The 144,179-nt window shown below is 38.9% G+C and overlaps 2 protein-coding genes across 7 annotated transcripts; both read right to left on the bottom strand.

Annotated features, from left to right (window-relative positions):
• Positions 1-67,052: 67,052 nt before the first annotated feature.
• znf516 (zinc finger protein 516) lies at positions 67,053-121,486 on the bottom strand. 5 transcript variants are annotated; one of them, XM_077195365.1, is made up of 6 exons: positions 121,081-121,449; positions 79,788-81,730; positions 75,315-76,550; positions 72,585-72,689; positions 70,507-70,570; positions 67,053-69,279 (listed from the first exon to the last, which is right to left on the bottom strand). In XM_077195365.1, the coding sequence occupies exons 2-6, from the start codon at positions 81,502-81,504 to the stop codon at positions 69,276-69,278; spliced, it is 3,126 nt and encodes a 1,041-aa protein (XP_077051480.1). In that variant the 5' UTR covers positions 81,505-81,730; positions 121,081-121,449; the 3' UTR covers positions 67,053-69,275. The 5 variants fall into 5 exon arrangements, with proteins under 5 accessions (XP_077051480.1, XP_077051481.1, XP_077051477.1 ...); XM_077195366.1 differs by lacking the exon at positions 121,081-121,449 and adding an exon at positions 118,987-119,219; XM_077195362.1 differs by lacking the exon at positions 70,507-70,570 and having other exon boundaries at positions 121,081-121,486.
• An 11,054-nt stretch (positions 121,487-132,540) lies between these two features.
• On the bottom strand, positions 132,541-142,867 carry mbpa (myelin basic protein a). Of its 2 annotated transcripts, none has more exons than XM_077195360.1 (6): positions 142,431-142,867; positions 140,643-140,747; positions 137,851-137,877; positions 137,539-137,559; positions 135,761-135,850; positions 132,541-134,050 (listed from the first exon to the last, which is right to left on the bottom strand). In XM_077195360.1, the coding sequence occupies exons 1-6, from the start codon at positions 142,548-142,550 to the stop codon at positions 134,000-134,002; spliced, it is 414 nt and encodes a 137-aa protein (XP_077051475.1). In that variant the 5' UTR covers positions 142,551-142,867; the 3' UTR covers positions 132,541-133,999. The 2 variants fall into 2 exon arrangements, with proteins under 2 accessions (XP_077051475.1, XP_077051476.1); XM_077195361.1 differs by having other exon boundaries at positions 140,643-140,711; positions 142,431-142,721.
• Between the last annotated feature and the right edge of the window lie 1,312 nt (positions 142,868-144,179).

Here is a 144,179-nt window from a genome sequence, read left to right as displayed (position 1 = left end):
CTTTAGCTATCAGAAATGTACATTGGGATTGTACCGTTTATAAGTTTGCAGTTGGTAAGAATTTTTTAATGTTTTTGAAAAAAAGTATCTCATTCTTACCAGAGTAGTATTTATTTATTTAAAAAATACAGTAAAAATGGCCACATTGTGTTAAAAAAAATAAAGAACTGTCTTCTATTTTAATATGTTTTAAAATATAATTTATTCCTGTGATGGCTGAGCTGAATTTTCAGCATCATTACTTTAGTCTTCAGTGTCACATTCAGAAATCATTCTAATATACTGATTTGGTGCTCAAGAAGCTTTTATTATAATCAATGTTGAACACAGTTGTGCTGCTTCATATTTTTGTGGAAACCGTGGAAACTTTGATGAATAGAAAGTTCAAAAGAACAGTATTTATTAGAAATAGAAATATTTGTAACACTGTAAAAGTCTTTACTGTCACTTGTGATCAATATAAAGAACATTTGCTAAATAAAATCTATTAATGTCTTAAAAAATTAATCTTATCTTAAACTTTTGAACGGTAGTGTATGTTTCATTTTACATCTAGTTGATGGATTTTTAAAAAATCGTTTTATTAACACGAACGATGCTATCCAAATGTTTATTAAAGGAAAGGCCAACTTTAATTCAAAATGCTGCCTTTTATTGTATCACCTGGATAATTTATAGGTGTATTGGTATTTTTAAAATCATTAGGCAGATAGTTTAGTATTTTAATTGTATACCAATGCCTGAAACATTGTCGTCATATTTTCTGTTTTTTACTGTAAATTACAACAGTTAACAATTTTTAATGTGTACTCTCTCTTCTCTCTCTGTATCATGTTTTCTTTCTCTTTTTTTGCATTTGTGCTCTTGTTCATTTGTGCTCTCACGTTCATGCTCCCTCGATCCTCTTTTCTTGCACTCCGTTTGTTCTTGGATCTCTCTCTCTTTCTCTTTCTCTTTCTCTCTCCTCTAAATGGGAGAGAGGAGAGCTCATGGCCTATATAGAAATCCCAGTGGGAGTGTATGAATCGCAGATCCTCTCTGAGTAGCTGTTTTGTCATGTTTTATATCATTCAACTAATAAAAGGCAACTCCGTTTACTAACGACTCGGTGTCCCAATAGAGCATTGTTCTAAATGTACTGCAAACACAGTTGTTTGCTTCAGAACATGTTCTCTCTTTTTCTTTCTCCCGATTTCCCCTTTTTTGCGCAATTTGCAGTCACGCTCTCTTTCTCTGTCTCACTCTCTGATTTTCTCCCTCTTTAAAGTGCAGTACTGAGATAAAGTGTAATTGAAGAGTACTGAGCTGCCATCCTGCCAGATGAGGAGATTTGGCTCTGGAGAACGAGATCTTTAGAAACATGCTTGCTTGTGCAGTGGAATAATCTTGTCCTTTTGTATGTACAACTGTTATGTGAGTTTTGTGCCGTTCCTGATTGGCCGGTCTTTCAGTCCTCCAGGGCATGGTCAAGATCCGCTTTCTGAAATGGGCTATGATGTCGTTTGCCCTACAGACTACATTCATATGACTTGTCTGATTATTTGCGAAGCAACAAACCGATGTGAAACCTTTCTGAAAGACGTTAAACAATATTCAGTCATTCCCAGAGGAAAATTGTTTTGCTCTTTCATGGCTGAGGATATGTAATGGCGTTCTCAGTTATGTTTCCTTTAACCTTTTACTTTGTTTCAGATGTTTTTCCTCTCTTAAGTGCATTTTAATATAAGTAGTTAATACCATATGGCAACTGTCAAAATGATTGATTGACAGGTGGGCGTGGCTTTCCTTTGATCTTCCCCCGCCCCGTCCGGTTCCTCCCCTTCCTGTCCCGCCCATTGTCCCGCCCCTTCCGGTTCCTCCCCTTCCTGTTACCTTTGACCTAGTTCCGCCCCTTCCTGTTACCTTTGACCTAGTTCCGCCCCTTCCGGTTACAGCTTATGTCAAAATGATGGATGTGTGACAGTTAGTTTGGTCGTTTGAAGTTCATTTGATCAAGAAAAGGGAGGTATTGGTCTTTGATATTAACATAAGCTTTGATGTTACAGTTACAAAGTGATGTGACAGTTAGTTTGAGATGTATTGGCTTTGATGGTGACAGTTACTTTGATTGTTTGAAGTTGGTGTTTTGGTCACCGCATCCCTGAGCTTTATCAAGGGGAGCTGTGAAAGTGATAAGAAAAAAATGTACAACTATTCACTGGACCAAGCATTATGTTCATTTAAATAAAATGGTGAAAGTTTATCTGTTCTTTAAAAGAATATAAAATAAAACCTCACACAAAAAGTTTAAATAAAATGGAGTCACAAAAATATTCCAAACAGTTAAAAATGTATTAGAGAGTTGAAGAAAAAACATACAGCTTATGTAAAACCTCACACAAAAAGTTTAAATAAAATGGAGTCACAAAAATATTCCAAACAGTTAAAAATGTATTAGAGAGTTGAAGAAAAAACATACAGCTTATGTAAAACCTCACACAAAAAGTTTAAATAAAATGGAGCCACAAAAGTATTGCAAACAATCCAATGTATGAATGATCTGACTCTGTCTCAAAAACATAGGGAGCACGCGCGTCTATGTGTGTGTGTGTGTGTGTGTGTGTGTGTGTGTGTGTGTGTGTGTGTGTGTGTGTGTGTGTGTGTGTGTGTGTGTGTGTGTGTGTGTGTGTGTGTGTGTGTGTGTCAAAGCAGGAATTTCCCCTCCCTCCGCATTGCTGAGGACCTTGAAAGTTTATCTCACACAGAAGTTGAAAAAGCATTATGTTCATTTAAATGAAATGATTATAAAATTTACATTTAGTCATTCACAAATATTTGACACTGACTCAAGTTGAAAAACCATGCTGTTCAATTAAAAGTATATAAATTAAACAAAAATAAAAATCATCTTACTGTTTCACCGTGGTTGAAAAAACCCCACAAGTGTTTCCCCTGAAGGCTTTTCTCTCTGTCACACCAGCCTGTGGCTGGCCTGGTATCTGTTTTTGTGACACGTTCCTGAGCCCATTGAAAAGCATTGTGTTCCTTTAAAAGTGTATAAATTAAAATATATCATATATAAAATAAATAGTTTACTAATTTAACTAAAGTTGAAAAGCATGTTGTTCATTTAAAATCTTACTAAATTACTGAAGTTGAAAATCATGCTGTTCATTAAAAAAATCTTACTAAATTACTGAAGTTGAAAAGCATTCTGTTCATTTAAAATAAATAATTTACAAATTTACTGTACCAATTATGTTAGATTTAGATAAAAATAAAATCATCTTACATTTTCACCAGGGTTGAAGAAAAAAAATCACACAGGTAGTGCCTGCCAGCATGGACAGTGTGCGTGACAAATAAGTGATATCATCGCTGTTTTCGAACCACCGGTAATAAATTACTTTTAATTCATAAGACTTATTTTCAGGAGTGACAGTTATCAAAAGGTCTGCCTAAATGCTGGGAATGTGAATTGGCCTTGAACCTGAACAGTTCCATTCATAGAGTACTGAAAGAATATAGTGGACACACAGCTCCGCCGTTTTCCCATAGTTTTCCACAGGCTCTTACTGTAAAAGGCTATAAAATAGCCAAGACACATGGTCGTGTGCCATACCCCATGTCTGGACCAAAAACTTTTGCACCCTCTCTTCTATGACCACCTCATCAAAAATGCAAAACAGTGAGTACTTTCTCTATAATTAATTTATGCTACGGTGCTGTTTATCTGTAATATGCAATGATGTTTAATCTGAAAAATTGTTTATACATAAGGAAAAGACGGTATAATTCATTAGTGGTGATACAGATATTAAAATGTATCTACTATATTAATTTATCAAAGTGGTTTAAAAATATGGAGCATTGTATTATGATATTGATGTGATACAGATATTAACATGTATCTACTATATTAATTTATCAAAGTATGATTTTTTTTTAAAAAATATGGAGCATTGTATTATGATATCGATGTGATACAGATATTAACACGTATCTACTATATTAATTTATCAAAGTATGATTTTTTTAAATATGGAGCATTGTATTATGATTATGTATTATGTTTTTTTTTTAAACCATATTACAAAAGTATCAGTTTAACATGACTGTTTTACAGCAATGTTTATTTTGCATTATGCTATGTTGTTTTAACTGTTGTATTTTTTATCCGATGTAACTAAAATCTGCAGCATTGTTTATTTAAGCTGCGGGGTTTCCATAAAGGACCTTAAAATAAAATGTTTTGGATTTATTCAGTTTTAAATCTTATTTAGAGATTATTTTAGTCAGACATGCTTATATGTGAATAGGCCTATTTAATTCCTCTTCAGTTACTTACTTCTTAAATTTTGCTAGGTTACTTTTTAATTCTTCTTTTACTCTGTCTTTGATTTTAACTTTTAGCAATTTGCATGATAAAATTGTTTAAAATGTAAGCTATAAATATGAATGGCATAATGTGATAACCAAAATATATAAAAGTCAAGTCAAAGCTATTTATATAGGCTAGCACTTTTCATTGCCATTTAAAATAACATGGTCTTTCCTTTTCTCTCTAGAGACAGCAAACACTGCAGGACAATCAGGCACCCAAGTAACATGTTAGTATGGTTTATATTTTATTTTTAATGAGAAAACATTATAGAGTGCAACAGGCGGTATCTGGGAGTAAAAACATTTACTTTCTCCATACGGAAATTAATTTAAAAGACAGACCTACTGTGAGCTAAGAGGTTGTTAATACATGGTATTTGCTTCTGATCAAGCCTTCAGCTTATTTTTTTTTTGTAATTAATCATGTTTTACAGTTGAACTCCAGGTGAATACTACATTACCCATGAGCCATGATGCTGTAGTGAAAATTATGTCAAACATAGTTTTTAAAAAAAAAAAAGCAACACACTCCAAAATAGCTCTGCCCCCTCCCATGAAGCACTGCGAATGACATAATCTCCCTACCCTCTCAAAATACTGAAATGTTTGTATAAGCTATATATGCGTATTTATATATAAATATATATATTTTTTAAAATCACTATGGGAAATAAGAATGAAAAAGGGGTGGGGGAGGCACTGTTGCACTCTATGTATAATGAACAATTGACAGATGAACTGACAGATATTTTATGTAAACAGGCAAAATCTCTGCATCTGATGGTGGCCATGTGTTTTCACCGATCATAACTGGTTTAACTCTTGGCTCCTTTGAGATCAACATGACTTCTGCCAAATCAAATGTACCGGCACATTGTAAGTGTAATAAAACAGTTTCGCCTATGTATTAAATTAATCTTAATTAACCAGTCCGAGTTAACTATTTGGGACCAATTTTAAGGAAGGTTACATTCTGGTCTAACAGTGTCATGTACAAATTTGCAATACAGAATTGTTTTGTGTTTTTGGTACTATTGGATCGAGTTTTGTAGAATTTATTTTATGTGCTGTCCTGCTCCTGGATTATTCAGACTCAGAATTGTAACTATTACTATAGCCTTTATCAGCCATTTATTTTACTGCAGACTTATCAACCTTATTTATTTACTGCAGATTTTATCAAAGCAACTAATTAACTCAATTCATGGCAGCAATAATTAAAGAAGAAAAAAAAAGAAAAAAAAAGAAAAAAAATGAACAATTGACAGATGAACTGACAGATATTTTATGTAAACAGGCAAAATCTCTACATCTGATGATGGCCATGTGTTTTCGCCGATCATAACTGGTTCAAGCTCCTTTGAGATCAATATGACTTCTGCCAAATCAAATGTGCCAGCAAATTGTAAGTGTAATACACGAGAAACTATTAAAACAGTTTTTGCGTATGTAATGTATAAAATTAATCTTAATTAAGCAGTCCGAGTTAACTATTTGGGACTAATTTTAAGGAAAGTTACATTCTGATCTAACAGCATCATGTACAAATTTGAAATATTTTTGGTACTATTGGATCGAGTTTTGTAGAATAAACCCAGATTAATTTATTTTATGCGGTGTCATGCTCCTGGATTATTCAGACTCAGAATTGTAACTATAGCCTTTTATTTTACGGCACTTATTTATTTTACTACAGATTTGATCAAAGCCAAATACTGTCCAAAAGGGACGACTGGGAAAGAAGAGAAACAGGTCAATACAAGGTTAGATTCAATCTTTATATTCTTTCCCATTTTGCCTTCATTTTCCTTTTCCTGTTTTAATTTTTCAATTTTTATATTCTCAGATCATCAAGGGTTTCTGAAAGCAAACACCAGTCAGTTGGTCGAAAAAATGAAGAACATTGATTCAATCATTGACAATCTTGATTGCTCAATGAATCAGTTACAAATGTGCGAGCGAATCCAACACGAAGACGAGGGAACCGCTGGACTATGTGAATTGTGAAAGCATTTTCAACGACCTGGTCAACGCTTTGTTCAAGCATGAAGAATCTCTCATGAAGAAACTGCAATAACCACTGTTGTAGCCTATTGTTTGGCATTATGCACTTAAATAGTTTTTTTTAAATAAAATGTTTTTAATAATTGATTGGTGATGGAGTTTTAATTTTTGTATTTAGAACCAAGTATATTGCACAAGTAAGAAGAAACCAAACTGGCCATATAATGATATATTGCACATAATAAACAATGGCAAAATTTGTATTCCTTAAAAAACAGGCAATGTTTGAGAACCCTAATATTGGTGTAATCTCTGCGAGGTATCAACCACAAACGCAAAACTTTGTGGTGGGTGATACGGGCATAGCTTTACTAAAGGAAAATATTATGGAAGTAATTTTCAAACTATATTTTATTTATTTATATTATGGTTTTCATGTTGATTTAAAGTTTTTGTTATTAACTAATACCTTTATTTTTTACATCCAGCACAAAATTTTGTTCAAAAATCGTTCTCTGACCCCAAATAATCAGATAATGTTGTGTTCACAATCTATAATTAGATATTCTCCTGCTTAGTATGTGTGTAAATAGTTGTGCTTAAATATTTGGATGTATTTTTACAAGCCAACATATTTTGTCACACTGTAGCGATTTTTATATAACATATTTTGTCACACACTTGTAAAGACTATGGCCTACCTTTAAAACATAATCTTTATACAGGAATCACCCGTGTCCAAAACATCCATGTAAGATTCAAAAGACCAAATCACTAAGAAGACAGGGGATGAAAAGCACCGTTTATAATAAATACACAAAGTATTAATGCAAAAAGTAAGTGTATGCTGTTTCACACTTAAACTATTACAACAGAATCACATCTGACTATGCAGATAAAATTGCACAAAAGTAAATTCTAGTGATCAACTTGCTAAAGAGTCAATACAACATGAGCCATTTAAAGCAAATACGAAAAGCCACTTGTGATCAGTTTTGTATGTTTGTAATTGACATTTTATATAGTCAATTAGGCCGTTTACATCTTGCTTCTTTTTGTTTTTGTACAGTTTGCAAAAACTATAGTCTCCGAGCGTGGTCAAACATATAGGAATTTATGAAAAACATGAACAGATATTTCTACATGAGATATTTATTTTAGAACATCTTTCAGCTATGTCTACGAAACATCGACATGAAAGATGAGTATTGCTGTTTTTCTGTTACCTATAAAACTATTATACTTCAAACTCGTCTAGCTATTGCCCATTTCACAGCACAGTCGGTTATTTTTTCTACGTGGCTAAACAACGGTTAAGCTAATGAATTACCGTTGAAAGGCGGGATGATTCATTTTTTATTCCGTCTACACCGATACTTTGACACAAGAGTTTTAGTCAGGGGGTCTTTTAGGCCTGATCCAGAAAACAGACATTGTGTTTTATGTCTTAATAATCGTTCTTCTTTTTATGAAAAGTAAGCAGTTTTTGGCCTCATCATCAAAAATGTTTAAACATATTGTAAATATCAATTGTTATATAAATTATATGTGAAACACGCTCAGTCGCATTAGAGTCGGATTCTTGTTTATATTGAAGTTTGTTATTGAACCGCTAGTGTTCTTAAATTGTTTACCACGGTTTCATTTTTAACAACACAATCGTAACACTTTTCGTATTTTGTACGATGTTTTCTTTACACTCTCACCCCATGGATATCGGTTTCCTACAGTTAGCTGTAATGTTGGTGAACTCTAGGCCTTCTCTTTTTCATATACGACAGTATTTGCATGAATTGGCTTGATTTAATAAAATGATGGTTTAAACCACATTATATTATTATACCATTTTTAAATTGCGCTTAAATGTATATTTTATATTTTAACCCTTTATGCAAATATAGAATAGGCCTACCGCACAAGGATCTCTGAAATATTTTTTTCGTGTAAAACATCTATGTAGATCTATGTTTTTAAAAATACAAAGACATCTTTCTACCAGCGACCCTCAAAATCTGGGCATACAACAAAACACAGTGCATCCGTGTAGCTACGATGATTGATCAGAAAATTACTTTTGTCGCTTTGTTTGAAGAAACACTTTAATCAGCTGGTGCTTGATAACTATTAAACAACCCTCAATTCGGTAATGATGCGATATTGATATCGCGTTTTAATTTCAACTCAATGCGCTAAAGGTCTATAACTGAACTTTAACGTCTTAATATTTGGTAAAAGTTAACTTAAAGCCTTACTTTCTAAACGCTTTTTACGGAACTTGTTGCGAACATTCACTCAGCCATATGTTTAAAAAATATATATATTGGTGTAATTAATAGAATTCTCTCTGGCGGTATATGCATAACTTCTCCATGACTTATGATTCAATGAGGCTTTAATCCTACGTAACAGTTTACGATGTCATGACGATGACACCCCTATACAACTCCTCCTACGGGCGGGTGAGCACTATCAGTTGTCCTGATAAACTCTACACAGAGCCCAGCCTCAGTTATCGCACGCAAGCCGGTTTCTCCTAACTGTTTGTGTGTGTGTGGTGGTAACGCTGCTAAACCTGGTTTCGACGCTACAGACGGTTGCTTCAAATGGATTCAAAATCGTAAAAACGCTGACTGTTGGGTCTACTGCTACATCTCATTAATCAGAAGTTGAAGGAACATTTGCGAGGAACCGTGGTAAACATTTGGTTGGCCTGCTAAAGCTTGCTTCGACATTCCTGTTTGTTTGAACCTACCGCAAACTAGTCTTCTACGACTCATCATAGCATTTGTCCTAAACAGGTGCGGGTTAAAATCACAGCCTGAGACTATTCAAGGAACACTCGGGGCTATTCTGCGCGAATTAAAAGACGAGCCATTCATCGGTACTAAACTACAAGAAATCAGAGACGAGCTTTTGGACAAATCCAGCAAGGAGATCGTCTCCGACGTCGTCGACCTCTGGCTAGGTTTCTCAATCGTGAATGGAGAGTGACCAAACCCCCACCAGCATGGCTGCTGCCTTTAGCCGAAAGAGTTACATGGAATTCATGTTTAAAGGACATTACAGAACCCAGCTGATTTCATTAATGGAAAGAGTCATCGAGTATTCAAGTGAATCGGATGATGATGATGATGATGATGACGACGTTAATGTTGAAACCAAGCGTGTAAGAAATCTCAAGAAACATATGAGATTGATAAGAGGTACGCCTGATTCTTGGGGTGAATTATCAAACATATGTGTCAACGGTATTGAGCCGCCGTCTGTACTTGTAAAAGATGCTCTGGTTATGATGCTTGAATGCAGCTGTGAGTTAGAAATCCCCGATGTACTCTGTATGTGTACGTATGTGGCCGATGTATGTAAGCTAATGATACCAAAACTAAAAGACAATGACGAGGATGACACGTCCAGAGTTATCGAAATGTTTGTCAATTACATCATAGATCGTAACATGATGGATTGCAGAAATTTCATCTACTGGTTAGACTATCAATGATGTTATTGTTACCCCTTTTTTCACTAGCCTCTAATGTCATTATATCATTTAGAGTTTTGTACGACCATTATTTATTTTATTAATTCTTTTATTATATTACTTATAACATGTAGTCATTATCTATCCTGTTTTTACTGATTGTAATATTAGATGTGTCATTTTAATAAAAAGGTTGAACCACGATGCATATGTGTGTGTTATTTCTTTTACAGAGGTCGAAACGAGAACATGTCGGAGCTTTTGAAAAAGCTTATTATAGACCGTCTAACCCTGAGTCTTTAGGCGGTTAAAAACGTTTAAAAGACGCAGTCTTAAAGGATAATGGAGTTCGACTAAGTGATAAGAGGTTTCGGATCGGTTGTCTTCAGGAATTCTATTAATTACACCAATATATATATTTTTTAAACATATGGCTGAGTGAATGTTCGCAACAAGTTCCGTAAAAAGCGTTTAGAAAGTAAGGCTTTAAGTTAACTTTTACCAAATATTAAGACGTTAAAGTTCAGTTATAGACCTTTAGCGCATTGAGTTGAAATTAAAACGCGATATCAATATCGCATCATTACCGAATTGAGGGTTGTTTAATAGTTATCAAGCACCAGCTGATTAAAGTGTTTCTTCAAACAAAGCGACAAAAGTAATTTTCTGATCAATCATCGTAGCTACACGGATGCACTGTGTTTTGTTGTATGCCCAGATTTTGAGGGTCGCTGGTAGAAAGATGTCTTTGTATTTTTAAAAACATAGATCTACATAGATGTTTTACACGAAAAAAATATTTCAGAGATCCTTGTGCGGTAGGCCTATTCTATATTTGCATAAAGGGTTAAAATATAAAATATACATTTAAGCGCAATTTAAAAATGGTATAATAATATAATGTGGTTTAAACCATCATTTTATTAAATCAAGCCAATTCATGCAAATACTGTCGTATATGAAAAAGAGAAGGCCTAGAGTTCACCAACATTACAGCTAACTGTAGGAAACCGATATCCATGGGGTGAGAGTGTAAAGAAAACATCGTACAAAATACGAAAAGTGTTACGATTGTGTTGTTAAAAATGAAACCGTGGTAAACAATTTAAGAACACTAGCGGTTCAATAACAAACTTCAATATAAACAAGAATCCGACTCTAATGCGACTGAGCGTGTTTCACATATAATTTATATAACAATTGATATTTACAATATGTTTAAACATTTTTGATGATGAGGCCAAAAACTGCTTACTTTTCATAAAAAGAAGAACGATTATTAAGACATAAAACACAATGTCTGTTTTCTGGATCAGGCCTAAAAGACCCCCTGACTAAAACTCTTGTGTCAAAGTATCGGTGTAGACGGAATAAAAAATGAATCATCCCGCCTTTCAACGGTAATTCATTAGCTTAACCGTTGTTTAGCCACGTAGAAAAAATAACCGACTGTGCTGTGAAATGGGCAATAGCTAGACGAGTTTGAAGTATAATAGTTTTATAGGTAACAGAAAAACAGCAATACTCATCTTTCATGTCGATGTTTCGTAGACATAGCTGAAAGATGTTCTAAAATAAATATCTCATGTAGAAATATCTGTTCATGTTTTTCATAAATTCCTATATGTTTGACCACGCTCGGAGACTATAGTTTTTGCAAACTGTACAAAAACAAAAAGAAGCAAGATGTAAACGGCCTAATTGACTATATAAAATGTCAATTACAAACATACAAAACTGATCACAAGTGGCTTTTCGTATTTGCTTTAAATGGCTCATGTTGTATTGACTCTTTAGCAAGTTGATCACTAGAATTTACTTTTGTGCAATTTTATCTGCATAGTCAGATGTGATTCTGTTGTAATAGTTTAAGTGTGAAACAGCATACACTTACTTTTTGCATTAATACTTTGTGTATTTATTATAAACGGTGCTTTTCATCCCCTGTCTTCTTAGTGATTTGGTCTTTTGAATCTTACATGGATGTTTTGGACACGGGTGATTCCTGTATAAAGATTATGTTTTAAAGGTAGGCCATAGTCTTTACAAGTGTGTGACAAAATATGTTATATAAAAATCGCTACAGTGTGACAAAATATGTTGGCTTGTAAAAATACATCCAAATATTTAAGCACAACTATTTACACACATACTAAGCAGGAGAATATCTAATTATAGATTGTGAACACAACATTATCTGATTATTTGGGGTCAGAGAACGATTTTTGAACAAAATTTTGTGCTGGATGTAAAAAATAAAGGTATTAGTTAATAACAAAAACTTTAAATCAACATGAAAACCATAATATAAATAAATAAAATATAGTTTGAAAATTACTTCCATAATATTTTCCTTTAGTAAAGCTATGCCCGTATCACCCACCACAAAGTTTTGCGTTTGTGGTTGATACCTCGCAGAGATTACACCAATATTAGGGTTCTCAAACATTGCCTGTTTTTTAAGGAATACAAATTTTGCCATTGTTTATTATGTGCAATATATCATTATATGGCCAGTTTGGTTTCTTCTTACTTGTGCAATATACTTGGTTCTAAATACAAAAATTAAAACTCCATCACCAATCAATTATTAAAAACATTTTATTTAAAAAAAACTATTTAAGTGCATAATGCCAAACAATAGGCTACAACAGTGGTTATTGCAGTTTCTTCATGAGAGATTCTTCATGCTTGAACAAAGCGTTGACCAGGTCGTTGAAAATGCTTTCACAATTCACATAGTCCAGCGGTTCCCTCGTCTTCGTGTTGGATTCGCTCGCACATTTGTAACTGATTCATTGAGCAATCAAGATTGTCAATGATTGAATCAATGTTCTTCATTTTTTCGACCAACTGACTGGTGTTTGCTTTCAGAAACCCTTGATGATCTGAGAATATAAAAATTGAAAAATTAAAACAGGAAAAGGAAAATGAAGGCAAAATGGGAAAGAATATAAAGATTGAATCTAACCTTGTATTGACCTGTTTCTCTTCTTTCCCAGTCGTCCCTTTTGGACAGTATTTGGCTTTGATCAAATCTGTAGTAAAATAAATAAGTGCCGTAAAATAAAAGGCTATAGTTACAATTCTGAGTCTGAATAATCCAGGAGCATGACACCGCATAAAATAAATTAATCTGGGTTTATTCTACAAAACTCGATCCAATAGTACCAAAAATATTTCAAATTTGTACATGATGCTGTTAGATCAGAATGTAACTTTCCTTAAAATTAGTCCCAAATAGTTAACTCGGACTGCTTAATTAAGATTAATTTTATACATTACATACGCAAAAACTGTTTTAATAGTTTCTCGTGTATTACACTTACAATTTGCTGGCACATTTGATTTGGCAGAAGTCATATTGATCTCAAAGGAGCTTGAACCAGTTATGATCGGCGAAAACACATGGCCATCATCAGATGTAGAGATTTTGCCTGTTTACATAAAATATCTGTCAGTTCATCTGTCAATTGTTCATTTTTTTTCTTTTTTTTTCTTTTTTTTTCTTCTTTAATTATTGCTGCCATGAATTGAGTTAATTAGTTGCTTTGATAAAATCTGCAGTAAATAAATAAGGTTGATAAGTCTGCAGTAAAATAAATGGCTGATAAAGGCTATAGTAATAGTTACAATTCTGAGTCTGAATAATCCAGGAGCAGGACAGCACATAAAATAAATTCTACAAAACTCGATCCAATAGTACCAAAAACACAAAACAATTCTGTATTGCAAATTTGTACATGACACTGTTAGACCAGAATGTAACCTTCCTTAAAATTGGTCCCAAATAGTTAACTCGGACTGGTTAATTAAGATTAATTTAATACATAGGCGAAACTGTTTTATTACACTTACAATGTGCCGGTACATTTGATTTGGCAGAAGTCATGTTGATCTCAAAGGAGCCAAGAGTTAAACCAGTTATGATCGGTGAAAACACATGGCCACCATCAGATGCAGAGATTTTGCCTGTTTACATAAAATATCTGTCAGTTCATCTGTCAATTGTTCATTATACATAGAGTGCAACAGTGCCTCCCCCACCCCTTTTTCATTCTTATTTCCCATAGTGATTTTAAAAAATATATATATTTATATATAAATACGCATATATAGCTTATACAAACATTTCAGTATTTTGAGAGGGTAGGGAGATTATGTCATTCGCAGTGCTTCATGGGAGGGGGCAGAGCTATTTTGGAGTGTGTTGCTTTTTTTTTTTTAAAAACTATGTTTGACATAATTTTCACTACAGCATCATGGCTCATGGGTAATGTAGTATTCACCTGGAGTTCAACTGTAAAACATGATTAATTACAAAAAAAAAATAAGCTGAAGGCTTGATCAGAAGCAAATACCATGTATTAACAACCTCTTAGCTCACAGTAGGTCTGTCTTTTAAATTAATTTCCGTATGGAGAAAGTAAATGTTTTTACTCCCAGATACCGCCTGTTGCACTCTATAATGTTTTCTCATTAAAAATAAAATATAAACCATACTAACATGTTACTTGGGTGCCTGATTGTCCTGCAGTGTTTGCTGTCTCTAGAGAGAAAAGGAAAGACCATGTTATTTTAAATGGCAATGAAAAGTGCTAGCCTATATAAATAGCTTTGACTTGACTTTTATATATTTTGGTTATCACATTATGCCATTCATATTTATAGCTTACATTTTAAACAATTTTATCATGCAAATTGCTAAAAGTTAAAATCAAAGACAGAGTAAAAGAAGAATTAAAAAGTAACCTAGCAAAATTTAAGAAGTAAGTAACTGAAGAGGAATTAAATAGGCCTATTCACATATAAGCATGTCTGACTAAAATAATCTCTAAATAAGATTTAAAACTGAATAAATCCAAAACATTTTATTTTAAGGTCCTTTATGGAAACCCCGCAGCTTAAATAAACAATGCTGCAGATTTTAGTTACATCGGATAAAAAATACAACAGTTAAAACAACATAGCATAATGCAAAATAAACATTGCTGTAAAACAGTCATGTTAAACTGATACTTTTGTAATATGGTTTAAAAAAAAAACATAATACATAATCATAATACAATGCTCCATATTTAAAAAAATCATACTTTGATAAATTAATATAGTAGATACGTGTTAATATCTGTATCACATCGATATCATAATACAATGCTCCATATTTTTTAAAAAAAAATCATACTTTGATAAATTAATATAGTAGATACATGTTAATATCTGTATCACATCAATATCATAATACAATGCTCCATATTTTTAAACCACTTTGATAAATTAATATAGTAGATACATTTTAATATCTGTATCACCACTAATGAATTATACCGTCTTTTCCTTATGTATAAACAATTTTTCAGATTAAACATCATTGCATATTACAGATAAACAGCACCGTAGCATAAATTAATTATAGAGAAAGTACTCACTGTTTTGCATTTTTGATGAGGTGGTCATAGAAGAGAGGGTGCAAAAGTTTTTGGTCCAGACATGGGGTATGGCACACGACCATGTGTCTTGGCTATTTTATAGCCTTTTACAGTAAGAGCCTGTGGAAAACTATGGGAAAACGGCGGAGCTGTGTGTCCACTATATTCTTTCAGTACTCTATGAATGGAACTGTTCAGGTTCAAGGCCAATTCACATTCCCAGCATTTAGGCAGACCTTTTGATAACTGTCACTCCTGAAAATAAGTCTTATGAATTAAAAGTAATTTATTACCGGTGGTTCGAAAACAGCGATGATATCACTTATTTGTCACGCACACTGTCCATGCTGGCAGGCACTACCTGTGTGATTTTTTTTCTTCAACCCTGGTGAAAATGTAAGATGATTTTATTTTTATCTAAATCTAACATAATTGGTACAGTAAATTTGTAAATTATTTATTTTAAATGAACAGAATGCTTTTCAACTTCAGTAATTTAGTAAGATTTTTTTAATGAACAGCATGATTTTCAACTTCAGTAATTTAGTAAGATTTTAAATGAACAACATGCTTTTCAACTTTAGTTAAATTAGTAAACTATTTATTTTATATATGATATATTTTAATTTATACACTTTTAAAGGAACACAATGCTTTTCAATGGGCTCAGGAACGTGTCACAAAAACAGATACCAGGCCAGCCACAGGCTGGTGTGACAGAGAGAAAAGCCTTCAGGGGAAACACTTGTGGGGTTTTTTCAACCACGGTGAAACAGTAAGATGATTTTTATTTTTGTTTAATTTATATACTTTTAATTGAACAGCATGGTTTTTCAACTTGAGTCAGTGTCAAATATTTGTGAATGACTAAATGTAAATTTTATAATCATTTCATTTAAATGAACATAATGCTTTTTCAACTTCTGTGTGAGATAAACTTTCAAGGTCCTCAGCAATGCGGAGGGAGGGGAAATTCCTGCTTTGACACACACACACACACACACACACACACACACACACACACACACACACACACACACACACACACACACACACACACACACACACACACACACACACACACACACACACACACACATAGACGCGCGTGCTCCCTATGTTTTTGAGACAGAGTCAGATCATTCATACATTGGATTGTTTGCAATACTTTTGTGGCTCCATTTTATTTAAACTTTTTGTGTGAGGTTTTACATAAGCTGTATGTTTTTTCTTCAACTCTCTAATACATTTTTAACTGTTTGGAATATTTTTGTGACTCCATTTTATTTAAACTTTTTGTGTGAGGTTTTACATAAGCTGTATGTTTTTTCTTCAACTCTCTAATACATTTTTAACTGTTTGGAATATTTTTGTGACTCCATTTTATTTAAACTTTTTGTGTGAGGTTTTATTTTATATTCTTTTAAAGAACAGATAAACTTTCACCATTTTATTTAAATGAACATAATGCTTGGTCCAGTGAATAGTTGTACATTTTTTTCTTATCACTTTCACAGCTCCCCTTGATAAAGCTCAGGGATGCGGTGACCAAAACACCAACTTCAAACAATCAAAGTAACTGTCACCATCAAAGCCAATACATCTCAAACTAACTGTCACATCACTTTGTAACTGTAACATCAAAGCTTATGTTAATATCAAAGACCAATACCTCCCTTTTCTTGATCAAATGAACTTCAAACGACCAAACTAACTGTCACACATCCATCATTTTGACATAAGCTGTAACCGGAAGGGGCGGAACTAGGTCAAAGGTAACAGGAAGGGGCGGAACTAGGTCAAAGGTAACAGGAAGGGGAGGAACCGGAAGGGGCGGGACAATGGGCGGGACAGGAAGGGGAGGAACCGGACGGGGCGGGGGAAGATCAAAGGAAAGCCACGCCCACCTGTCAATCAATCATTTTGACAGTTGCCATATGGTATTAACTACTAATATATGTTCACTACTATTCAAATGTCTGAGTCTGTATTTTTTATGGGGGGAGAAATTTATACTGTTATGCAGCAAGGATGCATTAAATTGATCAAAAGTGACATAAAGGCATTTATAATGTTAGAAAGGATTTATATTTCAAATAATTGCTATTAAATACTGTATTCATAAACTAATCCTGAAAAATGGTTTCCACAAAATTATTAAACAGCACAACTGTTTATTGACCATCAAATCAGCATGATTTTAGAAGGATCCTGACACTCAAGACTTGCGTAATGATGCTGAAAATTCAGCTTTACCATCACAGGAATACTGTATATTCAAATAGAAAATGGGTGTTTAAAATTGTAATGATATTTCACAATATACCTGTTTTACTGTCTTGGTGAGCATATAAGATACTTCTTTCAAAACCATTAAAAAAAATCTTATCAATCCTAAATGGTAGTGTACTGTATATATTGGTATTTGTTTATTTTGTTTATTTTTTAGGATTCCATTAGCTGAAAGTCTGTGCAATCAGCTAATCTTCTTGGGGTCCATTACAAAAAAAAAACAAAAAAAAATACGTTACAACAACAACAACATTTAAATCATCACAATTAACACATATACACATTTCATATATGTACATAAATACACAAACACACACTCATACATACATACAATCTAGTTTCAATTCATAAAAAATAAATCTAAATACCGTATTATTTACAATTACCTTAATCAAAACATGTAAGAACCTACATCAACACATAAAACCTTAGACTTCTTTTAAATGACAGCTTATTACAAAGCTGACGAACTTCAATGGGAATGTTATTCCAGATGACTAATAGCTCTATACCGGACGGTTTTCTTCATAAAATTAGTTTTTGGATAGGGGGTCGTTATATGACCATTATTTGCCCTTCAGGTGTTATGATTATGCACAGAATTACAATACACTATTTGATTAAACAGAGAAATAGGCATTTTCATTGTCAATGTGTTATGTATCATAGTGCTTAAAGTAACTGTTATTCTTTGGTTTAAAGTGAGCCATGAAAGAGCAGAATACATCTGATCTCTACTTGTTTAATTTGAGCAGCCCAGAACAAGTCTTGTTGCTTTATTTTGTGCAAGCTGAATTTTGGACAAGTCCTTTATAGTTGCAGAAGACCACACCTCAGTGCAGTATGACAAGTGACATAATATTAATGACTCTGTTACTATTTTTAAAGTATCCTGATTCACATAATGACAACATTTTTTAGTTAATGCAATGCCGCATCCTATTCTGTTAACAATAGTATTTATGTGTTCTGTCCAAGAAAAATGACTATCAATAACCAAAACCAACAGTTTGGCCTTTTCTACTCATTGTATTCTTTGCCCGGCTATGTGTAACTTTAATTCCGATCCCAGCATCAATTTTTGTTTTGATCCAATGATCATACTTTTAGTTTTGGAAATGTTTAAGACTAATATGTTTCCACTAACCCACTTATACACCGTATGACTTGACTTAAAAGGTATGACTTGAATAAAAGCCCATACACGGTTGAGGTAAATAATTTACTCTGAGCTGTAAACGACATAATTTGTGCTGTTATTAATTGGCACTTTGCACTTATGCCTCTTAAAAAAACTCTATTTCTATGTTGTCTTTTCTATGGATTTAATTTGCAGGTTTTTCCTTTCCATATGTTTGGAGTCTGTGAGATTACATTACGTTTTATGAGAAACTATTGAGAGATTGTATGAGAAAGAGTGTGATTTTGTTGATCTGTTCTGTCTCAGCAATTCGGCATTGAATTGCTTGAGCTAAAACCTCTGTCCCCCTCAGAATTCAAGGAAATTTACTTAAGGACACAGAGAGATAGAGAAAAAGCAAGAGATCGGAGGAGAAAGGGGGAGAGTTTAGATGCAACCCGATCAATATGTCAGTCAGAAGCAGCTTTGATTGATTTGAGTGTGTGTGTGTGTGTGTGTGTGTGTGTGTGTGTGTGTGTGTGTGTGTGTGTGTGTGTGTGTGTGTGTGTGTGTGTGTGTGTGTGTGTGCGTGCGTGCGTGCGTGCGTGCGTGCGTGCGTGCGTGCGTGCGTGCGTGCGTGTGTGTGCACTAGAAGGTGAGGGAATGCATTCAAGAACACAAAAACAAGGCAACATTTCTCAGAACCTCAAATTCCCGCATAATCCACCTAACACAAAACCGACTATGCAGAGAATATATCACAAGACCCTTAGATGGAGTCTCGGCAAACGCTTTCCACACCCGTCCCTGTTTCCATTCAAACCAGTTGTGGGATAAAGTCAGAGCTTCTCCATCCAAGTGACCCTGAGCTTCCCTTCTGTCTCAGCGGCGGTTTTAAAGAGAGCTCCGAGAGCTTTATTGCTAAGTGGGCCTAGGCACACTAAAGTGGCTGGTGACTGTGTTTAACAGGACCATTAAGAACAGACAGGCCGATCAATACTTTGAGGGAACAGGAGAGAAAGGAGATGTGTAGTTAGTGCATGATTGTCTTGAGGTGTCGGCAAATCTTAAACACACCGATCCCTCTTTCATCCTATTATTCTTTAATATACCTGACTCTGCTACAATTAAACCGAACCCTTGCAGGGCATAATGCGCACCGACCGTAAAAAATGAACATGCCAACGTTTCTTTACGATTGATTTGCAATCAGACATATATTATATCACCTTATAAATGCAGACAATTCCTCCCTGATTAGGGATAGTGTGCTTTAGTGATTAAACAATCTGAGTTGAGTTGGATTTGCGTCCGTGCTTTTATGTGTCTGCATTTATCTAAATTTTTCTAATCAAACCGTTTAATTAATGTGTATATATACTGTACCTAAAATCAATAATGGTGACACATCAATAACATCGACGCTTGTGTCATGACGTCAATTCATGTGACATTCAAGAACCAATGAGGTTTGATGTTACTGATGTGTCATAATTGATTTGTGAGACTGTATGTATGCGCTGATCAGCGATATGATTTTAGAGTGAAATGGCCACTTAAATGTTTGCTTCAGAGACTTTATGTTGTATGGATTACTTTTATGCAACCTTTATGTCTCTTTTTGGAACATTTGTATGAACAGCTGAGGCATTTTTCAAATTGTGTTCCAACAAAGAAAGACATTTTTATTTTTAGGGCAACTGTTCCTTTGAAGAGCCATAAAAAGCTCATTTTTGAAGGTCAAAAATAAGCAAAAAGATTGGTCATCATAAGATTGTTGGTTTGAACCCCAGAGGCGACAATTTGTTTGAGGCCATTGTTGTGCCCTTGAGCAAAGTAGTTAACCCCAACTTGCTCCATACAGACCGTCCACTAAATAAAAAATGTATTGTAATTTGCTTTTAGATAAAAACATAAAACAAATATAAAAATGTATCTAATATATTTTTTTACCACTACAGGTAAAGATAACTTTACATCATGATACTGATCCGTGGAGTCCGTGGAGTAATAGAGGTCACCGGAGAGCTGCTGAGTAACTGCACTGTAGTACGAATTATAGATCCTATAGCATCTAAAAACAATATGTAGAGAGTTTTTTTTACACTTCCACTGAAGAAAAGGCAGTAAAAAAAACAGCTCTGCATAAAATCTCTCCATACAATCGTATTTAGTCTAATCGTTCAGATTAGAAGATATACAGATCAAACAACCAATCAGATTTGAGAGACGAGTTTACAATTTATGTCAAGTTTGGTCTTACAACCAGGGTTAGGGGCTTCTACATCAGTGTTATTCACCGATCATTTCCTTCTGGTTTTAGGGATAAGTTATGGGTAGGGTTATGGGTAGGACTACATTTTCAGACAGGAATGTTGTTCCAGGATCAATGAGATATGTTGACCCAGGTACAGTAACTCTGCAAAATCAGGACTTGCATGTTATGATTTTTTGATTAAAAATGACCAAGTTCAAAAAATAAACATGCATGGTTGAATCATTTGCAATAAGATCAATAACATGCATTTAGAAATAAATGGGGTGAATTTTCATTTTATCCCGCCAATAGCCTTAGCATTACATCCCACCCATGAACATGATCTGCTATTTGCTATTGCTAATAATAACTAAAAACAAAACTTTGGATAAACCCATGAGACCGAACTCGTTTAGGTCCGATTTTCCCAGAAGGCAAATATTAAAAAACTTAATCTGTATATTCTTCTAATCTGAACGATTAGACTAAATACGATTGTATGGAGAGATTTTATGCAGAGCTGTTTTTTTACTGCCTTTTCTTCAGTGGAAGTGTAAAAAAACTCTCTACATATTGTTTTTAGATGCTACAGACTTCACCAGCACTACCGTGAGCGTTTGAGTGTGTGCGAAGGAGACCGGGAAAGTGTGTGCCTGACTGTTTGACTGTTTACGTGGAGCGGTGGAGCTGATATATTTATTTCTATCTCTCTCGCTTCCTCAGAGGGTGGTGTATGAAGCTGTGTTTGCCTGCGGCAGATCCCCCTGGCAGTCTCTGAGAGCTGCCATCTTCTTCTGCCAGCCCTCCATTAGGCCTGTAAGGTGTGTCAGTCAGCGCTCGTACACAGGGGCTTATGGGAAGACTGCGGGGAAGTGAGGAGTGAACGGTAACTTGTTTCGCGCACACACACAAATCACCCACACATGCCAGCACGTGTCAAATTAGGACAAGCAGGGGACAATTAAACTCTCTGTCTCTTCCACTCACTCTCACACAAACACATACACAAAGTTGGCTGTGGATGCAGTTGTCTCAGACCTCTTCCTCTTGTCTTCTCGTCTCTTTCTCCAGGTGATTATATGTACTGACTACTGCAACTCTACTGTAACACAGTGTCCTAACCAGGCGCGATCAGCCGCGGTTCTAGACTGTTTACAGTGGGTGGCCGCAGCGAAGTTTGCCTGATGTGTCATGATGTGTTGACTAAAACTAGGACTATAAAATATTTCAGTGAAAGCATGAGACAACAAGGATGTTGTGTAGATGCTAGTAGGCAAAAATATGCATTCTGCAGAGGTTATATATATATATATATATATATATATATATATATATATATATATATATATATACTTTTATGTACACATATATATATGTGTGTGTGTGTGTGTGTGTGTGTGTGTGTGTGTGTGTGTGTGTGTGTGTGTGTGTGTGTGTGTGTGTGTGTGTGTGTGTGTGTGTGTGTGTGTGTGTGTGTATATAACTACTTATACTGTTTTTAAGGCATACATTTTAGCAGCTTATTCATACTCTGGGAACAGTGCTATATTAGTATTTTATTATTTATGTGCTATTATAATATTTATTAATATTTTAAATTATCTTGTACAAATTTGGGATTTTAATTGTAGTTTAAGTTTTATTAATTTAGTTACATGCTTTTTTCGTTTTTTTTATTTCTTTTTAGCTTTATTTTTTTCAGTTTTCAGTAATTTAGTTACTTCAACTAAAACTTTATTTCAGCTAAAGTTTTTTTTAAGTTTTCACATATTTATATTTTATTTCCCTATATTTCAATTAGTATTACTATTAATTTTATTAAAAAATAACAATACTGTTTATGGCTTTGGTGTTGCTAGCACCATGCTCTACTGTTGGAATTACAGTAGTGCTAAATAATAAAAGAGTAATTAACTCTGCAGTTATAGAGTCAGCTACACAACTACACAACTTCACCTGAGTTTGAGAACAATAATACTATTCAGCCAAATTCTGCCAAAGTCTGCTTACTCTACTTAAAAACACTTGCATCCTTACAGACAGGGAAAAAGAGACAGAACGCTACCTCAGAAAAGTGGCTTACACCTGTGAGTTTGCTGAAAAGAAAAATCTCTGTGTCATCGTTCAGCAGGATATGTGCAGTTCAGCTGATCATATTAGCTTGACGAAAACATGAAATGGTTTGTTGAAGTTCGTTTTAAAGGTCTTGTATTGTACCAAGTGGCCTACAATACTTTGCATTATTTAAATTACTTTCTTTTTTTAATAGAACACAAAAGAAGATGTTTAGCGGAATGTTTGTGTGCTGCTCTTTTCTATACAATGCCAGGGAATGGTGACTACAGTCTTTCAAGCTCCAAAAAGATAAAAACAAATTGCATAAAAGAAGTCCATATGACTTCGTAATCGATAGCATTGTGTGGGAAACAAACACATTTTTTTTTCTGTTTGCATCTCATTTAAATAATATGTTTACACCCACATAAATGTATATATATATATATTGGTGCCATATTGGTGTCGTTGGTGCCAGAAGGGCCGGTCTGAGTATTTCACAATCTGCTCAGTTACTGGGATTTTCACGCACAACCATTTCTAGGGTTTACAAAGAATGGTGTGAAAAGGGAAAAACATCCAGTATGCGGCAGTCCTGTGGGCGAAAATGCCTTGTTGATGCTAGAGGTCAGAGGAGAATGGGGCGACTAATTCAAGCTGATAGAACAGCAACTTTGACTGAGATAACCACTCGTTACAACCGAGGTATACAGCAAAGCATTTGTGAAGCCACAACACGCACAACCTTGAGGTGGATGGGCTACAACAGCAGAAGACCCCACCGGGTACCACTCATCTCCACTACAAATAGGAAAAAGAGGCTACAATTTGCAAGAGCTCACCAAAATCGGACAGTTGAAGACTGGAAAAATGTTGCCTGGTCTGATGAGTCTCGATTTCTGTTGAGACACTCAGATGGTAGAGTCAGAATTTGACATAAACAGAATGAGAACATGGATCCATCATGCCTTGTTACCACTGTGCAGGCTGGTGGTGGTGGTGTAATGGTGTGGGGGATGTTTTCTTGGCACACTTTAGGCCCCTTAGTGCCAACTGGGCATTGTTTAAATGCCACGGCCTACCTGAGCATTGTTTCTGACCATGTCCATCCCTTTATGGCCACCATGTACCCATCCTCTGATGGCTACTCCCAGCAGGATCATGCACCATGTCACAAAGACAATGAGTTCACTGTACTAAAATGGCCCCCACAGTCACCAGATCTCAACCCAATAGAGCATATTTGGGATGTGGTGGAACAGGAGCTTCGTGCCCTGGATGTGCATCCCACAAATCTCCATCAACTGCAAGATGCTATCCTATCAATATGCGACAACATTTCTAAAAAAAATGCTTTCAACAATTTGTTGAATCAATGCCATGTTGAATTAAGGCAGTTCTGAAGGCGAAAGGGATCAAACACAGTATTCGTATGGTGTTCCTAATAATCCTTTAGGTGAGTGTATATATAGATGTCTTGTGAAGGAGTGTTAAGAAAAGTTACATTAAAGTAAAAGTAAAAATTGATATATTCAGAAGTTCAGATGAGTTTAGAGAGATGTTTACACCTTATATTTCGGTCTGTTCCTCACACTTCATACAGGTTTGGAATGGCATAAAGTTGGGTAAATAATTAGAGTATTTTCCTTTTTTGCTATTCTTTTAAAACTGTGGACACAAGCAGTAAAACTTAAACTATTTTGATTAGTTTTTGCCCCCTGAAGTATGTGTGGGCGGTCTAAGTGTGTGCAGTACTTGTTTGCCATTACTATTTGAGAGCCAGTGCATCAGTAGTCAAGCATAACAATGCATATGTGTTTCAAAGCAAAAACTTTTGTATCCTCTTCACACATTTATTGCATTTCCACAGTCTCAGCACTCAAACTCATGACAGATCTCACTCTGTCTCCATCTGTGTCTCTCTCAAGTCTCTTTTTCTCTCTTTCCCTGCGGAGGAGGCCTGCCCCATCTCTCTTCTTTCTTGTTCTTCACTGTTGTTCATGGATGTGGGGGCAGTACAGTATCAGATAACTTTATCCTGGGCCAGTGCCAGTATTTTGCACACACAAACGCGCACACATACACACCAGCTGTGTGGGTGACTCGGCTCCCAGGCAACGGCAGGAGGTCAGGTAGTCCTTTGCATTGCATGCTGGGAGTGTAGGAGTGAGGGGGTGTGTGACAAGTTATTTAAGCTTTTGTTTAAAAACACGTGCAACAATTTTGCGAAATGTCCAAAACGAGTCGCGCAGGAGTAGCAAGAAAAGACAAGATGAAAGAGTGATTCTTGTCCAAGTGGATTCAGTTTGAACCGGCTAATCTGTCAGATGGCCTGAGTCCTTCATGAAGTCTTTGCAATAATCCATCACACGAAGGACTATCACGGTGATATATGACTTCCATTTCGTTCACATGAGGTTCATATGGCGTCGTCAGCTTTGCTTTTAATTATCGAAACCTCACCTGATCCCACTGTTCACATCTCCCTAAATATTGATTTGTCTGTGGAGCACAGCTAAATCAGTCAGCGCATTTAAAGCATTGATTGTGGGTGGTAAAAAATGAGACAAAAAAGGGGGAAAATTAGAGTTGTTTCCATTACCATGACAACTATTTTTTACAAAAATTTCGTTGGCTCTCAGGTCAGATTTGGATGGGGGTTTGGACGTCTTGTGGGGAACAGGTTGATTTTGCTCAGCCTTGCCCAAAACAATGTCACATTTTTAAATGCAAGGACACTGTACTTTTATTTGAAAATAATTACATTTTTAAAACGCCTTTCATCTTGCATATGTGGTCTTTGCGAAAAACATCAGATTACATTTTTTATTTATTTAATTATGCTTGTACACTGTAAAAAAAAAAGTTGCTGTTTTAAATTTTTAAGTACAATCAACTTGGATGTTTAAATCCTTTAAATTACATTAAACTGACTTAAAAAAAATTGTTGAATCTTGTATAACATAAAAAGTTGAAAATTGCTTAACCTATTTTGATGAGTTAAAACAATGTAAAAACATAAGTTGTTATAACTTATGGATCATACAATTTTGTGTACAGTGTAGTTTTTATGACCTTATATTAACTATTACATTCCATGTAATAATTACATGGGATGTTTGTTTCACCACATGACAAAAGTGCACATTTAGGGGCATAAATTTGACACAGTCTCACAGGATCTCGGTGCAAATCTAAAATGGGTTGGTCTGAAGTAGCTACATTACTCATAGGTGTTGTTTGGGCGTAACGTGAAATAAACCAATCAGAGCGTCAGCTCGCATTCCCTTTAAAAGCAGGTGTGCTTGTTCCATGGCGGATTGCTATTATAATGGCGGATTTGCCAGGTGCACGCCAGGAGCGGTTCACAGCCGAGAAGACCGACGTTCTCGACAGGGGCCGTAAGAGAGAGAGAAGTGACTGTATGGGGATGAGAGAAACCCACCCAAATTAGCTTCGGTTAAACAGGTGTATAATCATTTGGGTAAATGTGTAAACTAGATTTATGCCTATGTGTTCACATCTTCATGGACACCACAATGATTTCCTGCGTGTGGTAATATTTTTCTTTGTAATTATGTATGGTTTGCAAAAATGGGAACTGCAGCATCTGTGTAAATGAGAGAAGCAAAGTTTATGCGCGTTGTGTACACGCTATGGCCAAGCATGCACCCTTGAAATAGCATCTGAATAACGCACCACTGACTTTAGACTAGGTTTTTCCTGGTCTGTGACGGAATTGTTTTCTGAAACTGCAAAATAGCACCAGGGAACGTTTGCGCAGGAACACGCCGCCTCTTTTCGCTGAACCGCCCCCGGGAGCGCAAGTTCATTCCCTAATTTATCGACGTTCGTTTGTGGAGGGAAAAGTCCTGCTGTGTGTCGGGTGCAAAATAGGAATGATACATCTGTCGGTGTACAAAGTCAATTGCGCTGGGTGCAAGATAGGGCCCATAGTTTGATAATAAAAAGTTTAAAAACAAGCAGCATTTTCATAATTAAAGCAGAAATACTGGAAATATATATTCTATATTCAGGTTCTTTGAATATGGTGTTGGACAGAATGTATATATATATATATATATATACATAATTTTTTCGAGTTTCACCTTTATATATATATATATATATATATATATATATGAAACTAATATATTTAGCATTTAACTATGCATGATTATACTTTTCAGAGGGCCGACATTTCTGTATTTAAAATCCTTTTTTTATTGATTTCTTGTAATATTCAAATTTTCTGAGATTTTGAATTTGGGGTTTTCATAAGCTGTAAGCCATAATCATCAAAATTATAACTTTTGCACGATATTCTATTTTTTCGAGTTTCACCTAGGCCTACATATTGTTGTTAGAGCTTTTCTTGACTGAAATAGCAGCTAGAAGCTTAAAGAAAACACTTCAGCTCACAGTAATGGCAACAGTAGCACAGCACAGTACAGCTGATTTTAAGTCCATAATGAGGTGACTCGAGGCCTTTGCTTCATCAGCACTGCTAGCGTCTGTCTGACGGTTACCATGGCAACCGGGGCCCAAGAATGCCTCTAACTGCTCCTGACTGCCACCTGATGGCTGGGCCAAACACCTTCGTTTACTAGATTAATCATTGTGTGTTTAACAAAGGGAGCACAGTACTGCAGCAGCGGCTGTAGTTCAAGAACAAGACAGTTCTACAAAGTGCCCTTTGTTAGAGGAGCCGTAGTTGGTTCAAGCATCCAAAAAAATAACAGATGGATTCAACTCTTTGAGCCTTGGGCAACGAACACATCCCATTAAGTTCTGTCCCTCTAACACACACACACACACACACACACACACACACACACACACACACACACACACACACACACACACACACACACACACACACACACACACACACACACACACACACACACACACACACACACACACACACACACACACACACACACACATACACACACACACACACACACACACACACACACACACACACAAAGCCTGCAGCTGTCCTACTCTTCCAAACTCCATGTGTTGTTCTGGATTCATATACTCTTTCTCTCTTTAGGCCTTCTGGATATGTCTCAGTCTTCACTGAGGGACTGGAAGTAGCATGAAAGGAGAAGCTGTCGTGCAGTTCTTGATGGCTGTACACTAATTGCTGACCCTAACAGGTCCAATTAGAAGCTACACGCGCCCCGCGCAGGCCCAGGGGACTACACATCCCGGCATGCCGAGCACTGACATTCTCGGAGTGACATGAACAAGACAGCAACCAGACGTTCCCTCTTTCTTCTTTTTCTTACCATGCTTTTCTCCATCGTAAGTCTCAGGCTAATTTGTTAGGGCTGAGAGGCACATCCAAGGGACTTTTTATGGACCACAGATACAGATGCATTTGCAGTTGGAGTTTTTGGCACTTTAATTTAGACAGAGATTATGAAATTAGAAAGTATCAATAGTTTTCAAAAGCACATGAACTTAAAAGTAAAAATATGATATAGGGATATGTCTAAGGCCTGGGACACACTAGACGATCTCTGGAACTATAGAGTTTTGTTTTGTACCTTTAAAAATAATAATATAATGTAATTAATATAATATAGTGTAATATAATATATAACAAAATAAATATAATAAGATTATATTACAGAGAACAAGCGGTTTGAAGTATATATATGTCTGGATTATATGGTACTATTTATGATTTTCCATCTACTGTCCAAACAAAATTGTCGAAGCCTCCCCGATACCAAATTCTAAATATCAAACATATTTGATATTTACAATTTGGGATCTGGGAGGCTCCGACTCCAGTTGGGATCAGTAAAATATTCAGGACACAATATACTGTAGTATCATACTACTGTAGTATCTCTGTAGGGTAATTATTTTATATTATATATAAGGTACAAAGACAAACTCCATAGTACCAGAGGTTATTTCACTAACTACATATCACTATTTTAGGCATATTTCACTATTATACTTCTAAACTGTTCTATTTTCACAATCAGAAGTGACATATAAAACAGTGTATGTGCTCTTGAAACTATTCATGCTCTATAATTTCATAAACTACAATGTATAAAATATACGTATTATTATTATACTGCAATGTATAGGCTATATAGACATTTATTTGCAAGAATAATAATATAATATTTTTAAGTACACTAAAATATTTACAATAAATTATTATTTATATATTACTACTATTATACAAATTTAACACTTTTACAGCCCGGTACTTTGTAAGCACAACTTTGTTTTCCGGCAGACTTGTGCTTGTTGACTCCAGCCCATCACATTAAAGCTTGTCAGTTTGAGAAAGTGCTTGCTTTTTTGTGTGAAATATGCATCAGGCGGTCAGTGAATAGACTGGGGGTGGGCCGCGGGCATGACGCTGATACTAGTTTGATGGAGTCGTGCTGATGGACCTTTCCTGGTCCCTTCTATCTATGGTGCTGATCTAGTGGTCTCCAGCAGCCCCATATGGATCCTATTATGTCTCGGCTCTGTCAGAAAGGAATTACAGGGCATCAGGCATGAGAACATGATGACCGTATCAAAACGTTGTCATGTCCTCTCTGCAGAGCTCTGATGTTGTACGCACACATGCTCTGACGTTGCCCCAGATTGCGGCATGGTCGCTGTCCACACGATTCGCAAGCAAATCAATAGCATTATGTCTCATAGCCCTCACAATCTTTACATCACAAACAAGTCCCCAGGGTCTGAAAATAAACAGCTGCAGTTGGGAATAAAGCAACCTGAAATTGTTTAAAGGAAATACTTTTAGCATATGAAGTGGTGCGTGTATTTCTTTGTCGAAGATAGATACAGCAACCATTTGTGTTCTGTACTTAAATCTAAAACGTTACTCTTTTATATCCGATCTTTTACATTTGTACATCCATCTCGCTTTTCATTCTTCACTTGAGCTCTAAGGCTCTTGAAAAATTCATTCAAAGAACATTGTTTGTTGATTGATTCTCAATATGGAATATTAATCCCAAATCGTATAGATATTTTATTAGATGTGAGTATTTAATAGTTTAATCTTGAAATAACGTAAGTGATTGAGCCGTTGAAGCTCATGCAGTATTACATTATGTATAGATGATAAATCACGCCGGCTATGTATTTTCCTCGGGAGTTAGAGGGAAAGACAGCGATGTTAGCTCACAAAAGAGGAAGAGTTGAGAGATCAGCCCCATTTTCTGCCATTTTCAAACACCTTGTTTAGTTTCCCGTGTTTACCGAACGCCTGCACGTTGATTCTCCTGACATTGACGCATCGCCCTGGAAAAAAAGAAAAGAAGCGGAATAGATAAATAACACAACAGCGACACTGCTCCGTAATCCCTTTTGTTTCGCTGGATTTGTTCTTCTCATACGCTAAAGCAAACAATCCCCCGTAAAAAAACTTGGCTTGGAACTTTCCCCCCCTCGACAAGCCCCCTCCCTTTACACCCGTGTGTGAAAGAAAAAGATATTTAGTGACTTTGATATGTAAAGCTACAAAATCTTACCTGAGGCTACACAATCATCTCTCTTCCACAATCCAGTCAAATCAGGAGAGAGAGCGAGAACAAAAGAGATAGGATAGGACACCGAAGAGCAATGCAAATCTCGCTTTCTGATGAGAACAACAAAGAAGGGGGGGAAAAAGGAGTGAAAGGATGGATGAGGAGATTAAAGGGAAGACAAAACCCCACATTTGGCCAGCGCTGGATTCGAAACGCTGCTCTCTCTCGCAGCAACCCAGTCCGTCATTCCTGAGATGTAGATTTCCATTAGGAACACGTTATTAAATGCAAAGGGTTAAAGGCGAGAGCTGTGAGGTGAAAGTGGACAATAGACTAAATGCTACATGCGCTCAGGGCAACACATCAGACTAATTTAACAGAGCATGCCTCTGTGATGTAGAGGTCAAATCTGGAGAGTTGCAAGTCCTGAAGCCCACAATGCTTTTTTAATGAAACCGGCAATGGAAAGAATGCCCAGCCATTTAAAATGCCTGACCCTGGACTTTAACACAGCACTTGTAAATTAGCCACACAGACAGCCTTAGCTGAAAGGTCACGAACGTGTTTTTCTGCTCCTCTTTCTTTGACATAATCTAAAACGGAGGGTCTGAAATTAGCTTTAACCTCCCGAATGACACGTTTATTTACATAACTGCTATGGACAGAGGGAGCGGCTCCACGCTAGATCAAAATCAACACATTGTTTTTGCCACGTCGCGAGCAGTCGCCCAGTGACCATCTCCGAGGGGCCCGGGGATATTTGTTGTCAGGACGAGAGCTAGGCAAAGGGCTTCAAATAATCTAATCTGGTGCATCTAAGTGTGTTCTGTCCTAACGCGCCTCTGACCCCATTCTGTTCTCGCGGATCCTGGCGGTGGGGGCCGAGGGGGGCTCATGTGCTGCGCGCTAATCCGCCGAGTCAATAGCGGCAGCGAGCACTCGCGAATAAACCGGTGCCGCGGTGGTGGCACTATCGCGACTTGGCTTGACTCTAATGCCAGTGTCTCCTCAGGGGAAGGACTTTATTTCAGCGTCGTTAAGGGAGGGTTTCGGAAAAACATTAGCGTCAAAGCGCGTGAGCTTTTATGGAACAGTACAGAGAAAGAGTGCGAGGAGAAAACCTGTCACAGCAGTTCTAGTCTCTGTGATCGCATGAGGGCGACCTGCAGTTTTAACTCTGTCAAGGCAAGAGTCTAGAGGTTTCCTGCTTCTCTCTGCCTTTTGATACAGCATTTGAAATGCAAGAATAAACGTGTCAGCTTGGCACACAATCTGTGTCCACTGGGCCTTTGTGAGATGACCTTTGGCTGGTGAATGTCGGACTGAGTTTTTAAGTGTTATATGCATTAATTTGAGTGATTATTCATATTAGTGCATGTGCACAAGTCTTTAACTGTTATTTTGTTTTCTTTCTGCTTCCTTGAGGATGCCACAGACCTTTATGCTGGGCATCATGTACCTTTTTTTTGAGGGAGCACCAGTGACAGTCTTGGTTCACTGAATTGTAATAGAAATTCTTATGGTTTTAACGTTAATTAATTCATTAATTTATTTATTTATTGAAAATTTAAAAGTTAATGTTTTAAAATTAAGTTTTTAAAAAAAAAAAAATTTAAATTTTTTTTTAAATAATGTTTAATAATTTAAACATTTAATAATTAAAGCAATATTATATTAAATTATATTATATTCTATTCTATTATATTATATTATATTATACATCTCCTCTCCAAAACGCATGTTCTATGTAAGGTGACAGGACTATAATATTATTATTTTTATTTCATGTACACTGTATAGAATTTCAATATATATATATATATATATATATATATATATATATATATATATATATATATACAAGTACTTGTATCATTTATTAAGATAACTTATTAAGTTATAAGTCAAGATCCTCTTGTCTCACTAATTCAAGGGGCACACACACACACACACACACACACACACACACACACACACACACACACACACACACACACACACACACACACACACACACACACACACACACACACACACACACACACACACACACACACACACACAATATATATATATAGTACTTATATCATTTATTAGACATAAGTCACATTCAAGATTCACTTGGCTCTCTAATTCAAGGGGTACATGGCACAGTAAGGTGGGTAGACTGTGTGTGTGCCACCATGTGCGTTTTTTCATACATGCAAAAGGTTTGCGTTCTCAAGTGATTGATTAGATGAGTGAGTAATGTGTGTGTGAGTGTGTGTTTAACAGTTAACGCAGCAGGGAGTGGACAGAAGGGCCAAGTGTGACAGGTGGACAGCCATGATAAGGAGAGAGCAGTGCAGCCCAGCGCTCAGCAGAAGCAGAGCCCAGGAGAATATCCAGCCAAAAGCAGCTAATAGCTGATACTCATCAGAGATAGAGCCGCTGAAGATTTCCTGTCTCTGTGGAATAGTCTTCATTCAGCTCCAGCCCAAACTCTCCTCCCTAAACATGTACTGTATTTCATATTGTCGTGACAACATTTTTTTTAATCAAGTTTTACACAAAAGGACAATTAAAGTTGGGACTGAAGGAAAATGCCATGGTTAGTATAGTTTACAGTGTACGCTGTAATTTAGGTTATTTCTATTGTTTTGTGGGTCTGTAAATTGTGATATTGACATATAGTATGAACGTTATGGTCTTTGTGACTGCTCATAAGAAATAAAATCACAAATAAAGTGTCTTTAATTTCACTTTTTTTCTCCTAGATACGAATTAAATCAGATGGAGACTAAACTGAGATTTTCTGCTTCTCATAGTTTACACCAAAGTCTAAAGTCTTTATACTGTACAAGGATGAGGAAATTGTGCCTTTCTGCTTCACAGAATTCAGATTCAGAACAGATCTCTGTAATGTCGTTTGGTAAAAGAAAAATCTTGGTGAAGACTTTTCACTAAAAGGTGAGTGATTTCAATATGAACTCAAACATGTCTCATTAAATTCAGAACAAAAGATCTGCGCTATGCCATTTATAAAAATATGTATAGCTCTATACATTTACTGCCTGTCAAAAACGGACTCATTTGTTTCTATTTTTATTTCTTAAAGGACGAGGGCGACCCACTAAACACACACAATTGTAATTTTTGGCCCATGAATTCAAGCGATGGCCCCTTTCTGTGAGACAAATACACGTATAGGCCTACATACAAGATTTTCAGATATGTAAAGACGATTTTGATTGATATGTATTTACTTAGGCATCAAACGGATTGAATGAAGGTTCAGATTGGAGCTTGTTTGTGTCGAGCCGAATGATGTTTACGGTACAGTATCGTTCGAGCTTAGTGATTTATCACAAACGTGGCAAACAGTGAGTCAGTCAGCAGTGTGGGTGGCAATGTGTCACCAACACACAGCGCCATCTGCTAGGAGTTTGTTCAACAAAGATCGATTGTGCTTCGAGACGCTCCCTCTCTCTGTCGGTTTCTCTCCTGTGTTCATTCTCTCACCTCCTCTCCTCTCCTTTCCTTTCCTCTACTCCGCACAGAGGAGGACGTGCGATGCCAAAATAAGAACGAGATGTTGGAAGGCACTGAAGAGGAAAAATGATCGGTTTGTCCTCTCGTTGGGAGCGGTCCAAATCTGTAGCTTCATCTGAAAAGTTAGTTGGTCATTGCTTATAAAGCCATTAAATCTGTACAAATGCACATATAACGTCAGCTCACGGCAGCCCCTAGGGGTCAGTCAAGGCATGTCGACATGTGACTTTCAAACCGCTGTTTAACATACAAAAATACATCATGTTGCCCTGCAAAAGGGTCAGGTACAAATGGTTAGATCTCAGGAGACTAAGCTTCACTCTAAACGCTTCCTGCAGAAATCAAGATCTACGATACGTGTCAGCCATTATGTGAGACGTACGAGGTAAAATTGCTAATGTAAAATTGGTAATGTGATTAGAACGGTCCCTGGCAGGCGAGGCCAGGGCAGCGGTAAACAAGCCACCGCTCCTTATGTGTAAGTGAAGATGGTGGAGGAGACACAGACTCGACATGAATAACTTCAACCCAGCCTGTTTGCCCCAGAGCTAGAGGTCAGGACCCGTTTGGAAACAGCGTGTTATGGCGTTTGGACATACTTGTGCGGGTGCCGCACCAGTCTACTGTGTTTTATGCCCTTTAGCTCCTTACATGTCAGTTAAAGTCGCAGAGGACAGCAGCCGACATCTCCTTTTGCGCTAAGACAGGGGATCCATTTGTTGACAGAGCCGTCCATACATACGCCAGATTGGGATCTGTGGCCTTGGTAAAGCCAAGGGTCCTACCCCCATCAGACTCACTGCGGTGACCCTCGTTTTGGTGTTTACGCCCAGGCAGGTGTGCCCATGATTGCAGGGTGCGTGAACTGGCATCCATCAGGGCATCCGTTCCCTTAGTGTGAATGTAAAAGAGCCTACAGTCTGTGGGTGAGGCCCTTGTCTGTTCACCTGCCAAAGGAGGGCAGAGAGGGGGCTTTAAGCACAGAAGGCCTCCTATGACCTGGTGTTCCTGATGCCCCTGGGGTCAAGGTCCCTCGTTTAGCTCTCTAAAAGTACTATAGGTATGTTTTCATATTTGTTTTATATTATTTACGTAGCCTATTGTCATTTTTAGCACTTGATTGCACTGATACTAGTCGGGAACGGGTCTTGTGCCCTGGCAGCTCTCATTAATTGTTGGCTCTCTTTTCTGTCTTTGCTCGAAGTCAAGAGGTTTCCGTGAAGCAACGGCACTGAGTAAGAGTTAAAGAAGTATGTTGCTGGACTGTCTCTTTTTTCAGATTCTAACATTTTAATATTAAAAAAAAAAATCTTATATTGAAAGTCAAGTTTAAGCTTTGATCGTTCAGGTGATCAGCAGGTGATCAAAATGTGAGATATTAACAGAATAATAATATTTTGCTCATTTTGGGGCACACAGTGTTGACTATCTAGGAGAATCTTGTATGTATCAGGATAGGTACTGTGTCGTAAAGCCAACAATATTGTGTGTGTGTGTGTGTGTGTGTGTGTGTGTGTGTGTATGTGTGGCCTGGTAAACCCTACCCAATGGGGACAAAATGTCCCCATAAGGATGGCAATATCTGAAATCCTTGTTCGTGTGGGGACATTTTTTGGTCCCCATGAGGAAAACAGCTTATAAATCATATTAAGTGATGTTTTTTGAAAATGTAAAAATGCAGAAAGCTTTTTTCTGTGATGGGTAGGTTTAGGGGTAGGGTTAGTGTAAGGGAATAGAATATACAGTTTGTACAGTATAAAAATCATTATGTCTATGGAAAGTCCCCATAAAACATGGAAACACTACATGTGTGTGTGTGTGTGTGTGTGTGTGTGTGTGTGTGTGTGTGTGTGTGTGTGTGTGTGTGTGTGTGTGTGTGTGTGTGTGTGTGTGTGTGTGTGTGTGTGTGTGCGCGGCCCAGGTAAACCTTACGCTATGAGGACAAAATGTCCCCACAAAGATGACAATATCCGAAAATGGGCAACCGGACATTTTTTGGTCCCGAAGTGGAAAACTGCTTATAAATCAAACCAAATTATGTTTTTTAAAAATGTAAAAATGCAGAAAGTTTTTTGTGATGGGTAGGTTTAGGGCTAGGGTTAGTGTAGGGGGATAAATAAAACATGAAAACATCCCCATAAAACATGAAAACCCAACATGTGTGTTTGTACATACCACTTTTTTTAAAGACATTAATACTTTTAGTCAGCAAGGATGCTTTAAATTGATCAAAAGTGATAGACATTTATAACTAATTAATTATATTTCATATCATTTTTTTGAAATTTGAAAATTTGAAATCTCTAAAATGTATCATGGTTTCCATAAAAATACAAATTGATGATAATAAGAAATATTTCTTGAACATCAAATCAGCACATTAGAATGATTTCTGAAGGATCATGTGACAATGAAGACTGGAGTAATGATGCTGAAAATTCACCTTTGCCATCACAGGAATAAATTACTTTTTAAAATATATTAATATAGAAAATGGTTATTTTAAATTGTAATAATATTTCACAATAGTACAGTTTTTATCATATTTTTCATCCAATAAATGCAGCTTCTGTCATCCAAGAATATTACCAACCCTACATTTTTGAACAGTTGTGTGCATATGTGAACATATGCAAACAAGGGGCAACAACACCAAATTTTTTGCACTTCAAACACTGTCTACTACCCCACCCTCGCTGCTGACAATGATGGGAATCTGATTTGTAAATTTACAAAAGAAAGTGTAATAGCCTGCATATTGTAGTCATTAGAACTGTTTTTCTGGTTATTTCCTCAGGGACGAAATGGAAAGATAGAGAGGGAACGAGAATAATAAATGCAAATTATGAATCCGTTTACAGAACACCGGTAAGAGCAGCTTACTTTCTATTTTTTCTAACACCCAAAACCTCACCACTTCCTGCCTGTCCTTGGGGAAATGGCCACACTTCTCCAGTCCGCCTATGAACAAACATCTGCCGTGAAACAAGGAAGCGTTCCCCTGATGATGTGTTTCCAACAGATCCCCTCATCCCATGTGCTGTTTAATCACGTGTTAAAACTGGCGACAATAGAGCAAGTCCCGGCAATCTGAAAATTAGACAAAAAGTCAGAGAACAAATTTACAGTTTTTTTAATGAAGTTTTTTTTCTTCTTCTTCTCCATCTTGATGCGTCTCGCGCTCTCCTGATGTGCTCTCAGCAGTGCCGCGGTTCCTCCTCCGTTAATTCAGTTCCTAAACACCTGCTTTTGCACCTTTGATAATTATGGCTGGAACGTTTGTTAATCCGCTCTAATAGTGCTCAAGCTGAGTCCGTTTGCAGCTAATAATTACGGCAGTCGGCATGGGGTTTGGCTCGTCTCTGGTGTAGCCCGTGTGATATAATACCGATCACAGCTCTAGCTAGCTAACATCTCGACTGGGATAACTCAACATCACGTCCCTGCCTCTTTCTACAGCTGTCTCTTAAAACTCTGCGCTCTCCGAATGCAATATTCATCCCTCTTTTGGGACATTTATTTTGGAGATATTAGTGCAAACTTGACCTTAAAAAGAGATGAATTAATAGGATGGAAATATATCAGGAAAAATAAACGAATTCTTGAAGCCCTCAAGGAAGAGCAAACAAATCATTGGCACAGATCTCACCTTTGGGAGTTGTCATACTTTGCTTCTTCTTCTTCTTCTTCTTCCACTTTCTCTCTCTTCTTCCTCCCTGCGAAAAGTTAGCAAGCGCTTGCATATCATCATTAGTGTGGCTGCTGCTCCTTCAGAGATCAAATGCTGTTTTCTCAGCACTAGCAGAAAGTCTGTTGGTTTTAAACTCCAGAGGGTTTGCCCCGAGGCATTAAAAACATAGGCATGTCAATCTGTGCATGTCGAAAGCACTCTTACAGGCTGCTAGATAAAAAACGGCGATCATTTAAATGGTAAATAGTCTAAATGTTTGGCGTTTGAAGAGTGGAGGAATGCCAAAATAGATGCTGCTATGGTTCATAGGGAAGCAACGAGGGGCAAAGAGGCTTCTGCCTACCGTTTCATATGCTATGGCTAATCGTGCGTGTATCGGAGCGTCTGATCGTTAGCGTTGGATTGAAAGGGGAGTTCTAAGGCCGGGATTCCAGTCTCAGATCTTTCTGTATTGACACGTTATAGAGGTTCAGACAAGAACATGCACGCAGCAAAACACAGTGAGGAGAAGATTCAACAGTGTTTCTTTTCTGGCTGCAAATGCTTTAAAATATATATATATATATATATATATATATATATATATATATATATATATATATATATATAAAATAATCCTGAGGTGCAATCAGTGAGTGTAGAACATGCTGTAGAGCAACAACGAAAAAAGAGAAGGAAAAGGATGTGTGAATGAATTTATGTTTTGTTGTACACTGAAATGAAGAATTTCAAAGTACTGACAGAATCTTAAATATAAACCCTTAATGAATGTAAAACTTGACCAATCACATTCTGGTACTATCATCTATTGGTAAATGATGAATAAACTTTGTCAGATAAAGGCAGATTTGTTTGTAGAGAAGTTTTTGTTGCATGAGAAAAGTCAAAATAGGAATGTTTCCTTATGAGAGTGTTAGTAAAATGGTTTAAAATTTAAATCATGCTGAATATGTTGATGTGTGGCAGTATCTACCCAAACATATAACAATTCACATTTGCCAGAACCAGACGTTTCATACCAGTGAGGTTTGATATTTTACAAAAAAAAAATGTTTTTTACATTAGCATCATATATATGTGATGTTTATTTAACTGATAAATGCATATCATTTATTCATAGCAAAAATATTAATAAATAATATTTAAAAAAATTAAATTTTATAAAAAATGTTTTTTGGTTATTTATGATACTTTTTACAACTTCTGTAAACAAGCAAAATTAAAATATTTTTAAAAATCAACACTTCTGTAAACAAGTGCAAAATTAAGTTGTGCAGTATACACACACACATGCACGCGCACGAACGCACGCACGCACGCACACACACACACACACACACACACAATTACTTAGCTATAAAAATGGGGACATTGCATAGACTTCTAATGTTTTTATTAGCAGCTTGTTATAATTATTAATAATAACCCACAGCTTTCTGCATTTAAAAAAAAACGTTTTTGTCAGGTTTAGCTAATTCTGGGTACAAATTGGTCCCCAAATAAGTTAAAGGTACGCTATGTAACTTTTGGCCCTCTAATGGTAAAAAAAAACCTGCAATCATTTAGAGGAAGTACATTGTTTTGGTAATACTTTGGCTCTGTGCTCAAATTGATGCTCCATGACCCTTCACAATAGATAATGCATTACAATGATAATGCATTACAATGTTAGAGAGATACAGTGCCTAGCATAAGTGAACACACCCATGCTAAATTTGACTAAAAAGAGGAATTAAAAAATCATCTTTTGGAAATTGATCTTAATGCCTTAATTTAAAAAGTGAGGAAAAATCCAACCTTTAAGGACACCAATTTTCTTTGTGAATGAATAATGTATTATGAATAAATAAATGTTCTTCCTTTAAATACAGGTTGCGTAATTCAGGACACTCCTATGTTAAATTCCTAAAGAGGCAGTCAGATTTTTATTTTTAAATACCAGGATCCAGGATACTATGCATCCCGATAAAGTTCCCTTGGCCTTTGGAATTAAAAAAAGCACCATGCCAATCTCTAGGTATGGTGAGGGGAATGTGATGATGTGGGGATATTTTAATTCCAAAGGCCAAGGGAAGTTTATCAGGATGCATAGTATCCTGGATCCATGAAACAACTGGCCGTTAAAAATAAAAATCTGCCTGCCTCCATGGGAAGCTAACATAGGGGTGTCCTGACTTATGCAACCTGTATTTTAAGGAGGAACATTTATTTATTCACGATTCATTATTCATTCACAAAGAAAATTGGTGTCCTTAAAGGTTGGATTTTTCCTCATTTTTGAAATTAAAGGGATAGTTTACATTTATCTGACGCTTTTATCCAAAGCGACTTACAATTGCTATATTTCAGAGGTTGCACGCCTCTGGAGCAACTAGGGGTTAAGTGTCTTGCTCAGGGACACATTGGTGTCTCACAGTGGATTCGAACCCAGGTCTCTCACACCAAAGGCATGTGTCTTATCCACTGCGCCATCGCCACCCCTGAGCAAGTTAGATAGTTCACCCAAAAATGAAAATTCTGTCAGTATTTACACACCCTCATGTTGTTCCAACCCCGTAAGACCTTCGTTGATCTTCGGAACACGAATTAAGATATTTTGGATGAAATCTGAGAGCTGGATCACTCCATACTAGTCCAGGCTTCTTCAGGAATTGAAACTTGCCAGCCCCGAAAAGTTATTAAAGACATTGTTAAAATAGTCCTAGTGACTACAATGGCTCAATCCTAAGTTTATCAAGCTACAAGAATACTTTTTGTGCACAAAAAACCCCCAAAAATAACGACTTTATTTCAACTATTCATTTCCTTCTCTGTGGGCCTCTAGTCAGTTAACGTAGTGTGATAGCGTAGTAATATGTAACACATAGGCTCACTATTGGCCGACGCTGGTCATGTGTGTGATGTGTGTGGCGTACAACAACAGAAGTGTACGCTGTTAAACTAGTGAACTGACTCGAGGCCAACAGAGAAGGAAATGAATAGTTGAAATAAAGTCGTTATTTTTTTTTTTTTTGGCGCACAAAAAGTATTCTCGTCGTTTGATAAACTTAAGATTGAGCCACTGTAGTCACTTGGACTATTTTTCCAATTTTTGTATTCCTCTTTTTAGTCAACTTTAGCAAGGGTGTATTCACTTATGCTATCCACTGTACATATGTCATTTTATCTGTTCAATAAAATACCTTACTCATCGTTGAGTTATAAACGAGCCATCTCCGCATCGCTTTTACAACATTTTTATCTCCCTCGGTTCTCACCATCTCCAAAAAGCCAAGCCAATGTTTATTCTTGTTTTATCCTCTTTTTTGCCAGCAGACTGTCCTTTGTTCCCGTTATTTTTAAATAAAAAATGGGTGGTTGGAGATTTAGAGGCTCCATGTCAAACTTTCTCGCTCATTGTGACAACGAATAACCTATTCCACTCCCATATCATACACGCATCAAAGTTGCCGGTTATGACGAGACACGCACAAATGAGTGATGTATGGACGATGGAAATATATATATATATATATATATATATATATATATGTGAGAAATTATGACTTCATTATTTTACATGTGGGTCAATGCAGTAAAAAAGAATTGTGTGCTTTTACAGCTGTTTAACACTACATGGGAAAAAGAGGCAAAGATGACAAAAAGACACGACGGATATATTAGCACAGGATAAGAGTCTGAGACGTAGAACCATGGCTGTGGTACGACTCCGGCCTGCTGTCCTCCGTGTGTCCTCTCCCAGCGCCCTTAGATTCACGCATCACTCATCGTGTCACAGTGAACTCCAGATGCTCTCACCCAGGAGAACCATCCCACCCCTCTCATCCCTCTTCATTCCCTCCAACAATTTAGTAATGAAATATTGATTTTTAGTTAGATTCATATTGATGCTATTAGCTTTGCATTGATAAATCACAGCTCTGTGCCCGTCGGTGGCAGAGCAAGTGTTTGCGGTGCAGTGCCGGGGAGATTACAATCAAGCCATTGATGTGTTAATTTGATGGATATCTTTGATTTCTGTGTCGTTTTTCCCCTCCCTTTTTTTTCTACACTGTCCTCTATTTCCACGAACCGGGTTTCATAACAATGCTTTAGCACAAATCACACACAGCTGGATTTATGAGACTCACTGTCCATTGGACCGCCTGCAGCCTACTACACACTCTCCTGCTCCGTGTCTTAGTGTGTGTTTGTGGGAAGGTGATATCATACTCTTCGCCTCAAATCACCCACGCAGCATTTGAGTGTCAGCCTGCACACATCCCAATTAAAGCCCTGAGAGAAAAAGAGGTGAAGCTAAAACTCAAAGCCCTTTTAGTCTCCACCCACAGAATGTTTCTATAAACACAGCTGAGCAATAGATGATCATCAGCATTTCATGTAACATGATTAAATACACAATATTTTAATAAAGCCAGTTTCTACAGATGTATTTCTTCTAAAACAAATACGTGGGGTGACTGTTGCTTAACATGTGCACAGTTCATAAAATTCTTTGGTCAAAAAGCACCTGTTACATGATAATCTGCATAATTAATAATATAATAAATACATCTTTATAAATAAAACATTATAAAACTGAAAGTCTTATACACTGTTAAGAACAACTTTATTTAGCAAATGCAAGCTGACTAACATTTCAGTCGCAGACACAAAAACTAAATGTAAATTACATCTACATCTTCAACAACACCCAAAAAAAAGAAAAAGAAAAAAGAAAAAAGCATGCTAGACTAACAATATTTCCCCAAATGTTGTCCCAAATAGTCAAACACATTTTTTTCTGAACAAACACATTTCTCATATTGAACAATTGATTCCTTGTGTTGCTTTGCTTCAAAGTAATGTAGGCCTATGAGTGTTATACAACTACATGTATAAGTTCAAGTTATAGAGATTTTTTTGTTGTTGTTGTTGTTGTTCTGCCAATTTATCAATTATTATTGAAAGAATTCAGTTGTGAATCATTCCTCTTTTTTACTTTTTCAGCAAGTCCTTTATTTGCATAAAGTTGCTACCAAAACTACCTTGTTTGTCTAAAGCACTGTATTACTTGGTGCAGTTGGTGGAATAAATATTATTATCATGCATTATTTTTACCAGGTTTAAGTGTAATATGTAATATGACCTTTTATTGCTTATTGCTTTAATAACATATTATAAGAAGAAATACCAATACATCTATCCAGTATCAGGTCTTGTAGACCTGCCTTTAAAACAACACAACCAGTTCTCTCCGAATAACACATAAAATATTTCTAGTAGCCAATACATAATTAAAATAAAACACTTTTCCTTCCTCATTGCCACAATGACATTCAATTTGAGTTTAATTGGAAATTATAATGTCTACACACAACGAAAGTTCTCTCTCATAAGTGTATGTAATATGTATAGAGGGTAAATAAATGTAGGTTGTAAAATGTAATGCTTGCCTGTTTGTCTTCCCCTTTGGCCCATACAGGCAAGAGGAAGTTCACAGTCTCCAAGGCACCAGATTACTCCATTGATCCGAACCCAAAATGGCTCCATGTCTGGCATTTCAGAGGCTGTTTCCATGTCAATGTCATCCTATTGGCCCCAAACTAAACGAGACAAATACAACCAGAATAAGGTATCTTCCTCCTTATAAGGCACCACAGATCAGAACTAAAATAGTTTAGACTGATTCACTGACCAACAAAATAGCGCCAGAGCTTCAGTTCGATAAAACACAGCCTGTAGCCTTGCAGAGTGTCGTTCCCTTTCTGAGTAAAGTAATACCATAGTACGACAAAAAAAAAGTAGTTCTACAGTTAGTTCTACTAGTTCTATAGTTCTACAAACAAGTTTTGTCTGTAGAAAGGACAGGAAATATAGCTTTATTTATCTTTTCATATATTCATAGTGATTTATTCTTAGTAAAAAGTTAAATCGATTGACGTTTTTGTATTTTAGCATTAATTAATTAATTAATTAATTAATTCAGCATTAATTAATAGCCTGCAATGTATTCATACTAGAGGTGTAGCAATATATCGTGTCACAATATATCGCAATACAAAAATGCAACACTATGGTGGATAGTGACATGTATAATTCACCTAAAATAAAAATTACTGTGTTTTTAGAGTTTTAGTGTCAGTACTACATTAAGCTACTATATATAATGTTGAGTATAATGTATAATAATGCAATGGGGGAATATATGTAGGTCCTGAAAATGCCAAATGTCTTATGCTACCAGTAAAGAGTCGCCTACATTATTATAAATATATCTAGTCAGTTATCGAGTGCAAGCATATTGTCTAAAATAATTATGTATTTTCAGCTTTTTATTCTGGTGTCTCCAGATTGCGTTGGGTTATCAGCACCAAGTCCAAGCCTATTTATTTACACCCATTTCAATATTAGGATTTAAATCAACCTTTTATCATATGTCTTAGAGTATCGCAATAAGATTGTAACATGCAGTTTAGAATCGTGATATGTATCGAATCGTGACATGAGGGTATCGTCACACCCCCAATTCATACTGTACATTTGAAATGCTACCATAGTAAAGTGCTTTAGCAGGGCCATAACTGAAGCCTTCTCTTGCAGGTAAAGATGGAGTGGTTGCCTTGCTGTTGTGCTGGTATCAGACATGGGCTCTTCATCAGATGACTAATGGAGTTGTGCAGCTAACCAGGAGGCCCAAGGCTGTTTGTTAGCTCCTAACAAGGTGAACCAGCTCCTCCGGAACAGCACACTAGCGCTGAAGGATTTATTATAGATCTGCGTGTCCGCAGGCCATGAACGTTAGCGCCAGTCTCATTGTAGTGGGTCCACCACACTAGCAAGAGGGCTTAGATCATTATTGCCTCATTGTTTTGATACAATTTTGAAGAGCGGATGATGGATGGATAGATAATCGGATGAGTAAAGGAGTTTCGGTAGAATAGCACATGAGAGTAAAGGATGGATTGCAGAAATACATGGGAAAGATAGAGAAAAGTGAATTTTGAACCTATTTTGAGAAGGAATTTAGAAAGAAGTTTGCAGTCTTTAGTAGTTGTTTAGTAGTTGACTTAGACTTGTTGGGTAGAATTTGTGATGTAACATGAATATATATATATATATATATATATATATATATACACACACACACAATTTGTTTTTCCCAAAGGCTCACAGGAAAATTATTATCCTGTGGTAATTAATATTATTATTAATTATTATTAATAAATGCATTATTAATATTTTGTTGGTGCTCTCTTGTTTTTGCATATGTTCATAATTTCTTTGAATGACAGCATGGTTAAAAATTACATTTTATAATAGCCGATGGGAAAATTACATTTCTTTATTCATATATATATATGATTTATTTAACATAATTTTTTTAAAAATGTATTTAAATTTAGAATTTAAATTTATTTTAAAAAAAAAAAATCTAAAATCTTGATTTAAAATAAAAAGCTTGTGCTAATACTTTTGGAGTTGTAGATTTAAAAAAAAAAAAAAAAAAAAAAGAGCACAAGCTTGTATTCATAAAACACGACAATCCGGCATGTAAAAAAACCCGCAAATTCTCCCACAGGAAACTCTGTACCGTTCTGTCCTTTTGTCCCTCAGTCAATACAATCAGCCGGTGTCATCCAGCGGTCAGTCTCCATGCAGGAGGGGCAGGTTTGTGAGAGGTAGCGGGGGCTTTAAGCGACGCTAATCACCGCGCTCGCTGTCAATCGCCTGCCAATATCAGCCGCCCCGTCCCCATCTGTCAGAAGCGGGCGCGATGGCTCCCTCGTTAGCGCCGATCACCTGCCCTCAGCCGGAGCGCCTGTGCTAACATCCATCACTCACCCGCGCCCATTTTTCCGCCGCCGCTGTCTAATGGCCTTCGTTCAATTGTCTCCTTTAGCTCGGGCGCTACAAAGTTAGTAGAGCGCAGGGGTGATGGGTTGGGGGGAGGAATGTAGAGGGAGGGGTGCGACAGAAGCAGCTCAAACATTTCAGACACGCTGCGGTGGTGTAATGAGCCATGGCAGCTGGATATACCTGTGCATGCTTTGATAAAGGTGAGCTGACACACCAGGGCCAGATAGGCACTTTGGTGTCGCAGACATATGTCTATCTATCACCGCAGAGTGCTGGAGGGGAGAGAGAGAAACAGGGAAGAGCAGCGTGAGCGGGAAAAAGCCAATAGGGAGGAAATGGTGTGAGAACAGCTGCTAGTATTTTGTAGTCATCAGTACGTACAAGCACCGGTCTCCAAATTGGACATTCATGGCTAGAAGGCTCCTGATCTCAGTTTCCCCTCTAACAATCCTCTGAAAGCGGAGCGAGATGATAAACTGCGAAGAGCGTCTCCAAGCTATTCCTCTTGTGTGGCCCTCTGCGTCTCTCTCGATTCCCCCATATTCTTCGCTGTTTCTGTCCTTTTGTCCGAAAAAGGAAAGGAGGGAAGCAAACATTTAGGGGTGCAGTGTACCATGCTGGACTGATGCAATACATTCTCTTTGTGGGACCGTAGTGGTAAAGCCGCTGGACTGTGGCTCTGCTCACCAGCCGTGAGATGATTAATTCAAACTTAACACCAGAGAAGACACTAATATTCATCACCTCTGCTGCATTCCTTTCCAACGCCAGCCAACAGCTCTCCTAATTCATCAGCACAGACTACTACACCCCAGCGAAGCTGCACAATGTATGCGTATAGAAAACAATGCAGGAGAACTCAAATCGGCGTACATTTAGATTTTTACCAGGGGGCTGACGCCATTGTTAAAATTTGGCCTTCGTTTAATTGTCGTACATAAATTGTCTGTATTGTAATAGACACACCTGAATTCATTTAGTCAAACTGGAAACATATATGCAGTAAATATACAGTATATATATATATATATATATATATATATATACACACACACACACACATATACATATACATATACATATACATATACATATACATATATACATATACAGCCAAATCAAAAAATATTCAGACACCAGATATATTTTTTTGATATTCTTTTATTAGTGGGTGCTGGACACTATAGTTCATTTATGTAAGTGAGGGTAGCAAAATAAAGTAAACTGTGACATATTATACTCAAACATTCTTCATACAGTGCACTACTTAAAATTAAAAACAGTACAATTTATGAAAAATTTGGGACCAAAAATTATTCAGACACTTTAACGTGACCATGTTTTGCTGAAGTGTTTTTGCTTTAATTGCTAATGCGACCCTTTTACACCACAGACTGAACAAAATTAAGCATTGCTTGGTAATTGGTTGACTTAAATTGGTATTATCTAATTGTTTACTTAAATTTAACAGCTGACAGCTATTTCACCTAATTCATTTGTGAGACGGTCTAACAGAAGGATGGCAAAAACCAGTGAAATATCAACTGATTTGCGAACTATGACTTCTTGTCATATTTTATTACCATTTTCTAAACTATAGAGAATAAACTGTGATAATGTGAGAAATGTTAAAGGTGTCTGAATAAATTTTGCTTTGACTGTATAGGCACAGTGTACCATAATATTCTAGATAAATGAAAACTTTTCATATAATATTAAAGTTATGTAACTTTTTTTGTTGTTTGCTATGGAGTGCCCAATGGTGAGCGAACATAAAGTTACTCGGGGGAACACAAAACATTTGCAAGAGAACGCAAAAGCATTCCTTTTTTTATTTACTTATTACTTATTACTTTTTACTCCCATCACATATTTTTTTTTCATGTGTCTTTAGTGGCTCCGTAGTTTGCCGACCTAAATAGTAAAGTAATATTTTTACATTTACATTTTTCCGTTTAGTCATTTAACAGTAAGTAATCAAATAACTTTGTTAGAAAACATTTTTATCAAATAGATAAACTATAATACATTTATATAATAATAATAATAATAATAATAAATTATATTATATGTTTAAATAGTTTTTCATCCTAAGTTTACTTTATAAGTAATCTATTTCTGTTCCAATTTATAACTTTCACACAACATTTTAAGCCAGTTCCATTTAAACCTTCGAGTCATCTTTGTGCATTAAGGAAGAGTTGTCGATAATAGTTTTTCTTCAAATCTTCAGATCTCTTGCTCTATGTAATGCATGTTGGTTTTACCATTGTGACATTCAAAGATATTTGTAAATATGTGAATGTAAAAAAAAAAAAGTGAATCTGGAGTTATTTGCATTGAGATTTCTAAGATGTGCATGTTTGCTTACAATTCCCATATTTTGGATGGCAGTATATAATTTGAATACAAAGGTCACAGTTAATGTAAATAATCGCGCCAGGCCTAATGCGATTTCATATTGAAGTCCGGCCCCTTTTCTTTATTTCCATATATGACGGTATGCTGAAACGAGTAGTCCTGTTCTTTTTGTTCTTTTGAAAAATAAATCCCATTTGTCTATGCGACATCATACACTATTGTGTATCTCTTTTGTTTCATGCCATTCAGATGCCTGGCTCGAATGAGATATAGATCATCTGAATCGCGATAGTTGAATGGAAGGATTGTTAGCATGTAAATTCATCCCTTAAATTAGCACCTTTCATTGTGTAATCAACTTCTGCTGTATGCTGGAAAATAAGACTTAAAGGTTCTGAATCCTGCGTTGCTATAGAAATCTTTTTTCTTTTTCTTTTCTTTTTTTTGCAGTACAATCCCTCTCCTCATCAGACGGAGAAAATACCTCACTTTGTTCTGTTGTGCTTTGCATTGTTGTTGGCCTTCCATTCAAACAAAGGAGACATTTTATGGTGCAAACGGTATATTCAGTGTTGCCTTCTCTCATAACTCCTCTCAGAAACAGCCTTTTATGCTAGAGAAACACCCTCATATGTTAAACAGACAAAAAACCAAATCTCTTCTTCCAAGAGGGAAAAAAGAAATGTGCATTTTGCCGAGAGCTATTTTTCTCGTTTTGTCACAGGGGAGCGAGAGTTTACACGTGCCTCAACATGGCGGCCTTGACCGCGTATGAAGTAGAACAAAAGTGCTGACTTCATCTCCACTTTCCTTTTCTCTCAGTAGCCAGACAATCTCATCAGCATTGCTTCTCTTCAGCATCTGTTTCGGTTATGATGGCCACCTGTCCTGTTGTCCCTCGAGACTAGCAGATAGGACAGACAATTCACACATGTAGAATGCCAAAATATGGTGTTGGCGTTCACACCAAAATCTTTTGCTTTTTTGTTCTCAAGACATGTATATTCACCTATGGTCTGCAGGCAGGGTGTTTTATTGTTCGCAATATGCCTCGCTCGCTTTTCACCTTTCAGGTTTAAGTGTTTATGCATTATGTGGTGAATAGCATGACTGAACGCAGCCTGAAGAGAGTGGTTTGCATCTTTAGGATAATTTCAGGGTTTGATATATATATTTTTTTCAGATTTGAAATACTGTACTTCAGTTGCAGACATGGAAATCCAGCATCAAATTCCCACATTTGCCATTTTCAAAGGTGGGACCAGCTGAAATATTTCAAAACAATTCTCATACATTTGAAATATTTCTTCTTGTTTTAGACCTTTTGATATTTTCCAGCACTGGTAATCTAAAATAATCATCAGATAATGATCCAGCAGTACAATGCTTTTTAAATAAATAATAATAATAATAAAAAGGTTTTAATGCTTTTTCACAAGTGGTCTCAGACTATTGGACCCCACAGTACATCCATGTATTTGTGTTTGAATGTGTCTCTTCAAAAGCGGTTAAACATACCTGTAAAATGTCTAAATCTAAGTGTTCTTTTGATTCAGAGAGGAAATCAATTCCTGTCTGTCAGATTTTTCTCGTCCACAAGGTTTGTTTAGTAATTTGTTTTAACGTTGGCAATCTTGACAGCTCACGAAGGTGAAAATGGCAAACTATGTGGGACCAGCTGAAATATTTCAAAATGATTCTCATACATTCCCTAAGAACATTTGAAATATTTCTTCTCGTTTTAGACCTATTGACATTTGCCAACACTGGTAATTAAAAAATCATCAGATAATGACCCAGCAGTACTTATTTATTCAGAATAAATGAATAAACACATTTATTATTGAATAGAGAAAGATTCTCTCCATGACCTTTTTACAGTTTGAATGCAAAGTATCTTTAAAAAAAAAGAAAAAAAGTGCTGATGGTATTGAGCATTGCACAGTCACTGACTTTCACCTCTGGAATACTTGATTCTGATTGGTCGATCGCTGCATTCTACAGTCATGTGTTTTGTATAATGATAGTTTACCTGTATATTTGAATTTGTGCCAGGCAACCAATTTCTTACCTGTAATTTCAAACGATTTTGAAGTATCTTTCTTCTCACCTAATAAAAAACGGTAACACTTAATAATAAGGTTTCACTTGTTAAAGCTGCAGTCCGTAACTTTTTGCACTCTAGCGGTTAATAAACAGAAATGCACGAGTCTTGCGGAAGAACATTGTAGCCAGAGCTACTTCTCTCTGTTTATGTCTATGACGAGTCACGCAGGTTCTGGGCTTCTCAGCAGTGGTACGACCCGTACCAGTCGAAAATATCTGAATATAAACACTTATTATAGGTGTACCGTAGTGATTCAGGATAAGACAAAAAAACTGTTGGGAAAATGGATTCTTGATGTACTCGCTTAAATAAATTTTATTATATAAATTGTTTACATTTTGACCACAAAAAAAGTAACGGACTAGATTAGTTATAAAAATTAACTATACTTCTACAGCATTTATTAATCTTATCTACTGTCCACCTCAACATTTACTAATACATTTGAATGCACTGTGAAGCAGCATGAACATTTTTAATAGGCCTATATAACATTAACAAGTACTGTAAAAAAAAAGATATTGCTTATTGTTAGTTCATGTTAGTTAATGCATAATGAGACCTTATTGTAAAGAGTTACCCAAATGCCCACTTATTGATTCATTTGTAACATTAGTCGTTATCGCAAAATAAACCTCTCCGTGTTGGTTTTATGATGCGATAGGCTAAAGAGTGGCACTTCGGAGCCTGAAGTTTCACTTGATCGCCTTGCATTTCACAACACCATTTAAATCGAGTAAATGAAACAATTATCTATTATTTCTTACTTTAACTAGTTTTGTTAGTCTTTCATAGCAAAGGCTCGTACACCTGCTTTTCTCCATTGTTACAGATGGGTCGTGTGCTATCATTCGGCACAATAGCTGCCTTTTAACTCACAGAAATAGCTTGGGAGTGACACATTAACACAGGTGTTCCTCTCACAGCTAAGTGCTCCACGAGGTGAAAGGCCTTTAAGTACCTGTTGATAGGTGACAGGGAGGGACATGTTAATAAATACTGTTAGGCTGTGGAGAGGGGCCTGGTGTAATCGTGTGCAGTAAGTCAGATTGCTGTCTGGCTTTCCAGCAACAGTAAAGAGTTAATGACACGCTGTGCCAACCGCACGCCTCCTCTGCCTCGCCTCCCTATTGTAAAGGCCCTGCGCTACACAAAGCTGAGAAGAGGGATGAGTGGAGAGAGGCGGCGTGCCTGCCGATGAACAGGAAATGAAACAAAGAGAGAGAGGATGGCCTGATAGCAGTGATTATTACCCAAAATATCATATAAAGATGGCAGCGAGCATGAGGGGGAGGACTAGCGTGCCGCCCACTTAGCCTCGCATTATGAAAACGTGCAAGGTGCGAACACGGGCCAGAATCGTGCTTGTGAACGTGTATGTGTGTGCGTGAAAGAGAGCGAGAGGGTGGGTGGGTGCGAGGGATAAATGCTAGGAATGTAAGTGTATTTTTCGTGAATCCGGCAGAATATCAAGGTTACTAGAATTCATTTGTCCTTTCGCCATTCTTCGGGTTTACCCTGGAGAGACGGACCGCGGTTCTACCTTTTAAAAAGGTAGTTAATCTGGAACTGAAACCTATACCGGCTCGACGTGCCCTTGTAAGACGTTGCTCGAAATGAAGGAGCCGATCAATCTGCTTTTGATTCATGGACATATTTCTCAGATTAACTCTCCGCTGCCATTAGAGTCACCGGATCAGTAGTGAAACGAGGTTAAGGCGTGCAGGGATAGGTAGCGTTTCCTGTTTATGGTGATATTACTATGCATTAACAGCTCTCGCTCCTCCAAACAAATGAAATCCACAGTAAACTGACTTTAAATCAATAGTTTTCATCTGTAGCCTGCAGAAGTTGGACCGAGCTGAAACAATGCTGCAGTCAATGAGCAGGGTGAATAAATCTTAGGATTACGAGTCGGACGTGCGCAAGCTGTGACCTTACTGAAACTGAAGTAAATGCAAGGTCTGTTATGGGGTCTGTTACATGTTACAAATAATTTTGTTCCCTTTCAAGGGAACTTCGAGCTGCGTCAAACGCTGCGGGAACGCCCCTGCGTTGTGCGTCATGAAGCACGTATGGAATCAGCCCAATGGAGAGATGAAACGTCATAGGCGGGTGACGTCATCGACCAGGAAACTATAAAGCACCCCAAAAACACAAGCGCATTAGCTTCTGTGCTTTCAGTCGCGCTACATGTGAATCTGTCCCTGTGTGATATTGTCTGTCTTACATACCCTGCACCACACAAACAATTTATCCCTATATATATATATATTGAGAGATTATGGCGGACGAACAGCAGTTTAGAAAGTGTGTTCCTCCCTGCTCGCGTTATTTAACGAGCGGGGATACACATGATCTTTGTGTTGTTTGTTTGGGAGTTCAGCATGCCCAGTTTGCTCTCGAGGGAGCAGACTGTGAGCATTGCGAGCGTTTGCCGTTAAGGACGCTCCGCTCCCGCCGGTCGCTCTTTGAGGAGAGCGGTTCGGTGCGCGCTCCCCGCGGTTCGGGTCCCGCTTCTGCCGAGGCAGAGCGGCGGCGCTTATCGTGGGGATCGCAGATGGATCTCACAGCGGGGTTTGAGACGGGCTCTGCCTTATCTCTCCCTTCACCTGTGAGATCCAGTGCCTCAGTCCCGGGTTCGGAAGCACGCGCTGCGGTTTCTTCCGCTCGGGCTGAGGCACCAATGCTATCCAGTTCTGAGGAACTTGATGTTGTTAGTGTTGAGGGAGATGTGGAGGATTCGCCACCCCACACTCCTGAGAGTGATGAGCTTATGGAGGTGTTAACAAGAGCTGTTGAAAAACTTAATATTGAATGGCCAGTGACTAGACAGGAGTCTGTTTCTAAATCAAAGTTGGATGAGAGATTTTTGCCGTCACGTGTGCAGCCTCCACGCCGGTGCCTGCCGTTTTTCCATGATCTCCACACCGAGGTGTCGAAATCATGGAGAAAACCGGTGTCATATAGAGTGTTTAGTCCCCAGACTTCAACATACGCTAATATTATGGGAGCCAAGGCTCATGGTTATGGTGCGTTGCCTCGTGTGGAAGAGACGCTTGCGAGCCATCTCTCCCCCGAAGCAGCATCATCTTTTAAGGCACCGGCATTACCCACCAAGCCTTTAAGAAACACTTCGGCTTTGGTGGGTAAAGCATATTCGGCAGCAGGTCAGGCTGCGTCATGTCTGCATACTATGTCAATCTTGCAGGCATACCAGGCTGATCTGCTAAGGGACATGAGTGAGAGTGAGGAGGTCAGTACTGACGTAGTTCGCGAACTGCGTCAGGCTGCTGATTTATCCCTGCGTGCCACCAGAGAATCGGCCAAATTAATGGGTCGTTCTATGGCAGCTCTGGTGGCCGCAGAAAGACATTTGTGGTTAAATCAGACTAATATTAAAGAGAGAGAAAAAGCTTTTCTTTTAGATGCTCCTCTTTCTCCCATGGGGTTGTTTGGTGATGCTGTGAATTCAGTTATCGATAAATTCCAAGAAGAAAAGAAACAAACTGCAGCTTTTAAAAAGTTTCTTCCCCTTAAAGTTCATGTCCCTGGGGCTGCTGGGCGGGAGCAGCCCCGGCCGTCTTCGAGCTCATCACATAGAGCGCAGCAGAGGCAGAGTGTCGCGTCTCGTGCTCCCCCTGCTGGACAGTGGGCTCAGCCGCGACACTCTCAGCCGAAGCCTTCTCCCAGTAGAACTGATCTGAGGACAGTTATATTGGCTAAGAAGGCTTCGGCTAAGAAGAAGTCCTGACGCCAAGCCGTTCAGGATGCTGAGGGTGGTCCCCACCGAGGCGGAAAGGTGTTCACCTCTTTTTACGGTGCCCATTCCTCCTCGGTGCCCTCAGGGGCTCGTTCTGCCAACCCCGCCTTTATGCCGGGGCACAGACGATCCCAGCGAGCGCTTTCCCGAGGGACGCTCGCTCCCTCTGAGGAGGGTCTCAGAGCGGTCAGACCAGTTGTTCCCTGCCGGTGCGCCGTTACAGGGCGCTGCGTCTGCTGCTCAAGTTACACCAGAGGCCAGTCTCGAGAGGCTGGTACCCTTAGTAGAATTTCTGGCAGAGTGGAAAAGCCTTCCAAAAATATCTCATTGGGTCCTGCAGACAGTAGAAAAGGGTTATGCTATCCAGTTCAGGTGTCGTCCACCAAAATTCAGAGGGGTTCTGCACACAGTGGTGGGCCCCGAGCAGGCTCTGGTATTGGAACAAGAGGTGAAAACGCTCCTTCAAAAAGAGGCTATAGAACGGGTTCCTCCTCCCAGTTTGGAGTCAGGTTATTACAGCCGATATTTCATCGTTCCAAAGAAGGATGGGGGGTTGCGTCCAATTTTAGACCTGCGCATATTGAATCGCTCGGTAGGGAAGCTAAAATTCAAGATGCTCACTATCAAGCAGATCGTGTCTCAAATCAGGTCCGAGGACTGGTTTGTCACGATAGATCTGAAGGACGCATACTTCCATGTGTCCATCCTTCCACAACACAGGAAGTTCCTGAGGTTCGCCTTCGGGGGCGAGGCGTACCAGTACAGGGTTCTTCCGTTTGGCCTAGCTTTATCTCCCCGCACTTTCACGAAATGCATGGATGCAGCACTAGTGCCTCTGAGGCTTCAGGGCATTCGTATTCTCAATTACATCGACGATTGGTTGATTTTAGCTCAGACCGAGCAGATGGCGGTTCGGCATCGAGATGTCGTCCTCGCTCATATCAGAAAGTTGGGGTTGAGGCTGAACGCAAAGAAAAGTGTATTATCTCCTTCCCAGAAGACCACTTTTCTGGGTGTCGTTTGGGATTCGGTATCGATGCGGGCGCGACTCTCTCCGACCCGCATCGCTTCGATTCTCTCAGCTGTGAAACAAGTGAAGCTAGGCCAGCTACTCACTGTCAAGCAGTTTCAGAGACTGTTGGGTCTGATGGCAGCAGCGTCCAACGTTATACCTTGCGGCCTGTTGTACATGAGACCGCTACAGTGGTGGCTCAGGACCAAGGGATTCTCCCCGAGGGGAAATCCGCTCCGCACGTTCAAAGTCACGCGGCGCTGCCTTCGTGCTCTGGTCATGTGGAGAGAAACTTGGTTCCTATCCAAAGGTCCTGTGCTGGGGGCTCTTTGTCGTCGCATAACGCTAACGACGGATGCTTCCCTCACAGGGTGGGGGGCGGTCATGAGTGGTCGCCCAGCCCAAGGTCTGTGGCAGGATCATCATCTTTCGTGGCACATAAATTGTCTAGAGATGTTGGCTGTGTTTCAGGCTCTGAAACACTTCCTAACAGACCTGAGAGGCCATCATGTGTTAGTTCAATCAGACAACACGTCGGTGGTCTCTTATATAAATCATCAGGGGGGCCTGCGGTCTCGCCGGCTTTACAAGTTGGCCCGTCAGATCCTCCTGTGGTCCCAAGGGAAGCTACTATCTCTGAGAGCAATGTATCTCCCTGGGTATTTGAATGTGGTAGCAGACTCCCTGTCGAGGCAGGGGCCGAGGCCAGGGGAATGGAGACTCCACCCCGAGGTGGTGGAGCTCCTTTGGTTGAGTTTCGGTCGCGCCGAGGTGGACCTATTCGCTTCCAAGGAGACCACTCATTGTCATCGGTGGTTCTCCATCACTCTTCCAGCCCCCCTGGGGTTGGATGCTATGGTGCAGCCGTGGCCGAGGTCACGTCTGTACGCCTTTCCCCCGATTGCTCTGTTACCAGGAGTTCTGGAGAGGGTCCGCCGGGACGGGGTCAGTCTACTACTAGTAGCCCCGTTCTGGCCGGCCCGAGTATGGTTTGCGGACCTGATTTCTCTCCTGGACGGTTCTCCTTTGGAGCTCCCGGTCAGGAGGAATCTACTCTCCCAGGCGGGGGGCACGATACTTCACCCCCGCCCAGAATTGTGGAAACTGTGGGCTTGGCCTCTGAGGGGGCCCAGCTCATAGACTCCGGTCTCTCAACCGAGGTTGTTGAGACCATTCTTAACTCCAGAGCTCCATCCACGAGGAAGCTTTATGCCTTGAAGTGGAAACTTTTCACTTCTTGGTGTGGAGAACACCTGCAGGACCCAGTTAACTGCCCAGTGGGTGCAGTGCTGGAATTCCTGCAGGAGCGCTTCTCCACAGGGTTATCCCCCTCCACACTAAAGGTGTATGTGGCGGCACTAGCTGCTTACCACGTCCCTTTCAGTGGAGTTTCTCTTGGGAGACACCCGCTTATAACTCGTTTCCTCCGTGGCACTTTGAGGCTGAGGCCAGCAGTTCGTACGAGGGTGCCGACTTGGGATCTGGCCATTGTATTAGAAGGTCTTTCCCTAGCTCCTTTTGAACCTATCGAAGAAGTTCCCGAGAAGTTTCTCACTTTTAAGACTATCTTTTTGCTTGCTATCTCTTCACTAAAAAGAATCGGAGATTTGCAGGCTCTGTCGGTTTCACCCTCGTGCCTGGAATTTGCACCTGGCATGGTTAAAGCTTTTCTGCATCCTAGACCAGGTTACGTTCCTAAGGTTCCTACTAATATTGTTAGACCTACGGTTCTGCAGGCTTTCTGTCCTCCTCCATTTATGTCATCGGACCAGGAGAAACTTAATTCACTCTGCCCTGTTAGGGCATTAGACGCTTATGTCCACAGAGCTGCCCTGTGGAGGAAATCAGAACAACTTTTTGTATGTTTCGGGCCACCCAGGAAAGGGTGTCCGGCGTCTAAACAGAGAATGAGCAAGTGGGTGGTTGAGGCTATCTCACTTGCTTATGAGTCGGCTGGCCAGCCTTCACCTTTGGTTGTCCGAGCTCACTCTACCAGGAGTATGGCTGCTTCTAAAGCTCTTTTGTCGGGGGTTTCCCTGAGTGATGTTTGTGATGCGGCTGGATGGTCTTCACCGCATACTTTTATTAAGTTCTATGACCTAGACTTAAGCTCTACCCCTGGGGCACAGGTGCTCTCGTCCTCTGTGCGCTAGTCTCACATGACGGTCATTTGGTCCTATGGCGACGTGGGTATTCGCGTTCCCGCAGCGTTTGACGCAGCTCGAAGTTCCCTTGAAAGGGAACGTCTCGGTTACGTATGTAACCCTAGTTCCCTGATAGGGAACGAGACGCTGCGTCGCTCCGCCATACTCCCGGCACTCCCGTTAGCGCTTCCTTCAAGCCTATCAGAAGCTAATGCGCTTGTGTTTTTGGGGTGCTTTATAGTTTCCTGGTCGATGACGTCACCCGCCTATGACGTTTCATCTCTCCATTGGGCTGATTCCATACGTGCTTCATGACGCACAACGCAGGGGCGTTCCCGCAGCGTTTGACGCAGCGTCTCGTTCCCTATCAGGGAACTAGGGTTACATACGTAACCGAGACGTTTCTGATTGGACGACCTGCATCTGTGAATGTGCCGCACATTCTTTATTAATGTGCTGCTATGTTGATTGGCACCCGTGAACAGCCAACAGTTAATTAACTTGACGAAAGAATCATTATAATTCATAAATTTAACTACATTTCTGTGTATTATCAACTTTTGGTCTCTCAATAATGATGCATTTTTTTCTACAGTACAGGACTTTTCCATGAACTTTCAAGTCATTTTTTGACTGAAATGTCATTATTGAGTAAGGATTTTTTTTAAAACATTCATAATGCAGATTAAATTATTCAGATTGATTAGTTTGGTTGATTAATTGAAAAAACAATTGAATGATTTGCTCACAAGGCAAACATTTCTGCAAGTTTTTCACTCAATAGCAAAGTAGCCAGTGAAATATTTTAGAAATATTTAGAAAAACAAATAGTATATTCACTACCTGTAAAAAGACTTCTAGTTGTTGACAATTTCCTGGCCTTTCCCGGGTCATTTATCAAGTCAAGTCACCTTCATTTATAGAGCGCTTTTAACAATATAGATTGTTTCAAAGCAGCTTTACAGTGATAATATGAAATTATTGTAACAAAGATTGTTTTGTCTTTACAGCAGCTCTAGAATAGAAGTTATTTAAGCTAAAGTTAGTTTTGATTGATTCACTTCCGTTGCAAAGATCATTAGTTATTTACTTAGGGGCCGCTTCCACAGCACTGTTTTAACAGAAAACCCTTAATGATTATAGGAAAATCATTTATTTTTATTTCAGGCTGATTTTTATAATGAATCTTATGTGAACCGATTTAGTCAATCCATTGAAGAAGAAGAAAACCTGCTCAGAAGAATGATTCACTCACAGGCTGGAATTCACAATTGCTTCAAGCAATGAAATACAAATGAAATATTTTTAACAGAGCATACTAGAAAACTATATTCACTATAGAAATTTCCATGACTTTCCCAGGCCTGCAAGCACCATTTCATAAAATATACTTGATATGTCCAGGTTTTCCATGACAGCGAGTTTAGGAATGACAGACAAAAAAGTTCCCTGGCTTCAATTTTAACCGTGACATTTTTAAAATTGAAACCTGAAAACGTCCATTTTAGCATGAGCGTGAACTCCCTCTTTTACCTGCCGTCTGTTCCCGCAGTCTGACCTCCTTGTATAAGGTGTTCTATTATCTTTTAAAACGATGGGCAGATTCTATTTCCTGTCCATCAATCAGACACTTAAAATGTACTATGCTTGAGATTATGACGAGCAAATTACACATACAAGAGCTCTCAGCTTCAAAATGGTTATGAGAGTCGTTAAGAGTGTAATTAACCTTGTGTTAAGTGGCATTTACTAATGATTAATGTGCAGTATTATAAAGGCAGATTGTTTCCTAAAATGAATACCTCGAACATAGCCAGTTTAAGGCTAATTGATTCAGACATCAATAACCTGATGCGGGATCAATTACAGCGCATATTATCAGAGCGACGGCAGAGCGGGCCAGCTTTTAGTTGACACAAATGGCTTACTTACTTAGTGATATCAATTTATTGTGCCATATTTGCTGACATTACATTCAGTCTAGGGTTTGTTGTGACTTGAACTTTGCATCTGGAAAGTTTGCAATGTACCAAATACTGGAATTTGTCTTCAAGACAAAGCCGTCATGTCGAATCTTGATGAAAAGGGGCATTTGAGGACTTTGTCTCTCCCCTTGTTCTTTGTCCGCTCCGCTGACCCGCTGTTAAGCTCTGTATTTGTGTAGCTTCTGCTATGTGTTAGGCCTCTGCCCCTCTGTCCCTTTCTTTCTCTCATCCTCTCTGTCTCCCCCTTTTGCTCGATCTAGTTTTACATGAGTCCGTGCCTGTGTGTTTGTGTGCGTGCATGAGGGCCTGGCCTCTCAGTCTGCCTTTCACAGAGCGAGATGCCTGTCATTCTAATCAGCCGGCTGCCCATCTCTTCCACCACCAGCTGGCTGAGTCAACAAGAGAGAGGGCGAGTGTCTGAGTTGACTGGGCTGCCAAAGAACATATGCCCCTGTAACGGTATCTACTCCCCGAGCCCTGAGCGCTGGAACTCACGTTCTTCTCTAGCTGGCAGGGCCGTCTATGATCCGTGTCTGTTAAACCCATGTCTGACTGACACTGCCAGTGAGCTGGGTCCTGACACGCTGACGCTCAGCCGATCTGACACGCCGAAGCTCGCGCTGGATGATTCCTCCGTCCAGAGAAGCGCGGTAGGAGGAAGGAATGGCGCAGCGATATTTCAGACACAGGTTTCAACAGGGATGAGATAGAGATGGATGGGTAAAATTACATTCTACAAACACAAAATGAAAAAAACGATAAACTGTTACTATAGCTATCCAACCATTTTTTATTCATTACTAAATGTCTGAATAATCAGCTAATTTCATGCAGTGCAATTAATGGAAACTGTTATGGGATAAAAAAACAAACAACAACAACTGAAAACTGCACAGCGATTGCTGACCTCTCTGAAAATTAATTTCTGGAGGCAGTGTTCTCTGAAACTACCTCCAGCCCTCAGAAATAATCTGCTCTAGGGTGCTCTGCTTGCCGTTGCGCGCCATCTGCTGGTTGCTTTAGTAACTGTCGATAAGACGCAGCTGGCTCGTTTGATGGAATGTCACTCAACACTAAAATAATATTAAGTGAAATATTTCAGTACAGGTTTACTTGATTATCATAGATATATTTTTTTTTATCTTTTATATGTGTAGAAGAACTCTAGTATTTTCTCCAGTTCCAGTACGAGCACTTAGGCAGCCTAGGATAGAGACTGTGATGACGCGTTTAAACGGCCAACAACACCGTAAATCCTGCAAAGTTTTTTTATATTTGCATTTATTTTATGTGCATTTATAACACCATAGTTTGTATTATATTATGTTTGCATCAAATTAAGAGAAACTAGTTAACGCTGCTGTGAGGATGTTTCCAGCTTAGGCTACAGTGGCTTGTGAGAGTGATGGGAAAATTTACATCTTTCTCTCTTCTGACTGCCGTTATCAGTCTCACTTTTTGAAAGTTGTGAAAACAATAATGTAGAGTCTTTCTTTTTCTATTTGAGAAAATGGGAACACACAAAATGTAGTCTCTTAATTCACCGCTACGTTTACCCAACTACACCTTCGCCTCTGAGAAACCCGGAAATGCAAATCTGTAGAAAAGTTTTGCTGTAAGTCTAAGCTTATGTTTCTTTGACAGTTTTTCTATTTGTATGCTGGATTTCATATCCCATTACTTAGAACCTACCAGGAATGGGGCAACATATTATTTTAAGAATTTAGACCGTCATGTTTGTTTCATCAACTTCAGCTTTGCAATTTAATGTACGTCATTTAGGGAGCATTTAATCCGCTGAAGACAACTGTGTAAAACTCAAATGCAATGATGGTCGTTATATAGCCGTAGGTTAAGTTCACCTTCATAAAGTCACTATTTGGCTCATTAAAGGTTCTTCCATTAACAATAATCCTTCAGTATTTGGCTTAAGGTATTTGGGCAAAGGAGAAGCACGCAAATGCTCCGCTTTGTCGACTTTACGGCAACACACTGGAATACATTAAACTCCTGCGCCCTTCTCCATAACTGTTTCCCGCTGTGAGTAATTAGCATTTCTGGGGTAAAAGATTCCAGCATGATTGTCAAGTGTATTACAAAAGACTCAAATTACTCACGTTTTTTTTTTCTTCTTCTTTTTTGAGACCATTTATCTAAGGACTGACAAAGTCTGCTTCTGTTCCTTGTGAAAGAGAAGGGGGTGGGAATAAGTCTAGGACACATTGCCATGTTATGAGAATGCATATGAAGAGCGTATGAGAACCCTAAAATGAATTACATTTTAAACCTTTGGATATATATATAGCCTACTTTTGAGGTAATATATAGGCTAATGTAATACTAAATTATACTATATAATTATTTTATATAAATAGATTTCAAAACTAAAACTAAATAGTACTGTTGAAGTAAATGCAAACCTTAATGGTGATCTGTGATAATCAAGTGAAAATCAAAACATTGCTCTGTTTGTTTGAGTAGCCTGACCAGCCTGACATAGCAACACTGGCCCAATGGTGTGAGTTTGGGGGCGGGACTATCTGTTTGTTGACCAATGACTGACGAGGGAGGGAGTGTTCTGTAAACATGTTTGAAAACAGTGTTTGCAGTCCCATTTGGTACCCCTTAGTTGTGGACAACTTGCTTTTAAGACAGTCACCATGAAGATACTTGGTTTTATTACGAGAGGCCATTCATCATTTGTCTACTAAACATCCAGTTAAATACATCAGCACTTCTACTTATGCTATTGTTAACATCACTGTTTGTTTAGAGATCTTTCCTCCTTCTTCTAGCCCATTATCAGCTCAATGCATGGGAAGAGGCCTAATCAGAAATTCCACTCCACTTGGACTGTGAGAGTCGAGTCTTCCTATCACAGTTGCCAATACTGCGGGCTGTGCCTATAAAGAAGTCCCTAAAGAAAATTACACAAGAGTTTAAACCTTCAAGCTAATAGCATTGGCACAGACACTTTGCCAATATACATTTATCACCTTCAGCTCTGGCTGGGCCAAAGGTAGTGGGCCAGAGTCATGTCCTTCTTAGAAGTGTCTGGTTGGAAGATTGGACTGTCCGTCATCATTGGCTCTGCCCATTTCCCATGAGTGTACAGAAGGTTGAAGAGTTGTTTGTGTTGAAGGCAAAGTGATTGAACCATTGTCCTTACACTGTTCTGACTTTGAGAACATCAGTTCTAGGACATTGTTAGAGATCTTTGCGCCACCAGCTTAGAGACCACTGTTGACAGAAGAGGACAAGAGAGTTATAAATGGTACATGAGAATGTTTATAATCGCGCTAGTCCATTTATCTTAACTTGTACTGGTCTAGTTGAACAAATGACACTTGAATCTGTTGGGCACATTAGAAGAGCTGTAGAATTAGCTCTTTTGACTAATCCCATGCTAGTCGCTTTAATTGAACACTGGATGGTTTGTTAAGAGGCCCTGACTGATATCCCGGGCCCTGTATTACAGGATTTACTTTAAACGGCTTCTTTAAAATGTTCTGAGACTGTTTCTCTTTGCTGTTTTGTCCTTTTGTCAAAGAATAGACTATACTGGTGCTCTTGCTATACTTCTGAAGGATTTCTGCCAAAGCATAGCATTAGTTTAAGCTGTAGGATCCAGCTACATACATCAACTGTTAAGTATCAGTAAAAAAAAAAAAAATTAATGGGAAAGGGGGATGTATGAAATGTCCTTAATGTTAATGCTAATCACTTTTTGCCTATTAAGCACAAATTAGTGAGGGCGATGTTAAATGTCACTGGATGTCCTGGGAACCATTTGCACTTTTGAGAGTGCAGACCTACTGAATAGCTTCTGATTAGCATACTTTAGATATGGTTTAATTCTTTCCTCTGCTGATATGAGTCACGAATCACACAGAGCCATAAAGCTTTGACAATGATGCTAAAAGACAAAGGCTTCTGGCTGTCAGAAAATATGCCGGACAGGTTAATATGTACGATAGGGGTTGTTCTTCTTTAAGGTATATGTGCCTGACTAGTTTAAGTGTGCTAGGGAAAACAATGTGATTTATATGTTCTGCTTTAAAGAGCAGTTTAGAATGGGTTACTACTGCTGATAATTTGGGGGGTGGAAGTACTGTGGCAGTATGATATATACCATGATTATCATTATTGATGCACTAATATTAAAAATTCTGGCTGATATTGATTATTTTCATGTTATGGCTGATAACTGATAAATGGCTAATATTAAAATTTTATATTATTTTATCAAAGTAAATAACCAAATGTTAAAAACTTTTTAAATAAATGTAGGCCATACATGTTATAGAAAAATGGATATTAATTTTGAGATTTGCTTAAAGATTACATTCAAAAGTGCTATTAAATCATTAGTGTTTTTAAAGATTAACTTTAATTGAGCATTAGATGATGGCTATCTAAAGATAATCTAAAGATACAAATATATAAAATATCACAATGAAAAAAAATCTCATATTATTTAACAATAATCGAATTGGTCCTCGCATATTTATGCATGATTAATAACCATTTTGGTATTTATGTAACTTCAAGACAAGTTAAAGAGTATGGTAGTAGTACCATGGTATATGTCAAAAAATTAAATAAAACAGGTAACAAAATCTTTTCAACTAAAGAGTAAATAAAAATGTTAAAAGGTAATCAGACTTTTCAATGTCTTTTATTTAAAATGTCATTCTTTTTGTCATTTTAGCCAACACGTTTAATGTTTAGAGAATTTCAGTCGATCCATAACCCAGAGCCTCCACATCGAGAGACTTAATTTTCTTGGCCGCCAGCCTCCTGCATTTGACTATGGCGATGCGAGGTGAACAGAAGAGAGTGTCTGCGTCCCTGATGACTAGCGTTCGCTCTTTCAGCTGTTTGGCTGTAAATAATCGTTGATATGCATAAACAGCTCTCTCCATTCATTACTGTCAGCATAGTGAGGGGCCTGCAGGCAGAGGTCGTCCGCCAGGGGTCCGCTCTCCGCTCTCAACCCCGCGGTACCCGTCACTCCAACCTGCTCCGCCGGTGCCCTAAACCCTCCATTAGCAAGGCTCCGGGTCGCGACCTCGCTGTGGCATTTGCAATTCCAGATCGTTTGATTAGCAGCGTATTTACATATTTCCGGCCGCAGACACTGTTGGGGTGTCGGAAACACTTGAAGTGTTGTAATTTTCTCTGGCCTTTTTGTCGCGTGGCGATCGGGGCCCACGCTCACACACAAATATGCACATGCACTTCTTTTCTACTTACCTCCGATGACAGTGACAGCGTCCTTCGCTTTCCTGCACCAACTCTATGTTTCTGCTCTGACCCCCAGAGAAGTGCGCAGTGAAGTGGATCACAATCCCCATCTGAATCGCCCAAATATGGGTGGCCTCTTGCCTTTTAAATTTAGTCTGATTAAAGGTACTGAGTTTTTAATGCATGATTCATATTTTACCAATGACTGCTCTTCATTCTGGGACTGAGAAGGGACTGCATCAGTCAAACCAATTCATTTAACCCAGCTGCAGAGGCAGTTTAATTTCTTGATAGTAAAACAAGATCACAAATTAGATCTGTTTAAAACATTATGGAACCCGCAGACAATCCTATATAATGCCCAGTTTTTCCAGCCCATTTCATACCAAATGTACATACATATATGTGTTGACAGGGTAGGTTCAACTGTGAGCTTGAACAGCGCCCCACAGAGGTTTGTTTCTGTTCAGAGGTCTGTTGTGTGGTTAGTAGATCAGACAGACTCCTCCAGTTGTTTAGCAATGTAATCCCAAGTCATTTGTCACAGCACAGAACAGCAGCAGTAGCTATGCATGCACAAAAGGAGATCAATGCAATTATCAGCCATTTCAATGCAAAAGACTTCAATACTAATGTAAGTGAACACACATGACCGAGAGAGGTCAGAGAGAAAAAAGAGGGAGAGAAAGAGATATGTCTGATTGAGTAAAATGCAATTTAGACCATATTATAATTTGGAGCTTTAGACATTTAACACTTACACAAATAGTAAAGATGAATCTTTACAGTAGATTACAGTATTTGCATGCTGCAAAGCAGTATCTTGAATGACAGTGTGCATAAATGGACTTTTTATCTGCTGTCTAGAGCAGTGTTTCCCCTACGATTTTTTCACACAATTTATATCGAATTATAGCAACCCGCAACAGAGATTCTTTCCAGGGACTTGAATATTTTGAATCTGGTTGCTGAAAAAGTAGGTGCTACATTTTAACAAGAACTTATCTTGCGACCATTAAAAAGCTTTGTTCTACATAGTATGAATGCGTGTAGTATGAATTGAATTCGGAATTACTGCATCTGCCATGATGTCACCATCATGTGACTTATGAAGTCAGTTGCGTTGCTTCACTGCCATTCAGACCTCCTCTCCCGTGGCCTCATGGGATAGTAAAGTGTCCATTAGATGTACACCTCGGAATTTCAGCAGATCTAGTAGGTCATCCGTGTACTTTAGCCCTACTATTTTATGAATACTATGAATTTGGACATTCTACTATTTTTACAAACTGTCTTTCATCTACTATATATTAGAGAAGAAGTCACAGGGCGAGTTGTTCATGGCAGAAGAGCAAAGTCTTTAACTAAAATTGTGGGGTTTCTTAAAAGATCTGTAGATATAGAGAGTTTAAGCAACATAAAATGACACACTATAGAAAAAAGACTAATAAGTTTCAATAATGTCCTTACATCATTTTAATTTTGGTCATCATTAATTTTTGCACAAATCATCTTCCCATTTGTAAACTACAATGACATGTGGCAAATTAAGCGCATTACATGCTTCCTCTTCTTTAATTGGTCAGCAAAATTGTCCCTCTCCTTCAGTTGTTTAGTTATAAAACAGCGATTTGTTAATGTTATTTCACAACTTGAACTTGAATGCTATTGGCTCTTATTACTGTCAGTTTTTAACGCAAGCAGAGTAGCCATACTCTTAAAAAAATGTATGACTTTAGTAAATGAAATATGAGTCATAAAAAGTCAGAATCGTCTACGAATGAAATGTCAAAGTCTTAAAGATAGTGGTCTAGCGGCCTAGATCAGTGGTTTCCAAACCTGTCCTGGAGGACTCCCAGGTCTCCCCTATCGGACACACCCAATTCAGGTCTTGCAGTCAAAGCCACTTAAAGGCATGCCTCCAAGGTAAGCAAAAAATAGCGTAATGCTGTGATACGCAGGGAAGGGGACCAGAGGCTGTTTTTTTTTTATCTACTCTTCAACATGTTTGCTCTTAAACATTTGGATTGATCCCTTTTGAGTTTACATCGGAAAAAAAAGCTGTTTTATAAGAGAAGTCACAGACAATTGTGCGACAGGTATGATTCAGTGTATGGCACTTCTCATTCATTTCTATGGTATCCGCAAACAATAATTGACTGTCGCACAACTCTGAACGAAATTCAATGATGTCAAGGCTGTAATGTGATTGGTTATCAAGGCACACGTGATCCAAGTTGGCCGTTACACTTTCTCCAATGGTAGGGACAATAATAAGACAATCACATCCTACATCCAAAATCGCATTCTTCCCTACTATATATATATATATATATATATATATATATATATATATATATATATATATATATATATATAAACAGTATGCGACAAAAGAAGTATGTCGAAATTCACAGTCCTCATAAAAGAGTAGGCAAAAAGTACCCGGTTGACCTACTACTTCTGGCGATTTCTGAAGTGTGTATATGATGGACACTTTACAATCCCATGAGGCCACGGGAGAGGATTTATGAATGAGTTGAAGCGAGGTAACTGACACTGGTAGGTCACATGATTATGACAACATGGCAAATGTAGTACGTCCAGATTACATACATTCATACTAGGATGTACATTTTTAAGCGGTCGTGATGTAATTGCTTATTGCTAAAAAGAGAGTATACGAATTCGGACGCAGCCACTGTTGCAGTCTCTACTAATAAGCTGTTGAGTTGAATCAGGTGTGTTTTATGAGGGAGAAATACAAAATTTGCAGTGCTGGGGATACTCCAGGACAGGTTTGGGAACCGTTGGTCTATAATATTAACCCCATTTAATATGTAACACAATTTAGACCAAAGGTAAAGGTAAAGTTTAATTTAAGTGGTTCAAAACTTCAACAGTTGACAATGTATGAGATGGAGATGATGTGATGATGACAGTTGACAGGTTTTGTGTATTTGAACAAAATATATGTGGAGGGGAAAAAAAGAAAACTTTTAAACACACAAAATACATTCCATACATTCAACTACTACTTCTATTCAAACCACAAAATTAATAGTGTTACATAAAGAAAAAACAATCCAATTGCAAATGAATTCATAACATGCTATTTAGTTTTCTTAGGTCTTCTGCTCTAGTACTTAGGGGGTAATTTAGTAAAAAGCTAACAGGAAAAGCTATTCATGTTTTTTTTTTTTGAGCCCTAGGACCAATTTTAAAAGATTCCATGATTTACTGTTAGTTAATTACAATTAAGCAGTCACATTTCATTCTATGCAACTTTCAAGAAATCAATTGCAGGAACATAAAGTCCCTATAGAACAACCAAGGGTTAAGTGCCTTGCTCAAGGACAATGGTGAACTGTTCTCAGTAACTCTCAGTTCCTGGGTCACCACCACTGCTTAGAACCTGCAACATGTTACAGTTTGACTGCTGACCATCAATACAAATGCATACTGGAGGATCTTCTAAAACAAAATTTGTAATGTAGGATCAGTTTTCTTGGCTTAGTTTCCAACACAAGGACTTAGGGAATATAAATGCTCTAGATAAATGTTAATTTTTGACTGTTGTACATATCTAAATGCAATTAAAAGTACACAGCTGTGTGGGACTGTATTCGTAAATACCTAATTACCATATACAGCATCCATAGAAATATATGGACAAGAATTTCTTTGCTTTTAAGTTTTCAAACTCTAAAAAATATGGCATTCTAAAGCTTTATAAGTAGCATTATAAAACGCACTAAAATCCCCCAATCTAGTCTTGCTCTAATTACTACTCTCTCTTAATGATGCAATAATTTAAATGATTATACAGACAACTTGCAACTCTTCATGTTAAGATTAAAATAGATCCTTCATCAAGAACGTCAGCATTTTAACATGGCTTTAAGACCTGATGTGCCATTGAAAAGTTTTCTTTCTCTTTTCTTGAAATACAATTATTCATAATCCACTGAGGCAAACATATTTGATGGAAAAAGGAAAAACACATGAAAATTTAAGCGCAGACAAATAATATTCCTGACTTTGTTGGACCAATCAGATGACACTAACGCAAAATATGGCATGTGTCTTTACCTTAAACTCTTAAGAAAGATGGTTTATGAATATGACACTCAACGCAAGTGGAAACCCATGTAACAATACAACTGCGCTTACATAAATACTTTAAATTCCAGGTATAGCACAATACAAAAGTGTTTTGGACATATTTTGATTATAGTGCCAAGTGTTTGTCCAACCAGTGACAAAACACACACACACATCTATATTATATATGCCTATAATCAGCAAAACTGAAATCTTAAGTACTGAATTTCATTGCATGTCTCCTTCGTGTGCAATTGTGCACTGGTGTGAATGAATGCAGGCTTTGGAATTTCATCTAACTCAAGTCCTGAGAAATAGAATGTGGAAAACACAATCGCACACGCACGCACAAACTACACTCGTTGCGGACTAAGGCTATTTAGTTTAACAACTAGTCATTCGAGGAACTCGGAGGCAGCATTTCAAGTTTAGGGGATCAGCTGAAGTCCTTGGATTTGAGAACGCAGCTCACTGTCATACTCCATCAGCTTTGACCTTGTGTTGCCAAGGCTTTAGCCCTCAAGTGTTTTGCAAGTTCTGGATAAAGGAGGTGTAAACATGTTGCAAACATGTCATCAGCCTGTTATGCGTAGTTTCGTTTTAATCTAGAGCTTTGTGTCAGGTGAAAATAAAAAAGGAAACAATTCCCATCAAACTAAACTAAAAACACAAACAAATCCAATGCCGTACGTTACACAAAGTCTTCCTTGAATGCCGTATTTGTGCATCAAACAGTTTTTGATGGACTTTTTATAGATTTCAATCTTCATTTGAGCTGGTCGTGAGGAGGTGGGGATGTTCAGTGAGATCCGGAGGGGTCCGTGGGTTCATTGATAGGGGCTTGGCGGAGTCTCCTGTCTGGGTACTGTGCGTTGTCGAAGGCTAGACGGTGCACGGTCTGGACATGAGTCTTCAGGTTACCTTTCTGCGAGGCGCTGTAAGGACAGTATCGGCACTGGAAAGGTCGCTCACCTGAAACGGACACACAAAAAACAAGATGAGGTCAGAGCCTGGACCCGAAGGTGAGAGCGAATCCAAGTTTTGGAACCAGAGAGGAGAGAAAGGTGACGTGGCGGTGATGTCGAAGGGCTGGCTTTGAGAGCGCTGCCTTCCCTTTTCAAGAGGAAAGAACAGAGGCAGGTTGGGAAGGTGGGGGGAGGGGCCGTGGCATGATTGATGGGCTGATGACATGCCATATGGAGACGGTTGACTGTTCCCCCCGAGGGGACGTCAGCCTTTTGTTTTCTGTTTCTGTCAGCTGTTCGTACAAACACACAAACTCACAGACACAGGAATCTCTGCCTGCCTGCCTTCCCCTGAGCAATAAGACGTCACACCGATGGTAGATGTCGAAAGTCTGGGCATATCAAGTTTTGCGAGGAGAGGCGAACTTGACAACCACACACAGACCTAGTTTCTCCTTCTGCCCATGTCTGTTTGGGGCTCAACACTGGAATAATTGTCAGAGTCCCAGTTTCAGCGTTTAATTAGACTGATGTACAACGTTGTCCTCGCGCAATCGCATAAAAATATCCCCCCACACCTGAGCAAAACAAATGAGTCTGCCATTCAATTTCTCCGTATTATTATTTTTGAAAAATGAATGAATTATCCACTAGGAAATAATTGTCATTCCGAGGGGCTGAAAAAGGGGTATTATCATAAATCATGTCTCATAAAAAAATAAAGACAGACACAATTAATCAGGACTATCTGAGGCTGGGTTGCGCTGGCTGCCTGATAAGGTCTGCAGCACAGTAAGAGCTCATCCAGGGGCACCGTGGTTCCCTAGAGGAGTAGAAAGTGAAACCCCGATCCAAAACAGAACTCGCCAAATTACATTAAAGGTTATTGTCAGAGCATCACCAAGAGTGCGGCACAAATTTAATTTGACCTTTACTCTCGGCCTGCTTTTGCCATTTGTAATATGCAACACATGCAAAGGGGTAATTCATTAAGGGTGGGCCTCCCCGCTGCAGCAAAGCACATCTCCGACTGTTAAGCTGGATGCTGGATGTAATCCATTTGATCCCATAACGTCTGTTAATTTCTAGAATTGTCTGCATGGTAACAATGACGGCAGGTTGAAACTGCACATCACAGAATGTAGAAAGGTGAAGAAATGATTGACAGGACAGAAAAAAAAAACACAAGAAACACACAAATAATGCAAACAACCGAACGAAAAGTGGAACATACTTGTTTGGGGGCTTCTGTAGAGGATGGACTCCAGTTCCCATGAGTCCATTGGACTCAAACATCACTGTGGGAGCAAGGTGGCCGGGTTAAAAAGAGGAAATCAAATGTAAAAGTTGCAAAATTTGGAACTTGTTCCCTTTCATTGTCACCCAGCAGGGTGTAAACATCGTTCTTGTAAAAATGTAGCTTCTAAGTCAATACAAAATCAAAATTGATGTATGTTTTAATCACATGTTTCTGCTTGGTTAAATAGTCTTGCTAAAATAGTCTTCCTTCTGACATATGTAAGCCACTTTTTACGGCCCAATCATTTGGGCTGAAATTATTATTATTTTTTAATCTCACTGAATAGCCTGTTTTACTGGCACGTCAAAGTTTCACGTTGACTTTACTGATGTTCCTGCTTTTCCTGGTCAAATTTAAAGCAAGTATTGAGCGTCCTCAAAGCAAGAATCCATTTTAAAACCACTACGGTGCAAACCAAGAATCCACCCTCTCATCGAGCATTAGCCGTAAAGGCCTTGAATTAGTATCACCAGTTAGCGTGGCCGCGGCAGACAGTGAACTGAAACTACCAATTTAAAGTGACACACAGAGTTAGTGTGCATGCTAATGGAGGCCGGGGGCCCCTGCCCCGCTTCATTTGGAAGCTCACACTGAAGAGAGCAATCACTGATGACGTAGATTGTAAGTCTATGTGCAGAGAGAGAGAGAGAGAGAGAGAGAGAGAGAGAGAGAGAGAGAGAGCTTCGTAAAATGTAGCATTTGGCCTCTGTCACTGGGGATCAGTCTGGATAGTATGCACAACCTTCACACAGTCTTCAAAACAAAACATTTAAAAAAAAAAACAGTCCTCTCATGATCCGAGCAGCTAAGTGCACCCCTGTTTAAAAGAGTGCAGGGAACCCTATTCATTTGGACAACTAAGAATGGAACATGATCTCTTTATATTATTAAAAAGCTGCTACAGTGCAAGCTTATGATGTGCAATATAGCGCTTTTCCCTAGTAAACTGGCAATGACAATGACAATGAATCCTAACAAGCCCCCAGTTGTTTATGTAATCATTCAATGGCGCACAACCTCATTATAGATTTATTATGGCGTATGAAAGTTTGTTGTTGAACATGGATGATGGATATAATCGTATCTGTGATGAAATGAAAAAGACCCCAGATTGAGTAGGGGTGTGTGTGTGTGTGTGTGTGTGTGTGTGTGTGTGTGTGTGTGTGTGTGTGTGTGTGTGTGTGTGTGTGTGTGTGTGTGTGTGTGTGTGTGTGTGTGTGTGTGTGTGTGTGTGTGTGTGTGTGTGTGTGTGTGTGTGTGGTTTGATGAGAAGACAAGGGCAAACTGTCACATTTTCTCAGTGAGCATTTGACACATATCATACTGGACTGGTGACTGCTCAGCTTATTAGCATGCACAATTACAGCTCCATAAGTGACATCTGATTAATAATGTATACAATTTTCACAGGTCAGAGTCACACGCAAATATGTTTGCGGCGGAAAGAAAGAAAGACTCTCGTTCAAGGACAGAGAGAAATCGCTCGTTATACATACACACACACTTTGCACATAAACGCATACATGCACATTTAAATATATATGACATTTTTATGGTAATGTATAGGAATCATTTAGCAGCTTCTGTCTTATCCAACTTGACTTTGGTGTATTTATAAATTTTCACATTTTATATATAATATTTCATATATTTATAAGGAAAAGTGATTAAAATAATAAAACACTTATATTAATGTACAATTTTTTACTTATTGGATAAAGTATCTTATAATATTAAAAATATTTATAATTATATTTACAATGATAAATAATATATAATGTAACATTAAAAGCAGTGTTTAATAGCACTACACTACAATTTATTGCATAAAGTATCTTATCATTTTTTATATATTTATTATTACATTTATAAAGATAAAACTGTGACACAAAAAACAGCATTTTTAATAGGAAAAGGTATTTTGTGACTGGAGACGTGAATAAAAAAAAATGTAGTTAAGTTAGTAGTTTCAGTTAGTTGCTTCCCAACGTTTTTTTGTGTGTGTATCTCACCTGTGTGTGATCTCATGTGTGTGCGGTAATGGCTGGGCTGGTTGAAGCTCTTCCTGCACACCGGACACACATACTCCCCCTGCTGAGACCCTGACCTCGCCAACCCTACAGTTCACAAACACAAACAGAGAAAGAGAAATGGAAATTAATAGGAAAAACATGTAGCCGAACTTACACAGAACAGATAGAGAGGTTTGGAGACGGAGAGATAGATAGAGAGAGAGAGAGAGAGAGAGAGAGAGAGAGAGAGAGAGAGAGAGAGCATCATTAGTATGTTTTAAGTGTCATTATGGGAGGCTACCTTCAGGGCTTGGATGGGGAGCTGTCATGCCACATCACAAGAGCATCTCTGACAGCCTGACATGAACACAGGCCCATGTGACCGCATAAATTACAGTGAATTAAAAGCCTTGCCCTGTGATGTGCCCCCATCTGCGCTACCATGTCACATGTCAGGTGTGCTGCTTTCCCCTTCCTCCTTCTCTCCTTGTCTCCTCTCTCGCTCTCACTGCTCTTTTCCTGCCCGTCGCTCTAGCTATGTCAGCCCTCGTCCGTGCGAGCGGAATCGCTCGGACACGTGCGCGTCGGTGAAGGACTCGCTGAAGTAACAGGAACGGATGTGGAACCTGAAGCAACCGGCATTCGTTTCCCCTCAGGGCGCTTTAAGAGCGTGAGCTGAAATGCTGTCCCTTTGGCTCGTGTCCGTCACCTGGCACTGGTGGTCCTACCTGCTCCGACCCCTCGGGCCAAGCTTTGTCGTAGCGCTGAGCCGTGACTTAGAGTGTTGGTGGCAGTGGTAAGCAAGGCTACGTTTAGTAAACATGAGTCTGTGAGTTATTACCATACAGGAGCGACGCAACAGGAAAAGCAGAGGACGGCACAAACAAAAGGATAGTCTAATATTGGAAAGGTCACTTTATTGTATGTGACTCAAAGGGCTAAAGAGAGCGCTGATGATATCAGGCCAGACAGTTGACAGAAATGTTCTCTGTCTTTCCGCAGAACTAAAATCACTGAAGCCGGCCAACTGGACCACCGCCTGGCAAAATGTCCTTAAATGAAGTGGAATAAAAAAAAATAAAAAAAAGCATTTGAAAATATTTTTCAAAGCAGCTGGTGGCTTAATTTGACTCCTCTTGCTCTTTCGTACATTCACTCGTTGAGTTGGCTACTTTGCATATTTGTGGCGTCGAGGCGTTGTAAGAAAGCGCCCGGCGTGCTTTTACGAGCGTGATGTTTAAGGCTCGAAATGCCTCTCAGCGATAGCTGTCTGAAATGTTTTTACACACTTTCGTAGGTTACATGATGATGAAGAGATTACTCAATAGTTCCATTAACCTTTGCGTATGCGCATGCTGGCACAACGGCATGTGGGGTGCTACGTGCCATTTTAGCCCTCACCGTTCTCATTTGTCATTTCAGCTCAGGAGTAAATGTAGTTAATGTGCCTTTGCTGAATAATTCAGGTACTGTGACCTGACAACCATTTTTTCAGCATGTCAATCTTTCCCTGTTTTTCAATGTTACAATGGTCCTGTGAAGTTAGTGTTATTTGAATAATTCTGACACTTAAAACATTTGTCTGAATAACTTATAAAACAAAACAATTGACAAAATTCAATTGTTTATAATGCTAGAGGTGGATTTAGGCATCACATCATTATAATGTACGATATGAACAATGGATTTTCATTTGCAAAAATAATCCAATAAAAGTGTTATTAAAGATTAACATTAGGTGAGCATCAGATGATGGCAAAGGTAATTAAAATGCAAATTTGGGAAATGAGCATGCATAAGTAAATATCCAATATTGACAGATACCAATAAATAATAATAATAAAAAACTTTAATACCCATACCAATATATTATGTCTCTAGATCTAGGCCTTCTAAATAGCAAACATCTGATACGAAAAGCTTTGTCAATGGATAATATTACAAATAGTAAACAACTACTTTATATTTTACCTTGAAAATTTTTAACAAATGTGTCTTATCAAGTTTCTGTACATATTATTTTATATTATTCAATTTTATATATCGTGGTGTATATATTGACATTATAGGCCACCCTGCTATCTAGGTATTAATATTGGTCACTAAAAAACTACTAATAATTGTGATAGTTATTTTTTTTAAGGTGAATAGTTTTTACATTCAACTATTTCTGTAAATGATTGTGCATTTCAAACTTAGTTACATTTGAAGGTTTTCGGTTCTTAACTGAGGTATGTAAATGTAGGATTTGGCTTAATGAATGCACATCTTGCCATGTTTGATGATTTAAGAGTCATAATCACAAACGATACACGAGAATATGGAAGTCCAGTGTGCACTATACCATTGCAAAGCTAATTGATAAGATTCCTTGATACACGTTTAGTAATCAAGTTTCAGAAGAAGATATATAGGCTAAAGTACAGTCCAGTCCAGTACACACAAATCCCTACACACATGCTCATCATGTATCATCATTGCATTGTCATTACATTCGATCATAAAATCAGACCAAATTGCATGTTTAAAAAAAACATCATTATTAGTAGTAGTAGAAGTAGTGGTAGTGGTAGTACGTTTTTTGTGAACTCGAACATTTTTGAGGGTCCAAATACTGTTTGGGGCCAATGTACAATAAATATTAGCTCATTGGAATTTAAAAAAAAAAACAGTTAAAACAGCATCCCAAGATAGTGGTATACTTTCAAGCACCCATTAACAGCCTCTTACCTGCTTGCTCTGCAATGGCGTTGCTGAAGCCCCAGTGGTGGTACAGGGCAGCTAAATCATGAGGACTGCAGTTCTTCAAGAAACTCATGATGTCCGTCACAGCTTCTGGACCATCAGCCTTTGACTGTCTCTTGGACTGGGAGTGAGAGGATGGGCCGCTCGAGCCAAGTCTGCTCCAGGGGTCATACTCAGCCACGGACGGTGTATCCTGAGCTTGAGAATCCGACCTGCCGGGGGTCTGAGGAGTATGGGCTTTGGAGCTCCTCTGATCCGAGAGGTTGTGTTTGCTAGAGAGCATAAAATGAAGTCCTTCTTGAGGTAGCAGACTTCTCTCCATCACTCTGCTTCCTGTCTTTGGGGTTCCAGTCTTCTGAGGACTTGCCGTGAGCCGCGATGAGCTATTTTGATGGACGTCTGCTTTGTGTTTACTGCCTGCCAACTCACTCGTCCCGGACTTGCTGGTCTTATGTTTGGACGAGTGAGATGGTGCCCCTGGTGCTGTGGCCACATGCCAGCTCTTGCTTTGCGAAGAGCTGGACTCTACGCTACTTGTCTGAGGTTTTGATTTCTTTGTCCCTCCAGGGCTGCAATCAGGTGGACTGGTTCGGGAAGCTCTCATCTGTGGCAGAGACGGGCAGTCCTTACCCTCCAGAAACGGAGGTGGCCCGGTGCGTCTCTTGAAATCGAGAAGCGATTTTGGCCCCTTGAGGCCGTTCCTTGCGGCCCACTTAGGCACCAACGTAGTGCTGTCAACTTTGTGTGCAATTCGTTGGTGGATCCAGAGAACTTCTGGATACAGTGTTGCATAAGAGCAATAAGGACACTGGTGTCTGACCAAACTGTTCAAAAATGTAGAAGAAACCCCTTCTTTTTCATTATCCACTTCAACGGAGAGATTAAGCAGATTAGCATCCACTTTATCAGTGGAGATACTTTCTTTCAACCCTTTGCTCTTTTCATCCTCCGTCTTTGAAGCGCCGTCGCTCAGTGCTGCCCTCTCCAGGTGAGTTGAGGTGGTGTAGGGCCAGTAGGGCTGCTGCAGCAGGGCATTTCTCAGCCTTGGGAAGCCTGTGTGGCTCGTTTGGTGAGTTTGGCTTTGGCTGAGTGAGCTGGTTAAGGCATCACTCCTCTGGCCCCAGTCCCTGATCGCCAAATTATGTGTTTGGACGTGGGCAGCGATGGCTGAGGGCTCCGAGGTGCAAAAGTCACAGTGCTCACAGGTGTATGGCTTTTTATCTGTCATGAAAACAACATACAGGGATTTGTAACTATATAACAATAGCAAAAAGTCTATGAAAGTATAAAAGCTAGCAATCACAATAACACTGATTTTAGATACTGACAGTGAAAATTATTTTAGAGAATCACCACAAGATGGCACCACATAACCATGTAAATTTACAGTACAATGTACTAATCCTATACAGAAGTTTTAGATAGTGCTTATATATATTACACACACACACACACACACACACACACACACACACACACACACACACACACACACACACACACACACACACACTGTTTCGATTTTTTTTTAAATAACTTTTCTTCATCAAGGAAGGATGCATTAAATTGACCAAAAAAGACAGTAAAGACATTTATAATGCTAAAAATAGTATTGAAAATACTTTCAAAAATCAAAAAAGTTCTCAAAAAAATAACGGTTTCTACTAAAGTATTAAGCAGCACAACTTTCCAACATTGATAATAGGACATTTTTCTAATATGTCTAATAAAACATAACATTTAATGTGTGACATTGAAAAACTCTGTAATGAGTATGTTTATGGGATTGCATAATATATAAATGTAAATAATAATCTACATAGTTACACAAGATCAAAAAAACTTAATGGTGGTACCACAATCGCACGCAGTTTGTTTAACATTAGTACAATGGAGCAACAGACTACTGGGCCTGGGAACTTTGCCTGGGACTACCTCTTCTCATCTGTCAGCAAGATGTTTGTTTACATTTAACATGTCTGCAATCTCTCAGTAGCTCGCTCTCTCTCTCTCTCTCTCTCTCTCTCTCTCTCTCTCTCTCTCTCTCTCTCTCTCTCTCTCTCTCTCTCTCTCTCTCTCTCTCTCTCAAGCCATCTGGATTCCATTTGGTGGCTTACACTAGCTGCTGTGCAGCCTTCAATCCACTCTCTCTGAAATTACTTTTGAGCCAATTGGGAGAGGGGGTCCGCTGAGATAAACCTTACACAAACGTAATGGCCATAACTGGCTCCCTAAATTCTTTCTGCCTTACAAAAGCTACAAGAGGAACTATCATATTCTAAGAATAATGTGGTATGATAATGAATCTTTTAGAGGAGATCAATTGTGTTGAAGAGCATTCTATAGTCTTCACACCTTTATTAAAATATCAGCAGTGAATGGACATCTGTTTTAACTCTTACACAATGAAACCTATGTTCTGGAACATTTCATCTGTGTTAATTCCTAAGAGGGCATCTTTTGTTTAAGGGAATTTATTTTTCTAAACCTTGTGGTAACATGGGGCCAATCTCTCAGATCTATAATCTGTTCCTTTATAGACGATTAATACAATACCCAATGATTTCACTAAATTTGACAAGACTTATCAATCATCAGGACGGATTCAGTGCTCTATGGGGCTTATTGGCTTTGTTGAAATACCTGCCATTTGCTGTATTTTTCAGTGATTTTAGTGGTCTTCATTAAGAATGGGAAAGTGGGAAAAAGACAAAAATCTTTAGAGCTTGTCTTCCTGAGACAGGAAGTCCAGAAATAGCACCATGCAAAGAGGGCTGGACACCACCAGCTACAAGCAAAAGAGCAATTCAGAGCCTGGTTTTCCACCTTGATAACTAACCTATGCTATGGTTCAAAGATTTCACTTAGTCTGAAGACAGATGTAAAGGGTATGAACAAGTGATGCACAAGTGAAACTAAAATGTATATATTTTTTTTTAAATTTCCCCAATCCTTTGACTATAGTCAATAACTAACTGTCTTGAGTAACTAACTGTCTTGAGGTCCTTCACAACCAATATAGTTTTTTTTTTAAATTATAGCTTTGATGCAGAAGAGTAAAATAAACTATGGGTGTTACATATGGATAGTTTTATAGCCTACTTAATGGGAATTTTATGCATAAATTTTAAAATATGTTCATTCTTAAATTGAAAGCTAAGAACATGCTCTCTATTTGAAAATCAATTATGTATTGAAGATTTAAGCTATGCACAAACAGTACAATACAACTGAGCACGTTAAAATGTGCAGCAGTATTTGTCCACAAGGTGTCTCTGTCCTCCTTCAGAAGCCCTATATCATACAGTATCTTTTAAACCTGCCATTCTCTTATCCTATTCCTGGAGATCTGCCTTTGGTACCTGGTCTAAAATACCTTTCAGTTGTTTGTTGGTTGATTTGCTGGTTTAAGTGTGTTTGATTACAACATTGTAGGAAGGTGGATCCACAAGAGTAGGATCAATAACTATTGACTGTTATAGACTGTAAGGTGACTACAACAGATACACCTGCTTCATACATTTTACTGTAATCCTTTGCTCAATCTTCACAGTGTAATTTCTGATGAGGTACCAGTTTGTTGTGAAGTTTACACATTGTTTGGAGCACTGTTACACTTCATAATTCAGCATGAGTAAAATTCATTCCAACTGTAAATTAATCGAACTCCTGAAACAACTAATCAAGGTCTTTAGGTTAACTTAAAAAGGTGTTGAACAGAGATAGGAAAGGACATTTCTACAATAAAGTGGATTTATAGTAGCAATACTGACGACCCATGGTGTACAATACACATACTCTAAATAGGTAACCCATGAACAGATTCAAATGATGGAATTGAATTCCTTGTGGGGAATGTAAACATCATGTATCTGTAATTATAGCACTAGATCTAGTGCAAAACTGCTTTTAAAGGTTCCTAGAGTACGTTCAGAGCTTGGTAAAACTGCCTTTTCTTCCTATGCTCCCTGGTTATGGAATGAGCTGCAGAGTATAATAATGATGCAAACTCTCCCCTCTTTAAACGTTTTTAAAAATCTCTTATTATTAAGTTATTATCTTAACTTATGTTGCCATTTTATGAGTGCTGGGTTACATTTTATGTACAATTTTTGAATTTTATGTTTGTATTGTATATGTGAAACTTTTTGTGCTGCCATTTTGGCCAGGACTCCCTGGAAGAAGAGATTTTTATCTCAGTGGGACTATCCTGGTAAAATAAAGGATAAATAAATAAAAAATAAATCAGCAATTCAATATAAAAGCAAAAATTATGTAAGCATCTGCACAGCATTGCATTGGGCATTATTACAAATAGGTAGGCAGAACGGAGGTTATGATATGCATTCAAGTGATGTTTAAAGTTATAAAAAAATGAGCAAACTATAAACACATTTCTAAGACTACACTTAAATTTTGAACCTGCATTAAATTTCAAAACAAGGAAGATGCCCTTACCTGTGTCCCCAAATAACCCTGCCCGTCTTTGATCCCTGAAGTGTCCTGCTGATTCCCCTGCTTTAGATGGGCTGGAAGCTGCTTTACGGAACAGTCCATTTCCACCAATGGTTTCACCCAAGCCACCATGTCTGATGAGCATGTGGATCACCATCTGTTGCTGTGTGCGGAAGCCCTTTCCGCACTCCAAGCACTCTGAGGTTTTCTGGGAATTCTTACGGCTAGGACGAGAAGTAGGCCGGTACTCTGAGTCACTCAGATTCTCAGGGCTTCGCTCACCTGTCAGGACCTGGCTGTTTCCTTCTCCATTGCTGTGCTGATCTGTGTTTGAGCCTTGGGTTCCAGCCCCTCTCCGTTTCTTGGTTGGGATACTCACAGTGGCATCGAGTGATTTCTTCCGCTTGTCCTGTCTGGTCAAGACATACTCGCCCTTTTCCCTGTCATATGCTACATCTGCATCGGCTAACCTCTCGTCCCAACCCAGGCTCTTCTCAGATACCTCCACCAGTTTGCCTCTGGTGACCAGTTGCCAAGCCTGGTAGCTACTTACTGGATCGAGCTCTGGGATTCTTTTTCCTAGAGTTCTTTCAATGGGGTTCTCTTCCTTTCCAGCTGGTTTTAAGTTTAGGCATTCCAAGAAGCTTGTCTTGGTGGCAGATGTGAAGTCCTTTTCACAGCAGAAGGTATTGTTAGGAGGCTGCTCAATATTTCTGTGGACCTGCTCGTGCAGTTGCAGGCTCTGGCGGTCATGGAAGAAGTTGCCACACTTGGCACAGAGTTCATACACACACACTTCATTCACCAAGTTGGACTCCTCCTGCTCCACCTCGTTGAGAGTAGCTGGAAGGTAAGAGTCACTCTTTGGTTTTACCTTGGTGTTGTGCGTCTTCATGTGGCTACGTAGGAACCAGGACTCACGAAAACGCCGTCCACAGATCCGGCACCCATGATCCAGACTGTTTTGATGCTTTTTCATGTGAGCTTTCAGAAACCAGGCTTGGGTGAACACCTGGTCACATTGTTCACATGGAAACTCGCCTTTACCATGTATACCGTCAGCTTCCTCGCTGGTAGAGACTTCTTTGGTGATAGATTCCTCCTCAATAGGATGTACCTTCTCAATGTGATCCTGCAGTTGGTCCTCCTGCAAGGTCTCAAAAGGGCACAGTTCACATTGGAAGACCTTGTGAAGCTCCTGCATATGCTGTTCAAGCTCTGCCTGACTTGACAGTCTTTTCCTGCACTGAGAGCACTGCATTGACTGTTTGCCATTCTCACCGGAGGTTCTTTCCTTCTTCCCACCTTTCTTCCTCGTTTTGGTCGCCTCTTCACCACTCACAACCTTGTTGCAGGCTGAGGTACTCTCAGTCGGACTGGAGCAACCACCTTGATCTTCTGGCACCCCTCCTTCTTTTTCCCCTTCCTCATCTACATCTTCCTCCTCGCCGCCAGTGCTCTGGCTGAGGCCTTCCAGTTTGTGACTGCGAATATGGGCCTTTAAGCTACCCTTCTGGGCTGAGCGGTGATCACAGTGAGGACACTTGTATGGTTTCTGCCCAGTGTGCTTTCTCATGTGCTGGGACAAGGAACTGAGGAAAGGAAAACTTCTTCCACAAAGTTCACAAGTGTGACCCCGGCTCTTCTTGCCATCCAGGTTATCCTGTCCACTCTTGGAGAAGGTCTCTTCCTCTGCGACCTCCGGCCGTTCCACCTCCATCTCAAGGCTTGAATATTCCACTATGCTGCAATCTGTTGTCCAATTTATTAGATCCTATTAAGTCTGTCTCGCCTGTAGTCATTCGGTCTGGGTAAAAGTTCTCTTTGTCAGACGTGTCATTGTTGGTAATTCTGTGTTGACAGTGTTGCTTTTGTCTGGAATATGTCTGGAGTTTTTCCTCCAATGAATCATCTTAACAGCTGAGGGTTTGCTTCATTCTGGTCACCTGAGAGAAAATGGAAACACAACAGAAGCAGATTTAAATAAAAGGTTATTCATTAATCCATTAGTCCATGGCAATGAACAAGCAGTTACCATGACATACAGTACAATATGCATATTTTTTTGTAAAATGACTGTCTTAATGATTCTTAATATGAATCAAGTGCTTTTGAAACTGCAGAGATTAAAAACTTAGACCCAGTGTTTGAGACCCCCAGCTAACAGAGCCCTTTTATATAGTCATCTGACAGTCTTTTGTTCAGTTAAATCCATTCGTTTAAGGCAGGATCCATACTGCATAGCTAAAAAAACAGAGGACATAGTACATTGGGTTTTATGCTCTGCACCATTTAAAAGTGAGTGGGAGAGGGACAAAGAGAGAAAAAGACTGCTGATGTCCTCATTTAGGCGTCAGAGGGAACGGCACATCTTTAAGTATTGCATAAACACACTAACTTATCCAACAGGCTCTCTAATTATTCCAACAAGACAATGAACACAGATACAGTAAATACAGTGCAACATATTCCAACAAGCATACACACCCCAGTCCAGAATCAGGATTTCCTGCCATTCTGTTTTGTTTTCTATCAAATCTAAACATAGCAAACCTTTTTTTTTTTTATTCTTCAAAAATGGGTATGCTGACTGACAAAATGTTTTTAGTAATACCTAACCTGGCATTCCCGTTAATCTAGTTTGTGCACTTTTTGGTTAAAAATAAATTAATTATACTACACTACAGTGGAGGCTGGGTCTGGTTGTAACACGGGGGACTGTAACTAATATCTCAGTAATATAAAGTCCAATTACACAAATGTGTGGAAGCGCTCTTACAATATACAGTATTTTGAATTTAAATGTTACAAATGTATATGATTCATTAATATTAATAATATCTACATACAAAACAATGGTTTGATTGTTTTTGTTTTATAATTGTTTATTTTCAAAATGATTAATTGTTACTGTTTTAATTTAGTTCCTATAATTCATATAATAGGCGATTCAATGGCAGGTTCTCATTGTGACCCCATGTAATGTAAGTTTGAGAACATGCCCCGCTATCAAGGTCAATGTATATTCAATGAACTCTTTTGTTCTCTTTTTTTCCTGGGCAATAACTGTGGAAATGTTCAATAGTTCATTTTTTTAGTCAAGACTTAAAGGTTTGTGTGAAAACTAGCCCCTGTCTCCCCATAATTGTGTCTGTCTGTGTGTGTTTGTGTGAGTCTTTGACTGAAGGACAAAAGTCTCACTTAGTCTCTCCTCTCATAGTCAGTATGAACAGTGGTGGTCTGCAGACCAAAATGTGTGTGTGTGTGTGTGTGTGTGTGTTTGTGTGTGTGTGTGTGTGTGTGTGTGTGTGTGTGTGTGTGTGTGTGTGTGTGTGTGTGTGTGTGTGTGTGTGTGTGTGTGTGTGTGTGTGTGTGTGTGTGTGTGTGTGTGTGTGTGTGTGTGTGTGTGTGTGTTCAGGCGTAAAGAGACTATTCAGTGTTGGGCAAGAGAGGGGCCAGTTGGGATGAACCCTGAGGGCCGGTCCTCTCTCTCAACAATCAATAATCCATTATATACCAACTACATTTCACCGCTGGCCCAGCATCCCCCTCACACAAACACACACATTCTAACGCACTAAAAACACACATCTCTACACAGTTCATCTTTTACGGTAAGTTAACTTGCTGGGCTATAAAATGCCAGGTAAGAAATTTAAAGAAGAGACGTTTAGGAAATTGGAAGTTTTCCTAGAGGTCCCATCATCCATTTATCTTGACTTATATCCAATGTTTGCCTACTTATCTAGTTTATTTTCTTTGATTATTTGATTTTGTATGTTAGGTAGCGAGTAAACAGTGTCGCCATTATGACAATGGAATGGATGAGGTGCTTAACCGCATAATAACGGAACTGAACATGCTGAGCTGGTAATGAATAGTGTTTTGCTGTTTGGCAAACCAATGAGCTGAGCATTAAATCGCCGTAGCTATGATACCAAGAGGTTTGGGAGATGTGTAAGGACACACACTACAAAAAGACACACATACATATACACACGTCAGCAGTGGGGATATTATTGAAACATGGCTGTTCTCAGAGGGCTTACCTCAGCTCTGCTGACCTACTTATCCCCAGACAGTTCATCTCATCTTGTAGCTCCATCAATGCAGGATCAGTGCATTTTTCAAATTGAGTGCTGTGTGTGTGTCCGTGTGCATGTGTGCACTCGAATCCTAAACCAAATTGTGCATTTTGTCCAAATTCACAGAGACAGTTACCAAACCACTAACAGGCATCAATAATGACAAGAGAAGATAAAGGAGCTCAATTGTCTTTTGCTCTTATTGTGATGTGACGGACAGCAGATTAAACATTTGTTTTTCCTTAAGACTACGACCAATGAGATTGTTTAATACATATTCTGTCCTAAATCAAGCATAATGAAACAAAACATAGCTAAAATTACGTTTTTGATTTCCACTCAATGAGCAAATGGCATTTTGTTTTTATTCCAAATGATTTAAAGAACAAATCACAGTTATCACCGAAGAAGCTCACTTGTTATCCATCATTTTTGTGAAAGTCTTATAGGAGCATATTGCCTCCATGGCCTTCCTATCTTACTTACAATTTGGTAGTTCTCAAATCATCCCAAACTACTATCTCATTGTGCCACTCGCACCAGAACTGTCACAATAGCTCATGTCTATACCTCCTCTGAGCGGCGGGGAGTCCAACATGGCCATTGTTGGATAAAGGGGTCCATACTACGCTAGAGGCCTGTCTGAAGCATGTCTGGTTGGGGAAGACAAAGGGAAGTCCCTCCCGGTCCCATTTCCAAGTAGATCCTGCCTGGTACCATCAACTGCTGATTACAGCTGCAATAAAATGGGGGCCCTGGTGCATGTTTGCACTTGCGTCATGATAGCAGGTGCTGAGGCTAACGTTGTCATGCTAAATTGCGGAAAATATTCTGGTGTCTACAACAGAAGTAATTCCCCCAGGTTTGAAACCAAGGAACAAGAGGAGCCAAGAAGAAACGGGCTGGGTTGGACATGCTACACGAAATGTCAAGTTCAGCAAAGTTAAAGTCTGTGTAATGAGGAATGCGAGTACAGATGTGGTCATATGATAAAAACCGAACCTAGAACGAGCACAAACGTTTCTATTCAGCTGAAATGTAAAGCTTAGTGATACAGCTTGCACAGGGTGAAGGGCTCCTTTGTTCTGCAGTGTTTCTGAAATGAAGACACAATGAACACTACTTAACTGTTGCCTGACCACGTTACATATAGTAGGTATAAAACAAGATTTACATCTCAAGTTCTTCAAAAATAAGTTTCCCCTATAGTTGCTGACAGTGGGTATGACTGAGCATTTATGATTCTAGTGATTTCCACAGATAGGTTACAGCCATCGTTCATTTCAGATTCTTGAGGCATCTTTTTCTGACCTGTCTATGGCTATTACCCCTGCCTCAACTCTTAGCTGTCATTTGTAATACACATCTGTGGTTACATACACTGTATAATATAGGCATCTTCAACATCGATTTACTCATCTTAAATTAAGGCATTATTTAGTCACTCTAACATATCACTGTTTCAGCGCTGTATGCCCTTATAGTCAGCATAGAGTTCAAACAAGTATGTTTAAAGAATCAATGACAATGACTATTTATTATGCTCAGGGGATAGTCAAGCTCCAAATAGGACAGATAACACCCTAAAACGGTCATGCACTATTTTGTAAGTCTGCCATACAAAAGTTTTGTGTGAGAATTGACCTTAATTAAAGTCACATTCCGCAGATTTGACAGATTTGTTGGTCTTTTTTGTCAACATTTTTGTTGTGTAATGACTCCTAAAACATTCCTGTTTCTAATCCACTGAAATATTAGCAGGGGTGAAAAGTAAAATAATAATAAAATAGACTACTATTCAAAAGTTAGGGGTCTATTTTTTTTATGTTTCATGTTCACCAAGCCATTCATTTGATCAAAAATACAGTAAAAAAAGATCAATTTTCTATCTGAACATATTTTCAAATGTAGTTCCTGAGAATTTTCAGCATCATTACTCCAGTCTTCAGTGTCACATGATCCACCAGAAATCATTATATCATGCTGATTCAGTGCTCAAGAAACATTTTTTATTATTATCAATGTTGAAAATAGTTGTTTTCAAGTTTTTTAGGTAGGAAGAAAGCATTTCTTTATCTTTTGTAACATTACAAATGTCTTTACGGTCATTTTTGTAAAATCATTTTATATACATCCTTGCTGAATAAAAGTATTAATTCCTACTTTTTTTTTTTCAAACGTACTGATCCAAAAGTTTTGTACGGTAGGGATAAAAAAAAAAAAACAGCTTTTTACTTAAAAAAACCCAATGAATTTACATTACCATATTAAGCATACACTTTATTCTACCCGGAGCAATTACACACGGTGGAGCAAATATGCTTAGCAAAAGATATTATTTATCCTTATTAGTACTGTACTTCTGTGACATACTACTGCTGAAGTAATTAAATCATAATTAAATGATCAATGATTAATTACCAGCCATATGCTTGAGGAAAGTCTTTGCAGAAATGATGTCACATCTTTGTGAGACATGTTTACACGCCACCGACACAGCAACAACACGTGCCCGTAAAAACATGCATAGGCATGAAAACACGCACAAAGACGGCCAGCTTTCAGTGGAAAGAAACAGCAGCACATATACAGGCACGATCTGAGAGACACAGCCCTGAGCGAGAGCTCCATTATTCCCCTCCTCTCTTTTCTCTGGCTGATGAATGGCTATGGCGAATCAACTGTCTGCTCGCTTATTCAACCTGACGGCTAGTCCAGCTCAGCACAAACGCCCCATGCTCTGGACACTACTCCTCTGCTCTGAGCCAGTGTTTGTGGAAGAGAAAAAGAAAAAGTGCATGTGTGTAAATCCTCATGTGAAAAACAGAGCTAAACCAGTCCATCACACATATGGTTATTCGAACACACCCTGGTTTGAACTATACAACGTGAGCCAAACAGTGTGTGTGCTAGTATGTGTGTGCCCTGTGCACATATGTTAATTGTTGCATCCGTGCCAAACAAACATGTTGCATGTCAGTGTGTGTGTTTCATAAATCCTAAAATACCAAACACCACTAGAGGCCGAGAAAGAGGAGCTGTAGGTTTTGAAACAGCATCACAAACCAATCCTACAGTACAATGTGTGTGTTATTGACGTATGATGCTCATCTGCTAATAAGATTAAACCGCTGCAGTTACTTCTTCGTAAAGCAGTAGTTTTTCAAGCTCAGCCAGAATTCAGCTAATGAATGGAATGATAAAGGCCTGAGATCATTGTCATCAGTATTATCAGACCAACGTTTCCCCAGTAGAGATTGCAGATGCGCGAGTCTCCATGACCTCCCAGCGCCGTCACTACAGAACGCCACTCCCTAAAGCCGGACCACGGTTACACAAGCAATAAGCGAGGGATTATTTTCCTGCCAGTGTGCATGATGTCTGACTAAAGAATCTGGAAATCCTGAGTGATGATATCAATGAAAAGGGTTTAGGTTGGTTGAAACAAATTAGACAACATTTTCTGAGACTGTAGGTAGAAGCCTTAAAAGTTGCGACTGTATAATGCAGTCCTTTTGTTCAAAAGAAACAATTAAAAAGAAAAGATAATAATGATTGTAACAATCATTACAATGTTTGGTGTGAGAATATATATATATATATATATATATATATATATATATATATATATATATAACAAGTGCCTTTTGAGTACATTAGTAAAATATTTTTCTTATTTCATTGGCACATTTTTTCTCACTTGTTTTACACTAAGGCCTGTTTTACACCTGGTATTAAGATACGTTTTGGTCGATCGAATCGCCAGTAGACGAGGGAGACACATACCCGTTTACACCTGGTATTTTAATCCGTGTCTTTTGTTCACTTTTAGCTGCTTCTGTCCTGATTTCTTCGAGGGAGGGTCTATGGGGCGGGTAAATGTGTGTCTTTTTTTCCAGCTCTTTCGATCTAATGGACAAAATAAGCTTGCGCAATTTACATATGAACGCACCCAGTGACGATTGAAAAACATACGGAGAGCTGTAGCTTTAGTTTCTGCTTTGACAGCCACAAGACCACTCTAGCAAGATGTGGCTAGCACTTCCCTTAATGTTTACGCGATAGATCAGTAGTTGGAGAGTAGTCTTTTGTGGCTGTTCGAACGCATTCGACCACTTGAGCGTTTACACTACAAAAGCAATCTGGCCTCTGGAAATGGTCGAAAGTGGACAAGCTCAAAACGTTTTAGACCCCGTTTACACTTGTATTTAGTGTTGTGCACTTGTGATCCGATCGACAAAATCGCATCTTAATACCAGGGGCCTGTACTATGATGGTAGTTGAACAAACTCAGGGTTACAGGATTAGTTTTGAGTTGACAAAACTAAACCAATCCAACCAGACTTTGTTGGTACCATGATGCTGATCATCAACTTTCTCTGTCAACTCAGGCTTTCATCCTGAGTTTAGGTGTGACATCAGAAGTGAAAAACCAATCACATGCTGAGAAAGAGTGAAACGTCTCGGTTACGTATGTAACCCTAGTTCCCTGATAGGGAACGAGACGCTGCGTCAAACGCTGCGGGAACGCCCCTGCGTTGTGCGTCATGAAGCACGTATGGAATCAGCCCAATGGAGAGATGAAACGTCATAGGCGGGTGACGTCATCGACCAGGAAACTATAAAGCACCCCAAAAACACAAGCGCATTAGCTTCTGATAGGCTTGAAGGAAGCGCTAACGGGAGTGCCGGGAGTATGGCGGAGCGACGCAGCGTCTCGTTCCCTATCAGGGAACTAGGGTTACATACGTAACCGAGACGTTCCCTTTCAAGGGAACTTCGAGCTGCGTCAAACGCTGCGGGAACGCGAATACCCACGTCGCCATAGGACCAAATGACCGTCATGTGAGACTAGCGCACAGAGGACGAGAGCACCTGTGCCCCAGGGGTAGAGCTTAAGTCTAGGTCATAGAACTTAATAAAAGTATGCGGTGAAGACCATCCAGCCGCATCACAAACATCACTCAGGGAAACCCCCGACAAAAGAGCTTTAGAAGCAGCCATACTCCTGGTAGAGTGAGCTCGGACAACCAAAGGTGAAGGCTGGCCAGCCGACTCATAAGCAAGTGAGATAGCCTCAACCACCCACTTGCTCATTCTCTGTTTAGACGCCGGACACCCTTTCCTGGGTGGCCCGAAACATACAAAAAGTTGTTCTGATTTCCTCCACAGGGCAGCTCTGTGGACATAAGCGTCTAATGCCCTAACAGGGCAGAGTGAATTAAGTTTCTCCTGGTCCGATGACATAAATGGAGGAGGACAGAAAGCCTGCAGAACCGTAGGTCTAACAATATTAGTAGGAACCTTAGGAACGTAACCTGGTCTAGGATGCAGAAAAGCTTTAACCATGCCAGGTGCAAATTCCAGGCACGAGGGTGAAACCGACAGAGCCTGCAAATCTCCGATTCTTTTTAGTGAAGAGATAGCAAGCAAAAAGATAGTCTTAAAAGTGAGAAACTTCTCGGGAACTTCTTCGATAGGTTCAAAAGGAGCTAGGGAAAGACCTTCTAATACAATGGCCAGATCCCAAGTCGGCACCCTCGTACGAACTGCTGGCCTCAGCCTCAAAGTGCCACGGAGGAAACGAGTTATAAGCGGGTGTCTCCCAAGAGAAACTCCACTGAAAGGGACGTGGTAAGCAGCTAGTGCCGCCACATACACCTTTAGTGTGGAGGGGGATAACCCTGTGGAGAAGCGCTCCTGCAGGAATTCCAGCACTGCACCCACTGGGCAGTTAACTGGGTCCTGCAGGTGTTCTCCACACCAAGAAGTGAAAAGTTTCCACTTCAAGGCATAAAGCTTCCTCGTGGATGGAGCTCTGGAGTTAAGAATGGTCTCAACAACCTCGGTTGAGAGACCGGAGTCTATGAGCTGGGCCCCCTCAGAGGCCAAGCCCACAGTTTCCACAATTCTGGGCGGGGGTGAAGTATCGTGCCCCCCGCCTGGGAGAGTAGATTCCTCCTGACCGGGAGCTCCAAAGGAGAACCGTCCAGGAGAGAAATCAGGTCCGCAAACCATACTCGGGCCGGCCAGAACGGGGCTACTAGTAGTAGACTGACCCCGTCCCGGCGGACCCTCTCCAGAACTCCTGGTAACAGAGCAATCGGGGGAAAGGCGTACAGACGTGACCTCGGCCACGGCTGCACCATAGCATCCAACCCCAGGGGGGCTGGAAGAGTGATGGAGAACCACCGATGACAATGAGTGGTCTCCTTGGAAGCGAATAGGTCCACCTCGGCGCGACCGAAACTCAACCAAAGGAGCTCCACCACCTCGGGGTGGAGTCTCCATTCCCCTGGCCTCGGCCCCTGCCTCGACAGGGAGTCTGCTACCACATTCAAATACCCAGGGAGATACATTGCTCTCAGAGATAGTAGCTTCCCTTGGGACCACAGGAGGATCTGACGGGCCAACTTGTAAAGCCGGCGAGACCGCAGGCCCCCCTGATGATTTATATAAGAGACCACCGACGTGTTGTCTGATTGAACTAACACATGATGGCCTCTCAGGTCTGTTAGGAAGTGTTTCAGAGCCTGAAACACAGCCAACATCTCTAGACAATTTATGTGCCACGAAAGATGATGATCCTGCCACAGACCTTGGGCTGGGCGACCACTCATGACCGCCCCCCACCCTGTGAGGGAAGCATCCGTCGTTAGCGTTATGCGACGACAAAGAGCCCCCAGCACAGGACCTTTGGATAGGAACCAAGTTTCTCTCCACATGACCAGAGCACGAAGGCAGCGCCGCGTGACTTTGAACGTGCGGAGCGGATTTCCCCTCGGGGAGAATCCCTTGGTCCTGAGCCACCACTGTAGCGGTCTCATGTACAACAGGCCGCAAGGTATAACGTTGGACGCTGCTGCCATCAGACCCAACAGTCTCTGAAACTGCTTGACAGTGAGTAGCTGGCCTAGCTTCACTTGTTTCACAGCTGAGAGAATCGAAGCGATGCGGGTCGGAGAGAGTCGCGCCCGCATCGATACCGAATCCCAAACGACACCCAGAAAAGTGGTCTTCTGGGAAGGAGATAATACACTTTTCTTTGCGTTCAGCCTCAACCCCAACTTTCTGATATGAGCGAGGACGACATCTCGATGCCGAACCGCCATCTGCTCGGTCTGAGCTAAAATCAACCAATCGTCGATGTAATTGAGAATACGAATGCCCTGAAGCCTCAGAGGCACTAGTGCTGCATCCATGCATTTCGTGAAAGTGCGGGGAGATAAAGCTAGGCCAAACGGAAGAACCCTGTACTGGTACGCCTCGCCCCCGAAGGCGAACCTCAGGAACTTCCTGTGTTGTGGAAGGATGGACACATGGAAGTATGCGTCCTTCAGATCTATCGTGACAAACCAGTCCTCGGACCTGATTTGAGACACGATCTGCTTGATAGTGAGCATCTTGAATTTTAGCTTCCCTACCGAGCGATTCAATATGCGCAGGTCTAAAATTGGACGCAACCCCCCATCCTTCTTTGGAACGATGAAATATCGGCTGTAATAACCTGACTCCAAACTGGGAGGAGGAACCCGTTCTATAGCCTCTTTTTGAAGGAGCGTTTTCACCTCTTGTTCCAATACCAGAGCCTGCTCGGGGCCCACCACTGTGTGCAGAACCCCTCTGAATTTTGGTGGACGACACCTGAACTGGATAGCATAACCCTTTTCTACTGTCTGCAGGACCCAATGAGATATTTTTGGAAGGCTTTTCCACTCTGCCAGAAATTCTACTAAGGGTACCAGCCTCTCGAGACTGGCCTCTGGTGTAACTTGAGCAGCAGACGCAGCGCCCTGTAACGGCGCACCGGCAGGGAACAACTGGTCTGACCGCTCTGAGACCCTCCTCAGAGGGAGCGAGCGTCCCTCGGGAAAGCGCTCGCTGGGATCGTCTGTGCCCCGGCATAAAGGCGGGGTTGGCAGAACGAGCCCCTGAGGGCACCGAGGAGGAATGGGCACCGTAAAAAGAGGTGAACACCTTTCCGCCTCGGTGGGGACCACCCTCAGCATCCTGAACGGCTTGGCGTCAGGACTTCTTCTTAGCCGAAGCCTTCTTAGCCAATATAACTGTCCTCAGATCAGTTCTACTGGGAGAAGGCTTCGGCTGAGAGTGTCGCGGCTGAGCCCACTGTCCAGCAGGGGGAGCACGAGACGCGACACTCTGCCTCTGCTGCGCTCTATGTGATGAGCTCGAAGACGGCCGGGGCTGCTCCCGCCCAGCAGCCCCAGGGACATGAACTTTAAGGGGAAGAAACTTTTTAAAAGCTGCAGTTTGTTTCTTTTCTTCTTGGAATTTATCGATAACTGAATTCACAGCATCACCAAACAACCCCATGGGAGAAAGAGGAGCATCTAAAAGAAAAGCTTTTTCTCTCTCTTTAATATTAGTCTGATTTAACCACAAATGTCTTTCTGCGGCCACCAGAGCTGCCATAGAACGACCCATTAATTTGGCCGATTCTCTGGTGGCACGCAGGGATAAATCAGCAGCCTGACGCAGTTCGCGAACTACGTCAGTACTGACCTCCTCACTCTCACTCATGTCCCTTAGCAGATCAGCCTGGTATGCCTGCAAGATTGACATAGTATGCAGACATGACGCAGCCTGACCTGCTGCCGAATATGCTTTACCCACCAAAGCCGAAGTGTTTCTTAAAGGCTTGGTGGGTAATGCCGGTGCCTTAAAAGATGATGCTGCTTCGGGGGAGAGATGGCTCGCAAGCGTCTCTTCCACACGAGGCAACGCACCATAACCATGAGCCTTGGCTCCCATAATATTAGCGTATGTTGAAGTCTGGGGACTAAACACTCTATATGACACCGGTTTTCTCCATGATTTCGACACCTCGGTGTGGAGATCATGGAAAAACGGCAGGCACCGGCGTGGAGGCTGCACACGTGACGGCAAAAATCTCTCATCCAACTTTGATTTAGAAACAGACTCCTGTCTAGTCACTGGCCATTCAATATTAAGTTTTTCAACAGCTCTTGTTAACACCTCCATAAGCTCATCACTCTCAGGAGTGTGGGGTGGCGAATCCTCCACATCTCCCTCAACACTAACAACATCAAGTTCCTCAGAACTGGATAGCATTGGTGCCTCAGCCCGAGCGGAAGAAACCGCAGCGCGTGCTTCCGAACCCGGGACTGAGGCACTGGATCTCACAGGTGAAGGGAGAGATAAGGCAGAGCCCGTCTCAAACCCCGCTGTGAGATCCATCTGCGATCCCCACGATAAGCGCCGCCGCTCTGCCTCGGCAGAAGCGGGACCCGAACCGCGGGGAGCGCGCACCGAACCGCTCTCCTCAAAGAGCGACCGGCGGGAGCGGAGCGTCCTTAACGGCAAACGCTCGCAATGCTCACAGTCTGCTCCCTCGAGAGCAAACTGGGCATGCTGAACTCCCAAACAAACAACACAAAGATCATGTGTATCCCCGCTCGTTAAATAACGCGAGCAGGGAGGAACACACTTTCTAAACTGCTGTTCGTCCGCCATAATCTCTCAATATATATATATATAGGGATAAATTGTTTGTGTGGTGCAGGGTATGTAAGACAGACAATATCACACAGGGACAGATTCACATGTAGCGCGACTGAAAGCACAGAAGCTAATGCGCTTGTGTTTTTGGGGTGCTTTATAGTTTCCTGGTCGATGACGTCACCCGCCTATGACGTTTCATCTCTCCATTGGGCTGATTCCATACGTGCTTCATGACGCACAACGCAGGGGCGTTCCCGCAGCGTTTGACGCAGCTCGAAGTTCCCTTGAAAGGGAACAGATTCATTTCTCGTGAGAGAAGCAACGTGATTCACTACAGAATATTACGAGATTGAAAAATATCAAGAATTTAAACATATTTACACAGCAAGAAGAAAATAGCTGTCTATGAAAGAGGACAACTAAAATAAAAAAGTCTTGCTATGTCAGTGCAAGTAAATGTTGTGAAGTTAGTTTATACATTTGATAAAGGTAGAGAAAATGTTACAATTAAGCTCACATGTAATCATTTTATAGCTTTATCTATTGATTCTAAAGCGTATTTATATTACCTTTATATATCTATTCAATTAAACTGTGCGTAGCAATAATTGATGAACTAAAATTGTAGGCTACATGTGTGATCGATTAAGGGTTCAATAATTACATAATATCTAAATCATACACAATTATTATTCTAAATAAGCATTACTAAAAGCTGGACGATTTTGTCTTTAAAAATCATTTGCTATTGGAAACAGGTGGAGTGACTTTATCACATCACACATTTGTCACTTTGCTCACAGCGAATTGGTCCAAGTTCGGTTTGCAACCTCTTACCTGGAACATAACCTGCCCCGGGCCAGGTTATCCTTGGAGCGTAAGTTACTATGGCGATGAACACTGCTAAAAGGCAAACCACTTTGATGGTGCCTAAAACCCAGGGTTGGCGCAAACTTAACTGAAAAATATCGGGCTAGCCACCTAAACCGGCTTCATGGTATAGGCCCCACCGCCCCAAGTGTAAACGGGACCCAATTTTAAACCTCAGATTTAGTTTCAACAAATCTTACAACAACAGAAAAGGGCAAAACACATAAGATATAGTACCTTCAATGCCCTGTAGATGGCAATATCACTTATTTTGTAGCAGATTTAAACTGCTGCAGAAAAAGTTAGGCGCCATGCAAAATGTAACAAGTAATTGCATTACTCATAACAAATGTATTGGAGTAAAGAAGGACTACATACTTTTTCAAAAATGTAGTGAGAGTAAAAGTTGCTAATAATATGATTCTCGTAAAACTACAAAGTAGCCAGAAAGATACTTAAGAATACAGTAACTTATTACATTTACTCAAATATTTCACACCACTAAGTCAAATCAAATTATGAATGAAATGTATTTTTGAACAGTAAGTTTATGTGTGTGTGTGTGTGTGTGTGTGTGTGTGTGTGTGTGTGTGTGTGTGTGTGTGTGTGTGTGTGTGTGTGTGTGTGTGTGTGTGTGTGTGTGTGTGTGTGTGTGTGTGTGTGTGTGTGTGTGTGTGTGTGTGCGTGACAGCAGTGATAGGGAGATGAGAGAGGGACACCAGCAGTAATGCTTATGTAATATCAGCCCCGAGCCTCTGCAGCACTCCTGATGGCAGTATGACATAACACCTATGCGGCCACACAGTTCGTCCAAGAAACACACACATACACACTCGAACAGACAAATAAATTTTGTCTGGTCTTCACCAGATTAAAATCTTGCTGCTCACTGATTTGAATGCAATCTATTATAATTTGATAGCTGCAAATTGCAATTACATTCACAGAAAAGCCATAAAATCAAACATCTATTAAACCCTTTTATCGCAATATGTCATCATTTACTCACCTTCATGTCATTTAAAATGATATTCAAAAAGTGTATTTTGAAGAATTTGCTGGCTTTTTTCTTTCAAAAGAATGAAAGTGAATGATGACTGACAAACACCACAAATGAAGTCCATACATTTTATGATGTCATACTGCATCTATGTGAGGGTAACATGCTGGAATTTAGAAAACAAATCATTCTTTTGTGTCAGATCTTTTTAATGAATCAGTTGATTTAGATCACAAAACTGGTCTTAACGATCTGTCCATGAATCAAAATGGAATATAGTGGAATATAGTGCATAAGTCAAATTTTATGGTTCTTTTGTATCATTTTTTCACTCCTAAGTGTATTAAAAGTCCAGGATATTCTCTGAGAATTTTATTTCAGTTTTACTTATTAAGTTTACTTTAGGTTAAACTAAATTAAAATGAGAAATGTTGTTTTAGTTAACTATAATAACCCTGCTTTACACTGTTATCACAGTTGTCTTGTTTTTAATTTTCTTTGTGTGACTGTAGAAGTGATATTGTGACAGTAAGTGGCTTGCAGATACACTAGTGTGGTTGGCTTGGTCTAGAGTTGAACTATAATCTGAAGGCATTAACTTGCTCTCTAAAAAAAGCCCTCTGAACAGGGATTAGATTATCATGGTAAGGCCAGCTCAGGCTCTCTTTCTCTCTCTCTCTCTTTCTTTTGTCTCCCCTTCTTATTTGCAAAACACTTTCTCAACAAATGAAGGTTAAATAGAATAAATGTGGTACATGAACAGGAAAGGCTTCAAATGTTCATTGAAAACGCCCTACATCAAAACCCTGAAACCCTGAAATCCATATCAATGTTTCATCTACGTTTGAGCATATGTTATGGCACAAAGCAACCTAAACCTCTCCATTTGGGTTTATATCCTGAGGGCGAGCGATTGCTGATTGGAGGGGTTGCAGAAACCCCCTGTGGCAACTCAGTGTTAAAGGGATAGTTCATCCTAAAATGAAAATGAAGTCATATTTTACTCACCTTGGTGTTCTGCTACTCGACGTGCACGTTTGCATGACTGTTATCGCTGCAGTTCACTCCGTCTTGCCCAGAAAAAGCGCACAAGTTGAGAGAAATCACGACACGAAATACAATCCTTCTCTGAGTTGAATATATCAGTTGTGTTCGTCGTAACAAGAAGTTATCGCGTTCACATCTGTCAACTGCCATTCTGACTGTCATCAGACAAACGGAGCTTATTGGTCTCAGTGAAGAAAGTAGACGCATGATTTTTTGGGATTTCTAGGCGTTGTATTTCGTGTTGCGCTTTTGTTAATCTTGATTTCTCACAACTTGTGTGCTTTTTCTGGCTGAAACGGAGTGAACTGCAGTGCTAACAGTGTCACACAAACGCGCACATCCCATAGCTTTGCACTGAAGACCAATGGCCACGGTTAGGATTTTTATTAAATAATATATTACATTTCATATTGTATACCCCCAGAACACTTGGAATATACAACACGTCACATGGGATCATTTTGTGATAGTTTTCCGTATTTTTATAAAAGCTTGATGCTGGTCGCTATTCAATGCCATTATATGGATATAATGGACTTTTTCATATTTTTTTTTTAAATACACCTTTTGTGGTCCATAAAAGAAAGAAGGACATAAGGCACTAGAACAACACCAAGGTGAGTAAATGATTAAGTGAGTAAATTTTCAGTTTAGGGTGAACTACCCCTTTAAGTTCCTGGCTTTGGGTTGCCAGATCTGCATGAACCATATTCATAAAAAAAAAACAAAAAAATAAAAAAAACTCTAAAAATAAGCTACAACTATTCAATCAATTCTTGCGATATATGCAATTCCACATAGCGCAGCTCATCCCTGCACCGCCTCTATGCTTTATTGCCCTTGATGGCAGCCCAAGTGGGACACTCTTCCTCAGAACCGCCTGGCCTCCGTAAATTATCTGCGTCCTTGGCGAGAGACGTGATCACGATCGCTCGGTTAGAGAGTGCAGGGCAGCCAGATGTCTTTCTCATGGCCTTCAAAGTATTGTCTCTCCAACTGTTTATTTATTAATGTTGAATTCACACTGTGATAACTCTCACCCAGCAAATAGTGTTTATTATACCAGAACCGTGAAAAGTGGGAAGGTTTTAACTCTTTCCCTGTCAGCGTTTTTTTTTTTTTTTTGGAAGTTGACAGACACCGCCAGCTTTTTTGATCATTTTCACAAAACTTCAATGGCATCCAGCATATTTTGTTATATGAATATCTGAACAACATACATATCAAAAGAAAGAACAAAACCTAAACCTCTTCTTTATAAAAAGTTTAATTCTAGCTTCATGCATTATTTTTTTATCAACATTTTGAACAAAAAGCTGCTGTTTTTTCAGACACTACAACATGCATTTAACGCTTGTTTCTGCTTCTTTTTTGTACGCGTGTTTTGATCCAGATATTCTGTACTCTTTCAGAAGATTTGTAATAGCGCCACCTACCGTAAAGTCAGAAAAATTCCGTCAATGGCGGGGAAGCATTGTGTCATAAATGATGGAAAATTCCATCAATGGTAGGGAAAGAGTTAAAGATGTAATATATATATATATATATATATATATATATATATATATATATATGTATATATATATATATATATATATATATATATATATATATATTATGTGGAAAATGTGAGTGGTGCTTGACTGTGCATGGAATAAAAGCCACCATGATGCTGCTATAGTTTTGTGGGTCGTTGCCAGGACATTGCTATGAGGTGTAAAGGGTCCTGAGGTGTTGCTTGGTGGTTGCTAGGGTGTCCTGTGTGGTTGCTTGCTTACCCATCCAAGTTAAAAGAGCCATCCCCCAAGTCTTTGACATTCTACTCCCTATATGACTCTGGATCCTCTTTCTATTAGGTGAAATCCGTGCTTAGAAAAGCAATAGCACATGATTTGAGGTATTATTCATGTCAGTAGTTGTAACAATTTTAATACTTTGGGTGAAGGGTTTGTTAAAATTCCTATGTATGAGCAATAATAACAGTGATAGTGATGCTTATTTAGCAAGGGCAATACCTGGAGCAGATCTTAAAAAAAAAAAAAAAAAAAAAACATTTTTAGGGATTGGATTTCTCCTATAAAGTGCATTAAATCCTATTATCTTTACCCTCTGATGCATGATGTCCACTACAGAGACAATATATTTAAAAGCAATTTTTAACCATTCAGGGTGTGATCTTACTTTCAAACTACCATAAGTGATAATCTTTGACCCCATAATTATATATGGCAGTCATGTGCTGCATTCCAATTCGCCTACTTATATGCCCTAAAAGTATGTAGTTTTTGTGAAGAAAAAGTAAATACTTTTGAGTGTGTAGCAGAATAGTTGGCAAGCTTTGGGACATACTCATAATTGCGTATTTAAAGGACCGCTCTGACGCTTATTTACATGCATCCTGTGACATACTGCAACTGCGCTGTCAATCATCTTGTCAGTTAAAATCCTCCACATTCAATTTAATTTAATTTCCAAATCAGAGAGATATGTATAGTAGCATGTTGATTTGCCAGTCATGGGTCTTTCATGCAGATAACTCTATAAATAATCATAGATAATCATGTTTGATGCATTTTTGCATGCTTTTTTTAGTAAATGATCTGTAAGAATGGAGCTTCATAAATGTTGTTCATTGATTCGAGTACATTTTTTGACATTTGGGTTTAAAGTGTTTTAATTCTACAATATATGGTGTAAAAAGAGTGCTGCCCTCTTCAGGTTGAACAATGGTTACTGCAGTTGAATTTTCCTATTGGACGTTGTGGTACCCTCTGACGTCAGAGGGTACCAGCTAATCATGCCCTTGCCTACAGAGAGATGCGTCTCAGATGCACGTCCCCCCTCCGCTGGGCTCTGCCCACTTTTCCAGCATTGTTCAAATATTGCCAGTGGGTGGAGTCAGGCTCTGACCAGGGGTTTAGTTACCCTTTAACCGTCGTCTTGCACATCCACCATGTTTGTAGTTTTTTACTAATTTTATTTATGTTTGTAGTTCTAATCGAATCCTCGTCCAACGAGCAATGGGCAGTATTAGCCGTTGTAGTGTGCACAGATCGGCACTTCGGATTCTAACCGGAAAAAGTAGACCATCCTTGTATCTTTGGAATACTTATTTCAATATACTACGGTTTGGGACACACTAATTCTAATTTCGAATACTATTTAGGACGGATAGTATGCAAATTGGGATTGAGGTTTTATGACAAGCCTGCCTGACAGACATTTCTGGCTGGATGAAGGACCAGCACCTTCAACTAAACCTTGCGATGACAGAGCTACTTGTGGTCCCGGCCAACCCAACACTTCATCACAACTTCACCATTCAGATAGGCTCTTCATCCATAACTCCATCAAGGTCAGCCAGGATCTTGGAGTTATAATTGATGATCAATTGAACTTCACGGACCACATTGCTAGAACTGCACAGCCCTGCAGATTTGCCTTATACAACATTAGGAGGATCAGGCCCTTCCTATCAGAGCATGCTACACAACTCCTTGTCTAAGCACTTGTTCTATCCAGACTGGACTATTGTCATGCTCTCCTAGCCGGTCTTCCAGCTTGAGCTGTGAAACTTCTGCAACTGATCCAAAATACTGCAGTTAAAGTGGTCTTTGACAAACCGAAAAGGGCACACGTCACTCCTCGCCTCACAAAATGGCACTGGTTGCCAGTTGCTGCTCACATCAAATTCAAGCCACTGACGTTTGCCTACAGGACAACCACTGACTCTGCTCCCTTTTACCTAAACTCATTACTTCAGACTTATGTGCCATCCAGAAACTTGCGCTCTGCAAGTGAACGTCGTCTTGTGGTACCATCTCAAAGAGGCACAAAATCTCTTTCTCGGACCTTTACCATGACTGTTCCCTGCTGGTGGAATGATCTGCCTAACTCAACTGGAGCTGCTGAGTCCGTGGTCATTTTCAAGAAACGGCTGAAGACGCATCTTTTTCGGCAACACTTGATCCATTAATACTAACACTTTATCTTCTAATCTATATCTATTATCTTTATAATTTGTTTTTTTTAAAGTACACGTACTGCGTTAGATTAAACTGGGAAGGCTCATAGCACTTCCATATTGTTGTCCTATTGTTAGTTTAACTGCTTCTATTGTTCTCAAAGTCGCTTTGGATAAAAGTGTCTGCTAAATGAATGAATGTAAATGTAAATGACAACATAAATTCAAGGACGAAAGTGGTGCACAAAGTACTGCTGGAATATTTACCATTATTATAAACTTCAATGGACAGATATAAAAATCTATAAAGAATTATTAACAAAATATAATTTTTTTGGGGAAAAAGTAATTAAAAAATAAATAAAAACTACTTTTTAAAATTAAGATATATGTTGTTTGGAAATAAAAATAATAGTGTTGGGCAACGATTATTCGCATTAATCACATCCAAAATTTTTAATCCACAATCCCAAAAGTTTGTGTTTACATAATATGTGTGTGTATAGTTATTTTGTATATATAAATGCACACACATGCATGTATATATTTAAGTGTTATTTATATATAATATAAATTATATGTATATATATATATATATATATATATATGTACAGTATATACAAAATAATTATACACAATAAACACATATTATGTAAACACAAACATTTATTTTGGATGTGATTAATCATTGCCGAGCACTAAAAAATAACCATTAAGAAAGTATTTTGTTGTTTGTTTTTTCTTTTTCTTTTTTGATTTTAGTACTCCATGCATCAGGGGATTTAATGCAGTAAAGAATATGAAAATATGCTTTAAGGTCATTGTCAGTCCCTGAACAAGCTCAAGTTTCTTAAAACGGCTGGTTTCTCTCACTCTGGTTAGTTCACAGAAGGACAGGTAATCTAACACCATGAAAGTCATCTCAATCGCTCCCTTTCCCTGCCTCTTCTCTGTTCTTCTTTTGCATAGTAAGAGAAGATCTGTCTCTTTTTAATGAAACTGCCCTGTCACACCCCATCTCCCATCTGGTATGTGTGTGTGCTAGATGCTGGGAGGGGGAAGCTAGTGTGGTTAGTGTGTGAGCATACATATAACCAGGGGAATAAGTACATGTGTGTGAGTGTGTATTGTCATTTCAGCAGGAAGCCTTTACTCTGATGAGAGGTCTCACTTCCTGTTTATAGAGCAACCACTGGAGTGCAACAATAGCTGGAATTTTGATGGATCGGCATAGAGGACGCCCAACTCACACTATCCAGAAGAAAAAATAAGAAAAAACTCCAGTTTGTCAATACAATCTGTTCTCATCCCCAAAACTATTTATTTATTTATTTTTGAGTGAATCACCTGGAGATTTCTTAAAATTTTCGTGAGATTCACCCATTTACTATTTTGGTTGTTTACTACAGCTCAGCTTTAACAATAGCCTCTCATGTTATTGTATAATGTATAATGGCTCAAGCCTGATCAAAATGGTGGTGTCGAGCATTCTCATCGCCAAGGGATATGTCATGTCGGGCTCTCTGGGATTTGAGGTCAGTCCAGCTGGACGTCTGGTGCAAAAAGGAGGTGGATTACACTCTTTAATCCCAGTCACCCCAAGGAAGTGAACTAAAGCTGCCAGCGTCCTTCTCCAGACCACAGACTTCATTCAGCTGATCTTTCTGAACCTCTTTAAACAAGCTTGGTGAAGTGTGAGACAACAGTGCTACTATCACTTGTCACAATACAACCCCCCCCCCCATCCCCCCCCCCCCCCCCCAAAAAAAAAACAGATGTAATAGAGTTTGCCCTCAGGGGACCAGCAGCACAGACTGTCAATATGAATTATATATTTACATTGTATCATGTGACGACTGTTAAAACTTAAGGCTTGTCAGGAAAATACATGTATGACACTTCTGTCCATTCCTTAGAATTGACAAAATGAGGATGTAAAAAGTTTGGTGACAGTTTTACAGTAAGGTTGTATATGTAAATATCTTTATGTAAATAAATATTTTTAGGCTACTACTGTTCTTTGTTAGTTAATGCATTAACAAAAAGTATAAACTTTAATGTCAAAAAACTATTAGAATGTGCTGCACAAAATACATGCTGTAAACAAAAGGGCTACCTGGACAACTAGGTGTTTTGATCACACATTTTTGAAGCGCAACATTGATTCCAGATATTACACTGAAAAAGCTAGAGTAAAAAAAACAAACAAGTTTACTGAAGACCTTTTTACTGCTAGTATAAGTATGCACAAGAAATACTTGCACAAGAAATATGCAGAAGAAACAGACTTCCTGAACTTGAGAAATTTGAACAGAAGGGTCTCACTGTTTTGGATATGAGAGGTTTGGCACTGAATGCTAGCTTTATTTTTCTCAATAGGCGAATTCCCTCGAGCTCGAGCTATTAATAATCTCTGAGCTCTTTCTCAGAGGAACAGCTGTTGGGGAAACTGAAATTAGCAAATTCCCAACCTAGGCTCATTGGAATTTTTTTTTTTCTACCTATACATACAATTCATTGCATTTTCCAGGTGAAAACTAGTGACAGAGGCATATTAAAGATTTTCTTCCTGTTCTTTACACAATACAAAACACTTTTACCATAATGCATGATTTGTAAGCTAATTTGACATTTGTATCACATAACCAGCTCCATGTGACTTTCGACATAGTAAACTTGCTCGGTACCTTACCTGGTACAGCAATGCGGAGCGTTTGGGTAAATTCGAAACACAAGACCTGATGAAAAAACGCAAAGACTTGTAGAGGCAAGCTAAAATGACATCTCACATTTCCTTTTGTTAATATTATCGGTTAGGCTTAGGGTAGGATTTAGTGTTGGTGGCAAGTTATTTTCAAATGCATTTTCCACTTTAAAATAGCAAAATAAATCATTGGCCACCCACATGACCAAGACATACTCTCCCTTCCCATTTACACAATCTTAATCCTTTCAAAATGATATATACATACATACATTTTTAAAGCAACGATCGATCAAAGCTTGAATGAAATACATTAAATACAAAGTGCACAAATGGAGATATAACATGCTGTACTTTTTGACATGTTGTTTTACAGACAAACTAGACTCTGAATAATTTACAGTAGCAAGGCCTTGACATCCACAGGATCCAATTAGTTGAAATCCACATGCAATCAGTCCACAGGAAAAAGGCACAACAGGGACATCTCCAGAGAGACGAGACACTATTAGCAAGTTTCTAAAATACAGAGGAGTGCACTGCATAAAGAGGAGAGCAAACGCACCGCTTCTTTAACAGAACATATCCTTGAAATCAGATCAGAGAACAAAGAATGTGATCCTCGTATACAAATAACTCCGTCACTCAAACAAACCTCTGATAAGACTGAGTAACAGCTGGGCTTTAAATAGCAACATCCGTAGTGTTACTTATTTAGTTTGATATAGTGTATGATAGTGCAGTATATATAGCACTATAGTATAGTATTTATAGTATAGTATGATCTGCCAGGTCATTTGCTTGTGGTTTTATGAAATGTAATTTTTAAGTTATCCACTTCAGTCCCTCAAAACTATCTGATTGTGAAAGGCAAAACCCGGACCAGCTGAATGTTTGTCTTTCCTAATGTTTTAAAACAACTTTCCACAAATCATGTAAAGAACTATTCAGCTTGTTAATGGTTTCCTTCGAAACAAAGATTGTAACTATGGCTTTGTTTCTTCTGCTGAAAAGTCAAATCACCTTCATTTATATAGCGCTTTTAACAATACAGATTGTTTCAAAGCAGCTTTACAGTGATACTAGGAAATTAATGGAACAAAGATTGTTTTGGCTTTACAGCAGCTCTAGAAAAAAAGTAATTGTCCAGCTAAAGTAAGTTTTTGATTGATTCACTTCTGTTGCAAAGATCATTAGATATTAACTTTTAATGGCCGTTTATTTGCACGACAATGGTGTTTGCTGGCTCCAGTACGCAAACTTTGAAATAGGTTCCAAGGTGCAAGTTTAGTTTTTTTTTTAAACGTTATCATCTCCATGTAAACTTCAAAAACGTGAATCTGTGAAAATGGTGACGGAGTGCACATGCATATTACGTGTTTAGTCTAAGGTGTGCGCATTTGAATATATATGTGCACAGGCTTTCTTTACAAAGTGACACTGCCAAACTACTGTACTTGACTGGCCTGCATAATCTAAACATTGAGGTTGTTATGGCGGTTACAGGTGTCACTAACAGTGACACGTGAGAGGAAACAAAACTAACAGGGCAAGTCTACATAGCAGAATCTGTCCTAGACAGTTTACAAAGTGATTCCATAGCAGAAACTACCTAAGTGAAACTTACTAAAATTCCTGGTGACTTTATCAGTCAGATTGGGTGGTTTGCACTTTGCATCACAAGCTCAAGAGAAAAAGAGCTGTTTCGGTTCTGTCTAAGGGTGGAGTCGCCAAACTGTTTGTGTGGTTTCCAGCCAATAGCAACAATGACTTGTTTCTACAATCTCAAATGGAACATTTGTTAGACAGTGTGTGATTAATATGCACTACTGAATCACCAAGCATCAAAAAGGGTTCTTAGCATAGTATAGTCAGGTTTGGCATTGTTATGTCTTGATGTGTTGTGGTTTGGAGAGTATTATGTTCTAAATGTATAACATGATCTGGTTTAACCAGGTTTGGTTTGGTGTCTAATTTGGCCTTTCATGGTATCATATGATCGGTCTTTGGTGGGGAACCATCTTTCAGCATTGCTATGGTCTGGAAAGGTCTGGTCTTAGTTTGATATGATATGGTTGTTTACAGTATGCTGCAATGAGATAAATGGGACAGTTTACCAAAAATGTTTGAGGTCGGTATGATTTTTCAATGTTTCTTATGCTCACTATGGCTGCATTTCTTTGAGCAAAAATACAGTAAAAGCAGCAATATTGTGAAATGTTATTACAAGTTATACAATGTTATTTTTTAAAATGTAATTTATTCATGTGATAGCAAAGCTGAATTTTCAGCATCATTATTCCAGTCTTCAATGTCACATGATCACTTAAATATGCTGATTTGGTGCTCAAAACAAACTTTTTGTATATAATTATAAATATAATAAATATATTGTATATATTTATTGTATATAAAAATAATATTCTTACCAATGTTGAAAACTTGTACTTCTTGATATTTTTATATTCAATTTTTTCATATTTTTTTGATAAATAATAATACGTTTAAAATAACGTTTAATGGAAATATTAATATTTTGTAATTATGTAAACGTTTACTATTTAAATTTAACGCATCATTGCTGAAAAAAATAAACTTTCTTACAAAAAAAAAGAAACGATAAATAAATCTTACTGGCTCCAAATTTACTCCAAATTGACTTTCTCTCTCCTGAACATGATGAATTTGCATAACATTAAGAATATACAGGCTGGTCTTTTCCATATAATCAAAGTGAATAAGAACCGAAGCTGTCAAAGACTTCAAAGAATGAAAAAAGCACCATAAAACTATACATTCAACATACACACAATACACACAAAGGCTTGGAAAATACAGAGTTTATAAGCATCTTATATGTTGTTGTTGGAGCTTTACAGCTGCAGTGCCCATTCACATTCATTATAAGGTGAAAAAAAACATACAGGTTTAGAACAACATGAGATGTGTGAATAAATAGATTTTTGTGTGAACTATCCTGTTAAAAAGGCAACAGATCATGGCAGTGGTTCAGAAGAACTCTACTAAGCAGTACATGCTGAACACGGAGGCAGTGAGGTCATGGTTAAAAACAGGGATGTGTGCAGTATACAGTACCAACCTGTTCCTGTTGGAACATTGGACAGGAAGATACACACTGCCATCACTTGTTGTGCTCTCTTGTGCCAAAGCTGTGCCCTGCTTAGCTCTCTCTGTCTCTCTCTCTGCCCGCTGATGCCAGATCATGCATGTGCCAAGCCCTCCACTAGACACTGGGCATTATGCACGCCCAACACAGCTGATACACACAAATCCTGGATACAATCATTCCAAAACAGTTTTTATGATCAAAACACATTGTAACGTAACGTACAGGTAACAAGTAACGTACAGTACAGTCATGACACCACCAGCCAGTTTTTCCACTATGGGTGATGCTGATTAGTCAGCATTACTGAATTAAAAGATAAGGGATCTGCCATCACTTCAGGTTTAGTCAAGACAGATAGTATCCCTTTGTGTATGTATAAAACAAAGCATGGGCATATTAAGACATGTATTCCTGCATTAACACTCCGGAAAAACAAGTACAGTTAGTTTACTGTATCTTACTATACTGATTGAGGCCGTAAACACTGCCATGGATCAAAACACAATGACAAAACAGTATTACTTTAATATGAAGTGGAATGACATTTTGTACTAAGTAAATAAAATATTTTATTATTAATAATTCTTAAATAAGGTGTGTATTCATTCAATAAATACAAATACAGAAAATATAAATGTTATTTACAAAAATATATTTATTTATTTATTACACCAAAATGACATTCCATATTGTTCATACTACATGCAAAATACTTAAAAATGTATTGCATTATATGTCAAAATATTGAACCGAGTGGAAAAATATTGATGTTCGTCACTTTTTAGAATGACCTTTTCTAGTCTTTGGATTTTTCCATTTAGAAATTCATTTCACACAGGTGTCCTTGAACAGTTGTAGATTATCACATAAACAATGGACATGATCCGCCAAGACAACTAGAACATGTCTAAATAACTATTTTGTGAAATGTTTTGCTTGAAAATTTCCTTTAAAATAAATGGCACTTGATTTGATATTTGGTTATGTAATGCAATGACATTCATGTATATTTTTGGAGCATCTGTATATAGGCCTATCTAACGCTGTACTCACTATAAAACACTGACCATTCAGTGCCTAATCAAAAACAAACAAAAGGCACAAATAGGTATTTAATCAAATAAATATCAACCAATTTCGGAAGACATCTGTTCACTCTTAACCTGGACGTCTTAACTCAGCAAATTAAATTCTCCATGCAGAGTCTCTCCTCCCCCTCAGCTGCACTTAATCCCAGTGATTAAATCATTTTTCTTCAGCCCTAATTTTGCCTGTTACAGGGCTCTGATGGAGGATGGGCGTGCTCTCTATTGATTGGTGGGTTGAGCAGATTACCCTAATAGCGGGATTACTACCCACATGTTGACCACGCGTGTTGGAGCTGCTCGGCTGTAGTGCAAGCTCCCCATCAGATGGCCCGGGGGAGCAACGAAGACATAACACACGACTCAATGAGAGCGTGTGTCTGTTCATCTGTCTGCAGGGTGCGCATTAACAAGTATTTTGGCAACTCATTAAGTTCTCTTATTTGCAAACTCATTAGTCATCTCAGCTGTGTTGTCAGTTAATATGTAGTCAAGTTCACCAATGCTTTGAAAATAATCACGTATAGCCGCTTTAGAACAACTTGACGACTTGCTTGGAACATAATGGGTCCTGTGGCAACCTGTGTAAATGTTAGAACGTTAGCAGGCACAACAGCCGCAGATGCCCACAGACTGTTGGCTGACATCTGATGATTAAGGCACACTAAATGAGAAACACTTCAGGAGTTTCGAAGTTGTCATATGTTTGGTTGAATTCTACCATAGACAGTAAAAGAAATGGACACAGCGACCCCATTGATTTCAACGGACAACACTGAAGCACGATTATTGCACTTCCTGTCTGATGGATAAGCGACTGCGCAGGCTCAAACTGAGCTTGATGACAGTCTGAACGTTGTAAATCTTCTAGTAGCTGTGGCAAGACAAATCTGAATCACTTAATTCCTCAAAAACGTTGTTGAAATATTTTGTCCCTTTGTTTTTATGGACTCTCTATCTATGGCTTCTCCCTTGACTTTATGCCTCTATGTCCCCCCGATTGCCTCATAGACAGTAAAAGATTGCCTGCGAGCTTCTCCTTCTGTCTATACGGTAATGTCTCTATTGTGCGACATAAAGTCGCGTGGTTATCATGCAATCGTTAGCCTGTTTTTAACAAAAACTGCTTCTACGGGGCCATAATGTAAGATACAAAGTAATGGAGCCTTTTATACATTGTAGTGTTTCTTTAGAAATAAATAATGGACAAATGAAGTTTTTGGACGCCTCAGATGTAAAGTTATTTGATGTCAAAGTGACGCCAAAATGAATGGGAGTCAATGGAATGCTTACAGCAGGTGAAGTTCTGCTACAATGGCGGCTCCCGCGAGGCTTCAGTTTCCGGCTGATGGATTAACCCCTTGAGGTACATGTGTATTCTACAGGTACATGTGTTTCGCGTTCTTTAACGGTCCGTCTGGAAACAAAGCTCTCGTGTCATCAGACCCCCTCATGGGCAATGAACGCTTATCAGGATCAACTAAATGCTGGATTTATATGAAGTTTATATGCTGGAAGTATATAAAGTTTGCGGCGCCAATTTTGCAGTTAACTTGCACAACGTTCTTGAATGAATAATTTATTAGATGAACGACGGTATCGTAGGGACATCGACTACATTTTCACTCCCCTAAAAATGGCGCAGAACAAAACAAACTGTGAATGGTTGCTTTACATTTTGGTCAGATGTCCTCTTGGGGAATGTTAGGGAACGAACAAGCCTCCGTGGACCTACACGTCACATGTATATGAAGATAATAAATTCTTCGTTTACGAGGATAAGTCAGATAATTGGCAGAGGTATTTATACACCATTGAGGACATATTTATGAATAAAAATATTGATTTTAGATAATAAAATACCTAAAAAACGTCTCGGGTTATGACTATAACCCTTGTTCCCTGAGAAGGGAACGAGACACTGCGTCGTTGAAAACGAGTCTTTGGGGACGACCCCTTAGTGTGCGCCTCTGAAGTATGAATGAAACTAATCCAATCCTGATTGGTTTTGCGTCATGATGTAGCATGTGACGGCACATAAAAGTGACGCCGGCACACACACACACATTAGCCTCGCGATGAAGCAAGCTGCTCCTAGGCATAGAGGGGCGTGGCAAAACGACACAGTGTCTCGTTCCCTTCTCAGGGAACAAGGGTTATAGTCATAACCCGAGACGTTCCCTTTCGAGGGAACTCGCACTGCGTCGTTGAAAACGACTCTTTGGGGAACGAATGCCCACTAGGCCACGCACCGAAAAAGGCCTGCCCTAGAGTGAAACTGATCTCAGGCACTCAGCTAGGACGAGAGCAGACGTGCACCAGGCGTATTAGGGAGGTGCAGACTATAAACCTGATAAAAGTGTGCGGGGTAGCCCAACCGGCTGCCTCACAGATCTCCTGGAGGGGCACTCCCGAGAGGAGGGCCCTAGAGGACGCCATGCCTCTAGTAGAATAAGCGCTTACGGCCGCTTAAGGTGATGGCAAATTTCGCACCTTGTAGGCCTACTTAAGGTTTGTATAGCCGGGAGCCCCTAATAGGTGACCCAAAACACACTACAGTAGGTCCGACCTCGTCCGAGAAGAAGACCTCTCAAGGTAAATACTCGGAACTCTGACTGGCAGAGAAAGGAACCTCTCCTTTTCTGCCGACACATGAGGTGGAGGATGAAATATTTCCAGGACCATGGACCTAGCCATGTTTGATTACATTCAAGGCACATAGCTGGGTCTCGGTTGCAGGATGGCCTTAACTCCGCCGGGGGCAAACCCCAAGCAAGCTGGCGATAATGCCAGGGCTTGGAGATCTCCCAGTCTCTTTAAAGAAATAGCTAAGAGAAAGGCTATCTTGAACGTGAGGTCCTAGGCGAAGCCGACTGGGGGTATTCAAAGGAAGCCAAGGATAGCCCTTCGAGAACCACCACCAGGTCCCAGGAAGGAACCCTGGACCTGACTGTCGGTCTTATCCTCCAAATACCATGGAGAAATAGTATGACCAGTTGGTGCCTCCCCAAAGGCCCAACATTTAGTGGTACATGGAACGCCACAATGGCAGCCACGTACACCCTACGTGTGGACGGGGAGAGATTCGCAGAGAAACGATCTTGAAGAAACTCCAGAACTGAATCCATTGGGCAATTAACTGGGCCTTACTCATGTTCTCTACACCAAGTGGAAAAACATTCCACTTGAGGCCATATAATCTCCTAGTAGACAGAGCCCTAGAGATAAGTATGGTTTCGACCACCCAAGATGATAGACCAGCATCAAGGTACTGAGCCCCCTCAGAGGCCAGACCCACAATTTCCACAGCTCCGGACGAGGATGGAATATAGTGCCCTCCGCCTGAGACAACAGATCCCTCCTCAGAGGAATCTGCGATGGCGGAGCTATCAGGAGTGAAATTAAGTCTGAAAACCATACTCGGGCTGGCCAAAACATGGCTACCAGAAGAAGACTGATGCCCTCCTGACGGACCCTCTCCAGGACTCCCGGGAGCAGAGCGATTGGGGGAAATGCGTACAGGCGAAGCCTCGGCCAGGCCTGTACCATGGCAACCAAAGTGGACAGTGGGACGTCCCTCGAGATGCAAACAGATCCACTTCCATTGGTCCAAACCTCTGAAATATCAACTCCACCACCTCTGGATTGAGTCTCCATTCCCCAGGCCTCAGCCCCTGCCTCGACTGGATGTCTGCTCCCTGATTCAGAACCCCCGGGATATATATTCCTCTTATAGATAATATTTTCCCTTGGGACCATAAAATGATCTGATGCGCCAATCTGGATAGAGGGCGCGATCTGAGTCCCCCTTGTCGGTTCAGAAAAGCTACCACTGATGTACTGTCCGAACGTATCAAAAGACGTGGTAAACATTGATGCCTGGGAGGAAGCTCCTCAGAGCCCTGAACACAGCCAACATCTCTAAGCAATTTATATGCCAAGAATGATGATGGTCCTGCCACAGACCCCTGGCAAAGCGGCCGTCCGAGACCGCGCCCCAGCCAGTGAGGGAAGTGTTTGTCGAAACAGTTTTCCAGCGATATGACGCCCCTAACACTGGCCCTTGGGACAAGAACCAAGGTTTCTTCCATATTAATAGGGAACGAAGGCATCTACGCGTAACCTTTATTATACGGAACGGATTCCCCTTGGGGAAAAAAACCCTTGGCTTTGAGCCACCACTGAAGGGGCCTCATGTGGAGCAGGCCCAAAAGAATTATGTTGGATGCCGCTGTCATGAGGCCCAGCAGTCTTTGAAATTGCTTTACAGTGATGGCCTGGCCTAGCTTTATCCCGGACAACATGGCCAGGATGGATTCGATACGCGCGGGAGACATACGTGCCCGCATCGTAACCGAATTCCATACCACGCCCAGAAGAGTAGTCTTCTGAGCTGGGTCCAACACATTTTTCTTAGTGTTGAGTCTCAACCCCCGGTTCTGAATGTGGCCAAGGACGACATCTCGATGCCAAACTGCCATTTCTCGAGACTAGGCCAACATGAGCCAGTCGTCGATGTAATTCAGTATGCGGTTGCCCTGAAGCCTCAGTGGAGCCAGAGCCGCATCCATACACTTAGTGAACGTGCGGGGAGAGAATGCTAGGCTGAACGGAAGAACCCAATATTGGTATGTTTCGCCCCCGAAAGCGAACCTCAGGAACCTCCTTTGACACGGAAAGATGGAGACATGAAAATAAGCGTCTTTTAGATCTATCGTGACAAACCAGTCCTTGGATCTGATTTGGTTCACGATAATGGATTTGATAAATGGATAAGCATTTTGAACCTGGATCTCCTCAAAGAACGATTCGAAAGCCTTAGATCTAAAATTGGCCCCAGTCCGCCATCCTTCTTTGGAACTATAAAGTACGGGCTGTAAAACCCGGACTCCCTGTCTGGTAGGGGAACACTTTCTATGGCCCCTTTATCCAGTAGAGTCTGTACCTCTTGTTCCATAACCCGAGCCTGTTCTGGAACCACTGCAGTCGGTACCACCCCAGCAAACTTGGGAGGTCTGTGACCGAACTGCAATCTGTACCCATATTTTATAATATTCAGGACCCATATAGATATATTCGGAAGGCATTGCCATTCTTCTACAAAATCTACTAAGGGAACCAGCCCCTCGAGACTGGCCTCGGGTGTTTTTCGAGCAGTATTCTCGACCTCCTGAAGCGGAGGACCGGCAGGAAAAAGTCAAGAAAGATTTTGTGACCATAGTCGGTGCCCTGTTGCAAGCTTTTGGGGCGATTCGCTGGAAATCGATGTGGCCCGAAGCGTCCAGGACGGCGGGACAACATCTTTTTCCCCGAGGGCCCCTCCTGATAGAACAACCTCGATTTCTCCACAGCGGGGTGGGTGGGGGGCAGCCCTCAGAGGTCCTACACTACAATTAGGACCTCTTTCCCGAAGCCCTCTTCGCCTGAAGGACGGCCCTCAGGTCACCCTTCTGGGTGGAGGACTTTGGTTGAGAGCGCTTCCTCCGTTGCCAGGCTCCCGCAGGAGGGGCTCTAGACACAACGCTCTCTTTTTGCTCTTGCCGATGGGAAGAGCTGGTTGACGGCTGAGGCTGGCCACTTGGACCAGCCCTCCTAGATCCAGATTTAGAGCGGCGAGGGAGTTACTGTTGGAATGCCGCTGACTGTTTTTTCGCTTCCTGAAACCTGTCGACGACTGAAGTGACAGCATAGGAGAACAGACCAGAAGGTGATAGCGGAGCATCCAACAAAAATATTTGTTTTTCTCTTTTATACCGGACAAATTTAACCACAGATGTCTCTCCGTAGCCACCATAGCTGACATAGAGCGGCCTATGGCATGTGCCGTCTCTTTAGTGGCCCGGAGAGACAAATCTGTGGCTCCTCTCAACTCCGCGAATTGTGACTCATGTTGCTCGCTCCCGACGCTGAGCACATCTACTTTCTCAGAAACAGATAGCTCGAGCACCGGGCACTCGTCACGGGCAGAAGAAGCCGGATCGCGGGCTTCTGCGTCGTGAACGAGTGTTATAGAATCTGCTGATGATGAACGAAAAAATGCCTCAGCAGTCTCGTTCTCATTAAAGGGACAGTACATGCAAAAATGAAAATGTATTCACTGTCATGTCGTTCCAAACCTGTATGACTAAAAGAGTAATTTATAAGAGAATGCCCAAGCTGCTCTTTTCCATACAATGAAAGTGAATGGTGAGTGTCTTATAGGGATGGGCAATACAGCTAAAAAATCACTATATAATGTTTCAAATCATTTAGTACTTATTGATAAATTCTAATATTTTTTTTTAAACAAAGACCAGTAGACCATTTTTCAAGGAAAATAAATAATTTTATTTTTAACAGTCAAAAACTAAATAAAAATTAAAAAAAATTATTCGTATATAAAGGTTAAATAAATAACTGTTAAAGAAACTCTTGAACTTACAAAATGTGTGCAATGTAAAAGTGTAAACAGAGCAATCAAGGTAAACTTTGAGATAGATACAAACTTCTAAAAATATAAAGATAAAAATGTTATGAATAAAACCAACTTCAGCTTTTAGAGTGACCAAACATCAATATGCAATATTAACAGATAATAACTATACACAAAACAAACAAAAAAATGTTACAAAAATGTCAAGTAGTACTAAATACACAAAAATAACTCTCAAATAGTAATATTCACATATACATGGCTTCATTACAAATTGTGAGCAAGGATGACAAGTTGGTTATATTATTGGATATATTTATTGGAGAATTTCTCATAATGTTGCTAAGTATCTCTCCATCCTGGACTGCTTGTGGGTTTGTTTGTTGAGGTGAGGTAGATGTAGGCCGTGAAGGACAATATGATGCATATTCCAAAGGGTGGAAGCGGTTAAGGTGATGAAATAACAGAAAGGTGATGAAATACATACAACCGTGTTCTGATGCTGGTCGGACGTAAAAAAACCAAAAAACTGCCACACTGGCGAGCTGACACGTCCTTTTTTATTCACAATTTCTTCATCGCCGGAAAGCACGGCACTCATTTTTGCATGTGTTCATGTGTTCTGATGTCACATGGCGATGGCGCAACCGAACCCTCACAGCAACGTAACTTGTTATTGGCTGTTTGCTTGTCACTCGTAGCATGCTCCTTTATCAAGGCATATGAGGCTGTTTATGATCCAGGGACGCTTGAGGGTTGTTCGTGCAACCAAACTTAATGTCTATTTACATTGTAATGCATTTAAGTGAAACGATCAAGCGTTATATCAAACATTTTTTTCTACTGTATTCGATAAAGGTGAACAGTCGATAAATATCGATACCGTTTTATCGCCCAGCCCTACCGTCTTATGCATAGTTTTTAGTGAAAAACAATTTAAATTTCAGTATTTTTTTCCTCATGCAATGCAACCGTATGCTTTTTGATTACTTAGTTCACCCAGAAATGAAAAGTATACCATATTTACTCACCCTCAAGCTTTCAAACAATCGGAGTTATATAAAAAAATATCCTGGCTCTTCCGAGCTTTATTATGGGAGTTAATAGCACCTTAGAATTTGATGCCCAAAAAAGTGCATCCATCCATCATAAAAGTAATCCATATGAAACAATGCATTTTTGTAAGAAAATATCCATATTTATAACTTTATAAACTATAATTACTATAATCAATTTTTTTAACCGCGAGAGGCGTCTAATCTCACCTAAATTTACGCTACTCCTACATCCTACGTTATACACCGGGTCAGAGGTCACTCATCCGCCACAACTCGACTAATGCATAGCTGTTACCGGAAGCCAGTGATTATAGTTTATAAAGTTATATATATGGATTCTTTTCCTTACAAAAACGCATAACTTCACTTCAAAAGGCCTTTATTAACCCCCTAGAGCCATATGGATTAGACTACTTTTATGATGGATGGATGCACTTATTTGGGCTTCAAAATCTAAGGTACCATTCACTCCCATAATAAAGCTTGGAAGAGTCAGGATAATTTTTTTTTTATTGTGTTTGGCTAAAAGAAGAATGTCATATACACCTAGGATGGCTTGAGGGTGAGTAAATTAGGTGATAATTTTCATGTTTCATGTAATTTTCATTTTTGGGTGAACTAACCCTTTAAAGGGTTAGTTCACCCAAAAATGAAAATTATGTCATTAATGACTCACCCTCATGTCGTTCCAAGCCCGTAAGACCTCCGTTCATCTTCGGAACACAGTTTAAGATATTTTAGATTCAGTCCGAGAGCTTTTTGTCCCTCCATTGAAAATCTATGTGCGGTATACTGTCCTTGTCCAGAAAGGCAATAAAGACATCATCAAAGTAGTCCATGTGACCTCAGTGGGTTAGTTAGAATCTTTTGAAGCATCGAAAATACATTTTGTTCCAAAAATAACAAAAACGACGACTTTATTCAGCATTGTATTCTCTTCCGGTTCTGTTGTCAATCCGCTTTCATGAGTCCGCTGACGTAAGACGAGCTGACGTGTTATCTGGTGCGCCCGAGCTTCGTTTACAGTCTGAGGGAGACGCACGCTGTAAACAAAACAATCTTTGCAAACATGTCTAAGGATTTCGACACAGGGGTAGACTTGCATTTTTTTTTAACCAGACATATTTATTTGAACCCGAATACACGGACGCACCAGATAACACGTCAGCAGCTTCTTACGTCAGCAGCGTCACTGGCCTAATGACCGCGGATTGCTTCAAAAAATTCTAACTAACCCACTGAGCTCACGTGGACTACTTTGATGATGACTTTATTGCCTTTCTGGACAAGGACAGCATACCGCACATAGATTTTCAATGGAGGGACAAAAAGCTCTCGGACTGAATCTAAAATATCTTAAACTGTGTTCCGAAGATGAACGGAGGTCTTACGGGCTTGACGGCATGAGGGTGAGTCATTAATGACATCATTTTCATTTTTGGGTGAACTAACCCTTTAATATAGTGTGCACAAATAATATAGACTACTTTTACAATGCTTTTCAAGTATTTCTTCGTCCTCTTGGGAGCTTGAAAGCCTCAGTCCCTATTCACATCCATTGTATGTAAAAGAGCAGCTCAGACATTCTGCTTAACATCAACTGTGTTCTACAGAAAAAAAAGTCATACGGGTTTTAAATGATTGATGATGAGTAAATGATGATTTTGTAAATGATCCCACTAAGGTAACAATTGAGCATTTTCATTTAACTCGCTCGCCGTAATTCAAACCAAAGGTGGATTAAAACCACAATGGAGAGGATTCAGAAAATTTATGGTTATTTTATTTCAGAATTATTGCTCCTGAGGATAATTGGCAAATGACTTTGCCTCACAAACTGAACTGTGTGTGTGTGTGTGTGTGTGTGTGTGTGTGTGTGTGTGTGTGTGTGTGTGTGTGTGTGTGTGTGTGTGTGTGTGTGTGTGTGTGTGTGTGTGTGTGTGTGTGTGTTTGTTTATGAACACCATTTTCCTGATTATGATTCTATTAGACTGGATGTACAACATTCAGCTGTTTATCAAACAGACAGTTATTCAAATTAATCCACAACAGGTAAAACTGCACTTCAGTTGATGACATGACCCAATCCTCCAACCCTCTCTCTCATCTATCTGTTTCTGTACGTGGGTGTGTGCATGTGAGTGTATGTTTAATTTAATGAGCAACGAGAGGTAATGATGCAGCAATGAAACATTTAACAGCTTTGTGACATACTATAATACACATTAAGCATACTGTAGCAATAATGCCAACTCGTTAAATCTAGCTATTTCCCTCCTATGAATGTTTTAATAATCAACAGAACGCATCATAAAACATTACTGCACACACTTCACCAAAAAGATCTTACATTCGCGACACTCTTTATTACAGTATGTCTTCTGAATCCAAACGACACTAATGGCTAAGCAGCCTCATATTACTTCAGTATAACAAAGGCATTAAAATATTAAAGTTGCAAATGTAAGCTTTTCTTCTCATGTGTCCAGATGGGGGAAGTAGAAGCTTATTCAGGCCATGGAAAAAGAATTCCAGTAATCTACTGCTGATCCTTCACAATGCCACCCTTGTGCCTTTTGTTTTAGCCTCCCTACTGCCTATACTCAAAGCCACAGATAGTGTTAATGGTCCCTTCCTCCAGCTAGCGGATCTTGCGCTATTAGGGGTTGCGAGAGGACTGGAAATGCTTGTTAAGTCACAGTAGAATGTCGGGGGTCAATTTTGCAAGGTCACCACAAGTTCAAGCCATAAACCTCAAACAGAAAATAGACTGGTGACAAAGGGAAATGTCAAATTAGGAATGTTATTTAATCCTCTGAATTTACGCGGAAGATGCATAATATGTCCATATTGCGCGTTCTAGGTTGACTTGTTCTATTAAATCTCCAATATTCAAATATTTCAGATATCAGAGTCTTTTATAGTCACTATATCAACAGTTTGGGCTCCATTTCAAATCAAAAGGACAATTCGGCCATCACTGTTTTTAACTTCTTTGAATTTAATAAAAAGGCTGCTCTTTCCATTCTCATTCAGAGAAAAGGATCTTGAAATACAAAAATACCACATCTTTCGACATTTAAATGGTTGAACCCAAGCCCCCTGGCCCTTTTCAAAAGAAAAACAAATCCACAAAAAAAAGCACTGAACATCTTATCACTTTTCCTTACATCTCAGAACAGTCACGGTTGGGATTTCATAGGTTGCTTAGGTCTCTTCGAACTCGAACAAGCAGTACAACACCCACTCATTCATTCCCGAATGAACAGGCTGTTTGATTTGCACTGTCAAAAGGTGTGTAGTGCGTGAACCGAAGCCTTGTAAACAACTTGCTTCATTGAGGCTGAGCACAGTAACCAGCTGCAAATAAAAGGGAAGTGACTTTAGCTAAGGCTTATGCAAATATCAGTCAGAACAAAATTTACAAAATGTACTAAAATTTAAAAGAACTGTTTAGTGTCATCTGCACCTTTTTAACCCACCTCAAATAAATTAGCTAACACAATAAAACATGCAGTTGTTACTTTGAAGAGTTCATTATTTTCACTAACTTTTTTTTAGAAAAAGCATGCAGTTAGTTTGTTCCTTTAGGTTTAAATTACACATGCGCACTGTAAAATTTGGGGATTAAATCAATTAATTAAGATGTTACCAAATGAAACACCATTTTAGGTCACCTGACAGAACGTTATCCCACATATATTGTGCCGTCACACTTGCAATATATGTAAACCAGCAAAGCCAGAACACACAGAAGTATCCCGTTCAAAGATCATGTTGGCCAGACAGAACCATCATCACAAAGCAAAGGGGTATTAACTAGTATGCTGACGCCATCCCCGCAGCATCCCCCCCACAGCCCTTACGCCAGCAAATTCACCTGATAATACAACAAGCGAGCCCTTTACATGCCTGTTAGGTCATTTACCACAAAAACCTCCCCCAAGTTATTTGACAGTTACATGAACTTTCAGCTTCACACAAGCAGATGTTCCTTGGCACCATGACAGCCATGATAATGATAATGCACACACATATCACCCCCTCCCCTTCATTCTGCTCATTATCATGATCAAACAACACCAAAAACCAGTTTAACAGTTTGTATTGAAACTAATAAGCATGATAAATAAGAAACCTTCCTTATATGTAAATGAGCATGCAAACTTAAACCCCTAGTTACAATAAAAAAAAATAAAAAAAACAAGATTAGAACTAAAGGTTTTCTTAAGTTTAGAGGTTTGTTGAAACTGGCCATAGGTGTTTATTAATCAAAGTTTGCTGGATAATCATATACTGTATAATCAATATGCATACTAGGCCTAATTAGTTTGATTAAGTTTTATAACTTGAAAATGTCTTACCATATGTTTTTATTTATTAAGTGTCCTCATGAAAAATCAGGCATGCACATTCTTTAGGAAGCACGAACATCCTCTGCTGCTTGTCAAACGCTTCATTCATATGCTATAGCCTATTCCTTATCCCCGTATAGTGAAGATCCCAATTCAACAGGACCGTTATCCCAAAATTGCCTGTAAATCGCAGACCGTCGTCCTCCAAAGGCTTTGAGCCTTGATAATGGTAAGCTAAATGCGAACTGACAAGCATCCGACGAGCTTTCAGGGAGAGGGGAGGGGAAAAAAACTGAACAAAACAAAAAAGTAAAGCACCAAAGCCCCGCCCTAGACTGTAATAGCTCTGAAAGTAACATTGGGTTTAGATTTAGGACCATACGAAGCAATTGATCGCTATTGTGTAGCCTATTATAAAAAAATAAAAAAATAAAAATCTAATAATAGATCATGTTGAACGTAGGCCAAATCACGTCGAAAAAAATCAATAGGAAGATGGAAGATAGCTGTAACCTAATTTAAACACTGGCATTGCATAGTATGTTTGTTTTTTTCCCATCTAAAATAATTGGTTTTCAGTTATGTTGGCTATCATGTGTTGCTCTGCATCAACAAGTTTATTATGCACGGCTGTTTTCCTGAGCTTGGCTTGATCTTAACGATTTGTGCAGAATTAAATCAATTGATACATGATATAGCCTAGTGTAGCCTACGTATAGTGACTTGTTAAATTAACATAAGTAGCTAATAAAAGCATGCTGGTCGTTATATCTGCCCTATAGATATAAAGGTTATGAACACAAGTAGGCTAAATTAATTTGGTGTCAAGTCGCCTTAAGTTAAAATAGCATGTACACGAAACTTCGGCTCGCCAACTCAAAAGCTTTTAAAATAATGATGGCAGATAGGCTATTGGATGTAGGCCAATTATCAAATACCGATCTGAACGTTAAGTTCTTGAATGTGCAATCTTAGAACACTGCTGTAGTGATAGCGTTAACAGTTGTTTAAAAAAACATAGCTACTGAATGTAGGCCTACGACGTTATAGCCTACAGCAGCCAGCCCAGTGCGATTCCAGAATGATTCTCTTACGAACCGGTTCTTTATAAGGAATCAAAAAATACAACGCAACTACTGTAGCCCGAATGGCTCTATTACGAGTCGGTTCGTTATAGCGAATCAAAAACATGCAGCGAAACCAGGGTAGAACGATTCCCAAATGAATGACTCGTACGAGTCAGTTTAGTGAATCAAAAACATACAGAGCGATCAGTACAAAATGGCTCTAATGAGTCGATTCTTTTAAGTGAATCAAAAGCACTTTGATCTGAGTCATTTTACAAAAACCACAAAGCCAGCTTTCCCATGATTATAATAGTTTATATAAGTAGTAAATTAGCTACATAAAAAAATATTATAGTCTAACCTATAAGGTAATTAGGCTACTGGATTGTAGCTTATGCCACCTCTAAAAAGTCTCTGGAAACTCATTAACCACACTCTATGCCAAAAATGTATTTAATTTATTTCTAATTTGTTATAGACTACATGCTATGTAGAAATCTGAAATGATCTATTCGATCTCACCAGCAACAGACTGCTGAGTGCAGCAACTCTTAATTTCTTACTTCAAAAATGTCTTCCTCAAAAGTAGCTACTAAAAGACTCCTTGATGGAATTATGGGATGATCTGCATGAATGAGAATTATTAAATTCCTTCCGATTTATTTCCATACAGATAGTTCAATGGTTGAAGCTCTTCTGAAGAGTAACTTCCTAAAAATAGCGCATGGACAAACAGAATGGGTTATGGCAGAGGTTATAGCCTACGTGAGTGCGACACGACAAGCTATTTACAATAAAGAAAGGAGTAATTGAATGTGCGACTATCATTAAAGTGAGTTGGCAAAAGAATGATAATCTTAATCTCAGTTAGGCTACACCACCAGCGCTGAAACAATGCCTATTCACATCACGACAGCATGTGCAAGCGAAATCTCTTCATCAAATCTCCCTTCAAAAGTAGCGAACTATTATTAACACATTACATGATCCTACTGTTTATGTTCGATTCTTTCTCAGAATTCGATTCGAAACTTACCTCGGTACATATAAATGACGTAATGAAGTTGTGGAGCAACGGCACAAACGCAAGGTGACACTCCGAGATGATGATGACAAACTGAGTGGCATCCGCAGTTTCCAAATGACTACAGCGTTGAAATTGCGAATCAAAGCGATCACATCATCTTGGTTTGTAGATCGAGGAAACAATGTGATGACATCGACCGACGTTGATCCAGATCGAGACAGATCGACAGCGAAGTGCCCCGTGCGTTTCGTGCGACACCTGGAGCGGCAATGGTTCCGTACCTCCCTCTTTCATTGACTATTGTTTGTTCAGCACAAAGTTAGGTGATGCAGAAGTCTGGCGTTGAGAAGACTTGTAATGGTAATAGTAGCCTACTCTGTAATGGCAATCTCTGACTGGCAAACAAAGTGATAGTGTATGATGACTGAGAGTTTATTATGATTATAATGAAATGTTTTGGGAAAAGATAACACGCATAAGGCTGTAGGCTATGCCTTTTTTTTCTTTGGATCCATTTGGTTTTTCACCGATAGGCTATACATTTCAATATACAAACAATAAATAAATAAAAATAGTTAATGTGGGAATAATTAAAAAGTAATTTTGAGTCAAAATATATATCTGGTGTATTAAAAAAGAAAAGAAAAACAAAGTCTAAAAATAAATTTACCTATTATTATTGTTATGTATTAATATTATTTCTGAACACATGAAACTCTTTTGTTTTGAAGTAGTAACCCCCCCCCCCCCATATATATATGTGTGTGTGTGTGTGTGTGTGTGTGTGTGTGTGTGTGTGTGTGTGTGTGTGTGTGTGTGTGTGTGTGTGTGTGTGTGTGTGTGTGTGTGTGTGCGTCTGTTCAAGGTGGAAAGAAAATAATTTAGTTACTTGACATTTTCGGAGTTTTTTTTGGCAGAAAAATGATTACATATGTTTATCATCGCAGACATCCTTATTTGTCATTGAGTAGCAGAATTTCTTAAAATTTAAAAGAATGCACAGGCTTTTCTACATTATTTAGAAGTTGCATGTATTGGTGTGTATTATATTATCATCTCGTTGTAATCTTTATTTATGTTTTTATTTAGTTACTAGTCCTTTACTTGAATGAACTGATTTATTTTTCATAGACTTGCTCCTTTAAATGTTTTTTTTTTATTCACCACACTTGCCCTTTAAAAATAAAAACAGTGCAATTTAAAGTTAGAAGTCAAACTTAATCGCCGTTGTATAATTTCAGCTCTTCGTTACATAACTTCCAGGCCTGCCATGCAGAAGTGGATCATGCAGTAGTTGTTTGGCTGGAGCTGTTGCAGGACACCTATGTGAAGAGTGGTCATTAGTGGCTCTCACCAGAGGCTGTGACAGCTGTCGCTTGTGGCTGCCGCTGGGCCCCAGTGCCTCCCCCTCGCCCGCTCACAATGCTCCAGTATGAACAGTAGGTCTGAAAAGACATGCAACCTGACTCCCTCATCTCCACTTACCCATCTCATATTTAATCCCAGACTCACCCCTGTCATTAACCACCAGCCACACTACCTCAGGCCCACAGCTTTGATCATTAATCAACGCATTCGCGCAATTATCGAACGCCACAGCTGCCCGCCTAACAATGAGCGTTCTGCTAACTATTGTTTTTTTCTCACACATTTCCTATCATATTTTGTATTTTAATACATCATTTATTCCGTCTAATCCTCGTGTGTGTATGCTTGACAATTACTGGGGTACAATTAGGCCTGGTCCGTGGTAATCGGGACTGCCACCCTTTTAAGGGCTTGTTTTTGAGATGGAAGTCCATGAGCGAGAGTCGATGGATTTTTTGGTTGTGGGGGAAGGGGAATTCTGAACTCTTTCACCGCACAATTCCTCTCAGGCACACACAAAACCTCACACACAGGAGTCTGGACACAAGGGGGGAAAGATGAGTATAAATTATCACATGTGAAATAAAAAATGAAATATTCAGTTTTATTACATGAGCACGGGAAAGGGGGGTTGCATTTGATCCTGAGAATGTGTGTCAATTTAAACGTTTGTTTCCAGACCAACAAATGATGTTCTTATAATGTTTTGCTAATGTCAACATTAAAGCATAATTTCTGAATGTTCTTTGAACTTTCAAAACGTCCTTCTTTTTCAATGTTTTAAAAAAGTTTTTTTTTTTTTCTTGGTTATGCAAATGCTAAGCGGACATTCCATTTTATCATTTCGCAAACATGGGAACGTTTCTTTTTAATGTTCTCTGACCGTTCCAAAACGAAATGAATGTCCAAATAAAACGTTTCAGAAAAAGAAAAGAAAAAAACATTCCATGAACAATGTGTGTTTTTATGTTAACGTTTTGAGAACTTTATTAAAGACCAGATAGCACTGAACAACCGTTACTGGAAGAATGTTTGAGAGTACCTTTGCCAGAACGTTAGCCAAAGTTCTGAGAAGGTTTCCTGTTAGCTGGGTTGTTGTTTCAAAGTTTTACATTAAATGTATCCTTTAGGCTGCAACCTATTCGGTTTTATCCCGAGTGTATTTGCATTGCAGACACACATTGCCCTCACAAAGAACACTTGTTTCTTCTCCTTCTATTCTTGAGGTGTTTGCATTCTGCACAATGTGTTTGCATTCTCCTCTGCACTACAGATTCGTCTAAGTTATTAAACTTATGATCTGAAAGCAACAACCTGTTGTTTTCCACCGCAGAACAACTTTGACTCTGAGAGGTAGTTTAAAGAGAGAGAAGTGGGGGAGGATGCATGTGAATATTCTTCCAGCAGGTCAGAGTTCACGGGCTCCATCAAGAAGTGTAGAATGCTTTTCCTGTTCCCCTCCAACTGTGCGGTTCATAGAGACAACAGAATTACACGTTCAATCAGCTGGTTTAGAAATTGGTGCACTTGAGGTGCAGCCGTTTTATCTGTAAACTCCTAGTAAGATGTTTTTTAACTGATGCCATCTCTTGGCACTGTAGTAAAACAGGAAGAATCTACTTTAAATCTGGGACGTATGGTAGCCTATCAGTGACATCAGTTACTCTCTGAAGTGGAATATGATGCAATGTTTTGTATAGAATGTTGCAGGAAAAGGAAGTCTAAAAATAGGTCAACCAAGCACATGCATTTTGGTTTCTCATTGGTTAAAACATTTCAAACCTGCATTTTATATACTTCACCCCTCTGCTTTAATCTCTTTGTTTTGTGATTTGCGGTGTCAGGCCTGTTGCTTTGACAACAGCAGAATGTAGTGAATATTTCATGACGGGGGAGGGTGAGGCCCGCCAAACTTTGACCTGGGGACTAAACTATTCAGACAAAAAGAGGCAGACAGGAGTTGAATCCTGAGACAATTAAGGTGCACTGTGGTCAACTCTTTGTGAGTTCTCTCATTTAAGTGTTATGTTTACACACCGCTCCTGATGATTTTTCAGCTTTAAAACATTGTTCAGCTAGGTTTTCTGTACTTCTGCGTCAGTCTCTTTTGTTTTTGGGATTCACTGTCACTTACAACAATGAAAAAGAATTAAAACATTTGAAGTCATGACGTGCTGGAAATTGTGTTTTAGAACATCAAAAATCTCATCAAATCATGTCCTGAATGATTTTATATATATTTTATTTACTTGCTTTTTAAGATACCGAAGCACTGATAAATTTATACATTAACATTGCAACATAAACATTAAATCTAAACACCTCTGAGATTTTTGTTAATAGCCTTTAGCCCACTTTGATATGTTTGATTTTCCTTAATTTTGTTTTTGTGCTTTTGGAAAAATCTACAACAATCATCAGATGTTAAAAAGAGCAGTTACAAATTGTTATATGTTGGTTTTCAGTCAACATAGATCAACTTTTTGTTGATTTCGGTAATGCATTTCGTCATTGGGAATTTTTAGAATGGTCTCAATTATGTTGAAGTTTTGATGATGATTATTGTATTGCAATTATTTATTTATTTGGAAGAATATGTAATTGTGTTTATTTATAAATAACACAGATACAGTTTATGTTTCATTTCTTCAATCTACAGAAAGGTCAGGAAAAAGAATAATTAACTCTTAAAACTGACTAAGGGTGTGTCCCAGACAGCAACATACAGTGGGCCGACGCTGTGTTGCTATCTGGGGGTACAATTAAAGGTATGGTTGGTAATTTGTTTTATAAACACTTTATGGTCTAGAATAAATACATGTCCATACATCTCTTCCAGCTCGCACAGACATCACACGTCATCAGCGTGTTCTGTTAAGGCTATGTAGAGACAGACAGCCAACGTCTGATTGACCAAAAAACAGCAGTCATCCTTTACAGTTCCTCCTGAACCCAAACAATGCACTTATGTTGCGTTCACACCATATCCTAACCGCAATTACGAGATGGCAACCCGTGATGTTCTACCCAGAGCTGTTCACGTCCTCAGAGTTGGATTTATGTTTCAATGTCAACGCTGAAATAAATCTGCAGCAGTCAGGTGGTACAAGTAACAGCTCTGTAAGTTGTTTACGTTCATTATTATTGAAATGTTATGTGGTTTGAGACATGAGGTAATTTAACGCCATCTCTCGCGACGCGTTGCAGACTCTGCTGTGTGCGTAATGTGTTTTGAAGGAGGTGTGGCTTGGGAGACACTCTGAAGGGAAGGCGGGATCTCATGCTTTCAAAGCTAGCTTACTATTGCTAGCCACTCTGAAATTGCCTACCCTACCTTTAACTATGATTGATAAGGTTGCCATATTGTCTTGTTTTTTGTTCTTGTTTTGTAATTTTTTTTTTAAAAATTAGTAAAAAAATGGAAATATTCCATTGTTAGACCATAACGGGTAGGCCTACCACTGAAGGTTATACGAATACTTTTGATCTAAAGAGATTTTCTGTGCACATACAGTAGCAAGGAAGGTCCCCCTGGACCACCTTTAAGGTTAAGGGCCTTGCTCAAGGGCATTGAGCAAAAAGAGGATCTCAGTAACTCTCCAGGGCCCTTCCTAGTTTGCAATTGAACCTGCAGTCTTTGTTTCCATAGCCTGGATCCTTGACTTGACTCCACCATGGAGGTCAAAATATTCTAGGCTTATTCAAAGACTGACACTCCCGAACAGAACTTGGAGATGCTGCAGAAACTCTTCTGTCGTCCATTACTGTGCAAATCACATTTATTTGGCCTCTCATCATCCATCAAAGCATAGGTGCTTTGATCTGGCAGTGTTTCTTTGTACCTGTAATTAGTTTTGGGACAGGAGATCGACTCTATTAAAACAGCATAAAAAGATAATAAAGAGGTTTGTGTTTCCTTGTCGTGGATGCTCAGGAGCTCTGCCTAATAATGGCTGATAGATTTGTTCTGTCAGGCTGTAGAGAAAACGCTAGTCTGGCATGTTTATGACATTACCTCAGAGTAGGACCAGGGCTCATGGGCGACAGGGGTTTATTATGTGTCTTGAAGTCACATAGATGGCTTTGTGGCTCTGACTACACAACAGCTATTATCCAGCTGACAAAAATATGTTATGAGAATGTTCTGCTAATGTTTCTATGAAGTTATGTAAAAATTATTTCTGAATTTTCCATTTAAAAAAAAAAAAAAAAAAACAGGAAACCATTAAGGGAATGTTACTTTTGAATGTTCCCTTAACATTCTGAAGCAAGTAGTAATATATATTTCTTTTAAATGTTGGACGAACATCCAACCTTTTGTTAACGTTTCTGATTTAGTTATGGAAACCTTATAGTTCTCCGATATTATTCTCTAATGTTCTCTGAATGTTCAAAACATCCAGTTTTTTAAAAGTTGGATAATAGAACAATAAGGCAACAACATTCCATTTTATCATTTTGCAAATATAATGGGGACTTACTTTTGAATGTTATGTGAACATTCTGAAACAAATACACTGTGAACCATTATATGATCAATTAGTTATGACTTATTGCATTGCTCTATGGTTTTACATTGCTTTAACTCATCAAAATAAGTTAAATAATTTTCAACTTTTTTATTAGTTATACAAAAAGTTATACTCTGTTTTTTTATTTAAGTTGAAATTACTTAATCATCCAAATTGATTGTATTTAAACATTTAAGGCAGTGTAGTAACATCTAAAAACAAAAGTCCAACTAACTGCTAACATTTTAAGAACATTGCTTGTTAGCTGAGAAAATTTTTCAGATTAAAAGGTAAACGATCTGTAAATAATGTTTTTGTGCTCACGTTTTGAGAACATTGTGAAAGACCAGACAACTCTGAACGAACATTCTAACGTGACTGGAAGAACATTTGTTCGTAACTTTGAGAGAACCTTTCCAGTTAAAGTTCTGAGAACGCGCCCTGTTAGCTACCTGATTTGATTTGAGTTTTGTTATATGATACTGATAGACTGGACAGAGAGTTTCAAATATAACATCACCTGCAGGTGACTGACAATGGAGAGTAGCTGTTTAACAGACAGTTTTGCATATCTGCAACCTGGCGGTTAAAAAGAATATGTCCCTCATAGCCACATTACAAAAACACAAAATAACAGTTGTGTGTGACGTCATGTAGGCCTACCTGTATGTGCGCAGCCATTCTCACCTTTGAGAAATGACAGTATTGGGTTCTTAGTTTTCATTCAGAAACCTAATTTCTAATGCATTCATATACGGTTGGCCTAATAACAAGCAAATCTGATCTATCTCAGACATAGACGTGTGAGGAGGAGGGAGAATCCAGGATGAATGAGAAAGGAAGGGAGGGCTGGGAGAGAGAGAGAGAGAGAGAGAGAGAGAGAGAGAGAGAGAGAGAGAGAGAGAGAGAGAGAGAGAGAGAGAAGGGCGGTTAGCAGGAGCGCAGGCAGATGGTCGGGCTGGTGTGGAGTCTTGCTTCGGTGGAAATCCCTGAGTGCTTAACCCCTCCTCCACTAGGGAGAGATGTGTCATGACAACAGTTCTCCCCCCTCCCTGTGGCAGATCCTCACTGCTATCACCAATCCGGGCCCCCAGAGGAGAAGAAACAGCTCTCAGTCTGCCTCCGCAATACTCTTCACATCTGCCTTTGTACAGGTCCAGAGAGTGGATAGATAGATAGATAGATAGATAGATAGATAGATAGATAGATAGATAGATAGATAGATAGATAGACAGACAGACAGACAGACAGACAGACAGACAGACAGACAGACAGACAGACAGACAGACAGTTTTGACAGACAATTGAGTCATAATGGATGTTTAGGATATTGACCTGAATATTGAAATGACATGTGCTTGTCTCTTCTCTTAGAGCCACTGATGCCCTCTATTGGCTCACCACAGTCACAACACCCACCTTATGAGCCATGAAAACAGTCACTGCAACAGGTCGAAGATATTACAGTGGTTCTCAGCCTTTTTTGATTCCATGATCCCATTGTCCCAAGGCCCCCAATGTAGGCAGAGCTATTTCTGGTACTTATGCTGTATTGACAAAGATGCTTTGTGAAGTGTAATTTATATAATAATAGTTAAATTCCAAAATTCTAGAAGTTCAAAAAAGAGAATATAGCTTCATTTCAGAAAATAAAATGCTGTAAATAAATAAATAATGAATGAATGAATGAATGAATGACTCAATTAATATTGGATAATTGTGGCATTGATTGTAGGGAGTAAAAAAAAAATCCAAGCTTATACTCAAGTAAACATACAGAATTGTATTACTAAATAAGGAACACTTCACTTCACTTCAAACTTCACTTCACTTTTACACCAAAGGAGGGCAGTGTTTCACGTGTTATAGGAATGCCATCTAACACCTGTTGCCATGTGCAACAGTACACAGAGAATAATGGATTTACGCAAGCATTCATCTGTACATGTTGGATAGGCCTGTATATATTCTAACAGATCAAACATTTCTCTTCAAAGAAACCAGTGACACATCATCCTCTTTTACTGGGTAGATCACGCAAGTGTTTTTTACTATTTATTTAGACTTTGAGGGGATGTGTTGGGATCATGTTCAAAGAATTCGACAGGACAGATCCTCTGGTGTATAATGAGAAGTCCATTTATAAACCCTCCAGGTCTCAAGAGCGTGTTTGAAGCCTTGATATATGGTGTGATTGTGTGTGTGAAAGGAAAGTCACTTTATCGACCGTGGTGCAGTATTTAATCAAAATGTACTGTTCTTGGGTTTTGTTAAATGTTTGGATGATAAGTTTCATGTTGACTGAGTTTTCATTAGACATGTAATAGTGTAGGCTACTCTTCTTGTAAAAAGTCTGGGCTGTGTGTGATACTGATGCTGTGAGCTTCTAGTCTGTCTTTTCAAATAATTTATTGTTTCTTTTCGTGTTTGTAGGCCCAGATCAAAAAGAGAGTCCACTGAGACGCTATCAAGAGAGATCTAGGCCTACAAGTTATGAGAGAAAGAACAATCTTTGGTGAGGTGTGAATTCCCACCTCGAATCAGTATTTTTCAGTTTAGTATTGACATTCTCAGCTAAGTAGTTTGTGTTCTGAGAGCATTATGGACACATTCTAGTTTGGTTGTGGGAATGGTGATTACAGATGCTATAAAAATGCGAAAATGTCCAGTTTACTTCATGATGGTGCATGTTATTTTAAAGTTAGGGTTCTGCAATGTTCTTTTTAATCCTTGTTCCTTTACCAGCAGCAATAATAATATTTATCCTAATTATTATTATTGATACTAGCATGAGCTTTGTAACAATTAAAATGGGTAGAATTTATAGCAAAGTTATGTTAAATCTTCAGGCAAATATATACACTGACATTTGACACATAAATGAAGTATTTTGAAATCGTTTAGACATTTTCAGTGACCTTTCAAGAGGCTTATTTTAAGGGCATTTAAAGAAAAAGCAGGCCGAACACACCATGCAAAGGTCATGGCAATTCGTTTGCTAGCATGTCATTGATTTTCTGTCTCTCTTCTTGTTCTTTCATCTTTATGTTTTAAGTTTTAAAGTTGCAGTTGACATGACATGCAATTTTACTGTCTTTAAAGAAACAGCCCAATCATTATTTTTGTTATATTTTTATCCTTTGGTTAGACAGAAAAGAACAAATTGTTATCCATGAAAAAAAAAATGAAAAAGATATTATTCTAATTTTTAATTGTTCTGTATGAGTCTCCTCATCTGTACACAGTGTTGGGTAGTAAGTGATTACATGTAATCTGGATTACGTAATCAGATTCAAAATATTAAGTAATTGTAAATATATTATATTACTTTTTAAAATATTCATAATCAAGACTTCAGTTACTTTTATATTGATTACATGATAGCATGTTATGCTCACAATAGCAGTAAAGTATTCATAATTCATTGATTCATTAATTCACATAATTTCATATTTACATGCAATGCAGGGATTCCCCATTTTTTTGTCTCTTTGACCTAATACGTTTACTTGAAGTCCCCCCTGAGATTTCAAGTTAATAATAAAGTTCCGTCATGAACACCGTTATTTTTAATCTTAGATTCATTTTCATTGGCTTTTAGTTTATTATCTTCAATCACATGTGTTTTTTTTTGTCTTAGTTTCCCACCATTCACCAGTTGTCATGGAAACTCATCTAATCATCACACCTGTTCATGATCATCTCATTATCACTGTGTATTTAAGTTGCTCTGTTTAACCCTTCAGTTGTCGGTTGATGTTTGTGTGTTTAGACACGCTGTCACTTTGTCTTCATTGTTGTGGATTACCTGAGTTTGTTTTAATTAAATACCCCTTTTGTTCATTGAAACCCTTTTGAGCTCCTCTTCATCTTGTGACAGAATAACTAGTGATGGGAAGTTCTGATCATTTTACTGACTTTCTCGTTCATCAAAATGAACGAATCTTTATTCGAGTCGTTTTGTTCATTTAAGTGGGTGTTAAATGCTATACTTTTAACAGCCAAATATATATATAAATAAAAATAAAAATAAAAAAAGAAATCATTATAATGCAGCCAAAGATAATTTATAGGGAACATAAATAATAACGTTACCTTCCGAGTCTTTCGTTCATTTGTCACGAGACAGGAGCAATGGACTTTCTGTTCATGAATCACTACAACCTATCTAAGAATGGAAGATGCGGCTAAGTTTTCTGCAGTGGCTCAAAAAAGCCACAATCTTCAGAATCTTACTAACAGTTCTGCCGTCTTGCTGTCAACTCCATAAAATCGCTGTTCTGGATCAGGGCGAACTACCCTGCATTGACCTCCCAAGCATTGCTCTGGAGAGCATCTGGCCCCAATCTAGGACAAAGAGACTCCCCCGTAGATGGAGAGCGACCACCCGCCGCGGAGCCTTAGCCTGAAGAGGAAGAGAAAGCGCTGACCATCGCCCCAAATGCCAGTACCTCAGAGTGCGTCCGACCAGGGGTGTGAGCCAGCGACAGCAGTAACAGATTGAATACCAGTGTATTTGACACGGGACTGGATGATGGATTTGAACACGGTGTTACTACCTCCCACCTTATCCCATCCAGTATCATCTGTCTGCTAGTCATCATCGCTGTTTCAAGACACTAGTAAGACTGTATCATCGACCTGTTGGGAATTTGAATTATCGTTATTGATCACGTCAAGTTTACCTCTGTCACCTTTACCGCTAAGCTCAGCCAGTCCTCCAGCCCCTGGATGCCTGCAGCCCTTCGTCTTCCCCGGGAACACCTTGCTGTTACGTGAAGGTCATGCGAGAGGATCCTGTGGATCCCTTTGACCTGTGGGCTCCGTCTTGGCTCCTCCCACCATTCGGTCCACCAGAGACTTTGAACTCCCCTTCGTCTTCATCTTGTGACAAGTTCACAGTTCTCTGAAGTCAGTTAATGGTCACATGACATGCAGGTAAACAAATAAAATACTTCATTTTTTTTTTTTGTTGTAAATTGTTTTATTTTAATTGTTTTTAATAAATGATGATTTAATTTATAGCTTTTGATTAGACTTTCGAACCCCAGTCTGGGAAACCCTGGTGTAATGTAATATTTAATTCATTTCATGTTGTTGATTACAAAGAATGGAATATATATTTTCTTACTCTACTGTATGTATTTTTTATATCAATATGGTACAAGATTATCCTATTCAAATCAACGTGGTAAACAAGTTAGGTGAAAAGTAATCTAAAAGTAGTCAGATCATATTACCTTCAATGTGTAATGGATTACGTTACTAACTACAATTTTTGTCATGTAATTTGGAATCTGTAACCGACTACAATTTGTATGTAATCTACCCAGCATTGTCTGTACAGAATTATGGATTAACACACGGATGGACAAACAATTGCAACATATTGGCATTACGGTGTACTGAGTGTCAAATTTACAAATTATCTTAAAAGGTCCATGCAATTTTGTCTCTAATATTAAAATCTGGAGTGGTGACGAAATCTATTTCCATCTGTGCAATCAGAATTCAAAAGCAAAATAAAAACGCACACAAACACACTTTGTGAGATTTTTGAGGATGAACAGATGCACAATCAAACACAGACTTTGTATATTTCTGATTCTTTATTTAACGTTAAATAAAGGGGGGGGTTAAAGATATAACATCAGTATACCTGGCCACTTCAGAATATCCTGTGCATTATGGAAAGTATAGCACCATTTTGTAGACAAATCCAGCGCTGACAGGGAGAATATTTGACCAATGTTTATTCAGCACTATTTCAGAAACAGTACATACAGGAAGAGTCTATGAGACACGAAACAATGAACATTATTAAGACTCATGAGAAACATCACATAAATAAAAATCAGCTGAATAAACTCCATTTCACTCTTTGAGAATTCCTGGTTTATCATTTCCCACATTTTCCCTCTTACACTTTCATGTTTCCTTCCTTTTTCCCATCAGTTTCACACCCTTTATGCTCCCAGTGACTGTTTGTCCTAGATTTCTGCTTGTCTGTTATTTGAATATTAATCCTACCTTTGGTAATTACATGAGACCTTTCTAAAATAACATCAAAATTGCACACATAATGACGCAGACAACTTTTACAGGCTGTTTTAACACACATACTGCAGTGCAACATCCGAGGGCATAAATCCAAGCTTCATATATGCTTAGAATCTATTCCCTATAGTCCACAAAATTGTGTTTTTAGTCTTCTTTTAATGCGTGTTCCTAACTAAGAGCTAAATAACTTCTCAAATAAATCTAATTTAATATTAGGTAAATGTTCATGTATTAAAATTAAATAACATTTATTAAAATTCTCATAACACAATAAGGAATCCTATATACACATTCCTGGTACAAAGTAAATAACCAATATATAATGCAACACAAGGACCACAATACACATAAACATCCACAAATACACAGCACATCACTGAGGTTGAACATTGATCTCAACAAAACCATAGATAGGCCTTTTCACTGTAGCACAAAGACTAATGTCACGTATCAAATGCTGGATAGCACACAAACAACCCATTGTGTGAGATACATCTGAGACGAATTCGGAATTATAAGATCATGGGTTTTGAATGATGGCCATTATTTCCCTACTTTTAAAGGCTCAAACAGAAATATTTTGTCTAGTTCTGACAATTAAGGCTAATATCAAACCTTTTGGTTAATCTCCATTGCTGAGGGATGTTGATCCTTTTTGCTCTTGGAACGTTTTCGAATTGGTCACTTCAACAAAATTTTGGAGGGAGACTTTCAGTATAGCGACTAGACGTATCACATCACCTGACTATTGATGGTTATTGCAGCAATTTTGCACACATACAGTCAACACATGCTTATGAAACCCTGCAGGAATGTAAAAACAGATACTTGGATTGTATCTCTATCTAGGAAGCGAAGATGGCCAATGTTAGTCTGTTAAACTTGCTGCGACTTGTGAATTTATAGGGCAGAGATCCTCCCGCTCAGGTTTTTGCTTTTCGTCCGTTTCACTCTCTTCCATCTTAGTGTTTTTCTGGTCGGCGAAGGGCTCAGAAGATGGTGCTCCAGCGTTTGGGTGGAGAACGAGATCGGCTTTCTCCCTGAGATCGGAGAGAAAACCAGTATGGTCATCAACATATCAGATGTGTGACACAAAACCGCCTCGACACTGATGGATTATGCAAGGTCAAAATCAACGTTGCATCACCGTTAGTTCTAAAACATATTACAAAAGAATAAATGCTGAAGCGTGCAATGAAATAGCACTTAGCATCAGCAGGATGGGTGAAGGACTGAATGTTCAATGTCACAACTGGAGTCTTTAATAATAAAATGACATAATGTTGAGTCACCCATGTTTTAGGAGCATTACCCAGCCATAACGATATGCTACATTTCTAAAAGAGAGATCTGAGCACTCAGCGTTCTCTAGCTCTACAGCAAAATGGAGGTGGAGAGCCAGCCTGATTTGATTGTGTCCACTGTTCAGGAGAGATTGTCATGTGAAAAGTACAAAAGGGAGAAAAGGAAATTAGCTAAGAGAGCAGATGAGGTAGATATTTGAGCTGAACGTGAGCATCATGCTTGGATGTTTAAAGTGATCAAAATAGTATTCAAAAACAGCATATGGACCAAATACTTGCCAATATGTACATTTATTTACAAATGTTTGGGGTCATTTTAATGTATTTATTTATTAAGTAATTAATACTTGTATATTCAGCAAGGATGCATTCAATTGATCAAAAGGTTCATTTATAATGTTACAAAAGATTTCTGTTTCAAATAAATGCTGAACTTTCTTGGTTAAAAAGAAACGTCCCATGCTGTTTTCACCAAAATATTGAGCAGCACAACTTTTTTCAACATTAATAATAAAAATTGTTTCTTGAACACCAAATCAGCATTTTAGAAGGATTTCTGATAGATCATGTGACACTGAAGACTGGAGTAATACGTTATTTTAGATTGTAAAAATATTTCAAAAGACTACTGTATTTACTATTCTTTAATGCTAATGTAATTCCAACCCTGTATTACTTTTTTCATCAGTAATCTATTTTCAGTGTTTCATGGACGAAGTCATAAAGATTTGAAAAGACATGAAGATGAGTATAATTGCAAAATGTTCCTTTTAAAGTGAATGATTCTTTAAGAAGCAGGTGATATTTCTTAATCCACTGAAAATCAAATCTAATTGAGAATCAATGAGCATGAAGAGATGTGAATACTTTTATGCATTGCACCTGGCCAAAGTCCACAATGCTTATGTTATTATGAGGCTCTCAATGACTAACTGAATAAGCAAGGTTAGGGCGCATGGTAAGACTCAACTTTCCATGAGTCCAGAATAGACGGGCCTTCTTTATTACCTGAATAAATATTGATTTTGAAAAGCTTAAATGAATAAAAGACCCTCAATCACTGCTTAAAGACTGAACAGCCCTCACTGACAGTTTGGGTGTCATTACTTTGGTGAAAGATGAATGATATTGGACTGGCATACCGAGGGTAACTCTGGGACAGAAACAGAAGAAGTCAATTAGTCTCATCAAGGACATTTACTTTTTCACATGCTTCTTCAACGACAGAGAGTGAGTTCTAGATGTTTTCAAAGCAATAATCTATCCATCCTGTTATTGAGCATTTTTAATAGCCTTAATTACATCTCGATGTTGAAAATGCTTTCTTTGCATGTGCATGTAATTGGGCTTAAATGAGAATAACCTCTTTTTGGAAATAGCTAAAAATATGATAGTTTTTTCAGAGGATCTAACACTGATTTCTTTTTTCTACAGTTTTAGGCTCACCACGTTGAAGATTCTGGAGAGTGTATTCTGTTCTCTTCTGCGTCTGTGAGGCGATCTAATGCTCTCCGAGCCACGCGCTGACGGGGAGGCCTAAAACACATAGTTTATGAACACAAAAAGGATACCTGCCGAGTGTTGTCATATTATGTCAAGCTGTGTTTTAAAACAATGTATGACATAATGCTCAGGGATGAACATACAGTTTGTGTTCAGCATGATATGATATTAAAGGTGAAGTGTGTGCATGTTTGTTTTGTTTTTTTCCCTGGAAAACTCTATTTCATCCTATACCAGCTTTATAGCAGACATAACTATAGGCAACTACAGGTTGATTTATCTGAAAAGCATAAATGGCATGTTTCTATCAAAATGTTGAAAAAACTTACAAAAAATAATTTTCAAGTTTTTCAATTTCATTTGATGGCACACAAATTACACACTTCACCTTTAAGGAAGTCTCAGAAATGTCCTTGAACAACTGTTCATAAAAGGTTCCCGTGTTCATAATTGCAATATAGGTTTTTTTGTTTTTTTTTTGTTTTTTTGATTGATGCTGCATTTCCGCACCAATGTCTACAAATAAAGAGTGCAATAGCAGGCTGCAGCACAGAGGATATTTGCCACATATCAAGTAGTATGGGGTGATTTAGAGTGCAGCAAATGGACAAGCATAACATGGGTTATTTACATATTTTGATTTACCATAGGAAATGTTGTGCACAAACAATTGTTTTGCCAGCCAAAGAAACTTTTGTGTGTGTGTGTGTGTGTGTGTGTGTGTGTGTGTGTGTGTGTGTGTGTGTGTGTGTGTGTGTGTGTGTGTGTGTGTGTGTGTGTGTGTGTGTGTAATTTATTAATGTCCAAATGCATCCAATGCTGCATGCCTGCTTTTTGCATGCCTTTATGTTTTGGAGCCTGTGGAGTTAAACAACACGTGACTAAAACACAGGGGGCACTGGTGAGTCAGTGAATCAGGACCTGGGGGGAGGGGAGTAGATGGGTTGGAGAGGAATATGAGTTTATGGGGGGAGTGAACAGTTTGAAGACCCCTAGAGAGAAAGCGGTTTTACCGGCTGCGACTCAGAAAAAGTCTTGCTGTCTCAAAGTCATCAAGAAGCAGAGAGTCGCTCTGGGTCAGGAGAAAAGCCATCATAAAAAAAGAGTGCAACAATCAAGACAAAAAAATATACAGTAGAAAGAAAAGAAAGAAAGAAACTGAAAAAATAACCGTATATTCATTTCAGTGCCTGAGATCACTCTTTATAGTACAGCTGAAAGCTGTGGAAATTCATAATCACATGATAGATTAGGTTAAAATTGCAACAGATTTCATGAGTAATGGCTATTTCATGCATTTTGGCATGAGAGTGTGCCTTAATAAGGGAAATAATTATATTAGAATTATTTAGTGAGTCTAAATTTAAACTACAGTGCAGTAATGCTTATTAAACTCCACCAAGAAAGAGGCTTAAATTTGCCCCTTAAAAACACTAAAAATGTGATCAATCAGGAGCTTTGTTGAAAATGAACCTTATAAAACATCTTATCCCCCAGGTTAACGAGAAGATCGCATGAAGCGCAGCGAAAAGTTCAGCAGCTGTAATTAGAGCGATGCATTGGTTAATTCACAAAGAAGAGAACAAATGATAAAGAAACGAGACAGATCTATTAGAAATGAGACATGAGACAGGAAGGCTTCCAGCAATCAGCCAATCAGATCTGTTTATGGGGGTGTCTGTGAATGCAAATGTGAATCACGTCAAGGATGAGTGACGTACCAGGCCCAATAGTTCTCTCCACTGCAAATGAAAAAAAAAAAAAAAGAAAGAATGTAGAATGATTAATTTTTTTTCTTAGAGGTAATTATAATTTCATTGCTGGACATGAGAGGCCATAGAAAATAATTGTGGGTCAAACCTATTCTATCAGCTAGGATGGCTTAATAGAGTGTTATGAATATCACAGTGTTGCTCTGTTACTATTTATACCCTGAGCACTGCAAATTTAACTATAAATGATTGCAAATCAATATACCAAGAGCATTAAAAAAAGGAATTAGATACATGCCAAGAGAAAAATGTGAGACTTACCCTTGACTTGGGACGAGGAGAGGACACCTTTCAAGAAACAAATTGAAAGTTTTAGTCAGAGAACATTTTATGTATTCAAAAGGCACAGCCACAGCTTTTAATGAAGAGGCCTGAGCATTATATTGAGACACTGCGTTATCCAGTGTAATACAAACAAGATAAGCAATCCTTGAACAAAGACTTTTCATTTTAAATATGTTTTAGGGGCCGTTCGTTATGCTTCCTTGCAGTTCAAATGAATAATGAAGGCAGAGCCTGTATCTTTTTAATGAAGTCCACACAACTGAGAAACAACTGTGCAATTAGTGTTTCTTAGAAAAACTTTTTTAATTTAGAACATGAGTAATGGGGAAAAGTTAACAGTTATAGTTTCCGCAGAACCGGATTTTATGCATTTATGAATTTATGAAAATTCAAGAAAATTTGTATGATATAAGACTACTCGCTGGTTCGAGTTTAACTCATGTCACCTGAAAGGGGAATTTCATATTTACACATCACATCTTACATCCTGAAAAAAAAGAAAAAAAATTGTGAAGAAGGTGTTGGTAAAAATAACAATCACTTCAAGTAAAACATCTTTTCTCTGTCCGGTAAAAGTTTCCGAACAAGAGTATATTTTCGATTTTTAATCTGAAACAGTGACTTTCAAAGAATGACTCATTCTTTAGGGTGTAAATAAAAAAAACATGAAATTTCTGGTATAAAACAGTCGTGGTAGCAACATTTTAGGTTTTACTTATTTAACTTAAATTCACAGTAAAACAAAACAAAACGTATTTAATTAACTGATTTAATGGTATTCCAACCTATACAAATATGTGTTGTACCTTTGTAATACACTGCACCAAAACCAGGTGGTGACGAGCAACATGATGAATCAAAGCTGATCACAAGCAGCTTTGCCACAAGCTGATAATGTAATTACTAATATATGGTGCAAAGTTTCATTCACACAAATACTAAACACCATGGTAACACACATGACACTAAAATGATGCATAAACATTATTTTATCAACAGAAGATGTAACACAAAACCCTTATGTACAACAGATTAGAAAAAACTATGAAAGTTATTTTAACGAAAATGACTGTTATCAATTAACAGGTTTTTTACTGTCACATTTTTACAGTAAAACCATGATAATTTGTTTTACAGTGTACAGTACATAGTAGAGAATCGGCCCCGCTTATATGAAGTGTCTTTAACTAACTGTGCACTAACATTTAAATTAATTATTTAATACAATGCACTTATTGTGTACCTACAAATTGTAGCATTACTTATACAGGCATGTAATTACATCTATAATTACACTGTTGACCCTTCCATTACACCTCAACCCAACCTTAAATCTACCCAAACCACAAAACTCGTCCCTAACCACCCGTATTCCGCCTCAATACCAGAAAAAGTGATTTGCTTTACAATATGATCACAATAAGTACCGTACTTTTTTTGATGTAAGTACATAGTAGTTAAGAACTCTTAAAATAAAGTGTGACTAGAGAAACTAACATTAGTGATGCAAGTGTGTGTAATGTCGTCTGTCTGACAGAAAAACAAGTCTGGACTATTGTGGCAAGAAAACATGGGCTGCATGTTGAACATGACGACAAACTTGGCCTGCGAACTTAGACGGCAAATGGCCAGACACAATGTGGCATGTCTAGGACGAAAGCTGTCTGGAAGTTGCCTTTTGTTTGGGTTGTCTTATTGATTTTTTTGGTTTGCCCTTAAGTAGTCTTTATCAACTATATATGCTCTTTCTTCTAATATATTTGACCTGATTCGTTGAAAGAGGTTATGATTTTGTGCTGCTTGGTGCTTCGAAAACGGTAACAGCCTCTTTGGATCAGTGGGAGCTAAAGATGAGAACATAGGGAGGTGTGAAAATATCATTCTCATGTCTTGAGATGAATTGATTTCCTTTCTGGGAATTGATTCTATTGTTAGTTTCACATGACTCTTTGAAGTCTGGGACTTGTAAAAATCCATGCCAGCACACAATAGTCACATTTCCACCGAAATTACCTGGAACAATTTGTCCTAGGAACTCTTTTTCCCCCAGACCTGTTGCTGTCTGTGTTTCCATCGTGGTCTAAAGTACCGTGAAGATTAGGCAAATTAGTCTGGTGACGTAGAACTGTGTGCAAATTTCTAGTTTACGCTTGATTTCATCCTCCACAAAGATTTAAAGCCTGAACCTTGTCGTCAGTCCATCGGTTGTATTTTTTAAACTCCATTGTTGATTTTAGTAGCAAACAACTCTTAGCGCATGCACCGCAACATAATGGTGGTTGAAATAAAATGCTGCGTGGAGTCATCCAATCAAAATGCGGCATGAACTCAACCAATCAATATGTTCAGTGCCCAAATCCCACCCCCGAAAGTTTGTGAACTTTGAAAAAGTACTACCTCGCAAGCAGGGAATTTCTGAGGGGGGGATTTTTAAATGTAAAAAAAAAAAATCTTCTCTTTTAAATCTTTCCTTCCCTTTTAAATCTTCCCTTGTCTGGCTTTTGCTACTCTGAGCAATGCCTGAACTTTGTATTTTGAGCACTTCTTGCGTCGTTCTTCCCTCTTCACGATGACTCGCTTGCTTTAGTCCTCAGATGTAAGTCGCTTTGGATAAAAGCGTCTGCTAAATGACTAAATGTAAATGTAAACGTTTTACCCGGAACTTCATTTAGTCCCTGATCTCTGCGGTCAAAACACTCCGAGTACCACCCTATAGTTCCTGGGGAAAGTTCCTGTGGTGGAAACACTGTTATAGATACTGTACTTACAAAGCTCCTGAAGAAATGCACCACAGGGTTGACATCTCCACGACGACGGGTGGAAGAGTGGTGGGGTCTCTGTGGAGAGGAGGATAGATGACCACGAAATGAGCCCTTCAAATAAATCACAAAGACAAATTTCCAGAGTCAAGGTGTAACATGTGTTATGACGACAACTTTTTGGACTGGAAATTCAACCAATAAAGTAAAAAAAAAAAAAAAAAAAAAAAAAAAAACGGTAACACTTTATTTTGTTGGTCTCCTTTATACATTCTGTTGACTATAAGGAATGTTGCACCTACACGTCGACTACCAGTCATTAGAGTATTAGACTGTCTGCTTAATATCTGCTAACACTTTATTTTGATGGTCCCCAACAGACATTCTAATGACTATAAGTCATTTTGCAAGTATGCTTATGCTACTGATCTGAACCCTAAAACTGTAAAAATGAATTGTTAAAAAAGAAAGTAACCTGGTTGCCTCAAAATTTTAAGTTAATTGAAAATGAAAAAAATTAGTTTCAACAAACTCAAAATATTATGTTCTCTGAACCACATAAATAATATAAGTTGATTTGACAAAAGAAAAAAAGTGTACAGTGTTTTTTTTTTACAGTGTAACCCTAAACAGTCTACAAATACTCAACTACTCTAATGAGAGTTAGTTGAAATAGGTGCCACATTATAGAATAATATAATTTATAAATAAGACAATAGATTGTCTAAAGGTGATCATCAAAATAAAGTGAAACCAATTTAATTACATTCCCAATCAAAATGTTACATTTCTGTGACAAAAGCTAGCCACGAGAAAACATAGAAGAGGCAAAACTGGAAGAAAAAAAACTAAATTTATCTATGCATATAAATTGACACTCTTTGAACATTAAAATGAGCATGCAACAAGGAGGTATGAGTGTCAATAGATAAAGCTCTACCTAGAGGAAGTAACTGAATCGCACTTTACTGCCAGAACAGAAAACCCCTATCATATCTCTTGCACTGCAAACAACTGTGTCCAAAGATTCTTAATGTTGTGAGGATTCATTGTTTTTCCCCCCATTTGAGCCCTTTTGCTTTGATCAATTGCCGCTAAAGAAGTCAAAAAATTATTTTCATTATCGTTATCAGTTGCTGAATCAGAATGAAAAGTGTTTGATAATTCATCTTTTTGAAAAAGATAGATTCCGCTATTTGTTCAGGATTTAAGACCAAATTCTTTGTTTAAATGCTCCGTAAAATAAGACTGAAAGAATTTACTTATTTGGTAATATGACTTGAACATATGAAAGTATGGTTTATGAAATGTTCTGAGAAAAAAAAAATCCATATAGGCCTATGACATTTCACTGATATATAACTGATTTATCTTTAGAAATTGTACATTATTTATGATATAGACAGCATTGGGTGGCAAATAAACAGAACACCAAATAGTAGGATTTAAATTATGAGCGTTAACATAATACTTTGGCAAACTGCATGCATAATGCTGCAGAATTCAGCCAATGCAGAGAATAGGTGAATTATGTAATTCAGTAATGCAAGCTAAAATGAGATGAGAAGAGGCAGTCTATTTGCAGTACAGATGGATTTGAACTCCACACTCCATAAACAAGGTCTCTAGACCCAAGAGTATTGGATCCCAATGAATTCAACAGAAATGCAATCACCACTGAGTCCTAAACTATATTCGAATTCAGCTTCTCAATCTGGATCCAGTATTTAACCCAAAGAATTGAGTAAGATTTTGTCGTTGACCATGACAATGTTTTAAAAAAAAAAAACGACTCACTTTTCCCTTTTTCTTTTTGTCTCCTCCAAAGAACCTGCCAATCTGATCCAGGAGACCAGGGGCCTTCTTCTTCCTGCCCAGCCCGAATGGGCTTTGTCCAGAGGTGCTTGCAGTGGCCATTCTAGGTGTTGATCTGTTTGGTGGTCTACAGTCTGGACAGCCCACGAATGTCCTTCTCAACTCAATCCAAATTCCGCTCTGGGGACACTCTGCAAACCTTCTCGATAGTCTTCGGCGCTTCTAAGGAAGAAGGGCTGGCCTTTGAAGGTGTCGTCCCCTCCGTTGCATGGCATCACGGGAGATGAGGTGGGTCTGTAATAGCGTCAGTGATTCTGGGCTGGTGCCAGGCATTCTTTCGAGCCCTATGTGCCCGCGGAGGGTGTCACTACCCTGCTCTCTGATAAAAGGAGCTGCTATTGTTCTAGTCCACATCTGCCTCGACTTGGGTCAAGCACAACAAGGCCTATCTATGAGAAAGAACCAGAGCGCAGTGAAGAACGGCTTCGGCACAATCAAACCATTGTTGTGATGACTCATGTTCATTATACAAATAGTTTACATTGAGAAATGGCATATGGTATATTGCAACGTATAGGGTTTGAAATTGTTAGCTGCAGACACTGTTGCCACTTTCCATTCATGCAATATGGTAAAGCACGTCTGCAGACATTTAAGAAACGCAGACACACCCTGATGATGTCATGCTACCGTTGAAGCAACACGCCTTCTTTTATTTCGAAATGCCGTGAACTAGTTATTGGACTGATTTCTTGAAGTAAGTGTTGTAATTTGTGCAACCTGACTTCGCCGGTGCAATCTACACTCGCCCACTCATTCTGTTCCCTCCACATCTTCAAATATTCACAAATTAATTTTCAATGACTTTGCAATTCATTAACCAACCGCTGTGTGTGATACTCAGCATGGTTCCCTCCGTGCTTTTCAGAGAAACATTATGATCACACAGAAAAATCTGTCTCTGTTGAGGGTGAAGAGCTGCTAAAAATGCTTTTGGCTTTAGCATGCTGTTTTTTTTCCAACTTTCTTTCAAACAATTGACAGTTGTTTGTGCTGCGAGTTTGGCCAGAGAACAAAGGCCACAGTGTTTTGTAGTAAAAATTTGCTGCTTTTATTATTTATTCATTCATTTTTTTATATATATATTCTCTTTTGTTGCAAAAATTGAAATTTCTGATTATATAAACGAAGGCTATTCCTTCGCTATGATCACCCGGATGTGAGGCTGCAATTTCCTTTGTCCTCAAAATGTTTTCCACACAGTCATTAGTAAAGGAAATTCATTCACAATGCATAAGCTAAAATAATGAGGCATATATGAAATAGCTCAGGAAAAAACAACACCGCATAGGCAGAAATGTTGCACTGACTTTGTACACACATCTAGTCAATTTCATATTCCATCAAATCTAGGCCTGCAGTAATTTTAAAATGATGCCACATTACTCAAAATGGAAAGTTGAGGCTAGATAAAGCTAAATGTTTTAAATGCATCTCATGTATTTAAAATGAAATGTTCAAATATCTTTACTCTTAATAGTTTCTCTTTCTAAAATGTAGTTATAGACTGTTTGTTTGCTTATTTCTTATGTTAAAATCTAAGTATAGTTTGAGTAATGAAAAATCTATATAAATGCCCTATGTGCCAATGATATAAATTGATTTGAACACATATCCTCTATAGCATAGACATTGGACTGGAGAGCATTACAACAACACATGTTGGCTCAA

This window comes from Siphateles boraxobius, unplaced genomic scaffold (assembly GCF_051911475.1).
Source record: "Siphateles boraxobius isolate OS27281-9 unplaced genomic scaffold, OSU_SipBor_1 33, whole genome shotgun sequence".
In the NCBI taxonomy this organism is placed as follows: Eukaryota; Metazoa; Chordata; class Actinopteri; order Cypriniformes; family Leuciscidae; genus Siphateles; species Siphateles boraxobius.
This window is presented reverse-complemented; position numbering and strand designations above follow the sequence as displayed.

Excerpts from the sequence above, each read along its gene's own strand:
- mbpa (XM_077195360.1), bottom strand. The coding sequence starts at position 142,550 with ATGGCCACTGCAAGCACCTCTGGACAAAGCCCATTCGGGCTGGGCAGG. Across the intron at positions 140,748-142,430 it reads ACAAAAAGAAAAAGGGAAAA|GGCTCATTTCGTGGTCATCT; the intron begins GTGAGTCGTTTT and ends ATTTATTTGAAG. Across the intron at positions 137,878-140,642 it reads TGCATTTCTTCAGGAGCTTT|GTGTCCTCTCCTCGTCCCAA; the intron begins GTAAGTACAGTA and ends GTTTCTTGAAAG.
- znf516 (XM_077195362.1), bottom strand. The coding sequence starts at position 81,504 with ATGGAGGTGGAACGGCCGGAGGTCGCAGAGGAAGAGACCTTCTCCAAG. Across the intron at positions 76,551-79,787 it reads AGGGTTATTTGGGGACACAG|ATAAAAAGCCATACACCTGT; the intron begins GTAAGGGCATCT and ends TTTTCATGACAG. Across the intron at positions 72,690-75,314 it reads CGCCATTGCAGAGCAAGCAG|GGTTGGCGAGGTCAGGGTCT; the intron begins GTAAGAGGCTGT and ends TGTGAACTGTAG.